The following is a 121,896-nucleotide window of genomic DNA, read 5'->3' on the forward strand; positions in this document are numbered from 1 at the left end:
TTGGAAAGAAATACTGTGTTGTTTTACGCAAACCAATCAATGGCAATGTCATTAGCTAAAAAACTTTTTCGTCGTCACTTCAATAACATGTCCGTAATCGGTTCTTTGATGAGCTGAGGTTATACTGAATTTTCTTATATACGAATGGGGAAACGCATTTTTTTGCAACTACGTTACCGATACTGGTCAGAGACGCTCGTACCTGGGCCCATCGCGTTCTAGAAAGCCTACACAAAACATATAATAACATTCCGAAGTACTTTTGTAGAAGTATACAATGCCGAAACAGACAAGAATGATAATTCCTTCAGAGAAATGGACAGAATCAATGTTTCAAGAGGTTAACACATAGAATGAGAAACTATTATGCATTTGGTCCGCTGGGCGGTTGTTGTGGAAATGACACCGACATTTCCTTATTTCTTGAAGTCTGTGGATTTCCAAAATGCAGAGAAGATGAGCCCCCCATGCCTGTTTTTCCATACACATGTTATAAAATAAGGAACTGTTGTAGCTGAAGCAATGGCATCTTAAAATAGGCTATACAGATAGAACTGTGAGTTTTAAAGCTTTCAAAAGGTAAATCCTGTTACCATAGTGATTGCACCGTGAAAAAAAGCAATGAATGCAAAAAACCGGCACTAGCCCAGCCCTGGCTTAAAAGATGATCCAGCAGTAGTGTATTTGGAGAATGAAACAAGCAACAACGTGGTCTGACACGGTAATATTCAGCAACATATCAAACCAAAGACGTGTTTATGATTTAAGACGCCTGCCTTACATGTCATCAAATTTGAATATGTGATGGGATAGTCACATCCCATTTCATTTCATAAGCACTGCAAGAAGCTCCTAAGAAGGGTAGAAGTGCAGGCCGTAAATTAAAAAAGTGTCATTTTTCTTCATATGTTTGCATTCTCAGTCACAGGAATCAGAGCGCGGGGCTGGATACACAGCGGGCGGAGGAAAGGTAAATACACACAGGCTAGAGCAGGAGTGGCTCTGACATTTGGCTGATCCCTGGGTAAATGGGGTGGTGGCAGGGCCAGGGGCCCCTAGGGGCCACAGAGACACCACGCATCGGCTGTTTGCTCTGTGATCCACCTGCGCAGCTCAGACACACACACACAAACAGTCGCACTGGTGCACAAGTGCGCACACATACGCAAACATACACACACACCAAATGCTCCGCTCCGTCATTCTGTGATTATAGTTTAAACAGACGTCACAAACCATTTATGTACTGAGCCTCTGCTGAAAAAAGTGCCGATTCAGTCTTACTGAATGGCCTCATTGCTAATCCGACAATGTCTCTATGTAATCTCTATGTGAATTGTATCTTATCTGGCCTGTTCTGTAGTTTGTTATAATGACCTTGGTATTGGTACATCGCTTTGGATAAAAGTGTCTGCTGCTATTTTAAATAGAACAACGGGTCACAGTTTGCTGCTGAGGTTTGCCGTGTTGAATGCAGGCCAGTTCAGCGTCTTGGGTATGCGATTGGAGGGTTCGGGGCCAGTGAATTAGCTGATTATATGGTTCGGTGCTGAGAGCGCCATTGGAGGGTTGGCACCTGTGAGAGCTGCTTGCTGGCGTTCAGCTTCTGCGTGAGGGCACTCAGCTGTGACGTCATCCTGTCCTGGGCGAGCTGCAGCTCCTGAGCACTGCTCGACGCGGCTTTCCTAGCGGCCTGTAGTACGGTCACCTGCTGCTGCAGAGAGCCAATCCGCTGCTGCAGGGCCCTGGAGAGCCCGCCCCTTCTCCTGCGTCCCCGCCAACCCCGCTGCACCTGTACGTTGCCTAGGAAACATGTACACCTGGTACAAACTAGTCACATTTGACCTGAACAAGAACTGAACCTCTTGACTATGCCTGCAGGCTCTTATGCATGGAGTTGCTGCCTCATGATTGGCTGATTTGCTAGCACGATCCACCAAGGTACTTAGTTGCCATCCACATCATTTTCGTCGAAAAGCAACTGAAGGTTCTGTGGAAATTACATAGTGGGACAAGTTGTGTGCCAAATATTGGGCAATTGTCAGCTCACTGCTTAAGTCATCTAATGTTATGAGCTAACAGGCAAAACAGGTAGGGCTCCATAGCTCAGGGGTTAGAGCACTGGTCTTGTAAACCAGGGGTCGCGAGTTCAAATCTCGCTGGGGCCTTGGTCATTTTCTGCATGACAAACGTACATGGCTGCAGCCATAAGACTGCCCCTGTAACCAAACTATGAGAGGAAGCAACAAATTATTTTTTCCAGTTTCATTACAAAACAGTAAAAACACATCAAATATGGGGTTTCTAAGAGCCGCCATTGTCGATTAGTTCTGCCAGTTAACAAGCACCCCTTGCCCAGTCTCATCTGCAACTAGCATGACCCACTGAACAATAGCATCAACCTTGAAGTGGATGGACTACAGCCGCAAAAAACAATAAGTAAAGTCTACAATAAATACCTACTAAAGTGCTCACTGAGTGTATACCTGTGAAAGTTAACTTGAAAATGAATTGTGCTAAATCACTGTGTTTTAACATTATTCACTTTCCACTAATACTGCACTGAAATATCTAAAATATACAACAGTTGAGCTGTATGTAAAAATAATTTATTGTCACAATTGAATATGATATCAAGTTGTATTGTAAATAAGGAGGGGATCCTCATAAAAAAGTGGGCTAATGAGGTTCAGAAACCTCTGCTTTTAAAGCAGCCCCAGTGAGACCATCAGTGGAAGTGATTGTATTGGGGGATATCTCTATATTACCTGGCTCGGTGTCTCTGCCAGCCTCCGGCCGCGCGTCCTTCACATCTCTGGCCTGCAGTGCATGCTGGGAGGGGGAGGAGCCCCTGCTCTGACGATCGCAGGGCGTCTGCAGCGGGGCAGAGCGTAATGGGGCTCAGCAGCCGGTCCTCGGAGCGCAGAGCAGCCCTCGTTTGTAGTCACATCAAAGAGCGGCACGGCCCCACGCCGGGGTTTGATCAGCCGCTGTTTGATCAGGGCCACAGCGCGTCAACGTGCTCCGCTGTCGGCTCACACAGAACATACTGACGAACAGGCAGTTCACCTGCGTCGCCATTTCCTACCACCTACTGCTTAGTTTACCCAAAACCGAAATAGTATCTAGTACCGCATCAAGCCTCTGCTACATGCCCTGGCAGGCTGTTCAACAAAGCGACTCTGTGAAAAAACACTTCCTAATGTCAATGTGGAATTTGTCCTTTGCCAATTTCCATTTATGCCCCCTCATTTTGCTAACCAAGCTCACCCTGAAGTATCGCCTGTAGTTCACTTTGTCAATCCCTTTAATGAATTTAAAAGCCTCAATTAAATCCCCCCTAAGTCTCATTTTACTTAGCTTGAAGAGATGCACACAAGCTGGCACATGCGTGCACTGCCTCCCAATTGGCAGCCTTCAGTGTTTTATAAATCACAAATGCATTTCCAAACAGAAGTACATTTCCTACTCAGCATTCCTATTATTCCTATTATTTTTCATATAATATTAAATCCTTGCCAAATCTCAACTTAATGTACTACATTATGTAAAACAAAACATTACAATGAATTTTAATTCATGACCAACTGTATTCTAAATGGCAGGAAGTGGGCTATGCGAACCTGTGTCCGGACAGGAAGTGGGCTGTTCAGGCTGTCTGTATACTCCTCCCCACTGTCACTGGAAAGAGACCAACCACATTCACTTACATAGCCATTACAGCACGACAGGTAAGTCACCTGTATCTGTATTAATGAGCAGTACAGGTAAGTCACCTGCATCGGTATTAATGAGCAGTACAGGTAAATTACCTTTCGGCGCTGATATCCTCCCAGCCATCCTTATTGGCCCTCGGGCTTGTTGGGCGTGTCCTGCCCCTACAGCGAGGAGGGCGTGGCTGTGATGACCCCCTGAAGGAGGCGCTGGCGATGGCTGCGTTTCCATGGGCTTTTGGGGCCCTGGAGAGGCTGTAGTCGCGGGCGGCCCGGAGCAGCCCCAGCTCCTGCCGGGCCCTCTGCAGCTGCTGCCTGACCCGGGCCCCGTCCCTCTTCACCTGGGCCAGCTGCCTCCGGCAGGCCCCCAGCTGCCCCTCCAGCTCCTGCACCACGCCCTGCTGCCACGCCCGGTCCGCCTGCTGCCGCGCGGCTGCCTGGCTGCGCAGCCGGAGCATCGCTGTCTGCAGCTGCTCTCGGGTCTCCGACAGCTCCCCGTTGGCCGCTCGGAGGCTCTCCGCCTCGTTCTCCAGAGACCACGCCCTCTTCTGGAGCCTCTCGCGAGCGTCGGACAGCTCCTGATTGGTCTGCTGCAGGAGTTCCACCTCCTTCTCCAGGGACCAAGCCTGCTTCTGCAGCTGCTCGACCTGAGAGGGCCAAAGAGAACCATGAAAAAATGAAGTCCACCATTTTAGACCAGGTTCTTCTATACAGGAGAGCCCTCATCACAAGGACTCAAAGAACAACAAGTATTTGGGTTACATTTTACATGATTGTCCTCTTTAGCCACAGAAATTGTAACATCTGCAATATAAAATACTAAAGTAATAGAAATATTTATACGTTTTTGCTGTAACATCCCTTTTCCGCATGACTAGCAGTTTTCCATAACTAGTCAAAGAAAGAATTAGAGCACACATGCTCTACCAAAAACACAACCTTCCCTGGTAGTCTAGTGGTTAGGATTCGGCGCTCTCACCGCCGCGGCCCGGGTTCGATTCCCGGTCAGGGAACGACCTTTTGATGCTTTGCCAGACCGTGCATTAATGGTTCCACGCTGTTTTTCTGCTGTTCCATCTCAAGTGCTGTTCCATCTCAAGTGCTCTTTGTTGCGTCAATGCAATTCAAGGTATGGCTGTCAGTTTTTTAATTGTGCAGCATGAAAGTTGGCACATGGACCCTTCCCTTAGCTCTCACTAAGCTCTTGTCTATCATATACCTTTTAGCGTTCCACAAATGTATAAAACAATTGAGGCCTTTTGGCTAAACTGCCACACTAATGAGTAAGTCTTACACCTGGCGGGAGTAGAAGCAGAAGTTTTTGCTGTGACACCTGTCCTATGTCCCTTTCCTGCATGACTAGCAGTTTTCCATGACTAACTAAAAAAAAATTTAAAAAAACAAAACAAAACAGAAAGCACGCCTTCAAGCCTGATATGAACCACTGACCGATGAATGGATAAGCTAGCAACTCAGCTATGGAAGGCAGACCCTGTATGACCCTGTAGCAAGTCTGCATCATCCTTCCACACTTTTGCAGCTGCTCAAGGCTACTCTAGGGAGCAGATGCTCGGTGGTGTAGGGGGATCACACAAGAATCCCGGCTGGAGCAACAGACTTTGTTTAGAGCAACTAAATTTTTTGGTACTCTTGCGAATGTGTGAAGACAGTGGCCCTGGTGCAACTTCTTTCTTTATTCCAAGCTGTTTTAGTGTGGTTCAATCACAAATATGTCCCAAGTGTTCTGGGAATGCAGTGTGAAATTTGACACATGGACCCTACCCTGTGAAATCAGAGAAGCAACCTTCCCTGGTGGTCTAGTGGTTAGGATTCGGCGCTCTCACCGCCGCGGCCCGGGTTCGATTCCCGGTCAGGGAATGACCTTTTGATGTTTTGGTGTTTATAAATAATACTATGACACTGTAACACAGGTCTACGTTATCCTGGCACACTGCTCCAGCTTCTCATGAGAACTCCATGTTGTAGACACAACAGTAGCGGGCAGTAGTGTCGAGGTACCGTGTAAGATTCCCATTCTCGCGACCCGGGTTTGATTCCTGGCTGGCGGAAGAGCATGTGCTTCATCTCTGTGTTAAGATTTCCCGAGTGGATTAAAGATTTGGGCTGAGTGACAGATCTTTGTGGAGTGGATTTCATCTTTGTGAAAGATCCTTTCAGAGCAGATTAAATATCAGCATTTGGGCTCAGTTAGATCTTTGCAGAGTCAGTTAGAGACGAGTGTTTAACTAAAGACTGCACTGCGGGCTGAGTCGGTCTCTCCTGGGTCTGATCCATTTCAAACACAATCGCTCTCCGTGCAGGGCTGATGACACCCGGCTCTGAAGAGTATGACATCCGCGCAGAGTCGGGCGAAAAATCGCTTCAATTACCTCCTTTCCCCAGGACGAATTAGGCCCAGCCTATCCCCTGCAGCACAGCACATTTAACACGCCGCCTGTCATTCACTAATACAGGCAATGACAGCCTCCATTATGCGTCCATATGGCCGTTACTGGCACACAGGCGCTGGCATCATCTGCAGGAAATCACCCTGAAACGGCTCATTCATCTGGGTCCTGTACATACACGCACCGCTGTGTTTCATCTAAATTTCTCCTGTTTTCCTATAATATGCCTATTAAGCCTGTTATCTGAGGGCCTAGTCTGATAAGCAGCAGTTCAAAACAATCTGAGTATCTTCTACAAGTAGTGTTCGGAGCATAGTATAGTATAGTATAGTACAGTAGAAAGTGTGTGTGCATTTATGAGTGTGCATAATGTATGTGTGTGTGTGCATAGGAGTGTAGAGGTGCAGATGTATGTGTGTGTATGTGTGTGTATAGATAGGTAGGTGTGTATGCGTATATAGGAGTGGAGAGCTGCAGTATACCTGCAGTGCGTTTTTCTTTGGGAAAGCTGTTTTGGGGCTCTGTGTATGTGTGTGTGTGTGTGTGTGTGTGTATGTGTGTGTGCATGTAGGAGTGTAGTATGCCTGTAGTGCGTGGTTCTCCATTGCCTCTGGGGAAGCCATTTTGTGTGTGTGTGTGTGTGTGTGTGTCTGCGCGTGTGTGTGTGTGTGTCTGCGTGTGTGTGTGTGTGTGTGTGTGTGTGTCTGCGTGTGTGTGTGTGTGTGTGTGTGTGTCTGCGTGTCTGCGTGTGTGTGTGTGTGTGTGTGTGTGTGTGTGTGTGTCTGCGTGTGTGTGTGTGTGTGTGTGTCTGCGCGCGTGTGTGTGCGTGCGTGCGTGCGTGTGTGCGTGTGTGTGTGTGTGTGTGTCTGCGCGCGTGTGTGTGCGTGCGTGCGTGTGTGTGTCTGCGTGTGTGTCTATATAGGTGTGCATTGTACCTGCAGCGCGTTATCCGCCGTCCCCCCTAGGGAAGCAGTTTTGGGGCTGCTGCAGCAGGTGACCCCAGCGCCTTCAGCCTCCTTCTGCAGGAGTTCTGTGGGGGAACAAAGCGCACTCCATCACCTCCTCAAAGGCTTAACGAACACTAACAAGCTTCTCTTTACCGGCACACTCCTACACCCGCTGCCCCCTGAAACCAGGCAGGGACAGGCTTCTAATGGTCAACTTTCACCAAGGACACTGAATCAAATCGCATACTGAACGGGGTGTTTCAGGATCTGCATCTGTTCTTTAGTCAAAATACAATTGGTTCATCTGCAAAAAGTAAAAATGCTCTTCATCTCCAGTATATACAGCCCAAATGAACGTGGAGCACAAAACAGCTGCCTGAATATCAGATAATGTTAAATATACAGCGGCTTCAGAAAGTACTCAGACCCCGTCCAGCCTGACGGAGCTTGAGAGAATCTGCATTTATAAAGCACTTTTATCCAAAGCAGTGTCCAATTGATGCTTCCCATTCACCCATTCATACACACTCACACACCAATGGCGATTGGGTGCCATGCAAGGCACCAACCAGCTCATCAGGAGCAATTGGGGGTTGGGTGTCTTGCTCAGGGACACTTATCGAACCGGCAACCCTCTGACTGCCAGACTGATCTTACCGCCTGAGCCAATGTCACCCCATACAGGTATGTTTAGGCATACAGGACTACGTTAGCTACATTCGTGCACCACTTTAAAGACAATAAGTAAAATCCTCAACTCAGAGCAAACTTTCTGGCTTTTAAACATGACAGTCACACGGTATTCAGAACCCAATTTTTCGAATGAGCTTAAGTTAAATATTTATGCCCAAACGTCCCTGGCCAGTCGACCTTTTGAGGACGAAGAGGAGCGGTTTGCTCGACAGGTCGACATCCCTTCTTGTTATTCAGTGACGTGGGAGTTTGTTAGGTGAAATTAGCCCCTTCTTTTGTCTTTTGAGCGCGTCAGGTCCAATCAGAGGATGAGTGAGCCCGGCCACTGTGGAACTCACCGGATATTCGCCCACGATCCCCCTGGGGAATCGCTGCCTTCATATAAAGCCCCTGTCTCCCTGGCCCCAACGCTCTAGCGCACATTAATGTCTATCCTGTAACGTATGGAGACACAACCTCCCCATGTTAGCGCCTTTCATCTCAGTGCTGCCTTTTCCCCATGTGTCAAACTTTTTCCCCTGATGAAGCTGGATGGGACTCACACGAATCAATGCACGGACGTGGGTGCTTTGCAGCTTTTTGTTTCAGAGACGCTTTTATCCAAAGCAACTTACAGACGAAGCAGGGGACAATCCCCCCCGCATCAATGTGGGGGAACAGCTGCGCAGATCTCATCATGGCTACACCAGGGCTTGAGCCAGCAACCTTCCGGGGCCCAGTCAAGCACCTTAGCCACTAAACTACTGGCTGCCTGTTTAACCCCTTATGGGCGGATGGGACCTGCACGTTACATCTCCCTTAACAGACGGATGCGATGCCAGCAGTTGATCATGTGACTGTTCAAGTCACATGACCGTTTAAATGCATTGTGATTCATAGGCCTTTCTATGAGTTTTCTATAGGGCGCCTTAGTCCATAATGGGTTAAAATGCAGCCTGGCTTCACTGCACACAGTTTAGAATTACAATTTTAGAATGACAATTTTTTGCCAGGTTTGATTCTACATTTGTTTTTTGGACATACAGCCATTTTGCTATATCACACCCACCATGTACCACAGCACCCCACACCCCCAGTCCCCAAAATGACTCTCACCCTCCCGCTCCTGTTGCAGACACATGCGCATCTCCTGCACAGCGACTCTGTCCACGGCCGCCTGCACACGCAACACGTCCACCTCCTCTTCCAGATTAGCCCTGAATGAGAAAAACACCTTAAACAACCCTGCACTGCCCAGCATACACATTACACTACAGTGTGAATGAAGTACCCATTAGCATATGCAATACACTACACAGTGAATGATGTTTAGCATTAGCATATGCATTACACTAGTGTGCATGACGTTAGCATTAGCATATGCAATACACTACACTGTGAATGATGTTAGCATTAGCATATGCATTACACTACAGTGTGCATGACGTTAGCATTAGCATATGCAATACACTATACTGTGCATGACATTAGCATTATCATATGAATTACACTACACTGCGCACAACTTTAGCATTAGCATATGCATTACACTACACTGTGCATGACGTTAGCATTGGCATATGCATACACATTATACTGCACTGTGCATGAAGTTAGCATTAGCATATCCATTACACTGCACTGTGCATGCCGCTAGCATTAGCATTACCCTGCACTGTGCATGACGTTATCATTAGCATGTGCATTATACTACACTGTGCATGACATTAGCATTAACATTTGCATTACACTGCTGGGCGCACAACGTTAGCATTAGCATATGCATACCACTGCATTGTGCTTGAAATAAACAATAGCATAAAATATCATTGAGCAACGCAAAATTCATTAGTCATAAGTGGTATGGTGAAGTTTTGTGAATAATGAACAGAGGGCATTCTTCTGGGCTTTCAAAGGCATATATCTTAGTCCTGTACCAAGGACAAAGGACCCTCATTACTCCAAATGCCTTAAAGATGAAACCAGAAAGGGCAGAGATCTTTATTAAGCTTCATTAAAGTCAAAGTCCAGGATGGTGTCTGCTGTGGTTACTCACAGAGCTTTATAAATCATACATCTTAGAGCTGTCTGAGTTACGACAGCTCAATGTCTTTTTTTTTTTGTCTGAGTGTAAATGTTGTCTACAGCTACTTTCATTTGTTTATAATGTCCAAATTATCCTAGCCTTTAGCAACAATTAAGAAGTGAGGATAACAGCACCAGAAACACAACTGTAATGAGTTAGAAAATGGCTTGAGAAATGGGGGGAGTACATACTCACTTCTCAGTGCTGAAGTTCTTAGAGAAGAGTAGTACATACTCACTTCTAAGTACTGAGGTTCTTAGTGAGCCGTTTGAAGTACATACTCACTTCTCAGTGCTGAGGTTCTTAGAGAAGAGAAGTACATAGTCACTTCTCAGTGCTGAGGTTCTTTAGTGAGCCGTTTGAAGTACATACTCACTTCTCAGTGCTGAGGTTCTTAGAGAAGAGAAGTACATACTCACTTCTCAGTGCTGAGGTTCTTAGTGAGCCATTTGAAGTAAATACTCACTTCTCAGTGCTGAGGTTCTTACAGAAGAGAAGTACATACTCACTTCTCAGTGCTGAGGTTATTAGAGAAGAGAAGTACATACTCACTTCTCAGTGCTGAGGTTCTTAGTGAGCCGTTTGAAGTACATACTCACTTCTCAGTGCTGAGGTTCTTAGTGAGCCGTTTGAAGTACATACTCACTTCTCAGTGCTGAGGTTCTTAGTGAGCCGTTTGAAGTAGGCCAGCTCGTTCCAGACACCGTCGCTGTTCTCATGACGGAGTTCCCAGGGCTGGGCTCTCTGCTTTCTGGGCCTCGGGCTGCAGGAAAACAAACCAATGCAAAGCTACAGTGTTACACACAAACACACAGCGTTAAACAAACCAATGCAAAGTTAGTGTTACACACAAACACACAGCGTTAAACAAACCTAGAGACAGCACCTTCAGTGTAGCTTATAGTCCCCAACACAAAGTTTTTACCTTTGATGCAATTATTCCTGTTTAAAGTAACTGCACTGTTAAAATACCTGTTGCTAAGTGATAAAGTGGATCTGTTGCCAATTAATAAATGATGTGAATCTGTTGCCAAGTGATAATGGATGTGGATCTGTTGCTAAGTGATAACGGATGTGGATCTGTTGCTAAGTGATAACGGATGTGGATCTGTTGCTAAGTGATAACGGATGTGGATCTGTTGCTAAGTGATAACGGATGTGGATCTGTTGCTAAGTGATAACGGATGTGGATCTGTTGCTAAGTGATAACGGATGTGGATCTGTTGCTAGGCGATAGTGTTTTGGGAGTGAGGGGAAGCTGCTCTTACTGGTCCTGGGACTCCTCAGCCTGCTTCAGCTGCTCTCTGACGGTTTTGTAATTGTCCTGGAGTGCCTGCAGCCGCTCCTGCCGATTCTCATGGGCGAGCTTCAGTTCTGCATTCTCCTCTGTCTGTCAAACAAAAGCCCCTCCCCTCAGTTCTGCCTTCTCCGTGCATGATGTCATAAACACCCGCTAGGACCTGCTAGGACCTGCTATGATGCTGTAAACACGCACACGCACACACACTGGCAGGTGCATTCTCACCTTCAGCCGGAGCAGATCCTCCAGGTCTTGAACCCTGGCCTCTGCCCGTTTCAGCGCTGCGAACGGCCCCATCCTGCCCCCACTGGCACTCCCCGGGGACAGCGACCGGGAGCGCTGCACAGATGCACCCTGGGAGAAAAACCACAGCCTCTCACAGCACCGCAAAGCAAAAATCTGACTGTCAATAAAACAGAACACCAGAACTGAGCATGCTCAGTCTGAATGCCATTAAAATGGAACACTAGAACTGAGCATGCTCAGTCTGAACGCCTACAAAATGGAACACTGGAACTGAGCATGCTCAGTCTGAACGCCTATAAAATGGAACACTGCAACTGAGCATGCTCAGTCTGAACGCCTATAGAACAGCACACCTCAGGGACGGCCACAGGTTGTGCAGAACACAGCGGGCTTCCCCTGCTACAGGCTAACAAGCACATTCATTCACATTATTTCTCAAACAATAACCTTGTCCCATTAGGGAAGACTTGAGGTTATAGACACAGAAATACCAGCCTCCTCACAATGCAGGGGTGAAAGGATGGTCTAATCGCTCTCTGGTTACTGTTAATAGGACTGTGTAACTGCAGGGAAATTCTTTTTCTTGATAATATTGGAATAAAGGCTCAGGATTAACAGACCAGATAGGTAATGAAAGATATGACTTCAGATCGTATAATTGGCTGTTGCCAAGAGAGGGAGGGGTTTTTAGTCAGCAAGGGAGCCTGGCTGTGCAAGGTTGCCCCCTCTGGTCACAAGTTACACAGTCCTCCAGCCCAATACTGTCTGAATGAGCAGGATGTGAGTGTGTGAGTGTGTGGGTGAGTGGGTGGACAGGTGGGTGTTTGGTACCTGTGATATCCGCAGGTTAGTCTGTGTGTCGCGGTTTGGTGTTGGGCTCAAGTTTAATGGACTCTGTTCGGCCTCCACACTCTCCCTCCTCCCACTCCTCCTCTTCAACCGCTCCTGTAGCACAAACAAGCATTAGCCTATCCGCCATGTCATGAGCCTATCCGCCATGTCATTAGCCTATCCGCCATGTCGTAATATCAGTAGCCTATCCGCCATGTCGTAATATCAGTAGCCTATCCGCCATGTCATAAGCCTATCCGCCATGTCGTAATATCATTAGCCTAGAAACCACAGCGCCACATCATTAACCTAGCCGCTAAATCATTAGCCTATCCGCCATGTCGTAATATCGTTAGCCTAGCTACCACAGCACCACATCATTAACCTAGCTGCTAAATCATTAACCTATCCGCCATGTCGTAATATCATTAGCCTAGCTACCACAGCACCACATCATTAACCTAGCCGCTAAATCATTAGCCAATCCACCACAAAGCAATATAATTACCTTAGCCACCACATCGCTATAACATTAGCCTAGCGGTCATATCACCATTTAATTAGCCTAGCCACCATATTACCACATCAATTGCCACAGGATACACTTACTGTCAAATCCAGATCTGTAACAATCACTTATCAACTGAGCAGTAGAAATGTGCCTCATAAAGCCAATTACAGCCGGAGTAATGAGGAAGTACTTTCCCATGCCCTTATCTAATAACCCTACAGTAGCGTTTCCAGCAACGGTAGCAGGTCAAAAACGCAGGGGGGACGCACAGAGAAGCTGTTATAAGGATGGGATACAGTCAGTTGCACTGACTACAGTGAAAACAGAGAATGAGAAAGGCAAAGCGATCCTCTTCTCGTGCGCAGTACCACCAGGGCAGCGCTGCAGGGGCTCACCTCGGGCGGTCTGTAGTTGCTCTGCCGTACGGGGGAACAGGCCACGGTCGCCGTGGCGACCTGCAGCTGCAGTCGGGTCTGCAGGTGCAGGATCTCCTGGTCTTTCTGACACAGCTGCGTCGTCATGGAGATCTGAGCCTGCCGCAGCTGGGCCTCACTGGCCTTCAGAGCCTGGAAGCTCTCGTTCAGATCGCTGTAGAGCTGGGACGGCATTAACACGCGTCAAACGCACACGCACACACGCGCACACGCACACGCACGCGCACGCGCACACGCACACGCACACGCACACGCACACACACGTCCCTAACTCTAGTTCAGATCGCTGTAGAGCTGGGACGGCATTAACACGCGTCAAACGCACACGCACACACGCGCACACGCACGCGCACGCGCACGCGCACACGCACACGCACACGCACACGCACACGCACACGCACACACACACACACACACACACACGTCCCTAACTCTAGTTCAGATCGCTGTAGAGCTGGGACGGCATTAACACGCGTCAAACATGCGCACGCACGCACGCACGCACGCACGCACGCACGCACGCACGCACACACACACCCCTAACTCTCGTTCAGATCGCTGTGAGCTGGGAGATGTTAAAGGTAGAAGGAAGGCACTCAACTATCAGCTCCTATTCCACTTTAGCCAAGCGGTACGAGAGGCTGGGATGTGCCATGAGCATGTGCAGTAATTCATGTGTTGGGTGTGATTGATACCCGCTGGTAGGAGACGGAAGCAGTGGAGGGGATGGCTGGGAGCAAGCCTGTAGCAATAAGATCAGTGCAGCTGTTGGGCCCTTAACCCATACTGCCCCAGGAGGGATTGGCCCCGGTTTAGTCTAATCAACTGTAAGTTGCTTTGAATTAAGGCATCACTTAAATGACTGTAATGTAATGTAATGAGGGGCTTTACCCGTTGGTAGGAGGCGGAGTCGGCGCAGTGGGCAGCCTCCTGTGTGCGCAGCACTCTCTGTGTGTCCAGATTGAGCTCCTCCAGCTGTTTAATGAGCTGGGCCTGGTCACCCGCGTGCTCTACACTCTGAGTGTACAGAGCCTGCAGCTGCTGCTGGTCCTGCCTGCAAACACACATCACAGAGCATGTACACACACATACAGACACACAACATGGGGTATTTACACATACGTGCACACACACACACACAAACATGGGATATGTACACATACGTGTGCTCACACACACACACACAACATGGGATATGTACACATACATGCACACACACACACACACACACACACACACACACACACACAACATGGGATATGTACACATACGTGCACGCACACACACGCACACACACACGCACACACGCGCACGCACACACGCGCACGCATGCGCACGCGCGCGCGCGCGCGCACGCACGCACGCACGCACGCACACACGCACACACACACAGAGTATGGGATATGATACACCGTATCATACTTCAGTCGGGTCACATGCTCGTCCATCTGCTCCAGCTCCTGGTCTCTGGAGGAGAGCTGGGCGGTCAGGCTGCTGCACCTCTCCTGCAGGTCTGCAGCCTGCTGCTTCACCTCCTTCAGCTCTCCTTCAAACGCCTGCAGGAAAAACACAGTTTTCACACTGAAGAATGGTGTATGGTATGGAGCACTTAGGAAAGAGAAATGGAAAAGTTACACAAAGTCTATGGAACTGGGGCGATAACTCAAAGGTTGTACACACATGTACCTGGGCGTGTGGAAGGCGGTGGTACAGGTTAGTACAGGTCTGGTACAGTTGAGTACAGGTGCGTACAGGTGTGTATCTGTGCTGTGGCATGTACAGGTGTGTAGGTGTGGTACAGGTGAGTACAGGTATGTACAGGTGAGTGCACGTGTGTACCTGTGCTGTGATGTGTACAGGTATGTACAGGTGTGGTACAGGTATGTACAGGTGTGGTACAGGTGTGTACAGGTGTGGTACAGGTGAGTACAGGTGAGTACAGGTGTGGTACAGGCGTGGTACAGGTGTGTAGGTGTGGTACAGGTATGTACAGGTGTGTAGGTGTGGTACAGGTGAGTACAGGTGTGTACAGGTGTGGTACAGGTGAGTACAGGTGAGTACAGCTGTGGTACAGGTGTGGTACAGGTGTGTAGATATGGTACAGGTGTGTACAGGTGAGTACAGGTGAGTACAGGTGAGTACAGGTGAGTACAGGTGAGTACCAGCGCTGTGGCGTGCACGGCGGTCTTCTCCTGAGCCCACTGTTCGGCCTGTTCCAGGAGCTTCTCCAGGTCGCTCTGCATGCAGGCACAGCGAGTGTCTAGCCCCGCCTTCCCCTCCTGCAGCTCCCTGACCACGCCCTGCTGCTCCGCCTCCCTCCTCCTCCTCTCCTCCTGACACGCCTACAGGGCGGGGCAGCAAACCAGAGGAGACATAGACATATACATCAGAGATGGACAGCTCCAGCCCTGGAGGGCCAGTGTGTATACAAAGTTTTACTGTCACCAGTTACCCTGGCTCAATCAGCTAATTACTCGTATGCACCATGACTGATTAACTTGTGAAATACACCACAATAAAATGCTACAAACAAGAACATTTATGAGCTGTTTATATCATGGAATGTGGCTAAAAATGACCTGAAAATGATTTGACTAATTAAATAATTAAGAGCAGAGAATTGGTCAGAAATCCAAAACAGATACAGCCATCCTAGGCCATCTGTGGACCAGGCTCTTTTACAGGTGTGAGGTCATACAGGTAGGCAGGACATGATAACATCCAGGTCCTCTATCTGATCAGGTCTCAGAGATGTGTGTCCTCCCCTTTTTCTATCAAAAATCTCCACCCACCTGATTCAGGGGACGTGAAAGATGGCCTGTGTCTAAACATAAATGTATTCAGCTAATCCTCTCATTTCAGTGTCACTGGTGAAAAGGAAAACCTGGAAATGGACTGGCCCTGCAGAAATGAAACTGCCCACCCATGTTCTCCCACCACTGTGTCCATTATTAAGCATTCATCCTGAAGTCAGACTCAGCAGCTCTGCTTTAATTAACACTTTCCAGAAAGCTGTCTAAATTACACTCTATAAAACACTGAATGAAGTGACTGTGAGGCTGGAACCATGGCTGGAGCTGTGGTCAGCCCACAGAAGGTCAGGGGTGGCTCTGCCACAGACGCGCGTTCGAACCTTCAGCTCCTGGCCCTTCTCCTTCAGTTTCTGGCGCAGAGCAGCCATGTCCTTCTTCATCACTGCATGGTCTTCCTCCGTGGAGCGCGCTCTCTGGGACAGGCTGTTCATCTCCTGCAGCTGGGCGGTCACCCTCTGCAAGAGCCACACACCAGCACAGATCAGCCAAGAGCCGCACACCAGCACAGATCAGCCAAGAGCCACACACCAGCACAGATCAGCCAACAGCCGCACACCAGCACAGAGCAGCCAAGAACCGCACACCAGCACAGATCAGCCAAGAACCACACACCAGCACAGATCAGCCAAGAACCACACAACAGCCCATATCAGCCGCATTCGAACATAGATCTGCACCAGCACAGCGATTACGCCAGAAAAAGGCAGAGATTAAGCAGCAACAGCACAGAAACGTAATACTTTCATAAGCTATAGTAAACACAAAGCTATAAAATTAGCACAGACCTGTTCCAGTTCCTGAATTTTATAGTCTTTGACTTGAAGAATCTCCAGAACTTTTCGGTCTTTGGCCTCTCCTTTCTGCTTCTCTCTAAAATAAGAGGAACGAGGGGAAACGCCTCATTAACAGCTCACCAGAGCTCCTCATCTAATCATCACTGTCATCGGAGGATTCACATCACACAGGAGTAAAATCACCCAGCGTATGGTAACTGACAGCAAATTAGCACATCATGCAGCCAGCTTTATTCACCCAGAGAAAAAAATGTTCTTTGTTCAACTCATTCAGACTTTAGATTTCTTAAAATGTATTTACGGTTCTTCCCAGATTATTTCTGCTTTTACATGACAAAACTTTTGCAGTTTAAGAATTCAGCATAGTCTAGCATGTACCTGTACTGTTCGGGCAAATAACAAAACTGACAGAATTTAATGAATCTAAGAACAACAATGCAAACTTAGGTAGAACAGTCTGTTCTAATTACAGACGGTCACTGATTGCATCTGAGAAATATTTCGCCCACCCTGCGAGTCACACTATTGTCACAAGGTTATCTGGTTAAAATGGTGCTGCCAAAACTCCTGGAAGATAAATGTGCCCTGCTCGAGTGTTTGGCCATTTAAAAATGTGTACTCACCGCTCTACCACCAAACTCACTGCCTGTGTGAGGTCCGGATTGGCCACTTGCAGGCGTTTCCATAGTGACCACACAAACTCTTTATCTGCCTAAAAAAAATAACGGGGGTACATTTTAGCACACTACATAGACACACACATTAATCTCCTAGAAAACATGTAAATAAGAAATGGATTTTGTGTTTAATGAAAAGGCACAACCAATTTACACAAAAAAGACTGCAAACATCACATTGTGTGTGTCCATGTGCATGTGTGGCACATCTACAGTGAGGATCGTAATTATTTGGACAGCGACACAATTTTAAAGGGCTGTAATTCCTACAAGATTAACTCCATATGGATGTAAACACCCTCATGTTAAAGAGCAGACTAAAAAACGTATCTGCCGTGTTGAACACACAAAAACTGATCCCTATTGCAGAGGTTTCCACAAAAAAATTTTGGAATCAGAAATGTGAGTGACATCATTTGGCACCATCTGCTGGAGCTCATCGTTATCCTCCTAAAATGCTTCGGAGTCTGCTGTGATCAGGGCATAATAAACGCAGCGGACACTTGAGGAAGACAGAACTCAAGCATCATAGAAGGTACTGCTCAGTTCACACTTTTATCCAAAGCTACTTTCAAAAAAGTTTCAGAATTTTTTGATTTTGAAACTTTCAAAAAAGCATGGCAGTTGTCAGGTAGCAGTTTTAGAAAAAATAAAAAAAGGTTATTAATAGTTTCCTCTTTGACCCGCCAACTCACAAATGTTAAACTGTGAGAAAGGGACCTTGCCCAGGAAAATAACATCCAGGTTAGGTTAGATGCTAGTCATGTCTTGTGTTTGCATTTTTTTTTTGTAATGATAGTCAACCACCTGGAAATAATAACAAACACTAAGTTAGTTCCACAGATTTACCTTTAACTTGTTAGTGGCTTTTATTAAATGTTTAAGCCAGCTCCTACCCAATGCCTCTGTGAAAACCACATTCAACATTAAGGCTTGCACCTGTGTCTGCTACTCGCCATCAAAACAAACCCCTACATGATTCAGTGACCTCCAAACTCCAGCATCTGCAAGCCAGGTCCAGTCTAAACGAAGCATACACACATACATTTTGCGTAGGATTTCGGGGATATTTTCAGGTTTACCTGGCACTGAATAAGTTCCTCCGACAGGTTCCGGACTTCTTCCTCTAATAGCAGAATGCGGTGGCTGTCCTTCGCAGCCATGATCTAAAAAGAAAATCACATAAATTAATGTGACTTCAAGGGTTACCAAATGTTTATCCCCGACTTGGATGTACACACACGTCCCGCAGCGGGGTGACAATGCAGATCTGACAGGCTGCGTTAGATCTTACCCGGAAATTACCCGGATTGATTTCTTCAGCAGGCAAACTCAGTCAGTTAACTTCTCGACTTTAAATTGCTAAACGTGAATGAAAAGTATACCAAGAGCAAGCCAACAGCACACAAAAACACATACTTTAGCTGGCTAGGTGGCAAAGTAGCTCGCCGAGTAGCCAGATCAATCAGCTCTTCTGAATCAACAAGTAGCAGTTAGGCTAGGCAGCTAATGGATAGCTATCTAGCAACTATAGAAGCGGATTAGGGACGACACTGGGCTCAAGAGAAACACTTAAACAATTCACATTAAAAATCTTGGCAAATATAAATCCGCAAATTACTTTGAAATTGTCTATTTCTTTACAGGTTTCTTATTTGTGGTTATCCTGTCCACCGCAGAATATTCGCAGCCATTGATGCTTCGGTTGCTAGACAGCCGCTTGTTCTTTCAAACGGGCGCGCTGTTGTTGCCGCAAATTGTTCCCTTGCTGCCCACGGCATTTTACAGCAGTCTGACGATTGTTTGCGACCTTAGCAACGAGACAAGCCAAACATTTCAGTCTCTCGGTTGAGTGAAACTGTTAGATGTTTTTAACCATACATATTTTGTTCTGCTATACATTTTAAAACTTCGATAAAAGTATCTGAGTATCTGTTTTAGTGTCTTGATACAACATATCATAAAATAATTTGGTATTCTCAATTTCGGCACTGGGGCCTTCCTTCTTGTGCCTGCTCGTTTTTGCAACTTATCCTACTTATTGGCCATTTGTTTCAGTGTTTGCTTTGAACTCTTGATTTTCCACAATTTTTTTTTCTTTTCCACATGTAAGTTTAGTTTCAGTGAACTTGTCAGGTACTCAGGTGTCCAAATTTTCAGCCCTGCAGATTTCACCTGTTGGCTGAACATTTCATGAATGGACTCCTTTTTCAAGGAATATATTCAAATTATATATTTTTATTTTCAAGTTTAATATTAAGTATCAGGTTATTGATCTGACTGATTAAACATTCTGGGATAGAATGTGGCACATTTTTTCAGGGCATCCATTGCTATGTGGCATTAAGCATGTAAATGCATTTATATAGTGCCTTCATCTAAAGCACTGTGCAATTAATGCTTCTCATTCACCCATTCATGGCAATTGGCTAACAAGCAGCTCATCAGGAGCATTTGGGGGTTAGGTGTCTTGCTCAGGGACACTTTGACACACCCAGGGCAGGATCGAATTGGCAACCCTCTGACTTCCAGGTGACTGCTCTTACTGCCTGAGCCAATGTCACCCCCATAAATTATGCCACAGTAAAGTGTGGAATTAATTAATAATTAATTTGAAATTAAGGGGTTGCAATTCTGGCTGGAATGACCCAGGTGTGAGTCAGTGCCATCGGTACTCAGGTAAAAAAACTAAGAATGTGAAAACATACAGTACGATGACATGATAAGAACAGGCCATTGAACCCTTCAAGGTCTGTTCTTTCATCTAAAATCACAAAACGGAATCTAGTCAAACATAAATGATTCTCTGTCATGTTAAACCAAGAAGCTTGATCATGCACATATTGGGCATAAAAAATTCAGGAAACAAGCCTTATCAAGGGCGGAATCTGAAGCTGTCAAACCACTGAGAATTCATGTAACAGAGCGGTCTCCACCCCCTCGCTATGACAGCGAGACTGTCACACCACTTTACCACAATCTTTGATTTGACACAGGAAATCTGCATGGCTTACAACTCACCAAAGAGACTTACAAGCCAGCTGCTGAGTGCTGATTTTATAGATGTCTGTCACACTGTCAGTTTAAGTTCTGTTTAGCAGGCTGTCATTGGTGAATGATAACGAGTTATTTGGTACTTGAGAGAGTGGGCACGGCTGTCATATGTAGACACTGTGTGTGTGTGTGTGTGTGTGTGTGTGTGTGTGTGTGTGCATGTACTGTACATGACTATGGTACATGACTGGAAGGTTGATGGCTCGAGCCCTGGTGTAGCCACGATAAGATCTGCACAGCTGTGAGGCCCTTGAGCAAGATCCTCAACCCCACATTTCTCCTGGGGCGATCGCCCCCTGCTTAGTCTAGTCAACTGTAAGTTGCTTTGGATAAAAGTGTCAGCTAAATATTACATTTTTTGTATTTATTGCTTCAGCATTCTTAATGCAATTCTACTGTGACTACTGTGGATGTCCATTGCAGTATAGAGGGCAAGCTGGACAAACATGCAGCTCAATAAAGAAAAATTACACACAATAACTGATGTCAAGGACTCACATTAAAAACAAAAAATGAAAAAGAAGGCCCAACTCTTTGATTTAATTATTGATTTAAATACTTTCATTCAGCAAAGTGAATGTTTCTAGACAGCTTTCTGAAGTTAATTCTTGTCTCAAGGACACAGGAAGGTAAAGTCTTTCCTGCCTACTTCAGATCTTGCTCCAAGTACCTGGGATTAATAATGGATAAAGAGCAGATATTACCAGAATTATGACACATAGGTTTTAGTTGTAAAACATGCTGGCAGTCCTGGGCCACACGTAAAATATTTAATAATCAGACATTCTTTCCATGGATTTGACTGCAACTGCTTTTAATCAATAGAAATGGCTTTATTGAAATAACTGCTTGATACTTAATATAACTTAATACTTAAGTTATGTGCTTTAAACACATACATACTTAAAAATGTTGCTGAATTAAGAGTCCAGTTTCACCATACACATTTATGAGAATCACTGAGTAGAGCGGGACAGATTTAACCCTCTAAGGTGTGAGGTCACAAATATGTGATCGGAATGATCCTAACTGAACACTCTAATACTGATCACTACTGGTAGTTGAAATAATGGAGTTCTAGAATGCTAGCTAATAATTCTGAAAAACATAACCCCTTCATAGGGTTATACATACACTCAGTGAACACTTTATTATTTAGCCTTTTTTTTTAACTTATTGGTCTTCTGTTGCTGTAGCCTATCTACTTAGTGGTTTGATGCGCTGTGTGTTCAGAGATGCTCTTCTGCATACCACTGTTGTAATGCGTTATTTATTTGCGTTACTGTCACTGTCAGCTTTGACCCATCTGGCCCTTCTCCTCCTACCTCTCTCATTAACAATGCGTTTTTGACCACAGCACTGCAGCTCACTGGATGTCTTCGTGTTTTTTGCTCCATTTTCTACAAACTCTAGAAACTGTTGTGCTTCAAAATCCCGGAAAATCAGAAGTTTCTGAGATACTCAAACCACCCTGTCTGGCACCAACAATCATTCCATAGTCAAAGTCACTTAGATCACATTTCTTCCCCATGCTGACATTTGGACTGAAAAACAGCTGAACATCTTGACCATGTCTGCATGCTTTTATGCATTTAGTTGCTGCCACATGATTGGGTGTTTAAATATTTGCTGGGGTGCAGATCTACCTAATAAAGTGCTCACTGAGTGTACATTTCTGCAAAAGGACAAAAGATCACAACTGCGAGGGTATTTTGCTCTTTGGTCTGACTGCAGAGATCCGTGCTTCATGTATTTAGTCCTCATCTTGGCTCCTGTCAATGCTGCTTCCCGGATGCCCCAGCCGAGCCGTCAGGAACGCCAGACTGCATTCCAGGAGTGTCACATGATCACTTTCATCTGCTGCATTTCGGGAGGTGCCTTTGTGCTTCATCTGCCATGTGACAAGGTGATACAGTCATCATTTTCTCAAATCAGCAAAAGATTTAGACAAGGGCAGGAGAGGAGAGAGGAACTGAAGCCCCCCCCCCCCCCCCCCCCCCCAGGGGCAGTTACAGTCCTCCTACAGTACCTCTCCCTCAGTACCCCTCTGTCTCTCTCTGTGCCTCTTCCCCTCCATCCCTCTCTCTCCCTTATTACTAATCCATTCCAGTGAAAGAAGACTGCTTATTAAAGTAGCTTACTGAACATTGTGTGCATTCTTGTGAACGATCACAGAATGATTGCTTTCAGTGAAAATAGATGTGAAGTGCCATATCTGGCTCCCACCCTGGTTATCCTTCTCAGACCTGGCAATTCATTCTAGTCCCCTGTAGGGGATATGAGTCTCTGGCTTTAATCTCAGGAACCATGCATTCTACTCTGCTGAAACCTACAGTACAAGGGAGTCAATAAAATATAATAATATTTAAAAAGAAGTATTTTCATTGCAACATGTTTTTTCATCCATGAAACTTGTATTATATATATTTAAAAAAAAAGAGGATGTCGCAAAGTCACAGATGTAGCTAGGAATTTGGATAAGTGTGCTTTTCCACAAGCACTGGAGAAATTTAACCAGAGCTGTGACATTATTGGACATATGCAAATTGCTATTTGCATATGTCCAACATCTCAAAAACGTGGTTTGTTTCATGTAATTTGTCCTGTTGGATTCTGGCTACTTGTAGTGAACTTTCACTTGACTATAAGAATTTATCCTTGAGCCCCACTGGCCTGAAAATATCCAACCTGTAATGTGATCTCCTCTAGGGGGCAGCATGAAATGTAGAGATGTTTGCAGCCAACTAAAAGATATCATACACCTGGGAATTATCAAATTATTCACACGACCAAAACAGTCCAGATATTATTCGCGACTGGTTTTAAGGCTTGAAAAAATACATGTTGACAAAATAGCAGATAGAAGTTCATTATTCCACCGTGGGCCATTACATACACTTAGACTGACAACAAATGTTGCCCCCTCCCCCTTTAACACTCGACAATTGTCTCAATGTTTTAAATACATATGTGACATGATAATTCTTCAACGAGGGTAGGAGGAGAGGTGTGGAGGAGACGCGCGTTTGGCCTCTTGCAGCCGTAGGCTGATGTCTTAAAAGGCCACTTTAGGCAATAAGACTCTTTAAAAACGATCAAATCTCCTTCAGTTCCACTTCATCGCTCCTGTCCCAAAAGAAAATACCAGGGAATTATCTACAATCAAACAGTAACAGCTTCAGGAAGTGCCCTTTAAGTGCTTCGCGTTCATTAGAGGGCAGCGGGTACATCCTGGTATAAAAAATTTTTCGCCTTTGTGCTAAAAGAACAGCGGTACCAGCAATAAAGCAAGCAGGAATGTTCCAGGAGCCGCTTTGCTAATTCTCATTTTCCTAATGACAGGAAGGCCCCAGTGCAGCGCTACTTAACTCTGCATCCTTCGGGCCGCAGAGTCTGTAGGGATTTGTTTCAAGCATGCGCTACACCACCTGATTTCACAAATTAACTTATTATCTGAACCATGCAGGTGAAATAATTCGTGAAATCAGGCGGTGTAGCTCACGGTGGGAGCAAATAAACTCAAAAAAGGTTTGGAAATTTGTGTTTGGTCGATGATATCTCTGTTGTCACTGTATTGTTAGCATTGTGTGTTATATCATTGGAAAGCCTGATCATTTCCATTTACAATTATGTCCCATTTGTAAGGATCATGCATTTGTGGGATGAGCAGCACAGTTGCTTATGTGGTTGTGGTCCCAAGTGAAATGTGCCAAATTTCCCAGCCAATGTCAAACAGTGTATTCTCCTGTTGGTATTGACTCTATTGTTTTGGCTGTTTGGGGGATTGGATGTGTTTTGAATGGCAATGGTTTGTGAGACTGGATGTTAACCCATGTCACAGGTGCCAAGCTGTTGTGGCTGCGTATGGTTTTTTCATCCACTACTGATGCTCCTGACTGTTTACTCAATGAATGAAGCGTAAAATTACTAACATGACTTGTTTGTTCCTTGTTACTGAATCATCCAATCCCCCAAACAACTCAAAACAATAGAGTCAATACCAACAGGAGAATACACAGTTTGACATTGGCATGGAAATTTGGCATACTGTGACAACAGAAATATAATCGACCAAACACACATTTTCAAACTTTTGTTGAGGAGTTGTAGACACTGCGGCCCTCAGGACGTGGAGTTGAGTAGCGCTGCCCCAGAGTCCCTCAGGTGACATCATGTATAGAGGGAGATGGGGAGGGGGGAGGATGTCAAACTGGTTGCCTGAGAGACCGATTGCTGAAATCAGCCCAGGTAATTTTCCGGCAGATAGACAACGATTACAGACCGCCTCTCTCGCCTGACGAACTTGTCCGTCTTCGAGGACCTGAGGGGATCTCACTCTCTCAGCCCTTTTTAACGGAACAGACTTCACACAGCCTCTCCTCGGGCTGTGATTGGTTAGGAATCTCAGGGGAGGGGAATAGTAGAGAAAAAAATGTATTCTGGAAAAAAAAAAACGTTACTCTGTTCTTTCATGATTTATGTAAAATATATACAACATATTCATGGAATCATCCTGTTTGAGATAATCACCAAAATTACCCACATTATTAAGAACTCAGATGCATGCTTTAATTACCTACATTGCTACTCCAGAAGGGCTGTGGACCTGGTATGGATAATGTCTTATTTATCAACCAACCCATTATTATACACCTCCATTCACAACGACTCTCTAATGGCGTCATTATATCTGTAACAGACATCAATTAAACTGTTTGAATGGTAGACATTGTGTACAAGCCATTTCAGAGTTCTAAAACAGAAAGAATATATTTTTGGTAATTCATGTTCATGACACGCCTGCTCTTGCAATTCACCCCCACCCCCCAAAGTTTTAAACCCATCTGCAGTTTGTTTCCATTCGTCTGTCAATCTGTGATTGCTGTTATCAAAAAACTGCACCTGGAAGTTGATTAAAAGTCTCTTCTAAAAAACCTGCCCCCTATACATGACATAGCATGACTTGTTATTTGGCTGATGCTCTTATCCAAAGCATCATATATACCAAGGTCTAAGAAGAAGGGAGCATGTGTAGAGAGATGATGATTATATACACCCAGATATACCCAGACATTATTATTAATTTTATCATTATTTACTCATATTGTCCTGTATGTTGTAATGCATGTGTAACACAAACTCAGCCCAGCTTCTCTATGTTCTGTATACACGTCCATAACGGACACATACATTATTAGTATTCTCCTCGACGCTGCGCTGGTGTAAAATGAGTTTGCCTCCTCTCCATTAAAATGTGCAGGACCCCTCCCCTGGTGACTGGCGGATTTGCATGCGCGCGCAGGAGAGCTGGTCAGCTGAGCGGAGGACGGCGGGATCCTCGGAGTGATGGCGAGCGGGGACACATGACATTTACCGAGCGCCGCGTCTGGCTTTGGGTGCTAGGCCGTTCCGGGGGGGGAATCCGGCACTTTCCGGCCCCATCAGAAACACGGGGGGTTTATTGCAAATGACACCGGCAAATCAACTGTAAATAGATGGTAATTTGATTGACATCTGGAAGGCTGTCGCAGGCGTACGGGGGGACTGTAACTGGAACATTTACTCAGCGCTGCGGCAGCTTTCAACTAAATCGCTTTCTGTCCAGAGGGGCCCCGGCAGATTATAATTGCTTGTCCTTCCTTTTCGCTGCAATTTCCCCATTACCGCCACCAGCAGTGGCTCGATTACAGCCGGGATGTCTCTAAATATTCACACGGCACCACTGTTTAACCCGTGATGCACCTCTCTGCTAACAACTGGACATTTCTGTTGATGTGTGTGTACTGGTGGGTATGTGGGCATATGCCTGTGAGTGTGTAGAGTTTCTGTGTGTGTTTGTGTGTGTGTGTGTGTGTGTGTGTGTGGATGTTTGTGTGTATTTGTATGAATATGTCCATGTATGAGTATGTGTATATGCATATATGGCATGTGTGTATGTTACCATATACTTCTCCTCTTACGGGAGCTTTTACTCCTACCCCATTGGCGTGTGCGAGGGGTTAACAATGCATTCCTGCCTAACCCATCTTCTGTCAATCTCTCATCAGGCGGGCCTAGGGCCAGGTCCTCGACAATGTGTGTGTGTGTGTGTGTGTGTGTGTATATGCATGGGTGGCATGTGTAGATATGTGTACACACAAGTAAAAATATGCCAATGACAACATTCATGGCAGTTGTACAACAGTTGGATGTAGGATGTTATTGTGAAGATGTGAGCCAGGTAAATCTGTGTGGAGGAGGGTGTGGAGGTCATGGATGTGTGGTGAATGGAAGAGGTTCATGAATGTGCCCACTAAAGGTCAAAGTTCAGAGCACACAGGCCTGCATACATGAAATTAATAAATGAATGAAATGAGTAAGATGGGTGAAATTCTCGACAATGTGCTTTCTGCAGCATAAGTAAGAAATGCCAGTAATCATATCCATAATACATTATCCAACAGCTTGTTTTTAGTTGTGATGGTAATAATGGGCATAATGAAGGGGACAGGGTTAATGGCAAAAGTAATTTAAGGTCCTATTCTTCCCAGGCCTCCCATGCCGGAAATCATATTTCATATAATCGATGCGCAGTAAGAGTCAGCATTCTCCTCCTGTTGAATCTTTTCCCAAAATCACCATTCACAAGTGTGTGCATGTGCGCCTGCAAGCGGATGTGTGTTTGCGTGTGTGTGAATGCGTGTATATATGTGTGTGTGTGTGGTGAGTGTATGTCCGCCTATGTGTATTTACGCATGTGTGTGGCTATATGTATTGTATCTGTTTGTAGCTGTGTGTTTGAGTGAGTGAGTGTGTGTCTATGTGTTTGTGTATGAGTGCGTATGTGTGCATGCTTGTGTGTGTGTGTATGTGTGTGCATGTGCGTGTGTGTGTGTGTGTGTGTGTTCGCCTGCCTGTATTTGTGTGCCCCAGGGGGTATTCACTCAGATTTCAGGTTAATGGAAGTGATTAGCTCTGGGAGTTGAGAGAGAGAAACACTCACTCAGGTAAGCTCTCTCGTATAATGCATCTCATGGGCCCTGAACTCCTGCCCATTTCCTGGGACTGCAAACTTTTCTACACTCACTGCTCAACTCCACCGCTGTTCTGAACCATTAAAAGAGGTCACGTAGTACAGAGGAATCATTACCGCAAACACAGGCCACGTTTAATGCTTTTGGTCTCTGGGCTTGGCTTCAGCTTGAGCATGTGGTGTACAGTAATGAAGAATCTGGGAAACAGTGACTGAAGCAATGTTACATGGCAATACTGCAAAATACTATCATTCATATGCAGTGCAGTCTGCAAGTATTTTGGACAGTGAACCTCAAATTCAAGCTGACAGTCCACACTTTTACCTTATATCTCTTGTCTCATTTAAAATTCAGTGTGCTTCAGTACAGAGTCAATGCCACAAAAACAGTGTCTCTGTCCATGTACGTATAGACTGTACTGTCTTTATAATGCAAACAGTGAAAGGTTTGTGAGAGAATGAGAGTGAAAAGGACAAAGAAAGATAGAGAGAAAAGAGAGGGAAGAAGAGACGGGGGAAAGATGGAGAGAAAAAGAGAAAGAGGTGGAGAAACACACATGTAGACGTGGTCCCCAAGCAAGGATCAAGGTTGGAGAATAAAAGGAACAGGAGCTTTGATGTGATGCATGAAGGTAGCAGCAGAGACATCTTGGCTCTGGTCTCTGGGTGTCTTGGAGCCGGCATGGCTCCCATGGCATTAAAATTGTATGGAGGGGCTCACTCATCTCTAATGGGAACTGAAGGCCTCTTCATCCTGCAGTGATGGAGACTGTTCTCCGGTAATTGTTCTGTCTTTTGTTTTGATATTTATTAACTGGGAGGTACAGATGGGTGATGCCTGTTGCCAGAGTTTTACTTCACGATGTGATGGGCGTGTTTGTGCCAGAGAGAAGGTGTGTGTGTTTATGTGTACGCATGTGCGTGCACATGTGTGTTTGCTTGTATGCGTGTGCACATGCAAGCATGTGTGTGTGCACGCACATGTGTGTCTGTTTTGTACACGTGTGTGCACGCACATGTGTGTATGTTTGTACATGTGTGTGCATGCACATGTGTGTATGTTTGTACATGTGTGTGGGTGCAGGTGTGTGTATGTTTGTACATGTGTGTGCACGCACATGTGTGTATGTTTGTACATGTGTGTGTGTGCAGGTGTGTGTATGTTTGTACGTGTGTGTGGGTGTAGGTGTGTGTATGTCTGTACATGTGTGTGGGTGCAGGTGTGTGTATGTTTGTACATGTGTGTGGGTGCAGGTATGTGTATGTTTGTACATGTGTGTGGGTGCAGGTATGTGTATGTTTGTACATGTGTGTGGGTGCAGGTATGTGTATGTTTGTACATGTGTGTGGGTGCAGGTATGTGTATGTTTGTACATGTGTGTGGGTGCAGGTGACACAAAACCATCTGAGCCAGGGCAGCATGTCTGAAAGCTACGACACAGCACTAAATACACATATACAGCCTAAAACACAGATGCACACCTATAAAGCACAAATACATTGCATTGTACAGGAGGTGTGGTCTAGGTTAATACCTGGTCAGTAGACCTCCTGGGAGAAACTATGTTGGAGCATGCAATGGCATTGGTCAGCCGGTAGGAGGTGCTCTCCCCTCTGGAGTAAATTAGAATTCTACTGCCTGACAATGCTGGTGGGAACACTGAGCTATTGAAAGTGTAGCCTTCTGGATCAAAAGTTTAATAAAGGTCATCAAAGTTTTTCTGTCAGTTTTCAAGATCAGTGGAGTTAACAGCAGAGGCATGGGGTATATCACAAAGCAACATTACTGAGTTAGCTGGATATCTTCACAGAGTAAAATCTGGAACTTCAGTCCCTGTTCCAGGTTTGGAAGAGTTCCGGGGTTTACTCTATGAATTTATCAGTTAACTCAGTACTCCCACCATGTTCAATTTCCCACCATAACTGGCTCTCTGTGTGACCCAAAGACACACACACGGGAGCTGTGTGGAGTTACTGCACAGCAGACAGAAAAGCGATTCTGTGAGAGAATCCTCTCTGAATCCTTAAGAGCAAAAACGTAAAAATGGATGCTGTTTCTTTCCTCTCTGGCAGGGTTGGTATGCACTGATATTTTAAATGTTAAATTTGCACAATAGAGGGAATTCTGTTTTAAAAGACACATATTTTCACTAAATATTTTCACAAGACTAAAATTGCTTTGTGGGTACTGTCAGACCTTCAGGAGATCATTGACTGTCTAAACCACAAAACATGCTGTAAAAATGGTGTACATGGAAATAAGGCCACAATGCAGTAATATAAAAGGAGGATTGTATAAAATCTTTTTATTTCTGCATGAACTGAAACAGATATCAAAACAAAGAGTCTAAAAGCATAGACTGTGACTATTCTTGCACATACATAAAAAGGCTGGTAGAACCAAAGGTTTGAGTTGCCTTGAGAATAATGTCCCTGGTCGTTTCAGACTGCAACTTCCAGAAATCTGTTCACAATATGAAATCTAAAACAATACATGACAAATATTTTTTTTTAAAACCCATCTTATTTGGAGAGAGTAAAAAGTGTAAAAAGGCTAAATTCATTTTTTGCATTTCTGTCTGTTTTTATTTGTTTTCTCCCTGGATGAGAGCTATGATGTTTTGTTTATTTAATTGTGTAACTTATTAAAATACTTTCACCAGAAACATTTTTACCTGCCAGAAAGTAAAAGTATCTTCCTGCTGTATTGATAAGCACATTGAACAAATTACAAATATGTGTATGCGCAAAGATTGAACACACACATACACGCACACACACACACACACACACACACGCACACACACAACACATACATAGAGTACCAGTAAATGAATGATCGAGATAGATAGATAGATAGATAGATAGAATGAGGGATAAGAGAAAGTGAGAGTGAGAGTGAGAGAGAGAGGGACAGAGAGAGGCAGAGGGGAAAAGGGACAGCGGAAGAGAGAGAAAAGGGGGTGAATTAAGTCCTTCTGGGCAGAGTAGATGTGATCCATTTTTTTCCTTTACTCCTTGAAAAATTGCTGATAATCTCTGTGTAAAGGTTAGTGGAGGCAGTCATTAGTGTGGCACAGAGGCTTTTAAGAGACGGTAACAATTGTCTCCGACAATTTGCCGTAAATTCTGAAGTGGCCTTATATGTAAGAAGTCATGTAATGCAGTTAGAAAGCACAATTAATTCCCCTTCTCTCACGCCCGAGAGAGACAGCATATTCTTCTCAAATAAAGTCCTGGCTGCACAGTCTGTCATTTCTCCTGGTGTATGGTGTGTCTGCATTTATGTGTGTGTGTGTGTGTGTGTGCATGCATGCATGTGTGTGTACTTGTGTGTGAGTGAATGTGAGAGCATGTGCATGTGTGTGTCTGTGTATACTGTATAATGCAAACACACACACATACACATGCACACACACCACATACCAGGATAGATTTGCTAAAAATGTGATTGATAACTGCAGATATTTTATAGCAGCGTTGTTACAAGAAGGACATAAGAAAAAAAAAGGCCAAGCATGCAGGAATAAGAGCCGAGGGAATTGGCCTCCCCGAAATCAAACTTCCTCCCTCTCTCATGATGTTTTTCTGATTTAAAATCTGAGGAGACCCCCTGGGGTTGAACGGCAGAGAGGAGGGGACCACTCGGTGGAGGAGAACAGGCCCAGGGAGTGTGTGTGGGAGTGTGTCGGAGGGGTGTGTATGGGTGGTGTGTGGGAGTGTGTGGGAGGAGAGCGTGTGGGAGGAGTGTGTGGGAGGAGAGTGTGTGTGGGAGTGTGTGGGAGGGGTGTGTATGGGTGGTGTGTGGGAGTGTGTGGGAGGGGAGCGTGTGGGAGGAGTGTGTGGGAGGAGAGTGTGTGTGAGTGTGTGGGAGGAGAGTGTGTGTGGGAGTGTGTGGGAGGAGAGTGTGTGTGTGAGTGTGTGGGAGGAGAGTGTGTGTGAGTGTATGGGAGGCGTGTGGGAGTGTGTGTGGGAGGAGAGCGTGTGGGAGTGTGTGTGGGAGTGTGTGGGAGGGGTGTGTATGGGTGGTGTGTGGGAGTGTGTGGGAGGAGAGCGTGTGGGAGGAGTGTGTGGGAGGAGAGTGTGTGTGAGTGTGTGGGAGGAGAGTGTGTGTGGGAGTGTGTGGGAGGAGAGTGTGTGTGTGAGTGTGTGGGAGGAGAGTGTGTGTGAGTGTATGGGAGGCGTGTGGGAGTGTGTGTGGGAGGAGAGCGTGTGGGAGTGTGTGTGGGAGTGTGTGGGAGTGTGTGGGAGGCGTGTGGGAGTGTGTGGGAGGAGAGTGTGTGTGTGTGTGGGAGGAGAGTGTGTGTGAGTGTGTGTGGGAGTGTGGGTGGAGTGTGTGGAAGGTGTGTGTGGGAGGCGTGTGGGAGTGTGGGTGGAGTGTGTGGAAGGTGTGTGTGGGAGGCGTGTGTGTGTGGAAGGTGTGTGGAAGGTGTGTGGGAGTGTGTGGGAGTGTATGTGGTGAGCGCGAGGGGGGGGGGGGGGTTAAATGTATAATGTGTATGGGGGGTAAGTAAAATAGCCTGCAGTCTTCTGGGCTTTATGAGTTGAAGGGGGAGGGGTTAGGGGTCGTATTATAGAGTGTGATTGGTTACAGTCATGGGGGAGCAGTGTTGGTTGACAGGTTAATAGAAGGGGGGGGGGTTGTACAGAGAAAAGACAACCTAAACCCCTACTCCGTCATCTCCTCCCTCGTAACATCTCTATCCCCCTCTTTTTTGTCCTTACCCCCCCCACCACAACTTCTGAGAGTGGGAGTGAGTGAGTGAGAGAGAGAGAGAGAGAGAGAGAGAGAGATCTGTTCTTGAAGAAACACAGCACAATACTCCTGCTCTTACTTGTTCTCTCTCTCTCTCCTCTCTCTACCCTCTCTCTCTCTTCCAGTCAGAGAGGCAGTCCAGAGCCAGTCTCTTTCTATCAGCGTAAGAAGGCGGTGGATGTGAGATTGTTTCTCTCAGTGTAAGAAGGCGGTGGATGTGAGATTGTTTCTCTCAGTGTAAGAAGGCGGTGGATGTGAGATTGTTTCTCTCAGTGTAAGAAGGCGGTGGATGTGAGATTGTTTCTCTCAGTGTAAGAAGGCGGTGGATGTGAGATTGTTTCTCTCAGTGTAAGAAGGCGGTGGATGTGAGATTGTTTCTCTCAGTGTAAGAAGGCGGTGGATGTGAGATTGTTTCTCTCAGTGTAAGAAGGCGGTGGATGTGAGATTGTTTCTCTCAGTGTAAGAAGGCGGTGGATGTGAGATTGTTTCTCTCAGTGTAAGAAGGCAGTGGATGTGAGATTGTTTCTCTCAGTGTAAGAAGGCGGTGGATGTGAGATTGTTTCTCTCAGTGTAAGAAGGCGGTGGATGTGAGATTGTTTCTCTCAGTGTAAGAAGGCGGTGGATGTGAGATTGTTTCTCTCAGTGTAAGAAGGCGGTGGATGTGAGATTGTGTTCAGAGCTCACAGTTGGCACTAGACTGACACGGCACTGCCGGGCAGGCAGTGGCTCTGCCCAGGCAGAGGTGGGACTTATGGGGGCCTGGAAACTGAGAAATGACAGCATCCTCCTCCACACCATGTCACAGCAGGTAAGAACATATTCCTCTATACTGTGTTCCAACAGGTAAGAACACATCCTTCCCCACACCATTCCCTACAGGTAACGACGCAGGTGTGCTCCAAATCACCATCTGCTCCTATTATCTTTTGCATTGCTGTTTCACTTTTCATTTACTTGTGTTGTAACGATTCACTGGCATCCCGTCCTTAGTGATGTCTTTACTTGTTCAGGTGTGTGCGTGTGTGCGCGCGCCCATGTGTGTGTAAGGTGCACAATCGTATGTCCACCAACAGTTTTCTCTCGCCTGTACGTTTTCATACTTACAAATCGGGTTAGTAATAGACATTGCTATGGTCAATTAGATGTGGCCATTCTCTGAGCGCTTAATTTATACATTTGCTTTTTCACACCATACGCGTGGCACAGGTTTTCGTATACAAGTCTCTTGTATTTCTTATACATACCTTATGCAAATGCCGGTAGCGCTGGTATATTGAGGGACCGCTGCGGAGCTTTCCTTGTTGCGACAGAAGAACATCCACGTGGGAAGTATTGAAACTTTACAACATTGGATTCCGCTCGGAGAAGTTCAGAGCTGGCTACGGATATTTGGAAGCGTTGTGGGCGCATATCCGGCCCGTGTGTACAGTAGCCTATGCCAGTGTCACATCGAGGTAGGGAGTCATTTGTAATTTGACCCGCGGTCTGTTGCTGTCCGGTCTTGTCTTTCTTTAGAATAACTGTATGAATAAATATCAACGACGAAATGTTTCCTTGTGCCTGGTGGTTCTCCTTGTGTAGCCTATTTGTATATATTTTTTTTCATATTTGGAGCCCATAAACTGCAGAGTAGGCTGAGAAGGACATTTAAAGTTGAGTTGAGTTAAGTTAGGGGTATGTATTTTGTCTGTATTTTATGTTCTCGATGTATTTCCTTGATATTCATAATTTGAAACGTTCAAAAACATACTCATAACATTTTTAAAAAAGCAATTTCATACATAGCATTGATCGTCACGCCTAACGATATGGTCTGGCATAACTGCCGAACTTACTTGTTCAAAGCGTAGGCTATTCTGGCTTGTCTTTGTAGCCAGGGTTTCGTTTGTTTTTTGTAGGCTATGTCATCGGGTAAACGGAATAGAATACCTTTTTGTCACAACTTTTTATTTTTTAATTATTCATCCTTTCCAGGCCAGTAACATTTTAAGAACACCCTCCAAATTTAATTTCATTTAAAAATTCTAATGAAGGCAACTGAAACGGCATACTAGGTCTTTCAAAAGGATATGGAAACAAGACGGCCAATTAAAACATAAAAAAACATTTGTCAAATATTTTACGTGCAGGGACATTTCATCTGAAAACATAGCTTGATTTATTTGGGCTACTGATAATTGGTATGGTATGTTGTGTTAAAAGTTGCAAAAGGTTTCCATTTAGAGTTTTATGGATATACACAACGAACAAATGTATTGGTCTGTGCTGACCATGGAAAGAAAATTAATTCAGTAGCCAATGTAGCCATTATTTAATTGCATATTAAACACCCGTTCCCCCTGTGTAGCCTATATGACAGAACGAATTCAAATAATTTTAGAATAACTTTAATTTAACCGAATTCTACTCAGATAGTTGTAATCAAATGTTTAGCTCTCTCACATTGAGGTAAAACCTACATACCTGCTAAAAAAATAAAACAAATCAAAGAAGGTATATTCAGTCACTAATGTGAAACCATTAATTTGATTTTAGATTAATACACGATTTCATTTTGTTATCAGAGATAGCCTACATTAAACGGATTGCTATCTGGAATGGCGCTAAATTGAAAATAGTTAGAATTTTATTCGCATTTACTGTTGCAGACCCCGACAATTAATAGATTCAGTTGTAAGGCAAGTGTGTGGATATTAATATCGATTTTTCAAAATGCAAAATACCAGCCAAATTGGTGCACAACTGATATACCTTCAGCGCAGGCGCTTTGTTTTTCTCAAATCTAAGCTTTTCTGTTTTTCTTTTATTGTCTTTTTAAAGGCTTCTGTGGCCCTACCGCTTAAGTGTGACAGGTCGACCATGGGCAGACACTTGGACGAGGCACAGGTGCGATTTTTTATGGCGTATTTATAGTGTTGTGTTTTTTGTTTTTATCGGACAGGATAACTTTGTAACACATACAGTTGTATTTTAAAATGTAATGAATTACAGACAGGCAGGCAGACTAACATGTTGTTATTTATGTGATGAACAAAAAACAAAAATCTTTAATCTAAAACAAATCAAAAGGTTAAAAAGATTTTTAAAAGATAAAAAAAGTTTGAAAAAAAAAACCTGGGTGTAGTTTTGAGGAAAATGAAAGTCTCTTCTATAGTACGACGTGAAGCAACACTTTAGGAGGCATGGTATACTCTAGTGTGTGTGTGTGTGTGCATGCGTGTGTGCATACACGTGTGTGTTTCAGTATGTGTGAGCCCTGCTTGTTAAAAGGCTTAGTGGATGGTGTAACCTCACCTTATTCTCCTAAACCCTTGGGCCTGGCCTGCATGTCTCTGGAGAGAGGCGATTAATTGTGGGGCCAGCTCTTACATCGTTAGCCGTCCGCATGTACACTGTGCCCCAGAGAGGCTGCTGCACTCTCTGAGATGGCACACATGGAGGAGCACAGACCCTTAACCACCGGAATTTAACATACACTCTTAGAAAAAAGGGTTCTGAAAGCGTTCTTTAGTTCAAGCATACAATGAATGCTGTAACTTGATAGGGTTCTTCTACAAGATCACAGGGTTTGTATAATTTGACATTTTCACATGTGAATTAAAATATTAAGATGAAAAGAAAATAGGTCACGCTGTAGTTGTGTGCCTCTTCACAGATTCACATGTTTCTGATTTTTTAAACTGCGAACTACAATTTTCACATACGAAAGCAAAACATGAAACAGTATAGACCATTTAAATTTCTCATCCTGAAAACTAATATTAAAACTGTAAAGTATGAAAATAAAGGTGGGACTATTTTTATACTTCACATTTCGAGTGTTCACATGTGGTTTTTGAAAATGAAGCTCAGAGAAAACAAGAGGAAAGAAGGGATAGAGGAGAGGAAAAAGACAGTTAAAAGAGAGGAGATAGTTCCACAAGAATCTTTCTCAGAATAGGTTAATTTCAGTGTTTCAGATATTCTTTTCTGTATCTGTCATTTATGAGAACTGTGTTGATGTGCAATATGCGATGTGCAACTCTATACTATAGTACCTGTAAAACAAAAATGAAATTATACAGTAAAATACTGGTCATTTGGTTGGCAGAACTTTACTGTATACATAATGGTAACAATATTAAATTAAATTAAATTTTATATGTATAGTGCTTTTCACAGAAGACTGCCCCAAAAACGGATAGTATCTGCTAAGAATACGGCAGCAGGCTGTATATCAAACAAACGTAACTTCAGTGTAAATAATATTCTTATTTACATTCTAGCTATATGCAGTTTGAGTCTTTTGCTCTTTTAAAGGCTTTTTATGTCAGCTTATTTAATTTTCTCAGAGGGGCAAATGAAATGAATTTTGCTGAGAGGAGATATGGAATATTCAATTTCATCTTTTATTGTTTCCTGAACTGGGAGAGCACTGCCCATCACGCTAAACTCCTGTGGTGGATTGCTAGCCCACCACCCTCTCTCATTAGCAGGGTAGGGAAGGTGGGGTGTGTGTGTGTGTGTGGGGGGGTGCTCTATGATGTGCCTGCTCTATGGGGAGCTGGTAATGGTTTTCCTCAGAAACCCCCGCCAATTACGGACTTGAACCGCGCAGAATGTCAAGTGTTAATTTTTTACCTCTTCCTCCCAGTGGACATGTAAGGGGTCAGGTTATGAGCAAATACCTGTCAGTGAAAGCTGATTGGCTGGGAGGGTCCCCTGGGGAAGGGAAAAACCCTGACGGACAGCTGTGGTCCTCAAACCCTGGGATGAGAGCTCTGCCATGAGAACGGAGGGAAGAGAGGGTGTTGCCATAGCCACAGATCACAGCAAATTTACATAGGTAAATAGGTAAAACAGGAACAGAGGGGATTAACTGTGACATCATTTCAGAACAAAGTTACAGAAACAGAGGGGATTAACTGTAACATCATATCAGAGCAAAGCTACAGGAACAGACGGGATTCACTGTGACATCATATCAGAGCAAAGCTACAGGAACAGAGGGGATTAACTGTGATATCATATCAGAGCAAAGATACAGAAACAGAGGGGATTAACTGTGACATTATATCAGAGCAAAGCTACAGGAACAGAAGGGATTCACTGTGACATATCAGAGCAAAGATACAGGAACAGAGGGGAATAACTGTTACATCATTTCAGAACAAAGGTACAGGAATAGACGGGATTAACTGTGACAACATTTTGGAACAAAGTTATAGGAACAGAGGGGATTAATGGTGACATCATATCACGGCAAATCTACAGGAACAGAGGAGATTAACTGTGACATCATATCAGAGCAAAGTCACAGAAACAGAGCAGGCTAACCACAGCATCATATCATAATAAAGTACATGAATAGAGAACTAACCACAGGATTATATCAGTGCAGTCTGGTTCTGTTCTATTCTGTGCATCCTCTTCCTCAGAGTGTTATTACAGGCCATATTTCTGCATATATCAACGCTTATTACCACTTTAATGCCCCAGAAGTCCCACTCTCTAATCCCACATGGGTACAGACGCAGTTTGAATGCTGGTTTTACATTTCATTTGCATGCGTTTACCAACAATGGGGTTCAGTTCTTTCCTGGTGGGGGATGTTCTGAGGAGGAGGCTGGGGAGTGTTATTCTGCTGCCCTGTGAGTGCTCAGGCCCCTCCACAACAACAACTATGAGCATAAGTATAAAAATGACTATAACGATAACAACATGAGCATCCACACTGATAAACCATAACATTCGGTATATAGTCCCTCCACTACATCTTCTGCCATTTTGAACGTGACTCCCTGTAAATTCGGATGGATTTTGATTGTCGGTCAGTGTTTCATCATTCATGTAGCAGGTTAAAATGCTCTGAAAGTGATCCCAATGACATTGCTCTTCACTGTCCTTGTTGTTATAGTTGTGGTGTGGACTCTACCATCCTCTGAACTTTTAAAATGACATATTTATAGTTATCGTTATCGTCATAGCTCTTGGTGTAGACAGGCCAACTGCCCTGCTCCATTCTACTGTCCTGTAAGTGTGCTATTCTACTACCCTGTGTGGTAAAATTGCTTTGCCTGCATTTTAAGGTGCACTATAGGACAGAGCGTGTGGTCATAATTATACTGAAGTTAAGTGGCTCTGCAATCATTTGTGACAGGCCATATCCAGCCAGGGGGAGGGGCTCGGAGCAGACCAGGCTGCTGAATGGCAGTTGTGTAATGGAAGGTGGACCAATCAAATAGCCACAGAGGGGTCAGAATTGTAGTGCATCTGTGGAGTTATGTGGCTGAATACGGCCCAGTGCTCTGAGTGTTAATATTAATATATTAATATGAATATTACTGCTGAGGGTCACTATGGTGATCTTCCCAAAAATAGGAAGAGACTCTCAGTTTCCCTATGACGGTTTACAGAGTGTGGGGGACTAAACTGAGACTCATCTCCAGAACCGTGAATGTGGCGGCACAGTACAATCAGCGCAGGAGTAATCGGCGCCTGTCGTTCCCTCTAATGACCTGGGAAAACAGAGTACTAAAACATGGCCGATGTTTGTCTTGGCGCAAACAGTCCGCAGATAAGACGTGCTGCTGATTAGCGCGTCGGAGCCAAGACAGAGCTGAATCTGCGGCTCTGATTACAGAAGTCCGCTGTCACCCTGTCCACTGCAGATACCACAGTTTGTGTGTGTGTGTGTGTGTGTGTGTGTGTGTGTGTGTGTTTTTCAGTGTTTATTCTCAAGTGTAGTGTATACACATTCTCAAACACACACAAACCACACACACATGCACAAACACGCATACACGAACAAACATACACACACATGTACATGCACAAACACACATACAAACACGCACACACACGCACGCACGCACACATACACATACACACACACATTTCAGTTTATCTGTAGGCCTGACCTTTGGTAGGGAGATTTCATCTAGTGAAACTTGGTTTACCTGTCCAAAGGTGTGCCCATGTGTCCCTCCAGCCTGGCTGCTGGGAAGGTGACAAACACGACAGACGATGAAGAGGCACCTGTCGTGTACCTGCACCTGCGCACATGAATGCATTTACATAAAGCATTTAACATGTCCACCAATCACGTGTGTGCAGGTCTGTGTTTGTGCATGTCTTATGTTGTGTGTATGTGCATGTGTGCATGTGTGTGTGTATGTAGGCTTGTGTTTGTGTGTATGTTATGCTGTGTGTGTGTGCGTGTGTGTCCTGTGCTATCTATGAACTATTTGATATTTGTGGATAAAACTATAGGTTTTATAAGTTCTAGAACGCACATCCACACTTTATAATCTTAAAGCCCCATTTCTTTACTCTTACAGTTCTACATAGCCGAGTCATGTGTGTTTTTTCCCTGTTTTCTTTTGTCTAGATTTGGACCATCATCCTTGTGAAATTACCCTTGCTTATATGGTGAAAACTATAGCATGACTGTTCCTTTCTGTTGTCATTACAGTCTAAAATATTCTTGTGTCTATATTTGTTAAATTATATTAATAATAATAATAATAATAATAATAATAATAATTGTTATTATTAGTATTATTATTATTATTGTTGTTGTTGTTATTATGATTACTTATAACATCTTCTGAAATGGTAAATCTCACTGAGGAAGACTGATTTTATACCTGAGGTATTTGAACGCATTAGTGATGGGATAAAACTAAAATTGAATAGATTGCTGTCAGGTGTATTACATGCAATTTTATTTGGATTACCGCATCCTGATTGAAAATTTCAGCTTCAGTGGTGCTTTAATTAATTACCCCTGGCCACACTGAGACTTGTGGCAACAGCAATTAGCCGGCGATCTTAGCTGAGTGCTGATCTGCATTCTGTACAGCTGCTGCTGGCACGCGGGTCTGCTCCAAGCAGCCCAAACCGGGCCTCGCCTCTCAGGCTCACGTACTGGTCCTGCTGGAAGACGCTGCTCAGCAGCTCCACTGCGTTTGGCTCCAGTGTTTCAGCTGCTCTTTCCAGTGTGGGTATTTCAACCACCGTTTCAATGTAAAGTCAAGATTTCACAAAGCTGGATTAGTCAGTTGGCTGGAGTGAAACCAAGACCAGCTCATTTTACCTCAAGGCATGTTTTAGGCTTGCAAAAGTTCCTGATTTTACTCAGTGAAGTTGTCCAGCTAACTCAGTGGAAGTGGGGTGTGGGGTGTGGGGTGTGTAATTAAAATGTAAACTATAATAATTAAACTGAAACTATAACCACAACAAAATATCAAGCTCATTGTGTACTTGCTCTTGTGGATCAGGTCTTTTACAGTTCTTTGCAAACTCTGCTGCTGTTTTCAGCCGGCATTCATTTGACGGAAGTATGAAGCATAAGGTTAATCGATGCTCCCTTCAAAATCATTAAAATAAGGCACCTTAGAAGGCATCTTAGAAGGCATAATTTTTTGCACACTTTGGAATGGGATGGCACTCGAAGCCTTCCTGCCTTAGCATACTGCCTAAGAAGGGAGCAATTTTGCTGTTTTGGACCCAGCCAGTGTGTGCCAGCGAATGCACCGCTGTGCTCTGACCTCTGACCTCTGACACTGCTGCAGTCTCAGCTCCACTGCAGTCACATATCGGTGAACTTTGTAAGGCTGATAAACAGGACAACTGGTGGACTTTTCCTTCTGTCACATTCAGTCACACGCGGTCACACTGTCACACACGTGCACATGCACACACACATACACACACACCCACACCAACACTCACACACACACACACACACACACACACACATGCACACTGCCCCCTTCCACAGATACACATAACCCCTGTACCAACCCAGACACACTCACACACATATACACTCATATATACAAAAGCATGCATCCACACACACGCCCGCACGTACATGCACCCGTCCCCCGCCTACACACACACACACACACACACACACACACAGTGACAGTAGAGGGACATGTACTGTGTCCCTGTAAGATCGGTACACTGTATCTGTAGGGTGTGTGTGTGTGTGTGCTACTGGAGTTCAGACTCATAATGTTCGGCTGAAGTGGAGTAACGGGGAACTGGACTGGATTTCTCATCATGCAGAAAGAGGTACTGAGATTGAGGGTCTTTCTTGTGTATAATATATTTTTTTCTTGGCAATATAGTGCCTGGATTTAGATTGTAGTTTTCTTTGACTTTGAGGTTTTGGTCTTGACAAAAACAGCGTCCTAAGTTCAGCAATCACCAATGTATTTTCATTGTGATTACATACCAATACTTCGCATTTACTTAACCTATTTCACCTAGGCTTGGATGTAGCTATACTTTACACCCCACTTGCATTTTAAAACAGCGGTAGGATATTATCTTAATTTGAAAAAATCTCAATAGAGTACTTATGAAGTGTAAGTAAGCACATGTGCCTGGAGCTGTTGTGCTGTGTGAGCAAGGGGGCAAACTCTGTAATGCTCGCTATGATTACCCAGATATATATCAGCAACCAGGGTCCAATCTGTCAGGGACAATCAGATTAAAAATCTCATTGTCAGTCTGAAGTCTGTGAAGCTAATTTGACCTGAAGCGAAATGCAGATGTTACTGGAATGTTTTGTTAATGTTGTAACATTGCCGCTATGTTGCGGCAACATTGTGAGAATGTTTTGTGTTCGCTGGGATGCTTCTCAAAATACTCAGATGAATATGACTGTCTCTGAACATGTCTTCTGTACACTTCTAACCTGCAGCATTCAAGTGGTCATATCTCTCACCTATATGTCTCACTTCTATATGTCTTTGGTCCCTGTTTTCTGCAAAAGTCAGTTTCACATCTCGCAACACAATCCGTTTATAATGTTTACTGGGGACAGGTGCTTCATCCTGAAGGCTCTCTGAATGTTCTGTGAATGTTTGAATGTTGGATAGCTGTGAAAGAGACCTCATTATAATATACTTACTGCTTACAATTTATCCATTCCTTTTATACTTATACAGTATATACATAGTGTACTGTTATGTTGTGTTTTGTACAAAACGGTTTTAAATGGCTTCATTCACCCTAGTTTGTGATGCACTTTTTTGTTTTTATTTTGTTTCAAGAAACATGCTACATAATTGTTCTGCAGCTCTTATTATAGGGTAACAAAACAAGCTTTTGGCACAAATCACTTGCTGTGTTATGCTGTGGCAGAATGACTGTGCTAAGTAGTGGCACAAAGTGGTTTGAAAGTGTGACTTTATTTCTCTATAGTAAGGATTAGCTATGACATATGACTGTGTAGAACAGGTTATCTAGACAGCAGTTTAACTGTGCTAAGACAATATGACTGTGCGGTTGCAGTACAGGTTAACTGTGTCCATCACCCAGGTGGGTGCTGCACATTGGTGGTGGCTGAGGCAGGTTCCCCCCTCATCTCTGTAAAACATTTGAGTGTGAGGAAAGCTCTATGTGAATGTGATGAATTAACTGAGGGCAGGACTGTGCTGCAGAAACAGAGGTTACCTGAAAGCTATGGGTAACAATTTATTTTACAGCCCGTTAATTACCTAATATTAACCGTGTAAATACCAGGTACTTATTAGGTAACTACATATTTTGATTTCAGAGGTCAGCCTTGCTGAAGAAAACTGCTCAAGCTATGTTTTGAAACAGCAGGTAGCTGGTTGACCAGTGTCACACGCCGAGACACACCCCAGAGAGGATAGATGAGCTGGACACAGGGAGATATAGAAATTCTGGATTCCACAGGCGTTTTATTTCTTATGCGGAGCAAGGAAGGAAGAGAGAGCAAAACTGACAAAGAAACAATGAAGCGTTAGTGAGCCGTGTTTGTGCCGTGTTTACCTCTCTGTCTCTGCAGGCGATTCGCTGCACTCTGCTGAACTGCGCATGTGAGAGCTTTCAGCCCGGGAAGATCAGCCTGAGGACATGTGACCACTGCAAGCACGGCTGGGTGGCCCACGGTGAGACTCACACACTCAGTCTCACACTCATTCCCACAGAGGGCCGTGTGTATGCAGATTTTCACCCCAACCAATTAATGCTGCCTTAACTGATTCCAATTACTAATTCAGCTATATTCATTAAGGCACAGCATTTAAGCAACAGTTGTTATTTAGACAACACAAATAACACATTTAACCTCATATACATTATGTGCAAACTTACAGCCAGGGAATTCATCAAATAATTGTACTAATTAAGTATTCACACAGCCCTCCATGGCACTGAGTTCGAGATCACGGCACTACAATGTCAGAGTCAAAGCTTATCCTCAAATTTAACCCTGAAATTTAACACTGACACCAATTCATGCCAGTCGCTGGAGATCTAACACCCTGTAGGTTTTCACTCCAAACCTAGCAAGGCACACCTCTTCAACACTATTCAGTTGCAAAATAGTACAACAGGTGTGCCAAATTAGGGTTGAAATGAAAACCAACAAGACAGCAGATATCCAGGAGCAGATGTAATGTATTATTTTTTTTAATTTAAGCTTGATTCAAAACACTGTATGAGATATGTCTGATAAGCTTCCTCTTTGGGGTCAGGGAATTGTACCTGCCTGGTACATTTTTATGTTTTGGGAAATTACCATTGGAGATTATCTTTCCAAATCAGTTGGATATATAAAACAAAAAACGATTATCCCTGAGACACGTGTCTGTCTGTCTGTCCCTCCCAGCGCTGGACAAACTGAGCACGCAGCACCTGTACCACCCAGCCCAGGTGGAGCTGGTGCAGTCCAGCGTGGTGTTCGACATCAGCTCCCTGATCCTGTACGGGACGCAGGCCCTCCCCGTTCGGCTGAAGATCCTCCTGGACCGGCTCTTCAGCGTGCTGAAGCAGGACGAGATCCTGCACATCCTACACAGCCTGGGCTGGACCCTGCGGGACTATGTCCGCGGATACATCCTGCAGGTACGCCTCACGGGCACTCTCTCCGAAATGAAGCCACAGCGGGGGCGCCTTTTCCAAGTGTACCCTGACATTACAGTACCCTGGTGTAAAATCCAGCTATGACCAGCTTCAAATTACCAGCTACCAGCTGTTTTTTCAGCAGGGTAATGCTCTCTTTGGTTACAAATTAGTATGTTTTCCAAGCAGAAAATATACAAATGATAAATTGCTGGCTAGGGGTACAATTTTATTTACCAATAGGGCACTTTTTGTACCTTTATTTATGAGTGTTTTATGTGTGATTATATACAGGACATGATACAAATAATGGATGCTAAATAAGGTGTGTCGAACAGCATGTGTGCGTTTGTGTGCTTGCGTGTGTGTGTGCATGTACATGTGTATGCGTGTGTGACCAATTTTTCAGCAAATTTCAGAAGAATATCCTTTCACCTGATTGTGCAGTTTTGAACGAAATCGTCTTTTGTTGAAAATCGTTTTTTAAATTGTATTGGCATTTAAAGAGTTCATATGAAATGGTGGTTTGCCTCTTAAGGAGGTGCTTTTCTAAGTCCAAAGTAGACAGGCATGAGTGAGATTAAACGGTGATATTTACTGCACAGTAAATGTTCGGCTGAATCATTGAACCCGGGTTGATAACGGAGCACAAGAGCTGCGATTGTGGTAATCGCACTGAGGCCAAACTGGCCCTGCTCTTCTGCATTAATTACAACCGACCGCTCGAGTGTTGACAGCTACATAAGGTTTTCATTTGTCCTGTCACTGATCATTTACTGGACATGAAATACAGATGCATCAGCAAATGGCAGCAGTTGAATAAATATATCTGTGTAAAATTAATTTGTGTGGGTACACAGCATGAGATGGAGCTTGGAGTGGGTGATTCTTACGGTAATTATGAGATTGCTGTTATTAAGCTCACAAACAGTGCGTCACCCATATTGCTGAAGGGACTTACAGGATGCATAAGGTAATCACAGTGCAGATGTCAGGTGTGTGTGTGTGCGTGTGTGTGTGTGTGTGTGTATGTATGTGTATGTGTGTGTGTACTGTGTGTGCCATACAAATTATGACACTCAAAATTAAATAGAATTAATATTGCTGGTCCATGCAACAAATCAACACGGTCAAAGCTACGTGTATATAGTAAATACGTACATAATTGAATGTGAAAATTCTTTATTTCTTAAGAACACTATAGCGGTACTTTTAAGTGTCTCTAAACTCTCATATTCTTCAGAGGAACAGTTTTAAAAAAAATATGCTCAGCATAATTATTCTTCTGAAATATACAACATTACATACAGTCCATATATACACGCACACACTGTTCTGGTTCTCCTTAATGAAACCAGCCTTCATTAATATTTAAATGAGAGATGTACACCCTCAGTACGTGATTAGCATAACGACCAATAAGTCCTGGATTTCTTCACCGCTAATGAGAGTAATTCAAGATCACTGTCACCAGCTAGGCTTAACAGTCCAGGCTGAGCTGTTTTTAATGAAACATTCACAGAATAAATTGATTGTTTCAGGAAATGGTGTAATGGTGCTTTTGACCCTTGACCTTGCGTTCGAGAGCATTACAGCCGTACAGGATGTGGGGCGATTAAGGCTGAAGGGGAAGTGATGTTGTTATGTTATCGGACAATCATTTTTAAAAAGCCAGCTCACTTTTAAACTCCAACACACCTTTAATTTGTGATACACACATGTGAAATTATACGACAATGTTTTGATCCTGTCTGGATCTTTCTCAGATAAAGGGGAATCTCACAAATTAAAGGTGTGTTGGAGTAACTGTGAGGGCTTTTTTGATTATGACTGATACATTATCTCAGCCCCAGCCCCTTGTTTCAGGATGTGCATTATTCGCAGTGCAAGCCTCATAATGGCTTGCTTGACTGTCATTCTGAAAATCTGCTCCTTGTGTTGGCAAATGGCAATCAAAAGTCTAGAATCAAGACTAGATACTGAAAGCTTCCATATACCTGCACTATGGAAGTGATTGAATACACCTGACTAATCAGAAACAGCTGTCCAATTATTTTTGGTGCCCAAAATGTGGGGCCTATGTATAAAAAGGGATGCAATTCCTACACGGATTCCCCAGTATAGCTGTGAATACCCTCAAATTAAAACTGACAGTCTGCAGGTTAACCTTCATGTTTAATTTCAAATCCAATGTGCTGGAGTACAGGGCCAAAAGAATAGAAATTGTATCACTGTCCAAATACTTACGGACTGCACTGTATACTGGTTTTGTCACAGGACACCATGGGGAAGGTTCTGGACCGCTGGAGCATCATGTCGCAGGAGGAGGAGGTGGTGACGCTGCAGCAGTTCCTGCGTTTCGGGGAGACCAAGACAATCGTGGAGCTGATGGCCCTGCAGGAGCAGGAGGGGCGGACGGTGACCATGCCCCCCTCTGAGGGCGAATCTGGGATCAGGACGTTCATAGAGAGCACCAGCCCCACCCGAAGCCCTGCCCTCCTGGCCCGCCTACAGGGCAGGGGCCCCGACAGCGTCCACTATTTTGAGAACCTCCCCAACAGCCTGGCCTTCCTGCTCCCCTTCCAGTACATCAACACTGGCTCCGCCCCCTCACTCGGCCTCCCGGCCAATGGACTTACGCGGTCGCCGAGCCTGCCAGCCAATGGGCTCACGCAGGAGCTGGGCTTGCCCAATCAGAGCGAGCCGGTAGAGGTCAAAGGGTCAGAGGCGTCTCTCTCACCCTGCTCCAGCCTGGGTGCCCCGGTGGGGAGGATGGACCCCAAGGTGGAGCCGTGCAGCACGCCTCCGCACTCCCCCAGCCCGCCCCAGCACCCCCACCTGCTGAAGCCTGGTCCACGGAGCCTGCCGTTTGGCACCCTGTCCTCCAGGCCGCATCGCATGCGACGCCTGGGCGCGGCGTCTCGCAAGGGCCGGGTCTGCTGCAGCTCCTGCGGCAAGACCTTCTACGACAAGGGCACGCTGAAGATCCACTTCAACGCCGTGCACCTGAAGATCAAGCACCGCTGCACCGTGCAGGGCTGCAACATGGTGTTCAGCTCGCTGCGCAGCCGAAATCGCCACAGCGCCAACCCCAACCCGCGGCTGCACCTGCCCGTGCTGCGGAACAACCGTGACCGCGACCTCATCCGCTCTGCCAGCCATGCCCACTCAACCACAGCCATCATGAATGGCCCCACCCACTCGGCCACGCCCGTCATCTCTGCTGTGCCTGTAATCTCTGTCCACATGGCCACGCCCCTCCTGCCGGTCACACCCACCTCCAGTTTGGACCCCCAGCTGCAAGGCTCTTTAGTTTTCCCCTCCCTGAAATCCGTTCAGCCAGCACAGCCCATACCGCCATTTTACCGCCCGCTGGTGCCGCCCCCTGGCGCTCTCGTCCACTCCCCGGTCTCTCTAACTTCCCCCACCAACGGCCCCTCCCTGACTCATCCCATCTCCTGTAGCCCCCGCCTCCCCCTCCAGGACCCTGGCCCCGAATCGGCCCCCAAAAAGAAGCCCCGGAAGTCCAGCATGCCCGTGAAAATCGAGACGGAGGCGATGGGCACGGCTGGGGAGTACAAGGAGGTGGAGGATCCTGGAGACAACCATGGTAACAACAACCGCAGCGTTAGCAACAGTATCCGGGACAGCCAGCTATGTTCTCCTTCCCCAGGAGAGCGGAGTTCAGGCCCCGCACCTCCGTGGTCAGAGGAGGACTGTAGGGAGCACAGCCACCAGGGGGCGCAAGAGAAGGAGCTGGAGGTGTGTGACTTTGTGACTTGCGACAGGGAGAGGAGCAGGGTTACCGAGCAGGAGGAGGAGGAGGAGCTGAGAGATCTGAGGGAGGAGAAGGAGAGCAATAGCCACTCCTCACCGCCTCCCATCCAGCCGCTCGTTGCTGTTAAAGAGGAGCTGAGTGACCCCACGTTCAACATGTTCTGCACCAGCAAGAGGGACCCAAAATCCAGCCTGCAGCCCAATTCTGATCTATACCCAAACTTCGACCTATACCCCAACTCTGACCTACACTCCAGCTCCAACATACACCCCAACTCCAACCTACACCCCAAATCCTGCCTACATCCCAACTCCAACCTACACCACAACTTCAACCTACTCCCCAATTCTGCCCGACTCCCTAACTCTGACCTACATCCCAAATCTGGCCTATACCCCAACTCTGACCTACACCTAAACATTGAGCAACACAGCAACTCAAACCTAAATCCCAAATCCAGCCTACACACCAACTCTGATCTACACCCCAAATCCAGCCTACACCCAAACTTCGACCTAAACTCTAACACTGGCCTACACCCCAACTCCGGCATGCACCACAGGACCTGCTACGTCTGCCAGAAGAGCTTTAGGAGCTCATACAGCGTGAAGCTGCACTTCCGGAACGTTCACCTGAAGGAGATGCACATCTGCACGCTGTCCGGCTGCAGCGCTGCGTTCCCCTCACGGCGCAGCCGAGACAGGTGGGTCCCCCAAACGTTGCCTGAGACCCCAAAACTGTGGTCACACAGCCCCAGGCCCCACACCTTTACATGAACACCTCATGCACCTCACCTGAGAGAGCACGGTGTCTGTAAAATAACCTACCTGGGTAATGTACAGAACATAGTCCTGCTTATTAGTACCGTATGTAGGCTTCAGACCTGGGTCAAATACGTAATTGATTTGCATTCAAATACTTTTATATGAAGCTTTCTAATCAACTCAGTTTGAGCAATTTAGCCGGCCCGAGGGCTGGGTTTGCACTTTTTCTGAGTATTTCACAAGTTCACCAGATAAGCGTTGAAAAGTATTTGAATCCCTTGATTCCATTCTCCCAGTCAATTACAATATAGAGTATCAGTAATGATTGGCCATATTATGCTTATAAATGAACATGTACACTTACTTGAGGTCTGGTATGTATACATGTTAATTTATAAGCATAATCGGGCCAATCATTACTGATACCCTACATTGTAATTGACTGAAAGAATGGAATCATGGGACATGTAGGAAGCATAGTAACCCTCCTGCCTGACTGGGCAATTATCCAGCTAGCAAGCTACAGTGGAATGGAAGTCTATACTGATAATAATAATCTAAGGTTAAAAATAGATTAAGAATCTAATTCACTTGCTACCTAATTTGTAATATAACGATAACTTTTATTATGTTGAGAGGGTTTTTCCTGCAGAAATGATGTGTGAAACTGAAATGACTGCAGTGTCACATCTGAATGCATAGCCACAGTCACACAAGCATCAGTTTGCTTAACTAAGGAAGATTCCTGGGTGCAAATGTTAGTTCTATTTGCATGCAGGAGCGTTTTCCCTTGAGGATGAAAAATAATGCTGTACACGGCTAAATTCATGCCTCTCCTTAATGAGCTGGTACACAGAAACAATGGAAAAAAACAGATATTGTGTGACAATTGGTGTGATTGTATTCCAGATTGACTAAAACCACGGCCTCAATGGATTCATAATATTATTATTGTTATTGTTATTGTTATTGTTATTATTAGGGGTCCAAGCACAAAGTTTGGTGTATTGCACTCATTCTAGCATGGTGGTCCAGGCTGAAGCCCAGCCAGGGCCCTCTCTCTGTGGGGCTTGCATGTTCTCCTGTGTTGCATTTGTCTGAAGCACTTTCAGAAAATCTCTTATCTTTCCTTCAGTCCGGAGCTTTAGCTGCCTAAACTTTCTCTTACATGTTTGAGTCTTTCAGTAATTGGCGTGCGCCAGATTTGATGCCGCCGCTCCAAAAAAAAGGAAAGGGAGCATGTGTCCTTATTTCAGGTGATAACGTGATGTTAACCTGCACAAGGTTACCTGTTACATACAGGTGCATACATTAGCGACGGGAAGCCTGTCAAACCGCTGCATGTTTTAACATATACCAAGGTGAGGGTGAGGAGATGCGACGTATACTCGTTAGCACGTCGGAGCAACACGCCTAGGAATACGCTCACATTAGCAGCTGGCCTGTCTGTCACAGTTCGCTGCTCAGAGCTCACCGTGTCACATCAACCATCAAACTATTCTACAGTTGGGAAGTTCAAATGTCAATCTTTACAAAGTATAGAATACAAATCGGAGTTGAAAAATATAACTCAGGGCTGCCCAACCCTGCTCCTGGAGATCTACTCTGCTAGTCAGCTTTCATTTCAACGCTAATTTGGCGGATCTAGTTCCAGTAATTGTCAGCTTAATGAGATCTCTAGCTGTTGAATGAGGTGTGCTTTATTCAGGTTGGAGTAAAAACCTACAGGATAGTAGATCTCCAGGAACAGGGTTGGGCAGCCTGGCTCTAGCTGTTGAACGAGATGTGCTTTGTCAGGGTTGGAGTGAAAACCCACAGGACGGTAGATCTCCAGGAACAGGGTTGGGCAGCCCTGTAATCATACATTTTATCTTTTCCATCCTATACTGTATACTGTATATGCCCCTGAAACTCAAACAACAGTTTGTTTACGAAAAAGTGTCTTGGATGACAAAAATATTGAGTTGAAAATACTGATTTATTTCTGGAATGTTCCTTGCAGTGTAGGTTTCAGTGTAGTAGAATGTTTTAGAATGCTTCAGAGTATTTAATCATCATCCTTGTATTCATCATCCTATTTCATTGTCCTGGTCAGAAAGCTCTGAATATTAACTACCAGACCAGGGACATAAGAATTTATATTTAACATGAATTATCTCTTATTATTGATAAGTGCTTCTGTCATATACTGCATATGTTCAGAGTATGGATGTGCTATACATGTTCTACAGTAGCATTTTAGAAAAAGGATTCAGTTTGGCCTACCTAGCATTTTGTGACCGGGGCTGAATCTCTTTGTACTGCTTCCATATTTTACAGCTGCTGAACTCCCATTGAATCATGGGAAGCATTGACCTGCTCTTGTTGTGTATTATGTATTGTGTTATGTATTATAACAGAAGCACCTGAGGGAGGGGAGCAGGATCATAAAAACCAAGACAACAAAACTTAATTTTTAAAATTACATTTTCAAACCATAATTTTCCACATCCGTGAATTGCGTTGATACAATGATATAATGTAAATGGCTAATGCCGATCCCCACAATCAGTGTCATCCGACTGGAGGGAGGCTCAGGGGAAAGGCCTCAAAGTGTTGTCTTGTCTTATTATTTGTTAGTTGGTTGTAGTTTGGAATTACAGTATATTCCCACAATCAGTGTCATCCAATTTAAGGGCCCCAATGTGATTGTCTTGTCTTGTTATTTGTTTGTTGTGTGGATATATTTATTATTTTATTTCTGTATTCCTTTATCTACAATGTCTTGTCTTTATAATTCTTTGTAATTGGCTGAGTGTAAAGCACTTTGAGCTACATTTTTGTATGAAAGGTGCGATATAAATGAAGTTTTTTATTATTATTATTGTTATATTAAGGTTGTAAAGAACAATTTGCACAGGATTTGCAGAGAATTCTGATATCCGTGCCAATCAAAACTGTCAAAGCTCATACATTTAACAGTGGGTTTACTATTTAGAGGGCACCGTGTCCTGTGTCTGTAGGTGCAATAATGATTTAGGCGTCACTTAACATAAACAGCTCTTACCCTGGCATCGCAGAGACGCAATAAGCTCAGATATGCAGCGCTAACTGGCCTCCCATTCACACCTCATTTCAATAAGTGCCTGATTTACTTTAACAGGAAAACCAACAACAGATGCTTTTTAAAACAATGCAATTAGTTAATCTCACTGCACCCCCTCCCAGTCCTCATTAACGCACTGTAAAACAAAGGAAGGATCGTATTAAACACAAGAGTCCAAATTACAAATTACTAATAAAACCCAGCTACAACTTCTTACAAACTAAAACATTATTACATAACTATATCTACCAAATAACAATTTAAGCATACAGTAGTTTCCAGTGATTTCAAGTTTTAGACTGTGAAGATAATGGATGTGTCTTAGATATGATATTGGGTGTGACTTAGAGAGTGATGCTAATGGATATGTCTGAGATACTTTATGATAATGGATGTGTTGAGACACCAGACAGTAAAGATAATGAATATGACTTATATATGATTATAATGAATGTTTTAGATAGACAAACTAATGGATGTTTTAGACAGTGGTGATAATTAATGTTTTAGACAGATTTGATAATGGATGTTTTAGACAGTGATGATAATTAATGTTTTAGACAGATTTTATAATGAATATTTTAGACAGATATGACAGTGGATGTGTTTTAGACAGTGATGATAATGTTTTAGACTGATTTGATAATGAATATTTTAGACAGATATGGTAGTGGATGTGTTTTAGACAGTGATGATAATGAAACTGTTTTAGATATAGATGATAATGGATGTCTTTTAGAGCGACAATAATGAAAGCATTCTCTTGTTGCCACAGGCACAGCTCCAACATAAACCTGCATCGGAAGCTTCTGACCAAAGAGCTGGATCACCTGGCCCTGGACTCACCCCCAACACCCCTGCCCCCGATCCTTAGCGGCCATGAGCAGGGTGCTGAGGCTGTGGGGGGACGAGAAGGCGGGCGTGGTCGAGGTGAAGAGTTCTGCCCCATGATCGAGTGCGGCTCACACTCCCCTGAGCGCTCCATATCAGCAGAGCTCCGTTCGACCTCCAGTGCATGGTCCAGTAACAGCGCTGAATCAGACCCAGGGAGCAACGAAGGTGCCCTGCTGAACGAAACGGAGGCCGTCGGTGATGGGGACTACATCTGCCAGAAGGCCGAGCAGCTTGGGGACACTGGCTTGAGCGAGAGTCTGGGTTGTAGCAGCGAAGCAGCAGGTTGGCAGCAGTGTGACCCCTCCCCCTTGTGTCACAACTCCGCCCCCTCACCATGTAACTCCTCCCCTTTGTCACAAGGTTCCTCCCCTGCCCCGGCGACCCCGCCCCCCCTGCAGTGCTGCTCCGGGCCACTGGGGGCAGTGGTGAGCGCAGCATTCCGTGGCTCATCTGCCACGAAGCCCTCAGCGATGGAAGGTCCCTGCGGATCCATTACTGCACTGTCCTCCTACGGGAGCATGCTGCGGAGCCATGCGCGATTCCCCTGCAGAGACAGACGCAGCCAGAACCCCACCCTGCATAAAAACACAGCCCCCCTCACAGCCATGATGGACTGATACAGCCCCCTGCCCGCAGGGCCCCAAGACCTGCACCCCTCAAACTTCATCCACTATACCACAGATGATCAACCCTGGCCCTCCAACCCACATCAGCCCTGCTTTTCTTTTCTCCTGGGTAATTAGCATGTAGCCATGTGTATAAGGTGCATGACTGGGACTTGATTGGGTTGGTGGGTCAAACCCCGGTGTAGCCAGGATAAGATCTGTACAGTTGTTGGGCCCCTGAGCAAGGCCCTCAACCCCACATTGCTCCTGGGGGGATTGTCACCTGCTTAGTCTAATCAACTGTAAGTCCCATTAGATCAAACCATCAGGTAAAATAACTGTAATGTAATGTAATTAGTGCTACTGATTGACCAGACTGTCTTGACTCCCAGGTAAAGGGAGGGTGGAAAACCAGCAATTCTCAGCCTGTGAGGACCATGCATGACTGATCCTCGCATTAGACACTCATTCTGGTGCTGATTTCTGCTGTAGCCCCCCGGGCATGAAGAGAGAACACACAGCTCAGATGCAGAATATCTGATATTTGTCTGATATTTCTTAAAATGGAAAATCTCCTTTCTTTTCCATCACATCCTGGAAATAGGAACCATCACATCCTTTTTAACATGGAAATCCCTCTTTCATATGACCACAAAAAACTCTATTCAAACTGTCTGTGACTGTTGCTTGCAGAACTAATCCTAATGACAAAAGAGAAAGATAAAATAAATCTTCTTGGTGTTTTTGTGCTAATATTTGTTTCCTAAAGACTGCCTTTTATTCGAACATCATCCCTATCATCTGTAAATAATTCCCCAACAGGCTTCTGCTGTAAAAATGTATTGCTTGTTGTTTTGTTTTTAAAGTTTCATGCTTGTTCAGTACTTCAGTGTAGTATGGTTGGTGAGCCTTCTGATTAGATTGATTAATTAATTCCTATCTGAGTGTCCCAGTGTCACCTCTCAAACTATATTATAACCTAAAGCCTAACATTTGTTCCAAGCTTGATATCCAGCCCTTATTTCATTTAATTTGGTTAAGAGTGCTCTACATTCAAAATCTCCATCTTCAGCTGTGTTGCACAACATTCAAACTGCCTATTATGAATATAATGAAATTTGTTAATGTGCTATTCATCACTGTATAAAAAGGTGAAAGCAACGTATGTTTGTATGGGTGAAAAGTAGCATCACTGTAACACTGGGCATGTGATGTTCTTGATCATTTGATCATTTGAGATTTGGCACAGATAAGTATTCTATGTGTACCACAGTGGAATACAGGGTCCAGCTTTCTAATTGTGGACTTCTACTGTAGCCATATTCAGAACAATATCACATGAAGCTCCTGTCTTTGAATCTCAGTCCTATGATTACTCTTCTGATTTTTCAAAATAAACTTTTTTTAAATGACATTGTAATACAATGTAATATTACTGTACTACTGTAGTGGAGCCTCAGTCTTTCTTCTGTAAATTATGACACTATGACGTATTACTCAGTTCTTTGCCTATTTCAGAAATTGTATAGTACAGCTCTGTCCAATAAGTGGAAGGAGGGCACAGATCAGTCCAATAAGGGTGCAGTGGGATGTACAGATTCGTCCAATAGGGAGGAGATTTATTTATTTGTGGATGTGTTTTTGGCCGAGCCCCATATACATTTCCCATTACCCTTATAGGTATACTTATGATGAAAATTGACTGGTGGAGCCTGGTTTAATATGAAGTATCAGGTTAAAACACTGGTATACCTCTTCCATACTCAATTGTATTTATGAATTTATACTTTCAGCACACAAAGTTTTGGTTTGTCATATTGGTGTTTTGGTAAAACGGTCTCACCCATGGTGGGTCTGCATGGTGCTCGTGTTCGTTGTACATTGGGAAAGGCCAATGCTCTCTGGTCTGTATAGTGACAGAAATTATCTGCAGAGAATATCCATACATTTCAGGGATTATAAAATAAGGACAAGACAGGACGTGACATCACAGAGGAGCTCCAGCAATCACGGAGCTCGTTGGTAGCAACAAACAGAATGGTTTGTGGCCAATCTCCATTGCCATTGTTCTGTTACTTACTGCCAACAAACAGCGTGATTGGTTGAGCTTCTCTCTGATTTCAACAAGAAAAGTGATTCGGCCTACATATCCATGCTATCACTATTTCATTAACCCTGTCTGTATCAGGGAAAACGTGTAATGCTTTGTTGCAGTAGCTTCATAGATACTGTCTGAACCCTTGAACAATCAATTACATTGGCTTTTATTCCCTTAAGTTTCCTGTGTCACAACTGGCTGTTGAATTGTATTAATATTTTCTCAGAATACCTTTTGAGATTTCTATCAGAATTCTTGTACACTTTTTTTATATTAAAGGTTTATCAGTTACAGAGGTCTCCTGCTCTTCCTGTCCTGAGGGATTGTGGGTACTGCCGTGGGGGTGCAGAAGGTTAATCGGGGCATTTCAGTGTAGCTCCAGTTTTTCAAAGATGGTGCTTTCCACAATTAGCTGTCCATCAACTGAACTACCTTTACATGTGACACATACGAATAAAAGGATAGCATGACCCAATTAAATTATATAATTAAATGACTGCACTGCATTAATTAAATGTGTAGCGTGGGAAGCTAAGCGGAGAGCCAGGGGCGACCAAAGGTAGAACCTTTTTTAACCAACACGCGAACGTGTCAGTCACTAAATCCCAGGGAGAACCGGAATAGGGATACCCAGCTAGGAACAGGACTTCTCCCGGAACAATGGGAGGAAAGGAAATTAAACAAACCAAACTTAGAAATCGCAAACAGAGAAGTAGCTCAAAAAACGGCTAGAGAACGTAAAACAACCCTTAAATAACTAGGGCGAACCAATAACTTTGGTACCGTGCCAAATAGCTGGGCACTGAGTGAAAACCAAAAGAAAATACAACCTAGCGAGAAAAGCTAGGCACGAAAATAAAAACCTCGAGGCGCAGCTCGGGACAAAAATGCAAACCAAAATACAACACCGGGGACAACGTCCCTCTACCATCGACTCACACGAGTCCAAAAGAAAAGCAAAACCCTTGAGGAAGGCGCCAGCACACACAACACTTCCAGCTGTACGCCTTCCTTACCTTTTAGATATTTCTCCTTTTTTAGCAATGAGAGAATTATCCACCAGCACCGTACCTGACTCGTATAGGTTTAGAGTCTACCGGGCGCTTTACCGGCTTTGTGCCAAGGGCGAACGGTTGAACACAAAAGCACTGAAAACTAGTCGATGCTGGTCTTAAATACTCTCCCGGGAGGTAATTCCCCTGGAGAAAACGAGGAACAGGTGAAAACAATATCCTCGGCCATCTAGTGGCACCAGTGAGAATTACCTCCCACCATGACAAAATGAAGCACAGAAGAATATTCTTCTGAACTTGTTTTAATTAATTAACTTGTATTATGCAACAAAAAAAAAGTACTTAGTAAATACTTAGAGTCACTGAAGGTTAAACCCTTACCCTTTTATTGATACAGTCTAACCTGGATAGGATACTGTCTTGGATGACAAAAACATGTTGCAGTGAAAATATTTTCAAAAAAATATTTTATTTAATTTTAATTGAATGTCAGTTATGTGAGAGGAATACTGTATCGAGCTCAGCAAGCCACAATTGCATGTCCTCCAGGACACAGGAGGTTAAAATGAGCCAATAAACCATTTAGAATGTATAGTTCTTAGTTTTTTCCTGTTTTCTCAACCTCCAACTGCAACAGTTAGTGGTTGACATAGCTTGCGGCAGTGTTATGTGTCTTTCAGTAATGTGTGAATATATAATTTGCATTTGACATAACTGAGCATCGCTGTTTATTGATTAAGTGCTGCCTTGAATATGTTTTAATGAAGTTATGGAAAATATTACTAACCATAAAGTCTGCCACAGCAGACCTGGGCACGCTCTCTTTATTTGAATCGACATTTGTGAATACAGAGCATCTTTGCAATGTTTTCATAATTTCAGGTTTCCAGTCACAATAATTATACAAAATTAATTTCATTGTCAGCTGATAGATTTGGTTGATAGCCATTTATCTGCAGGAATTGCTTTGTTATTATTTAATTTTGCAAGATTTTCATTTTATTTTTACTTAATATTATTTATCTCAGGCGGCATGGATGGTGCAGTGGGTAGCACTGCCGCCTCACAGCAAGGAGGTCCTGGGTTCGAATCCCCGTTGGCCGGGGCCTCTCTGTGCAGAGTTTGAATGTTCTCCCCGTGTCTGCGTGGGTTTCCTCCGGGTACTCCGGTTTGATGGTAAATGGTTGGCATTTATATAGCGCCTTTATCCAAAGCGCTGTACATTTGATGCTTCTCATTCACCCATTCATACACACACTCACACACCAACGGCGATTGGCTGCCATGCAAGGCGCCAACCAGCTCATCAGGAGCATTTGGGGGTTAGGTGTCTTGCTCAGGGACACTTCGACACAGCCCGGGCGGGGGATCGAACCGGCAACCCTCCGACTACCAGACGACTGCTCTTACTGCCTGAGCCATGTCGCCCCATGGCCCCATGGCCCCACGGTTTCCTCCCACAGTCCAAAGACATGCACGTTAGGCTGATTGGAGAGTCTAAATTGCCCGTAGGTATGAGTGAATTGTGTGTGTGTCCTGCGATAGACTGGCGACCTGTCCAGGGTGTATTCCTGCCTTTCGCCCAATGTATGCTGGGATAGGCTCCAGCCCCCCTGCGACCCTGATCAGGATAAGCGGGTTCAGATAATGGATGGATGGATGGTTATTTATCTCCTAAACTGTCAAACATCATCACTGAACAATCATGAGAGTAGTAGCACTTGCCAGAGGGTAAATTATATCCATATTGATTTTATTTAGTTATGCTCCTTTGTGGAACCCTGAACCGGAAAGCGGCCTGTAGCGTAGTGGCTAAGGTAAATGATTGGGACACACGAGGTCGGTGGTTCTAATCCTGGTGTAGCCAAAATAAGATGGCCATCTGTCGTTGGGCACTTGAGCAAGGCCCTTAACCCTGCATTGCTCCAGGGGAGGATTGTCTCCTGCTTAGTCTAATCAACTGTATGTTGCTCTGGATAAGAGTGTCTGCCACATGCCAATAATGTAATACCTCTTTGCTGCAGCCTGCCTGATCACCAGTCAGCCCAGGTCGGCTCATGTCACCCCGCTTCTCATTGGCCTCCACTGGCTTCCTATTGCCGCACGCATCCGTTTCAAGGCCCTAGTGTTGGCATTTCAGGCTGCTAAGGGGACTGCCCCACCTTACATACAATCCCTGATCACTCCCTACTCCCCAGCTAGACCACTCCGGTCTGCCAGCTCTGGTCGCCTTACGGTTCCCTCTCTACGTGCACCTGGCGGTCGAGCTGCACGTTCACGCCTGTTTTCCGTTCTGGTTCCTCAGTGGTGGAATGACTTGCCTACCACTGTCAGAACAGCAGAATCCCTCCCCCTATTTCGACACAGACTCAAAACCCACCTTTTCAAACTCTACCTTAGTCCTCCCTCCTGATTTCCCCTGCCCCTCCTTTCCGATATCCCTATCCTTGTCTAACCCCCCCCCCCCCAAAAAAAATAAAATAAAATGCACTTATGATGACAACTATGCTTAGAACAGCATTTCATGTGTATTTTGCTAGTTTCTGGTTGTGATGCTTTGACTTATGGTAGAACCTATGCACTTGTAAGTCGCTTTGGATTAAAAGCGTCTGCCAAATGACTAAAATGTAAAATGTAAATGAACCAAGAGCAGGAATATCTTCGAGCTCAACTACCTGCAGAAGGAACACTAGTTGGTTCTGTAACGAGATATAGGCCAGTTTAATTGTCACAGATTAATCCTAGTCCAAGATTAAATTCTATTTTGAATGGAGATCATCCACAGAAAATAGAAAATTAAATTCTACAAAGCTTAATCTTTGTCCGTGACACCGGCCCGTTATCTACGATTTCTAGCGGATTTGTGTTCAGGGGGCTAGAAAATATCAATATTAGAGCTCCGGTGCCCCCTTCTGGTCTTTTGAGGTTACATCCTTTAAGGTAAATGAAACATCTTCTTGTGGTTTAATCAACGGTTAAAACAGCGTATGTGTATTAGGTTAATTGTCTCATTTGTCCAATGTAATTGGGGAAAACAAAAACCTGCAAACACCTTGCAGGAATGGAATTGCCCACCCCTGAGGCTTACCCTATCCTCCACACACTGGGGATAATTATATGGGGAGTTCATCTCAGCGGGCCCCGAAATTTAGGTGGACAATCAATACACTTTTGGGTGGATAATCATTTAGTGTGGAGAAAAACAAAACGGCCATCACTCCAAAATCCAAAGCATTCGTGTTATCATGCTAATATGAAAGGTGGTGTAATTATGCAAAAAAAAAAAATTATTTAACTTTTCTGTTGCCCACAGATATATAGGAATATATACATTCAAGATAAGATACAAATCCCACAGATAATAACGTTAAATATATGACGTTAAAATATAAGAACATTTAAATCAACTACACATTCAACATTCATACGTTTCCATTGTGTTCAAGATTCAACACTGTGTTTCCAACACTCACTGAATGCTACTGAAATTTTCAATGCAAGCCTTATGTTAATTTTCATGCATTGAAATGGCCAACTGAGCATCAGTGCGATATGGATCACCTTCACCTTTTATACCTACAAATGACATCGGTTTATCATTTCCTGGTTCATGGCTCTGAAAACGGGAAAGAAGCGAATGCGACACTGGGGCCTTTTACACTTTCAGTTTGTCTGAAAGCCATACAATGTGGTGTACAGACAATATATAACTGTTTGCGAAGTTTCCGAGAGTGCTTGTCCCGTTCCTCATTTCAAATCTCCGCCAACATTCATCATTAACCATTTAAAAAACCCAGATATTCTTTTCTGTTTTGCGCATTTGACTTAACCTTGCGGTCCTGAACCAAAATTGGGTGTAAATAATTTAATAAAGTTGTCTTTAGTTTCAAAATTGAAACCTCGGTGTGACTTCACGTCTGAAAACAGAATTTAAATAATATACTAATATAGCTTGACACTCAAAATATTTCCATACTTCTTAGAAAAACAATTAGTTTTGATATTTCAGAAATCGTCCCCCCTATTCGGGAAAATCATAGTGCAGTCCGTCGCTTAGCTGCGCGGGAGTAGGGACTTGCTTGCAGTGCGTGCTTCTGACGATTTGGGTAAGCATGGGGCTTTTTAACTAATGCTAATCGTGAAAATAGCTACATTGTGACTGTAGACAAGTGGATATGCAATGAATGTCTGTATCTCCTATATACGTTACATTAAATAGCATGCACATTTGGTGGAGATGACTTGGGTCGTTTGTGTCACCGGAAAAAGCAAGCTAGCTACGTAGCTAGCAAGGGTAGGATAAGCATCTGTTTATTTACGTTAGCTTCGAGAACTTGCTCAGTGTTAACCAGGTGGACGGTCTGAAATGGCAGATGTATTGCTGTATTCTACAATAAGCATTTCAGTGCACGTTTCGCTTGTTTGTGGGGATTGTTGGTATTGTGATGGCGTTAGGGGGGGGCGGGGGTCAGGTCGTGGACACTCTCCCACCGCAGAGCGCAGTGCAGTGGGGATGGTGCGCTGCTGCTCCGGGGGCTGGGCTAGTCCCGGGCTGCACGGACCCACGTGCACGCTCTTTGAATTTAAGTTTTTGCCAATTAAAATAACGGAAAACATTAAGTTAGTTTCTTTTGCGTGCTTTCGAAAGTTCGTTTTATCACCATTTTGAAAGTAATGGAAATGGTTGACAGCGTTATTATTATTATTATTATTATTATAATACATTACTATTATTAATTTAATTATGATTAGATTATTATTATGACTTTTTGTTATTGTACTATTAGAACCAACTCCAAAATGACTCGAGATTTCAAACCTGGAGACTTGATTTTCGCCAAGATGAAAGGATATCCCCACTGGCCAGCACGGGTGAGTCCATGAATTTTCCTCTAATGATAATAAATAGATAATTTGTTATTTAGCTGATGCTTTTGTCCAAAGCGACTTACAATTCATTGGACTAAGCAGGGGCCAATCCCCTTTCGAGCAATGCGAGAATAAGGACCTTCCTCAAGGGCCCAACAGCTGTGCAGATCATATTGTGGCTACAGGGCAGCTTGAGCCACTAGCCTTCCTTATCCTCTCGGCTCCAGGCTGCCCTGTATCCCTGTGCCTTCTGAACAATATCCAGACTAAATCTGTAATGTATTTATACATTATTTATAATGTTCATATTTACCAGAAGTTTTTATATGCATTGAGTCAGGATATATTTATATGTGTTATGTAAACTGTGGATGTAGCTGTGGATGTTCTGTATGTAGAGCTGTAAATGCTGCCTGTATAGTAGGTGTGTGTGTGTGTGTGCGTGTGCGTGTGCGTGCATATGTACATGTGGATGTGCTGTAAACGCTGCCTGTATAGTAGATGTGTGTTAAAAGTGTGATAATATTCCCCGTTTCAGATTGATGAAGTTCCTGACGGGGCGGTGAAACCCTCAAACATAAAGCTTCCCATATTCTTCTTTGGTACTCATGAGACGTGAGTAGAATTAGAAAATGATAGTTATTGTATGGTGTTTTGTGCATTATTGGTGCTTAAATGTGCTGACCCCAGATTGTATTGTAGGGTAAAATATTGTTATCAAAACAGTTCTTTCAAAAGAAGCTACATAAAAGATGGCTAACAGGCTAAATAGATTTTTTTTTCAGTGGTGAGGGGTTTCATTTTTTTCTAGGATGAATTAAATGTTTCTTTTGTGATTGGTGTGCCACTTTGCAAAACAAGTGCACCATTTTGGAGGTACATCGACCACCTTAGCGGTTCAACTAGTTTTTAAGAAGATGCAATTTAATACCAGCCATGAGGGATTTTAACAGGGTTAAAATTTGTTTTTTATTTTGTGTATCTTTGTTTTAGTGCATTCCTGGGACCCAAAGACATATTTCCCTACTTGCCAAACAAGGAAAAATACGGAAAGCCAAACAAAAGGAAGGGATTTAATGAAGGATTGTGGGAAATTGAGAATAACCCGAAGGTGGAGCTGACGGGACAGAAGGTAAGTTGCTACATCGCCACATCGCCGTGGTGACATAAGTTTGATCATATTCACAAGAACAGCTCATGTATCGTCTAAGGTTTAGCACTTTAGCAATTTCCCAACATCCCAAGGGCCAGAACTACCTCCCAAAATCAAGCTAAAAGCCCTATGCTGCATTATTTTAGTTGGAATCCTTATATTTTTGGTGCCAAGCACTGCAGGGGTTACACACGTTATTACAAGTGTTCCACTTTTTATTTTGAATGGCAATAACATACCTTGCTATTATCTAAAAAGTAGTTGACCCTTATGAGGTTGACCATTTTTGGTTTTCTGCCATTTTGTGTTTGTTCTCTAAAACTCTTAAATGACATCTCCAAGGAGACCCACTTATATTATGTATGTGTACTTAGAGTGATGTTCAGGTTGTTGACATTTGTGCTCGGTGAAAGTGCATTTCTCCGCCCCCTTCACCAGCACTGACTACTGCCCTGGCTTTGCAGATGAGGCCCGTTGGCATGGTGACGGAGAGCAGCCCCGAACAGGAAGAGGAAGAAGGGAAAACTCCAGACAAGAGGAGAAAATCAGCAGCTGCTAAAGTAAGGGCCCATCCCACTCGCTTATTTTTTTCATTTTTCTCTTTCTTCTACTTGCTCCTGACCCGGAAATCCATCGAGGTTCGCCATCTTTAAGGACAACCAGTTAAATTTTCCTTCTAGGAGCTAGAAGTAGAAGTAGAAGTTCGGGAATCTTTCCTTTGAGCAAGAAAACATCAGCGCATTATTTGTGCAAGTATTTTCCTGGAAAGCCTTATGTATAAATGATTGACCTGTGGATCCGCCGCTCAGCATCTGCCATGGCTGTAACTGACAAGGCTTTGAACTGACGTTTGAAGAAGCAAGGACATTCCACTTGCCTAATTCACGTTTTCTCGATTTCCCTGTCTTCACTTTTTTCTTTCCATTTTTCCGAGCCTCTGAGCTCGGAGTAGATAAAAGCCAGAAGAAGAAAAGGGATGAGAAAAATAAGTGATTGGAATGAGCCCTAAGAGAGTGTTGGAGTGAGGGGGTCTGAAGTGAAGCGGGGAGGCAGGGTGCAGTCCTCGGGATTGTCCTTGTTTTCCAGCCGATCTGCCGTCTTCTCTGTGGCTTGTGTGGCTGTTGTCATGTCGAGTTTGTGACCACAATGAAACGCGTAACACCTTTTAATACGCAGTAGGTATACATAAGTGGTAGAAAAAGGCAAGCATTGCTGGGCTGAATGGCGTGTTCACACCATTATGTTATGTTCTGTTATGTTATATTGACCTGAGTGCGACGTTTTCTTACCATTCCCAAAAAGAATAATGTCATTTCTTGGAAGGTGTGATGCATACGAAGGGTAGGAGGAGATTTCTTGACTGACAGGTTTTTTTTATTTTTTTTTATCCATCTCAACCAATGATGGTGGGATCCACCTCTGCTGTGTAGATTCATGCCCAGGGGGCGTGGAATAAGAACTAGGCTCCCTGTTCCCTACAGATGGGTGTTCAGAGGTCATGCTAGCATTTTAGCACAGTCACTGATGAGATTATGGTGTGTTGGTGCTGGTGCTGGCCTGTAGGTAGTAGCTGGTTCTACGCGGTTGTAGCCTGTGCTATCAGGTGCTATCCGGTGCTATTGGGTCCTGGCCCGTGCCAAGCTATGCTGGGGGTTGGGCAGGACGGGGCTACGGGCCTCTCTAATCTGTGTCGCGCACACCTGTGTGTGTGTGTTTGGTCACTCTCGCTCCAGGTGGGTGGCGGTGCGGAGGAGCAGGAGGCGGAGTCCGGGGTCACAGATCGACCTGTGACCCCAGCTGAGGATGTACGTACCCTGCATGGGCCCCTAGGCCACTGCGGAGCCACATATCGTGACGGGATATCAGGGTTATATTCGGCTGTTTGGGGATTTTTATTATTATTTCTTATTTTTTTGGGACGGTATTTTTGGTGCTTCGACGGTGGACACGATGGCGAAGCATGCTTGTCATTCTGTGGCGATGGGGAGAGTCTCAAGGCGGTTCTTTTGAGGACGGCCTCTGTTTTGTTGCATCTCAAGCTGTGATCACATTTTCATTGCCAAAGCCAGGGTACCTTTGTAGAGATTGGTACTTATGTAGTCAGAAAAGGGCAACATTCAATGACATTTTATTTGTATAGCACTTTTTTTACAGTGGCCGCACAGTGGACCCAGGTGGGTACTACACATTGGTGGTGGTTGAGGTGTGTTTCCCCCTCATCACTGTAAGCGCTTTATAGAAATGTAATGGTCTGTCACAAAGACGCCTTACTGAGTAACAACATCCCAGCGGGATGTCAAAAGGAGTGTTAAGTGTTATTGCTAACATAAGCCCTATAATCATAGAAAAGTCCTGTCGGACCACTGAATGTAAACATGGTTTGTGGTCATTAGCCTGTGTCCAGGGGTGACAGAGTTCTGCGGGTATGTGGATTTCCTTGTTAATCTGTAGGTGCAATAATTTTCTTATTTTTGGGTTCATTCTGCAGTCACATTTTCACACTAAAGATTTGTCTGTTGCTCAGCTAGATTTGTGCTTTATTGCAGAGTCATTCATAAGATTTTTTAATTGGTGCTGGGGAGCTTTGAAGTGGAGTTATCCCCATGTCCGCTGAACTCTTTCATCCCTGTGAGAATCTGTGATGTGCATGCTGACAACATTTGGGGTTAACCTCTTCTGTGTTAAAGGCATACTATGCAGGATCTTTAGCCTTGAGTGGTCCTGTGTTTACAATCAAACAAGTCTCCTCCTCTGTCCTCAACCGATCCCTGTTTTTACATTTTATATATGTTTTTCAATGGCTGTCGGCATCGAGGAAAAACAGTTCCAAGAAAAGCAAGTCCTGAACGCATCTTAAGTGGGGTTTCCGTCCAACCGTTTTTCAGCCAATTTTGAATTTGCGAAGAAGTGAACCTGAGTGGAAATGCCTGAAAAAAAAACAGCAAAAATTTGGCATATTGATGGAGAGAAGATGCGATAATGATGGAAACAGATATTTTGAATAAATGATGATGTGATGCCCCATAATGCCAGCTGGCACTCTTTTGATGACATCATCTTGTTCTGTTCTCTTCAGAATATTCACCTAACTGTAGTTGATGGGAACACACAATGATTCACATTTTGTTTTCCTGACTTTTTGGAAATTGGCTTAACGTTTGGATGGAAACTTAACTTTAGGAGAATGTGGGCATTGCCGTGCATAATACTTTAACTTAAAGATCCTGCAAAGTATCCCTCTTCGGGTGACACTTTGCACTGAATGATAACTGCCTTGTGTATATTATTTGTAAAAAGTGGTCTGATGCAGGTCTCTCTCACATGGCATCAAATGGCAGATGACATAACTGAGACACTATTTGCAGAACATTATCGTGTGTGGATGCTCACATGGTTATAGTTCTTGGTGTGCATGGGCTTTTATGGGTTGAAATACTTTGCCTCTTACTTTGACTTCATCAGTGTTTAACAGATTTACACTCCGATACGTAACACTAAGTATCTTACTGTACACCTCAAATAATGCTAATTTCATTTTTGGATATCAAACCACTTTGTACAAAGCCTGCATACAGAAGAGGAAGGTTCATCCTCATCCTCACCTTGCATGTTGCGGTTTGAGATGGGGATGTTTTTTTTGACTGAAGTATTGATTGAACACATGGATTTGTCCTCTGTCCTCTAGGTGGCGGTAAAGTATCATTGAATTGAGAATGTTAACCCCATTAACGCTTTCACCATTTGCTTTCTGATGCGGTTCTGTAAGACTGCGGTGCGATACTACTTGTGTTTTTGTTTTCACGGTTAGGCTCAGAAAGATACGGCTGACACTCCGCCAAAACCGAAACGAGGAAGAAAGAAAAAGGTCAGTTTCACACGCACACCTAACATTTACAGTACACCATTTAGCAGGTGTAAATGAAATATAATTTTGAAAATAAAAGCTTTTGGGATCTTGACACTCTTACATGGTTTTCCCCAGTCAGTGTTTTGATGTTTTTGTTGAAATGTGTTTTTGTCAGAATGAAGTAGAACAGGATTCGGAGAAAGATGAAGAGCCCACCAGCCCTACGTCGAGTCCTGCAGGTAAACCAGCATTTGTTTCAAAATGGCTGTGTTCAGTGTGTATTATGTGTGCATGTGTTGTACTAATGTAATGTTTGTGTGTTGTACTGAATGGTGTGTGTTTTTTGGGTATGGTTTTTTTTAACGTTGGGTGTGTGTGTGTGTGTGTGTGTGTGTGTGTGTGTGTGTGTGTGTGTGTGTATTAATGTATGGGCATGTCTGTGTGTGTGTGTGTATTAACATATGGGCATGTCTGTGTGTGTGTGTGTGTATTAACGTGTGCGTGTGTATTAACGTATGGGCATGTCTGTGTGTGTGTGTGTTTGTATTAACGTGTGCGTGTGTGCGTGTGTGTGTGTGTGTATTAACGTATGGGCATGTCTGTGTGTGTGTGTGTGTGTGTGTTTGTATTAACGTGTGCGTGTGTTCTTTAGCTGGTGAGCTCACTCCGAAGCGCAGAGGCAGGAAGCCCAAGGCGGAGAAGATGCTGTTCCTGCAGCAGCAGGCCAATCAGGACCTGCGCAGCTCCAGCAGTGAAATGTACTGGTCCACACACACACACACACACACACACACACACACACACACACACACGTACACACACGCACACACACGCACACATGCACACACGCACACACACACACACATGCACACAGACACACATACACACACATGCACACACACACACACTCGCTCACACATACACACACACACACACACACACATACACCTGCGCAGATGCGCACACATATCTGCTTGCGCAGCGTGTACTATGCAGAACCGTATCTCACCTATCCTCTCATGCTGTTATTTTCAGGGAAGGGGTGGAGACGGACAGGAAGCGGAAGAGGGGGGCGGAGGACAAGAGCCAGGTCCAGAAAGCGGAGGAGGAGAAGAAGAGTGATGGCAGGAAGAGGAGAGAGGAGGAGCAGCCGAAGGAGGCGGAGGGGAAGGAGGAGCCTGAGACCAAGCGCAGGAGGAGCGGCCGGGAGGAGAGCCCGTCTGACACCGAGGACGAGGAGGTGCGTGAGGAAGAGAGCGTCTCTTAGGGTCACAGTGTGTCACAGTGGGTCTGAGTGTGTCACAGGGTCTGAGAGTGTCACAGAGGGTCTGAGTGTGTCTGAGTGTGTCACAGAGTGTCACAGAGTGTCACAGGGTCCCAGAGTGTGTCCGAGTGTGTCCGAGTGTGTCCGAGTGTGTCCGAGTGTGTCCGAGTGTGTCCGAGTGTGTCCCAGAGTGTCCCAGAAGAGTGTCCCAGAAGAGTGTCCCAGAAGAGTGTCCCAGAAGAGTGTCCCAGAAGAGTGTCCCAGAAGAGTCCCAGAGTGTGTCCGAGTGTGTCCGAGTGTGTCCGAGTGTGTCCGAGTGTGTCCGAGTGTGTCCGAGTGTGTCCCAGAGTGTCCCAGAAGAGTGTCCCAGAAGAGTGTCCCAGAAGAGTGTCCCAGAAGAGTGTCCCAGAAGAGTGTCCCAGAAGAGTCCCAGAGTGTGTCCGAGTGTGTCCGAGTGTGTCACAGAGGGTCACAGAGGGTCACAGAGGGTCACAGAGTGTGTCCGAGTGGATTTGAGTGTCACAGTGTGTCACAGGGTCTGATAGTGTCACAGTGTGTCACAGGGTCTGAGAGTGTCACAGTGTGTCACATAAGGTCTGAGAGTGTCACAGAGGGTCTGAGAGTGTCACAGAGTGTCTGAGTGTCACATAAGGTCTGAGTGTGTCATAGAGCGTCTGAGTCTGTCACAGTGTGTCACATAAGGTCTGAATGTGTCAGGGAGGGTCTGAGAGTGTCACCAATGGATCTGAAAAAACAATTTCTCTCCCTTTCACCTCACTTGCAACTGCTCTCTCTGGAATTTCATCTTTGCAAAAGAGAAACATTGTCAGTCATTTCACCTGGTTAAATAAAGGATTGAATAAAATAAAATCAAAATTTAAAAAAGGAAAAAAAATCTGTGTGTCCCAGTATGTCGTGCACTATTTTGATCCAACATGAACAGTCAAATGAGGTTGAAATTTGCCATTGCCCATTTACATAAGGTTGCACCACTGAAACATAAATACTTCCAGGTCAGGAGAAACTGCTGGGGCTCGGTTGGACGACATTCCACCTTCACTTCCATTTTGACTTCACAGTTGTAATGAAACGTGTGTTTGTTGTGTGTCGGGGTTTTGATGAGTGAGGAGTGAAACGTGTGTTTGTTGTGTGTTGGGGTTTTGAGGAGTGAGGAGTGAAACGTGTGTTTGTTGTGTGTTGGGGTTTTGATGAGTGAGGAGTGAAACGTGTGTTTGTTGTGTGTCTTTTTTTTTAATGAGTGAGGAGTGAAACGTGTGTTTGTTGTGTGTCGGGGTTTTGGTGAGTGAGGAGTGCCCATCTTGTGACCTGCGCGTGCGTCCCTCAAACAGAAAAGCAAGGGCCCTGGGGGCAGGCGACGCAACGCGGCGAAGACCCAGCAGGTCTCCCTGGAGACGGACAGAGACGACCGGCGACGCAAACAGGAGGACGGAAAGCCCACGGAGTGAGTGTGCCAGCGGGGCGCTACACGCTACGCTGTGTTAGGCACATCACTATGTCGTCCGCGTGTTAATCTGTAGCTCTGTAAAGCTGAAACCAGCTGGTAAACATAGACAGACGGACAGAGGACTTCTCTGTAGGTTGCAGCTTTTCCTCAAAGTAGTCAATTCTTCATGACCATACACATACGTCTTAAAGTATATATTCCATAAAATGTATGAAATTGCATTATTTTTGTATTTTCACACCAAAGCATTTTCCATCAACTTAGACTCAATTTAGGCTCTATCGTCATCGTGGGGCCTGTATGTTGATCAAAATGTCACCTGATTTTTCCGTTCCCCTGAAATCCTGTCCTGAAAGCGTGTCCTTTCACGCAGCTGCGTGCATCCTCATTTAATGTTCCCCTCACCATGTGACGTCAGTCTATTTCACTCCCCGCCCTTCAAACATTCCCCCCGAAAGATTTGTTTCACTCACGTATACGTCACATCGAACATTAATGCTGATGAAATGATCACTACTGGTGATTGAAAGCTATGGGGTTCTAGAACTCCAGAAAAGCTACTCTTCAAAGGGAAAAGCAGTCAGTTTGGGGGTTTGAGTCAGTAAAAGTGAACACTGCAAAATATTGATGTTATGTTCTAGTGTGAAATGAAAGGGATATTTTCCTCTTCCTCCTCTAGACAGAGCAAAGAGGACGGAAAGAAAGTAGAAGACCGAAAAGGAGAGAAGAAGAAGGGTGAGTGCGCTGCCCCCTGCTGGGTGTGAGAGGCAGTACATATCGGTCGGTTAGGCTTTCTCATGTCCGGCTGGTTTTCAGGTGATGTTACTGAAGTTTGTTCTCCCTGAATCTGCAGATCTGTCCACAGAGTCCAGACTGCAGCGGCTACATGGGGAAATCAAAGTTTCTCTGAAGATTGACAATCCCGTACGTGAGACGCATAACCCTTTCTTTGTTTGATAAAGAATTAATAATGTTTGGTTTGGAAGTATTGAATCATTCATACATTCATATAAATTGCCTCTTACAAGATGAGTGATAGTTGTGTAGGAAATGAGTTGGTGGTACTTGTATACATGTTAGTGAGATTGTATTGAGTAAAAGTGATATTGTGACTTTTATTGCTAATCTATAGAAAACAGGAGGGAGCAAAAAGAGGGAAATGTGGGATAATGGCTGTGTCTCAGGGCTAGGGGATTGTGGGTAGAATAAAGGACCACGGATGCACAGTGATGAATTCTGTCTGAGCAGGATGTGAAGAAGTGTCTTGCCGCTCTGGATGAGCTGGGCACGCTCCAGGTCTCCACTCAGCACCTTCAGAAGCACAGCGAACTCATCGCCACCCTCAAAAAGGTGCACTAACCTCTCCCACACCATCACACGGTGTCTCGTCCAATAACGCCGCACTGAAAACCTTCACCTCTTCAAGTACGATGTGTATTGTGAGCTGCGTGTGTTCTGTGTTGGTAAGATTGGATTGAGTGTCAGATTTGAGTGTGTTGTATCGGATATCGGACGGTTGAGTGTTACTGTATATAATTGGAGACCATGGTTTCAATGGCTACATATAACTAATACTTTATGAGAATTGTACCTTATCTGACCAGTGTTTTAATGACCTTTGGTCTGTACTTACAGTATTATGCTTCACTTTGGATAAAAGCCTCTGCCAAATAAATATCATGCAATGTTCTATATCAAACAGGTGGGAGGGGTTTGAGTGTGTTGTATGGGACAGGTGGGAGGGGTTTAACTGTGATAGTTGTATAGGTCAGATGAGTTAGTTTGAGAGTGTTTTATATCAGATAGCAGATGGGCTGGATTGACGCTGTGTTGTCTGGCAGATTCGCAGGTTCAAGGCGTGTCAAGATGTAATGGACAAGGCCACCATGCTGTATAATAAGTTTAAGACCATGTTCCTGGTGGGGGAGGGCGACTCGGTCATCAGCACCGTCCTCAACAAGTCTCTGGCAGAGCAGCGCCTGCACGAGGAGGCCAAGCGGGGCGCGCTGAAGAGGGCCGAGCAGGAGCACAGCGCAGGTAACTACGCACCTGTGTCACCGCACCTGTGTCCCCTCACCTGTGTCCCCTCACCTGTGTCCCCTCACCTGTGTCCCCTCACCTGTGTCCCCTCACCTGTGTCCCCTCACCTGTGTCACCGCACCTGTGTCACCGCACCTGTGTCGCTGCACCGGAGCACAGAGCAAGTAACTACTGAACAATTTCTGTTCAAGTGCTGAGTAATAAATAAAAAAAAGCCAGCACACCCTGCGGCTCTCCAGGACCAGGAGTAAGGACCACTGCTGTAGACCGTGCTGCTTGTGACTGTTGGTTTGGTTGCGTTAGACTGTGACTGTTGGTTGGTGTTGGGCTGCGTTAGACTGTGACTGGTGGTTTGTGTTGGGCTGCGTTAGACTGTGACTGGTGGTTGGTGTTGGGCTGCGTTAGACTGTGACTGGTGGTTGGTGTTGGGCTGCGTTAGACTGTGACTGGTGGTTGGTGTTGGGCTGCGTTAGACTGTGACTGGTGGTTGGTGTTGGGCTGCGTTAGACTGTGACTGGTGGTTGGTGTTGGGCTGCGTTAGACTGTGACTGGTGGTTGGTGTTGGGCTGCGTTAGACTGTGACTGGTGGTTGGTGTTGGGCTGCGTTAGACTGACTGGTGGTCGGTGTTGGGCTGCGTTAGACTGACTGGTGGTCGTGTTGGGCTGCATTAGTCTGCAGGCATCCGCAGTACTGGTGGTTTCACTCTGGGTTAGGGGTGAAGTGTTGGATTCTACAGAAGGATCTTTGTGTTTGATCCAAAATTCAGCTCGTTGCAGGAAACTCGGGTATTTTCCACTTCATGTTTATTATCTTATGAATGATATTTGCTAAAATTAGCTTGGGAAAACATAAGGGATTGTTGTTAAATTAGTTTTGGCAAAATAAACTGAGCATGCGATGCTGTCGTCACGGTCGGTGACCTCAGTGTCCACTGTTCACAGAACTAGTCAAATTAAGTTTAGTTAGGGTGGTGGTGGGGGGTGTTGCTGGGCTCATCATTTTGAGATTCAGTGTGTGAATGAGCTCCATTCCAGAGGCAGCATGTGCGTGCGTGGCTTGTGCGAGTCAATCGATTTCATTGTCCAGTTTCTGTGTATTTGTGACTTCATGAATTATTAATGACTCCCGAGTAAAGAAGGAAATGTGTGTTTCAGATAAGACTGTAAACGGTGACGCCAGTTCTGAGGAGAAGCAGGACGGTCGAGAGAAGCCTGCAGAGGAGGCTGCAGCGCTGGAGATACACAGGTGAGAGGGCGGGGCTGGGGTGAGAGAGGGCGGGGCTGGGGTAAGAGAGGGCAGGGCTGGGGTAAGAGGGCGGGGCTGCAGTGAAACAGGGTGGAGCTGCAGTTAGAATTAGCAGTGTGTCACTGTGCTGCCTACGTTCTCTATCAGATGTTTCTTGTCTTGGTGATTTCAGTGTTACTAAGGCCCAGGAAGAGTCTGCCTGAAGTTGAAGCTACACGACCAATCCTGGAAATGAAGTCAAAGAGCCTTACTGAACAGTTACCCCAATAAGGACACACACCAAAACCCCACTGTGCAACCTACAGAGAAGTCCTCTGTCCGTCTGTCTCTGGTTACCAGCCACCTTTAGGGCTTGCTGTGATTGGTCCGTTTTAGATTTTTAAGTGTTAATGAATGTGCCAGTCATGATCATTTCAGCTGAAGAGCTCCCGCGTCATTTCGACCACCCTCGCAACTTTAACCTTTCGCAACAACCGTTATTTTTCTGCCTTAATCACACAGTAGCTGTTTTTCATACTGATGTTTCACAGCTCTTTAATGAGGAAATGCACAGCAGCCGTTAAGGCTGATTTATACTCATCGCACAACCCTTTGCGAAGTGTTATATGACGAAAATGAAAGTGTTGCACACAGTTTTGCAGTCAGTGAAGGTTAGTGATGAGGCTTCTGTTGTCTCTATGGTAACAAGATGGCAAACTGCTGATGTTTACATTTTTGAAAACATGGCGGAGCCTGGCGGAGCCTAGCCATAACAATGAATCCATCTGGCTGTCCAGACAAAGTAGGGCTGTGTCTGCCACATTACAAAATTCTACAGGTGTGTGACAGATTCAGAATGTTCTAAATTCAGTTAAATGTCATTGTCATCGTACAACACTTGTAAGGGTTTTGCGCCAAGTATAAATGAGGCTTCAGTCTGCACGACTGCAGCCGGGGTCTGCGTGGGCAGACCGCAAAGCGTTTAGTTTACAGTCTGATGCTAGAGCTCGCTTTCAGTCATCGTTTGACATTCCTGTTTGTACTTGCCTGTTTAGCCCTGCAATAGCACGTCACGCATGACGACGCTCTAGCCAGTTCCTGAAGTAGAATTGTGATCTGTGGCTAGTCAGAGTTCAGTTCAGTAACTGAATATTTGCACACTATTGGTCCATCTCCTTTCTTTAGTATAGATGTACATATTTCTTAAAGCCGTTATTTTGGAGCAGTTGTACTGCCAAACTGAAAAGTTACTGAATAGTGTGCCAACGTTTTATTTTACCAACTTCTCTTGTCTTTGTTTTTAAAAACCTGCCAGTTTTCAAGTTGCCCATTTTTGTGACTCATCACTGTAAATAAGAGTATTTTTGTGTGTGAATCTGTTTTTGTCACCATTAATAAAGCAGTACCTTCATCCATTACAAACCATGGTCTTCCTCACTCTTGTTTAGGGCCCCAATATACAATTTAATACCACTAATTGGCCTTTATTTAACAGTTGTAGAAAGGTTGAATGTGTACTGGAAACATGCTAACACAAAATGTTCTCAATGTTGCTGCCATGTAGTGGCAGTGTTATAACATTGACAGAGCATTCCATTAACATTGTGAGGACATCTTGTTGGCTGGAAACCGTCAGCCGAAAGAGGCAAGGTGGTGGGGTGGCTTTCATCAGCCAACGCTGATACGAATAGTGCTAAAATTGATTCTGTGGTTTTCACTTCAGTTTCCAAAAACAATTCTCGATGGGAATTTTAAATAATGTCAGTTTCAGAATTCTCAGGAACAAATCTTTTAATATCTGCTTCAAATGACTTGTACAGAAGTTTAAAAAAACATTTTAATAAAAAAAAATATTCTGTTCAGAATCTTACACCTGAAGTTATTGTGGAAATTCCAACCGCCACAAAAAAAGAAGTCTTCACAACTCAAGACCCCAAATGTGTGTATCAGTGCAAAAACATGCAGGGGAAAGCACAAGCTAGGCTCCTCTTCCTGGCGCGGAGGATCTTGAATCGTAACGCCATCTTTGAACGAACCGTCGCTGTTACCGGAAATCCACTCCGTGTTGGCAACCGCCTGTCAGCATCCCCTTTCATTAGTCCCGGTGACCCCGGTAACCACAGTGACCACCGCAGGAGCCGGTTGAGGGGGCGGAGGCGTCAGTTGAAGGCGCCGGCGTCGACGTAGGGGAAGGCCAGGAATTGTCCCAGTTTGTTGCCCTTTGTGTCGTAGTGCAGCATGCGGAAGCAGATCTCGCAGAACAGGCACGGGTCCGTCGGAGCGAAGCTGTCATTGGTGGTGATCCACCTGCAACAGAACGGCGCACACAGCTGAAGTCTGGATAAGGAAACGCGTTCCTCGCTGCCACGGTGACGCGGCGTACAGGTGTGTGGTCGCAGGTGAAGGAGGACGGTTGGTACCTGCTGATGTACAGGTTGCAGACTCCGCACTTTCGGCAGACCATCCTGTGCTTGTAGGTGAGGAGGGGGTACAGTTTCTGATCCAGACAGTCATCCCGATGGGCCAGTCTGAGGGAGGGGGGTCGGGAGATGTTCAATTACACAGCAGCACAGTGATGTGCACAGACACAAGACACAGCAGCACAGTGATGTGCACAGACACAAGACACAGCAGCACAGCCCATTACACAGAAAAACAGCCACAGCCGCCTGCACAGCCCACAGCTGTGTTTCAGGGAGTCTGCGCAGTAAAGACGGGTTTCACTCTTTGAAGAGCAGGTTTTTTCCAACAACCTAAGTCAGTGCTGTAGAACTCCACTACAGTCTGTTACCAGTAGTGCCAGTGTTCAGGTAAGAACATTTGGTAACAGTTCAAAGGCTCCTACATAAGCACTATTTAACTCCTTCATAGCACATTCATAAGCACTACATAAGCACTTGTTAATACTGCAAATGAGTATATGGCATGTTGTCAACATCGATGCAGCAAGCGACTACTATGACTATGTGAACTGACACAAGATCCTATGTCAGTTATTGACATAAGCACTCATGAATACCTATTTAGAGCTTATGAAGGAGTTATAAAGCTCTTCCGTAGGAGCCTTGTGTTACCGAACATTCTCGTTCCATGGCTCAGGCAGTAAGAGCAGTCGTCTGGCAGTCGGAGGGTTGCCGGTTCGATCCCCCGCCCGGGCTGTGTCGAAGTGTCCCTGAGCAAGACACCTAACCCCCAAATGCTCCTGACGAGCTGGTCGGGGCCTTGCATGGCAGCCAATCGCCGTCGGTGTGTGAGTGTGTGTATGAACGGGTGAATGGAGAAGCATCAATTGTACAGCACTTTGGATAAAGGCGCTATATAAATGCCTGCCATTTACCATTTATGTGACCTCACAGGTTAAAGGGCTAAGTGGGCCAGGTTCCACACCTGTGAAGTAGGCTCCAGCTCACCTGATGTCGGTGATGATGACCACGTGCTCGCAGTCCCCCTGGTGGCAGTACAGGTAGGGGTATCCCACCTTGATCCTCAGGTCCCGGAACCTTGTGTCCTCCATCTTCGCTGTCTGGAACGTCGGGAAATTGTGCGACTCTCCCCATTCCCGAATTGTCCTGAGAGAGAACACACACACAAATATTTCACGTGTGTCTATCTATCAGAATATTGCTTATGTACAAATACATAAGCAAAGCTGTACAGATGAACTTCCCAATAGTTACATGGTTAACAACTACATTAGTTAATGGCAATTCATGTAACATTGTTGTAAAGTATTATTGCCATGTTTATGTGCGTGGCACTTTACAAAGTAAAGCAATCCCAGCACAGCCTGTCCCTCCCCGTCATTCATCCATCCATCCATCATCACCCGCTTATCCGGAGTCGGGTCGCGGGGGCAGTAGGCAAAGCCGGGTATTCCAGGCGTCCCTCTCCCCAGCAACGCATTCTAGCTCCTCCTGGGGGATCCCGAGGCGTTCCCTGGCCAGGAGAGATATATAATCTCTCCAGCGGGCTCTGGGTCTCCCTCGGGGTCTCCGCCCAGTTGGACGGGCCCGGAAAACCTCCAAAGGGAGGCGCCCGGGAGGCATCCTGATGAGATATCTGGGTATTTGGCTGGATACCAAGCTCTCTTTTCGCACACATATTGAACATCTTATAAAGAAGCTGAGGGTTAAAATTGGCTTTCTTTACAGGAATAAATCCTGTTTTTCTCTTCAAACCAGGAAATCCATTGTTCAGTCCGAAATTATGTCTGTTTTTGATTATGGTGATATTGTGTATATGCATGCTTCTCCTGCCATTTTGAAGCTGCTTGATGCTGTGTATCATAGTGCCCTGCGCTTTGTAACGGGTGATGGTTTTCTTACTCACCGATGTGTTTTGTACGAAAAACTGGGTTGGTCGTCCCTAACTGCACGAAGAGAGCTACATTCGCTTCTATTAATCTATAAAGCTCTAATTGGTAAACTCCCATCGTATTTATCCTCGCTCCTCATTCACAACTCTATGAGTTGCCGAACACGCTCGCAGTCACACATCAGATTGTTCATTCCGCGCGTGAGGACGGAATATGGAAAGTCTGCTTTTTCTCACTATGCTCCGGACAAGTGGAATAGGCTCCAGGACACTCTAAAATTGGATCATTTTGTTTCTCTAGACTCTTTTAGAGTGCTCCTCGTGGGTACCATGATTGAGAACTGCTCGTGTTTTACCTGATTTTTAGTGTCTTATCACTTATTATCTGTTTTTTTATAACTTGTTTTTTGTCTGCTCTTATCTTGTCTGTTGCAACCTGTATCTTTTATATATGTTTTTTGTAAACAGGGCACCCTTGAAAATGAGAGCTTGCTCGCAAGGGACTTCCCTGTATAAATAAAGGTCAAATAAAAAGATGCCCCAACCACCTCAATTGGCTCCTTTCGACGCGAAGGAGCGGCGGCTCTACTCCGAGCTCCCTCCCGATGTCCGAGCTCCTCACCCTATCTCTAAGGCTGAGCCCGGCCACCCTACGGAGGAAGCTCATTTCGGCCGCTTGTATACGCGATCTCGTTCTTTCGGTCACTACCCAAAGCTCGTGACCATAGGTGAGGGTTGGGACGTAGATCGACCAGTAAATCGAGAGCTTCGCCTTCCGGCTCAGCTCCTTCTTCACCACAACGGTCCGGTGCAACGCCCGCATTACTGCTGACGCTGCACCGATCCGCCTGTCGATCTCACGCTCCCTTCTACCCTCACTCGTGAACAAGACCCCGAGATACTTGAACTCCTTCACTTGGGGCAAAGACTCGTTCCCAACCCGGAGGGAGCAATCCCCGTCATTCAGCTTTCTACAAATGTTCTCACACATACTATTTTATCAAGAGGCCGTTGTGACTTACGACCGATTATGAACGGGTCACAAACCCTATACTTTTTTTAGTTTCTGGCAGCCGTAGTAGTCCTGGTTTAGATGCAGATTCGGAGATTTTTACAGAGTTTAATTGAGAACGCACAGCTCACAAACCTAATGGCTCAGGCTGAAGGGGAAGCTTTGTGATGTGTGGTTTGACATTTTACAACCGTTCCCGGAGAGCGCTAATACGAGCTGAAGCCTTGAGCGGCTCCATGGACTGCACCCTGCATCAAACAGGGGGAGCCGTGTGCAGATGCAGGGCGTAGCAAACGTTATGTTTCACCGATTTCCACAGCCTCGTCATCCAGGCTCCACAAGGTCCAGTGCTGGGAGGCACAGGCGACACGGTCCGTTTGTATCCGGACAGTTCGTTTAAGGTGAGTCTGAAGCACTTAATAAAGCATTAGCTTTTAACTTCTAACTGTGGCATAATGAGCCCAGTACTGCAGTGGACATATCAGGTCCTGCACACACAAAGACTAGGGGAATGACCATTTCCTCACAGGTTATGACAGAGTGGTGGTTTCTCCCACATGTCCAGTATGCAAGACTGACAGAGGGGTTATGGTGGGTTCATGGCATCTTGGAAATAAGCACTTTCCAACTTCTAATTTGGAAAAGTCCTGTTGAACGGCTATACATGTCGTCATTCCGGAACATGCAGTCGGAATCTCAGGCACCACATAGTCACAGGATATGACACGGCAGCGGATTTTCCCACACACAAATCAGACTTACTGGCTCAGGTCTTTGCACTCTGGGTATCGCATGTCGTTGTAAAAAATTCCCTCCAGAAAGAAGAATGCGGACTTAAAGAGATCCTGAAAAAAAAAAAACAGAATTCTAAATAAATACATTGTCCTAATATTAATCAAGCGCCTAACAGCAGGGATCATCAAATCTGGGTCTTGAAATCCAAATCCAGTCCTGGTTTTCTTTTCTCCTGGGTAATTAACTGAATAATTAGTGCGCCTGATTGGCTTCTCACCTGACTCCCAAAGGGAGCCTGTAGCCTAGTCGTGGCGAAGGTATATGACTGGGACCCAGAAGGTTAGTGGCTCAAGCCCTGATGTACCCACGATAAAATCCACACAGCTGGTGGGCCCTTGAGCAAACCCCACATTGTTTCAGGGGGGACTGACCGCTGCTTAGTCTAATCAACTGTAAGTAGCTTTGGAAAAAAAGCGTCAGCTAAATAACACATTATTTATTTATTATTTATTATTAATACTCACTTATTACTCACTTATTAAGTGAGGGTGGAAAGCCAGCAGTGCTCTGCCCTGGAGGACGGTGGTTTGATGGGTCATGCGTACCTTGCTGATGAACTCGGGCGCGATGTCGGGCGTCTGGCTGAACTCGCCGCTGACCTGCAGGTCACTCAGACAGCAGATGGCGTCGCGCAGGTCCGTCAGCCTATGAGAGCCCAGGACGTGGAGCGTCTGCCGCGCCCTGAAATACTTAAACTGATGTCAAAAAGAATGAACGCTGGTCAGTGCAAACACTCACCACCTGCCTGTCAGCGCTTCTGATCCCACCTGGGCTCAAACAGAACTTGTTTTGGATTCAAATACTTTTCTGCATTTGACGAAGGTTGCCTGGTGTATTGGAACAAATGAAATGATCCCAAAAGTGTAAAACCCGTCCATCCACTACAGGAGTAGCTAGTGGACTTCTACCGCAATGCACCAGGCAAGATCAATAGAGCACAGAAATGTAGCTGAATCCAAGACAAATACTATTTACTATAACCCATGTCCCTTTCTGATATTAAGCTAAAAGTGTATCCGTATTAGTAAAAGATAAAAAGTGCTTTATTGAATAACCCATCCTCACTGTGGCATGTGTTTATAAGGGAGTAGTTTAGAAAACAGACCATGGTGTAATTCCAATTAATTTACAACCGTTTGAAATTCAGATGGAATGCCCATGTACAGCTGACGGAAGGGGAGGGGAAAACTTTTTTCCACACAGAAATCACACGCTTTTGAGATTTTGAAGTAGCCATGGAAACCTTGGTCGTGCATGGTGAGGATGCCGAAATGTGCAACATGAAACACTAAAGCTACAGCAGACTCTTGTCCTGGCATGTGCAAGCAGTGATTGGGGATTGTGGGCAGAGATTCACCCTCTCATGGAGAATGGGGAACAGGACATTGACATTCAGGATGATTTCCCCCTCTGGCACCATGTCCTGCAGATCTGCAGGTCTCTTTCCTATACCAAGACCCTCCTGCATAGAGAGGTGTAGGGAAGAAGTGAAAGAGAGGGAAGAAGGGAAAAGTGCAGAGTGAATGGGAATACACAACACAAAGAATGACATAATACGGAAAACTGCATGATTGATCAGTAACTCAACATAAATACAGCAACACTAACCGACTGTAAACTGTGAAAAAGCTCACAAGTCCACTAGCATGAAGCAAGCATTACTTTGATCTGCTGTGAAATTAACTCACCAGCTCAGTTGCATAAAAGTCTTGCCTGGAGGTCGAATCTCTAATAAGGGTCTCTTTATAATCCTGACGGCGTTTCTTCATCCTATAAAACCAGCCAAAGACAATGAACTATTCACGGACCTTTCCATACACAATATGCATTCTCTGATATATCTGAGCCTGTTTACCGTAAAGTGATTAACCCGGGATCCGCCGGTACCACATCCGTATCCGGAGGCTGATTTTCGGGATGACACCTTAATGTATCCTTGCTATAGAAAACACAAACTGTTTTATCTATTTCATAAAAGATAAGTTTCAACGGGGCTATTCTAACCCCTATCTAGACATATTTAGGACCAGAGCTAATGAACCAAACCCATGATAGAGGCACATTACACTCGACTTTGCGGCCAGTGGTCGAGAGCATGTGCTGCTGTTCGATTAATTAATCATAGCTCATTATCCATGAAAGATAAGATGATAGTCGTTTTGTTAAATTAAGATATCGGTGACGTACATTGAACGTCCCGGTAAACGCACTACATGGAAAAATTACCAGAATCCTACGACACGCACGTTTATAGACAGATTGTGTTACATAGCTTTACCAGTTAAAAATAATTATCACCCTTTCGTACGAACCTGCAGGTAACTTTGAGCTCATTGACAGTTTCGGGAAGGATTCCAATCTCTGCGGCAAATTCTTCATCCTCGGTTTCTTGGTCTACATCCTGGAAAGAGTAATACTTAGGATTGAGAGACTCTTTCCAAAACTTTTCAAAGGTACCAACATGAAACGGCTTGGTGTTTATATCTATGTATTCATAAGTTGGTACATCATCACTGGTGCTGGCAGAAGCGCCTGATGCCGCCATGTTTTTCGTCTGCGAAGTGGTCAAATGACGTCATAAAAAAAGAACGAACACGAGAACTACGGTGGCTCGACGAGGTCATGGTAAAACATTTGAGTTCGCTCTTTCAAGATCGTGACTTTCAGATGTGTTTTTTTTTGCAATATATACAACATATAAGGGATTGAGGTAAAAGTACAATGGGGAAAATGTTTTAGACTAATGTTGTTTGGCACTGAAGGCCAGGAAATGCATTTCCAAAGAAGAAGATATCAAACATTTGGTGATGTCATTGGGCCTGAGACATGATGCATTTATTGCATTTAAAAACCAAAAACATCCAGTGAGAAGAAGTTCTGCAGGCAAAAATTCCCTATTAATGAGAGAGGTCAGTGAGTGATTAAAGCTGACAGAAAGATGACAGTAACACAAATAACCACAAATAATTACAGTGGCATGCAGAAGAACTTCTCTGAACACAAAACGCATCAAACCTCTTCAGTGGATTGGCTTCGGTAGCAGAAGACCAATAAGTCTAAAAAAGAAGTCTAATAAATACCTAATAATGTATTATAATGTAATAATGTAATGAGTGTATAAGCCAATTGTCTGTACTCTCATATTCATTTTTTTATTTAAATTCCAAATGCCTTAAGTGTATATAGGCACTGTATATATATATTCATTCATTCATTCATTATCCTAACCCGCTTATCCTGATCAGGGTTGCAGGTATGCATGACTGGAGGCAATTTCGGCATACATTGGGCGAAAGGCAGGAATACACCCTGGACAGGTCGCCAGTCCATCGCAGGGCAATATATATATGCTTAAAATGTAAATGCTGTGTGGTCAAACCGGTAATTTTGTATATGCATACTTGCCATCCCAGATTAATTAAGCAGTGTCTACTGTCAGCCTCAGCCTACCTCTAAGCATGAATGTAGGGGGAGGTATGGCATCTTACACTTCAACAGTATTATTACAAACAATATATAGGGTCGACTTTCTTCTCAGAAGACACATTAGGTGTGCAGCATTTGAAGCTTTTACTTGATCTTTTTAAATAACCTTACAATGTTTCAAACTTCAAAAGTATTATATTATTGTCATCACCCTCCCGAATTTTCATTATAGACAGGGAATACATGTTTTATTTTCGGCTTGTAATTAATTCAGAGATCCACTGGCACAACCCAGTGGAACGCAGCAAAAGATTTACTTTTCCTATGTGGGTGTGTCCCTTACTGATGGTAGAGGGCGGTTTGTCTCTGAAGGTTCAGTGTCGATAAATTCGTTAATAACGAAACGAACAGGAACATTTGATTATCATCACTGGTGCTGGTGATCATTTCCTACTATCTGGACTGATACATTTACAATCTGTGCACACCTACGATGAATAAAACAAACATACTGTCTGACGTTGGAAATGGAGCCGACAGAACTAACTCTGATGTAAGTTTTATATTTTGATATTGTTATTATAAAATCACAAGTTGGAAATTGTTAGATGAATATTCCTTAATTTTGCGATGTTCGTTTGGGTATCTCAGGACAAATGTGGCTTTTTCATAGAATGCGTTTCATATAGTTGCGTGATTACATTGACAATCCAATGGCAACAAGCGCACACTCTCCTTGAGCTCTCGACCAAGTTTTTCAGGATGGGAAGCTGTACCAAACGCTAAAATAAAAAATACATTTAGGATCAAATTCACAACCAGCTTCACACTTTCACTTAAAGTCATTCGCTACTCAACATCGTTTTAATTAATTACAGTAAAAGCTTTTACTTGCGGTATAGTTGCATCGGTGCTTCTCAAGTGTATAAACTGAAAAGCCAAAACCTAATATATTGTAGATTATTAGTCTAACTCCTGGGTTTTTTTAAAGCCCCTGGGAAATCTTGAATGTGATGTAGGTCGTCTCCGGCCAGACTTGATATGCAATAACTATATACATTTGGGAAAATATTTTGAAATGTAAAACTTTAAAAATATAACAATTTTTAATTTATGATGGGGTCCTCGGGATTAGTAAATGTTGCAAACCCTGGCATTAACTTGTTTTAATCACTTGTGTTTCAGGCCACTGCTAATGATGCACTAATGGACACCCCTATGTAAGTATATTGACCTTCACTAGGGTGACCATATATTGTTTTTCAAAATATGGCACAGGGGTGTGTGGGCACTATGAACATAATACAAGGCTATTTGTTTATATATAGTCTATGGAACAAGCAAAACCTAACTGGACATTTTAGGGAAGTAGAAATCTTGCATTGACAGACACTTTCAGTCCCAAAAAGAATAATTATCTGGGAAAAAAGGATGTCTGGTCCCCCTACCTTAGCATATAATTACTATTTAATGTAATTGTTTATAAGCATACATTTATGTACTAAATTAAACAGCGGTGCATAAATAGAGGTAATAACATTTCAGCAATTAATTAGTTCAGCCACTGTTAGTCCTGAAACTATATGTTCAACCAATCAGTTGGGCCACTGGTAATCCTATAACCACATGCTTGCCTATTCTATTCTGAGGCCTGCATATATGTACAAATGTTTGTCTGCAACCGATTTAGCCTAATAGACCTATAATTAAAAAATAAAATAAATAGTTTGAATATCACACAGCAGATATATCATTGATATAAAAATTGTGCATATGAATCCAGTGCTTACAATTTCCCATGTTAGTATAATACATGCTTTTTCTTTTGAAAAACAGGGAGCCTCAGATGGACCTTAAGACTGCATTAGAAGAGAGTGCTGTGGCCCTAAACCTCTTCCTCAACAACAAGTTCTCTGAAGCGCTGGCCATTTTCGAACCCTGGTATGACTCCCAGACAAAATGGGACAAAATGATAATGGGAAAGGAATCATATCATAGCAAATGATCCAATGTGTTGAGCAGGTTACAGCTGAGGCATTAAACTCACGGGTAAAGTAGAAATTCTAAATGAAGGGGTGTATAATATGTACAATATGCAGATGCATGTGTTGATAACAGGGTGTGATGGCTTTGCCTGCACTGCAGGGCCAAGACCAGCATGTACCATGCCATGGGTCACAGCAGCATCCTGGTCATGCAGGCGGGCATGACCTTTGACCCCACTGACATTCAGAATGCCATGGCTTCACTGAAGGAGTCGCTGCAAACCTGCCAACGGTACGGCTGAATCTCTGCACCAGGACGGGATCCAGTTAGGAAATCTGATTCACTGCTTTTATCATAGCGGGTTGTGCTGACCGTTTTGATGTCACTGATTCTTGTTTTTGCTTGTGACAGTTCAGTACCAAAGGCAGACCCACTTATTTGGAAACATTTGTGAAAAACATTCTCTCTCTCTCACTCACTCTCTGTGCAGGTTCCGAAGAAAGCACAGCGTTTTCGAGACAATAACTAGCCTGTTCTTCACACAAACCGCTCAAAGGCTGACAGAAGGTGAAAACATCTTCTTGCGTTACCATGTATGGCCATGGGGTGGCGGTACTATGCTCAGGGCTACGTTTTCCTTGTCATGTCCACAGATGAGATGCACGCTGAGATCTGCTACGCTGAGTGCCTGTTGCACAAAGCCGCCCTCACCTTCTTAGAGGTCAGTGCTTCGCCTTTTCAAGGCCAGTGCCTCATATCTGTAGAGGTCAGGGATTCACCTTTGTAAGGCCAGTGCCTCATCTGTAGAGGTTATCCTTTTACTAAGACCAGCAGTTCTTCAGCAGTAAAAGGATACTGGATCGGTTAGCTTAGCATAAAGACTTGCAGCCTATAGGAGTCAGTAGCCTACCTCCTTTAAAGTGAAGAAATACACCTTGCAGCAACTCCGAAGCTGTCTTATTTACACAAGGTATCATGTGTATTTGAAATCTTAAAAACAAGAGACGTAGTTTTCGGAGAACTTACACACAGGTATCCTTCAGTCTTCCGCTGGTTGAGCGCAGTGATTCGCGCACCTTTTGAAGGTAGAGCTAGATACATATTTCAAATACACATGATACCTCTAAATGTATTCCTTAAATATACAGTTTAGTGTGTGTAGTGGTGTAAGGAGGGCAGCAGGGGAGCACAGTATTGAAGTAACTGGACTTCCTAGGTTATAGTATTTCAACTGCCAAGCTGTCTTAAGGAAAAATGTGATCGAATCTGACCAGGTTCAATGAGGCCATGTAATTCTCATTTCATTTGGTCTTTGATCTTGTATTAAGATGAAGTATTCATTTTAATTCTTTCTTATAGGATGAAACCATGATTGGCTTCATCAAGAGTGGGATCAAAATCCGGGCAAGTTATCAGATTTTTAAGTAAGCATAATTATTACATCCTGCCATTCTCAGAGACACTGAGCTTTCTAGAGATGCAATGAAGTGCTTACTGAGTGTATATTGCCACCTGAATTATGCAAAGGTTAGAGTCACTTTGCAGGTTGACAAAACTGAAGAAAATGCATTCAGCTCCAAAACTAATTTATTGAACTTATTTGAATGCATTGCTAATCTTTATATGCGGGCTGTAGATGAACTAATCAATTACAATCACATTAATGGGATAGTATATTTTTCATTCATGTAAAAATGTTTATAATGTTGTGTTGACGTATATATATATATATATATATATAAATGGATGAGGTTCTGATGGAATTATCTGGAGGACTGGAGGAGTTCACAAAAGCCTGCAGAAAACAAACTGAAATATGAGCATTTCTCATTTTACATTTTAGACAGGACATTATGAAGAGATAAATCTATTGTAATTCCCTGGAGTGATTACACTGAAACTCAGCCTGGGCTGTGTGAAATCAGCCTGTCATGTGTCTATTAGTGTCACTGAGGTTACAGAAGGCCACAGGCAAGGAGATCTGTCCTCTGACGGCCTCTGTTTTTAATGCCCCCCCTTCCCTGCCAGGGAATGTCTACTTTTACTCAGTACAGCTCAGGACCTGCTCGAGCAGAGCCACACCTTCAAACACTTTCAGGGAGGAGTCAACATGGGGATTGGATCATTTAATTTGGTGAGACTACACTGTATGCTGTGTATCTATACCATAGTGTGTGTTAATACCCTCTGTTCTGTGTGTTAGTGTTCAAATCTATATTAATAACTTTATTTCTATAGCCCTTTTCAGAACATGGTGCTCAAAGCACTTTGAAAAACAATACAAAAGGATAAAATAAAGCAAAGAAACAAATAAAGGTCAAATTAGACCAACAAAACATAGAATGCGTTGAAAAGGTTAAGGGAATATTGAAATACATAAAAATAAGAATGATAAAATAACATGAAAATGTTCTAACATAATAGCTAATGGATCATATGGGAGCTAATTGGTTTTCATGAGGTATTTTGCTTTGCCTCAGCTGCACTGAATGTACAGCTGAGGTGTCCCAGGGGAAAGGCTGTGGACACACCTGGCACACACCTGTTTCAGTGAGATGACCTGGGTTCTTTTCTTTCTTCTCTCCAGATGCTGTCTCTCATGCCCAGCAGGGTTCTGAGGCTGCTGGAATTCATTGGATTCTCTGGCAACAGAGTATGTTTTATTATTATTTATACCATTTTGTGCTATTTTTGTTAAAATCCTGGTGCAATTGAGCTGACCAAGAGGATCAGAACGCCTTGGGTTTGTACTTTTTGAGAATATTTCATAGGTTCCAATACAGCAGACAAGATCAGTAAAGCATAGTAGTCTTTGAATCCAAGCAATTACATATCTGACCAAGGTCTGTCCATGGTATTGACTGTACTGTGTTTCTGTCTCATTAGGAGTTTGGGCTGTCCCAGTTAAGAGCAGGTGCAGCCAGCGACAGTTTGCGCTCTATCCTTAGTGTTCTAACCCTCCTCATGTACCACACCTACATCACAGTCATACTGGGTAAGACCACACCCACTGCCCTGTCATACTGTGTCATGACACCCACGGCACTGTCATAATGTGTCACCAGACTGCAATGTACTGTAATGTAATGTGTCTGGTATGATGTGTTATTGAGGTATGAATGTAATGCACTGTACTGTAATTTAATGCAATGTAATGTAATATTCTGTAATGTTATGTAATGCACTTTAATGTTATAATGTGTGCTTTAGGAACTGCTGATGGGAATTTATGTGAGGCTGAGGCTCTACTGGAACCCTATATTGAAAAATTCCCTGACGTGAGTATAACCAAGACCCAGTTACTCCAATATTACACCCATATTACACTCACTCACCCCAATATTACACCCACTCACCCCAGTATTACACCAAGCTACCCAAATATTACATCACGTTATCGCAAAATTACACCCACTCATTCTTGTATCACCCCAACACCCCCATTACACCAGCCCTCTCCACTCTTACACCCACTCGCAGATGGTGTCACCAATGCCTCTATTTCCTGTTCTACAGGGGTCACTGATCATATTCTATGTGGCCAGGATTGCAGTGCTCAAAGGAAACTTTGAAGAGGTGAGAAATCATGCCAGCAGTCGGTGTTTCTGTCAAAGACAGATTTCCAACCTTCCCATCCCTGTTTGCCGGCTGTGTGCTGTGCTGTGTTGGGCTTTGTGTATTTGACTGTGTTGTGTATCATTGTGTTGTGTGTTTGGTGACTGTGTTGTGTGTTTATTTGGCTGTGTTGAGTATCCTTGGTGACTGTGTTGTGTGTCCTTAGTGACTGTGTTTGTATGTTTCATGACTGTGTTGTGTGCTTGGTAGCTGTGTTTTATATCCTTGTTGGCTGTGTTGTGTGTTTGGCGACTGTGTTGTGTATCATTAGTGACTGTGTCTGTATCTTTGGTGGCTGTGTTGTGTATTCTTGGTGGTTGTGTTGTGTGTTTGGTTGCTGTGTTGTGTATCCATGATGACTGTGTTTGTGAATTTGGATACTATGTTTGTGTATACTTGGTTACTGTGTTCTGTGTTTGGTGGCTGTGTTTATATGTTTGTACTGTGTATCATTCATGGCTGTGTTGTGGGATTTGTGGCTGTGCTGTGTGTTTGACTGTGCTGTGCAGTTTGTAAATGTGCTGTGTCTGTGCAGGCACAGCTGAAGTTCCTGCAGTGTGTTGGCGCTCAGCAGGAGTGGAGGCAGATCCACCACCTGTGCTACTGGGAGCTGATGTGGTGCCACTGCTTCAGGCAGGAGTGGCTGGAGGCCTACCGCTACGCCGACCTGCTGTGCAGAGAGAGCAAGTGGTCCAAGGTACAGGCGCTTCTCCCTGGGGGAGGTCTGGGGTTCATTCACTGAATATACGCGTGGCTAATAGTGAAAAATAAATAAATAAATAAATAATAATCCATCTATTGTCTAACCCACTTATTCCTGGTCATGATAATGGGGTTGCCTGTCTATCACAGGGTCACACACCATTCATTCACCTGCGGGCAATTTAGACTCTCCAGTTAGCCTAACCTGCATGTCTTTGGACTGGCCGGGTTTCAAATCTGGGACCCAGTGCTATCCACAGTACCACCCCTATAATAACAATAATTAACAATGAATAATCAATAATAATGTGGTGGAGAGATGGGAAATGTGGTTTAGTCCTTTATAAATGCATTATATGGTTTATAATTCCTGACAGGACACTGTTCCTTGCAGGCGATCTTTGTCTTCCAGAAAGCTGCCATTCTGAGCATGCTCCCGGAGGAGGAGGTTCAGAGAACTGGTGAAGATGTGGTGGGGCTGTTCAGGTCTTAACTTTTTCTCCATCCATTTTATCCATATACACTTGTGTACAAAAATGTGGGCACCCCTGCTCAAAAAGCCTTTTACAATTAATATCTAAGTGAAGAGAAGCTAACCTGAGCTCTAAATGGTACAAAGAGACATGACACATTTCTTCTCATTTTAAAGCAAGATTACTTTTTTTTTTTTACAGTTTAAAAAAAAAAAAAAAGGGAAAGGCCCTGTGCAAACATTTAGGACAGTTAGTACTTTGTAACTCCTCCTCAGGCAACTATAACAGCTTGCATATGCTTCCTGAAGCCAGCTAAGAGTCTTTCAATTTTCTCCCATTCGTCCTGGCAGAACACCTCTAGCTCAGAAATATTATTTGGCCTCCTTGCATGTACAGCACAGTTTGAGATCTCTCCACAGATTTTTCAATAATATTCAAGTCTGGGGACTGTAGAGGCCATTCCAAAACCTTCATCTGTCTTTCCTGGAGGTACTTTATGCTTTGTCTTGATGGAATACCCAAACTCTCATCAACTTCAATGTCTGGACTGATCTTTGAACATTAGTCTTTAGAATTTCTTAATATTTGGTAGAATCCGATCCACTGCCACAGTCTTTTTGCAGCTCTTTTACAGTGAGGTGTGTGTTTTTCTGAGCATTTCTCATCAGGTCTCGGGCCATTCTATCTGAACATGTTCTTAATCTTCCAGATCTTGCCTTTACTTCAAGTGTCATTTATCTTCCATTTTCTAATAATGCTTCTGACAGTAGAAATAAGGAGTTTGAAATGTTGATTTTTTTGTAGCCTTCTCCTTTTTTGTTGAAATGAACCATTCTTCATTCTGATGTCCTTGGACAACTCATTAAAGGAACCCATGGTTGATTACTCCAGACAGAACAACTTTTGCACAGGGCTTTTCCTTTTTGATCATTTATAAACAATAAAAATTTAAATCAGAAGCAATCTTGCGTTGAAATTTGCAGAAAGGTCTCTTGTTTAACTCTGTAACATTTACAGTTCAGTTCATTTTTGACCAGGGGTGCCCAAATTTTTGCATAGAACTGTAAATATGTATTCCATAGTTACATATACAGCCCATTTTCCCACTGGACAGAACTTTACACTAAAAACCCAGAAAACTCAGTTTTTAACCAGAAGGGAATCTTCTTCTTCATGATGATGATGAGGTGTGAGTGTGTCATCGTTTTCTTTATCATCTTCATCATTAGCTCAGAAGGTAAGAGCAGTCCTCTGGCAGTCAGAGGGTTGCCGGTTCGATCCCCCAACCTGGATATGTCGAAGTGTCCCTGAGCAATCTAACCCCCAATTGCTCCCAAAGAGCTGATTGCTACTTTGCATGGCAGCCCATCATCGTGAATGAGAGGCATCCATTGTAAAGCGCTGTGGATCTTCTTCTTTCTTCTTTTAAAACTTATTCATGGGTTGTGGTTGTGTCAGCTGTATGTGTAATGCTGTGCTGTCCCTGGGTTGTGGTTTTGGCAGCTGTATGTGTAATGCTGTGCTGTCCCTGGGTTGTGGTTTTGGCAGCTGTATGTGTAATGTTGTGCTGTCCCGGGGGTGGGGTAGGCAGGTGGATGGCCTGATGCTGAGGTTTGCTGGGAAGTCGATCCCGACAGAGAAGTTTGTGGTGAGGAAGGCCAGGCGGTACTCTCCCTCCACCCCGGTTCCTCTGGTAGTGCCAGCGCTGGTGAGAACCCCAGGGGCTTCACTGGCCTGTTTTCACACTAAAATACAACACTCAAGAGTAATCAACTGACATCACGTTAGTCCATTACAGTTCTTTCATGCAAGTGCACAGCCTAGAACAGGGGTGTCTAATCTTATCCAAAAAGGGCTGGTTTGGGAGCATCCTGTTTCTACAATAACACACAACAGCTCTGACATCACATTAATCCATTACAGCTTGGTTTTTCGAGTGCACAGCCTAAAACAGGGGTATCCAGTCTTATCCAAAAAGGGCCGGTGTAGGTGTAGGTTTTTGTTTTAGCCCAGCACCAAGACATTATTAGTTAGTTATTGCTGACTGAAATGAAAACCTACATCCACATGGGCACTTTTTTGATAAGATTGGACACCCCTTGTCTAAAACATACATCACAACAAAACTGAAACAGATTTTCAACTTTCAATATCAGATCTGTTGTTGCTGCAATATTTTAACAGCAGATGTACACACACGGTTTTCTTTAATTCTTGGGTTTGAGTGAGACTGTGTCTGTCTCGCCTCTTGTTCACACAGGAAATGATGTATGTGTGGAACGGTTTCTCTATCGTCGGGAAAAGGGCCGAGCTGACAGCCAGTTTACTTGTCACCCTCGAGACTGCTGAGCATCACCTGAGCAAGGCCTCCAGTGCGTGAGTGTGTGTCTGTGTGTGTGTGTGTGTGTGTGTGTCTGTTTGTGTGTGTGTGTGTGTGTATGCACATCATTATGACCCAAGATTTACTGCCACATTGTACTTACCTATCCCAAATGCTGTATATACTGTATATTTCTTTATGTTCTTACTATATCCTTATATAAAAGACCATATATTTTAATACATTTTCAATTGATTTATTTTCAAGTGACCTTTCTAAGCTTACTTGTTTAAAGTGGGATTGTTGTACTGGGTCATTGTGGGTTTTGTGCTGGGTTATTGTGGGTTTTGTGCTGGGTCAGTGTGAGTGTTGAAGTGGATTGGTATAGACAGGTGCATGCATAATGGCCTGTTGTAGATGGGTGTGGCCACATGGTCATAATGCCTTTGGCCCCTCCCCCAGATCCCAGTGAGCACCACTGCGATGACCAGAGCCTGCTGCTGCTGCTGAAGGGCCTCTGTCTGAAACACCTGGGTCAGCTCCACCAGGCAGAGCTCTGCTTCACACAGGTCATATCCAGGTAAGGAGTGTATGCTGTCAGAGTGTTTCACACAGGTCATATCCAGGTAAGGAGTGAGTATGGTCAGAGTGTTTCACACAGGTCATATCCAGGTATAGAGTGTGTACAGTCAGTTTTTCACACAGGTCATATCCAGGTAAGGAGTGTGTATGGTCAGAGTGTTTCACACAGGTCATATCCAGGTATGGAGTGTGTACGGTCAGTGTTTCACACAGGTCATATCCAGGTATGGAGTGTGTACAGTCAGTTTTTCCACACAGGTCATATCCAGGTATGGAGTGTGTACTGTCAATGTTTCACACAGGTCATATCCAGGTAAGGAGTGAGTATGGTCAGAGTGTTTCACACAGGTCATATCCAGGTATGGAGTGTGTACAATCAGTTTTTCCACACAGGTCATATCCAGGTAAGGAGTGTGTATGGTCAGAGTGTTTCACACAGGTCATATCCAGGTATGGAGTGTGTACGGTCAGTGTTTCGCACAGGTCATATCCAGGTAAGGAGTGTGTACGGTCAGTGTTTCACGCAGGTCATATCCAGATATGGAGTGTATACGGTCAGAGCTCTGCTTCACACAGGTCATATCCAGATAAGGAGTGCGTATGGTCAGAATGTTTAACACAGGTCATATTCAGGTAAAGAATGTGTTCAGGTATAATTGTATTTCACACAGGTCATATTCAGGTAAAGAGTGTGTTCAGGTATAATTGTGTTTTACACAGGTCATATCCAGGTAAGGACCCCTTGCCTCATGGTCAGATGTCCTCCAGGATGTTTGCAGGGGTAGCTGCTCTCAAACACACATGGCCAGTGCCAGGAACTCAAGTCATTGGTACTGTGTGAACAGACCAGAGGCCTGTTTTAGATTTCACCAGGAAATACCTCCAAATCAGGTTGGCTGGAAACGAAAATTGCTATTCCATTAACAATGGTTAGAACAGGGAGTGTGTGTTCCTCTCCTGGGATAGTTGTGTGGAAATATGACACATGCTGAAATCATCCCACAATCAGGGTAATGAAAAAGAACATTTTATAGCAGTAAAAACAACTGCAGGGATAATGGGACTGAGTAAGAACTGGTGCTAAAAGGTGTTCCAGCATAACATCAGACTGAACACAGACCATTTGTATTCATTATATTCATGCCTCAACACACAACAGGAAACAGAATATTAATTTTTAACTACTCAGATTTAAAAGTCTTTAAATGCAAACCAATGTATGATTTGTAATCACCATCCCTCATTGGACATTAAAAGTATATAATTAAAAACAATAAACAACAGGTTATACTTGTAATTGGGGTTAGAATTGGAATCGTGGAGGAATGAAAATTCACTGGTAGGGCCAGTGGACATTTGGGAACCACTGACCTACAGTGTTCATCTTTGCATTAGCGATTTAGTGCTGATGGTACATTATTGCACTTGCTCTTACTGCAGCAGCAATGCAGTGCAGTGCAGTGTTAGGGCTGGATGCACTCTAGCTGTAATAAAAAGTGTGTTGTCTGATTGCTGTTTTTTATTTTGCAGTGAGAAGATGATAAAGTTTGATCATTACCTGGTGCCTTTCAGCATGTATGAACTGGGTCTGATTTACAAACTGCAAGGAGACTTACCTAGAGCCAGCAGTGTCCTGGAGAATGCAAAGTGAGTATCTCTTCATAGGCAGTTATGCAATAACTTCTTATGTATTTTAATCCCCTTGCATGATTAAAACATTATAATAATATGACAATATTGGCCATCAAAAGTAAAAGCAAATACACAGTTTATTTTTAGGTTGAATGGCTGTGAGTGGCTGTCCTGTGTTTGGTTATAGGCTGAACCACACGGATTACTCCATGGAGTCCCGGCTGCACTTCCGCATTCACGCAGCTCTGGACAGCCTGAAGGACTCTACTGCCACTTGCACGTCTTAACTCCACCAGCTTCACCTCTCTGCTCCTCCATCAGCATGCCTTTACCTTAACACACCTCCACAATACATCATACATGACACCACACCTTTACAATGCACCATACATTACACCACACTGTAACCTTAACACACCTCAACAATACACCATACATGACACCACAACTTTACAATGCACGATACATTACACCACCCTGTAACCTTAACACACCTCAACAATACATCATACATTACACCACACCTTTACAATACACCATACATTACACCACACTGTAACCTTAACACATCTTAACAATACACCATACATTACACCACACTGTAACCTTAACACATCTTAACAATACACCATACATTACACCACACCTTTACGATGCACCATACATTACACCACCCTGTAACCTTAACACATCTTAACAATACACCATACATTACACCACCCTGTAACCTTAACACATCTTAACAATACACCATACATTACACCACACTGTAACCTTAACACATCTTAACAATACACTGCCTTTACATCACAGCACACCTTAACCTTAACACACTTTAACAATACACCACCTTTACATTACGTCATCACATTTATTAAGCAGCTGCTCTTATCGAGAATTTATATATTTGAATGAATACAGTAAAAGAAAATATACCTCTCTGGTCCATTACCACAACTTGATGCGGACATAATTCACTTCCCTGTCTTGGTATGCTGAATATGTTATATGTGATATGAAATTGGATATCATATGAAGCTAATATTAAAGATTGCAGGATAACAACTATGAACTTGAATCATGAGTTTTTTATTCTTCACTTTTAGCTAGTTTTAGGCATCCATCATTTTGTGGGGGTTTTTCTTTACAAAATTGTTGGGAATCCATGAACTTATATAGAGAAAAAAAGCACTACAAAACAAGACAAATGCTCATTGAATCAAGACCCGTGTAATTCAGTCTCTCTGCAGAAAAGTCATTGGTTTTTCTGTCTGTATTAAAATGCAAAGAAATATATGCAAATAAAAAAAATAGCGAAAGTGCCGCTTGCGAACGCATTCCATTTTTTTCCACCCTGCGCTAAGGTGTCAGCTGACCTAGGAAAGGAAGAGGAAGAAAGATGGAAGGTAACAGAGACGAAGCAGAAAAATGTATACGCATAGCGACTAAGGCTGCCGAAGCGGGGGACAAAGACAAAGCGCTGAAATTTCTGAACAAAGCGGAGAAACTCTACCCAACCGAGAAAGCGAAAGGTAATGTTTGCATGATTTGACATGTTTAAATGAGTAAGCTGGGTTGAATTTTTAATATCGGTAGCTTGCTAGCTGTTAGCAGGCTAAGTGCAACATTGCTTCACCTTTAAAATAACAGCGTGTGTCTGCTGTGGCAAAGACGTCGGTTAAATATCTGGATTACCCCATGTAATGAAAAGGCCGATGAAGTCGCTGACAAATTGTTATTAACCAATTCATCCGTTCGTTATATTTGGTGACATTAGCTACGCCACGGTCTGACATCTGAGGTGGTTGGCTCACTAGCGCAGCCTAAAATGTTTTCAGATTCATCCTCCTTTCGTGTAGTGTAACGTTAGGGAATTCGAATATACAGCGCGGTGCATCGCCTAATATATGTTTAGAATTAAAATGTATCTTTGTTACTTTGTTACGCCAGATGCCAGCTCCCAGCTCCGAAACCATATGTAATTGGTAAGAGTTTCTACATGGACGGCTTCCCTGGTGTAAAATCCAGCTATGAACAGCTTAAAATCATCAGCCACCAGCTGTTTCTAAACATAGCTTGAGCTGGTCAAACCATGTTGAATATGGCCTGAACTGGTCAACCAGCTACCAGCTGTTTTTTTTTCAGCATGGCTGGCAATTTACGAAACGTCCAGAAAGTAGCCTAGGATGTACTGCTAGAGGTTGTATGGACTTAATGTAGCCTATGGTTTACTCAAATGTTCGAATATTGATCTCTGCCCTTTTTGACAAAAATCAGATAGCTACGAACAAATGCAGGAGGCCTGATTTTTTGCTATCAAGCGACTACCCCCAGAGCCATGTCTATTGTTTTTAATGACGAGACAGACTAATTCTGTAGCTTTATTTGGTTTGATGAAAGGTGTCCAAGGATGGACGTTTTATGATCATTAGCTGGCTATATATACAAGTTAGACAACGATGAAACCATCTTGTCTTTCAAAATGTCAAGCTCGGTCTGTGCTCTGGAGACGAAAAACATGCACTTGAGTGGCTCTGTTGTGTCGACTGTGGGTTTCGTGAAATGTGTGGTAAAATGATTGCTGTAAGTTCCGACATCGATCAAGGGTGTGCAATTAGATTTTTTAAATGAGTTATTTTGCTATATACTTAGCAATGGGTTGAACCCTGTGAAATTCTCATGATCTTGATCTCAGATTTTCCTGAAAATGTCCTTGTTCTGTAAAGGAAGGCTTCTTGGCCAAATTCCATGTTTATTTACAATAATTGTTCAGAGATGTTGTTTACAGTATGGATATTTCATGTGCATGCATAAATTATATAAATGACTCCGCTTTGACCAATAGATTCTACAGAAATGACCAACTTTGTGTCATTCAAAACCAGATTTAGTGCCAAAACTGCCCTGTGTGCCTTCATTCAGTGCCTTATTTAGAGTAGTCAGTTAATATGCACAGTTCTGCCTATAATGCTTCTCAATCTGTTACAATTTCTTGGAGATAAAATTATAGATCCAGCATTGTTTGTGAGTCATGTGCCTCTTAATTGATGTGTATTGCATGCCCAGTTCATATTTGAGTTGGGTCTTGTGATTTTAAATATAAACCTGTTACAGTCAAAAATGTTGAATGGTTGAGAGTAAATGTATGTATTTTCACATTTAAGCGATACTACCTGTGTGAGTGGTGTGTTGTGGAATGATATGAAGGGCAAATTGTAAGCAAGACCATCTCAGGAAGTGTGTAGTTTGTCAACATTCTCAAGCTCATACTGTTACTGTGCTATTTGGTGAGCGAGTCCACCCAATATTTGAAACATTCTTCAGCTCTTCCTCAGTTCTGATTCCTTGAAACCTAGCTTCTGCATTTACTGTACAACTGAGGCAATTCTTCAGAGGATCGATTGAGAAAATGAGCAGTTATTGCAATGTGATTTATATTGCTTTAGATTTAGATGAGAGTATGGGGTAAGCCAATAGGGCAGCACGGTGGTGCAGTAGCTTGTATGTTCTCCCTGTGTTCACATGGGTTTCTGCTGGGTTCTCTGCCCAGGGTCTACAGGTGAAAATCACCCCCCCCCCCCCCACACACTTTCACAGAAATATGATTAATGTGCAATAACCCTGTCAAGTTTCAAACTAAAATAAAGTAATGACTACTATCTGTCTGGTGATTGTATGGAAATGCTCTATTAGAGCCTATTTGGGGGTTAGATGAATGAGTTAAAATTATTAGGTCATTTTACATTTGAATGTGCATTCTTGTCAGATTGTGGGTTTGAAAAGGAGTGGTTTCTCGCTTATTTCCACGTGCAGCAATGAATTTTGATGGGGATCGCGGATGTAAAACAGGTCAGATGGGGATGCAGACAGTTGGGCAGGTAACTGGAACAGCCAGCATCAGATAAGGAGATTAAGAGTCTTGAGCTCAATCCTTTAATCGAGTAATTGACTGGATGCTGAGTTGATGGTTGTGTAGGCCTAAACTAGAGCTGCAAGCAGGGGCCAATCCCCCCCCAGAGCAATGTGGGGTTAAGGGCCTTGCTCAAGTGTTGCCAAAGGTTGGTTCTTCTGTTTTACATACAGTACTGTGGTTTCAACATTTTTATAGCATATTATAGATAGCTAATTAGTGTAAATGAGGGCTACTAAACCCTGATCCTGGAGGAAAGCCATTTTGTAGGTTTTCACTCGAGCCAAAGCACACCTCATTCAACAGCAAGAGATCTCATTGAGCTGCTAATGAGAGTAGAATTATGGTTGAAATGAGAACCTACAGGACTGTAGACCTCCAGGAGCAGGGTTGTGCAGCCCTGGCCTAAATAAGCAGCTTGGTAGCGCAGCTTCCAGATGCTTCAGGCACAGTGAACATGGCCCTGTGGCCATAAAGGTGTGGAGTCCTCTGAGTCCCCGAGTCTTGGTCTTGGTGTTGCGTTCCTGGCTCAGTTGGCTCTGTACCCTGCCTGTTGCAGCGCTGCTGGAGGCCCTGACAAAGAATGGGAGCTCGACGGCAAACGGAACGTCTTTCCCGCGGTCGACGGATGAGAGCGGCCGGAGTAGGCCAGAGGGGAACGGGCAGGACCCGGGGAACGCAGAACCGGCCAAGGGCTTCACCAAGGAGCAGGTGGAGGGAGTGCAGAGGTGTGTGTGACTGCTCCGCTCTATGTACACACGCACACGCACACACACACGCACACATGCACACGCACACGCACACGCACACGCACACGCACACGCACACATACACATGCACACGCACACGCACACATACACACACACACACACACACACATGCACACACTTTCTGCAGAGATGAGTGTGGCTTCACTCTTTCTGTGACAGTCTCTCTCTTGCTCGCTATCTCTTTCTCACCCTCTCTTTCTCTCTCTCTACCATCCATCCATGCTCCGTGTGTAAGGCATTATTTATTATTTATTATTTATTATGAATTTGATTTGCATATGAATTTATGTCATTGTATCCTCCACCTTATCCCCTGACCCCCGCACTGCTTTTCTGAACCACGTAATATTTGCTCTTCTGCCAAATTGATTTAATTCCAATAAAGGTGGAATTTTTTCACCTTTATTCTTTTGGCATATTCATTTATCAGTTAAGTTGTGTCGGGTAACAATGTGGTCAGTGTTATGGGGATTTTCTGGAAAGCCAGTCTGTAGCTGAGGAGAATGTGGCTGTCCATGGTCCTGAACGTTTCTGACAGGGAGGGACACAGAAAGCTCTCATTGGCCAAAGAGAAGGCCAACCAATCACAGGCAGCATTGAAATAAGATCTGAGAAAACATGTTTGTATGCCTGCCTATTGAAACACTAATTTGTGTTTGAGGCGAAACACACAAAGGTTAAAACGAAGAGATGAGATTACTGGGAGATTCAGCCCGTGCACATGAATCCCCCTGTGTGGGTTGGACTCCGCTCCCTGGTACATTCTGTACAGCTTCTCCATGGGGATAAAGAGAAACAATACATGCCAAAGTACATCTTTAAACAAACTCTTGGCTATTTCTGGGAAGGTGACGAATGAATGTGTTTTGGAATGGATTGGGGACTGAAAGTTTGGCACTTCACGGTTCTGAAGCAGTGCTCAGAATGCGATGATGGGACAGCTAAAATAAAGAAGTAGAAATGGAGTTGCTGGTTTGACCTGTGTCATCAGGTCTCTTAGCATGGTGTTCTGCTGTACTGAGTGAGTTCCTTGATTGAGGTGCTATAATTATGGCTGTTTAATTAGTCCCCTAACTGTGGCTCAACCTTTCCTGGGTGATTAAAGACTGCCGTATTTACTGCGCTTGATCCACTTGTTTTGTGCCTCGGAGCCACAGAGCAGACCTTTAGACTCAACCCGGGCCTCAGGCTGTGAGGGCTTCCGTCTCCTTTATTTATGGATCACCCATTAAGAGTGCTTTCTCTCCTTTCATTTCATTCTGTGATCCATTTTCTCTTAACATTGCAGTATTACAAATCGCCTCAAGCACCTCAATCATTTCAACGAAGAGGTTTGATTACACTTAATTGGTTTGTTTTCAACAATGGTGGGAGCACTAACAGGATGACCTATGTTAACTTGTGTATGCTGTGTGAGTGTAATTGTGTATTTCCTTGTTTGGCTGATGAGTGTGTTATGTGCAGTGTAGTGGCGGGGGAGGGGGTGGGGGGGTTTGGGCAAGCAAGGTAACCTGAAGTGTGGCCTGCTGACATCCAGTTGCCGTGGGGACCCTAGAGGCCTGCTGATTGGCTGCAGTGAGAGAGTTGGGGAGGTTGAGGATTAGATGAGGGAGTAGAATCAGTTAGAGTTTCTTAAAACAGTGTATCCCTCTGTAGAATAATGCAACAGCACCCATACGGCTCTCTGAGGCAGCACATTATGCAAGAGGGCCGTTCTATTGCATAGCATTTTTTCGTTTTAATTTGGTCTCCTGGGCTGGCTTCTCTGATGGGGCTCACTAGGGTTTCAAAGGCAGACCAAATGTCCTCACTTTGACTAACTGAAAGACTCAAAAATATTTGTGTACAGGTGAGAGTATGCAAGGCTAGCCGTTTATAAAAAATGAATTATGAAAATAAGTAACATTTGCAGGAAGTGCATTAAAGGACTCGCTGTCTACATCTCATTTTCAAGCTTCTTTTTTCAGTAAGACCACCACCCAATTTCTCAATATTCATTTGTAGTCAATTGCCCCTGTGAAAAAATTGTATACTCAGCATACTTGATATAAACTGTCATTTTACTTCAGGTATTCTGAAGTATAAAATGGTATACTGTAGCATGGTAGTTTTTTCATGTGGCTGGATAGGGCTTGAGTATGCGGAGGGTTTGGAGGGTTTGGCTTGTGGGGCTGCTGGTCACCAGGCTCTCTCTCTGTTCCAGGGTGAAGAAATGTAAGGATTACTACGAGGTCCTGGGGGTCAGTAAAGAGGCCAATGAGGAAGAGCTGAAAAAGGCCTACAGGAAGCTGGCGCTGAAGTTCCATCCTGACAAGAACCACGCTCCCGGAGCCACTGAAGCCTTCAAAAGTACCGCCTCCTTCACTGGCATAAGGGCATATGGGCACAAGCTGACTTGAGCAGGCAGCTACAGGCCTGCGGTTTTAATGTCCAGTCCAGAGCATCAAGCCTGGGCTTCAATATGCTCAGGGCCTCTGCTTGTACTGCATATAGGATTGCCAGATGTCCTGTTTTAGGCCAGAATGTCTGGCTTTCAAATTATTTTTGTGGTCCTGACCAGACGATATAAATAATGAATAATGGTGAATAATTCATTGAAATTTGACCGCTGGTTTGTAATGAGTTCCATCTTCCGTCTCCTTTGTTAGTTTCTTTTCCCTTCTTTCTCCCGCCAGGCCCCCACCCTCAGTCCGCGGGGCATGATCAACCTTCAAGTTGCCCTGTCCCGTCTCTGTGTGAATGTGGATGGTGTCTGGTTTTCACTAATTGTAAATCTGGCAACCCTAACTGCATGACCTGGCAAGCTCTTCGACACATATTGACAGCACTGTGCAAAAAAGGATCGCTGTTCACATTATTAATTCATTTTAGGAATTTCCTTCTGAGAAAAAGTAACCGTGTTCAATAAAGCACTTGAAACAAAAACCAAACATTTGAAACGAGCTGAAGAATGCACTCAGTTTTGATGAAAGTAGATGGTTATGATGGGCTGACCGCTGTGTGTTTTCGGCAGAGATCGGCAACGCGTACGCAGTCCTCAGTAATGCGGAGAAGAGGAAACAGTATGACCTGACGGGCGGAGAGCCGCCGGCGAATACGGGACACGCCCGCGGCGGCTTCGACTTCCACACGGGCTTCGAGGCAGACATCACGCCTGAGGACCTCTTCAACATGTTCTTTGGCGGAGGCTTCGCTTCCTGTACGTCCCTCTTTGAAATAACCGGCGCACAGACTCACCAGAAGGACAGAATCATATAGAATCACTGTCATTCTCTAGAGAACAGAATCCGAGAGGCTCTGTGTCCTATAGACTTGCTGTCCTTCTCTATAGAGAACACACTCCTAGAGACTTGCTGACCTTCTCTATGGAGAACACACTCTGATAGACTTGTTGTCCTTCTCAATAGAGAACACATTCCTATAAATTTGCTTTCCAAAACATTTGGTCTTACATGCTTTTCATTGTGTAGATAAGCATTATTACTGAGGTTTTATGCACCAATCCCTGATTTGACGCTCTGCTCCTCTCTCCAGCGAGCTCTCACTCGTTCACCAATGGCAGAGCCCGATACAGCCAGCAGAACCCCACCCAGACCAGGCCGGAGCAAGGGCAGGGGCGGAGAGATGTAAGGAGGGAGGGGCTACGGTGCTGAGTGACACTACGCTGTGTTAGCAGGGTTTAACTAGAGAGCAGGGGGTATTTCACTAAGCACGATTATGGAGTTAGCTGGATAATTGCGCAGAGTAAAACCCAGAACAGCTCTTTTTACTACATTTTTACAGTTATCTGGCTAACTCTGCTTTCTGGCTCTCGGGGGGGTATATCACAAAGCAAGATGACTGAGTTGATTTGATAAGCTCACAGAGTAATACCCAGAACCCTTCCAAAACTGGAACATGGACTGAAGTAAAAACAGCTGTTCTGGGTTTTACTGCGTGAAGTAATCCAACTAACTCAGCAATCCTGCTTTGTGATATACCGCCCAGGATTAAAGTAAAACACGGGACAGCTCTTTTTACTTCAGTCCAGATTGGGAAGGTTCAGTGCAGCTATCCCACAAACTCTGTAATCCGCTTTATGATACAGGCCCCAGGCCTGCTTCACTATAGTATTCATCACCCAAATGCATTTTATTATCTATTTATTTGTGTATTTATTACTGTTATTATTAGCTTTCAGAAGCAGACTCTTCCTCCAGTTGTTTAGCTAGACAGGCCAATGTTCTCTCACTACAGTGCATTTCAACATTTGTACTTTGTACTAACACAGAATAATTTGACGGGAAGTAATGTAATGTGCTGTCTCTGTGCTTCAGATAACGTAAATATTTATCCCAAAAGATTATGAACAAAGAAAGACAAACCATAACTAAGTTGATCATTAAACCTGTACACTAAACTATTGCAGTTCTACACCACTGCTATATAGGAATAGCCTCTCTATACCTACTACTGAATTTATACCCCTTATACCACCTTCTGAAAAGTTATTCTTACGTTTTTGTAGTCCTGAGGGTAACTGACTGATGTTCTCTACTTCTGCATGTCATTCTGGATAAGTCAATGCATTCATTCTATTGTTGTTCTTAGTATTATTATATTATTATAATGCTCTGGTCTGATTTCCAGGGCGGGTTTTCCATGTTCATCCAGCTGATGCCCATAGCGGTGCTGATCTTGGTGTCCATCCTCAGCCAGCTAATGGTGTCCACTCCCCCCTATAGCCTCTACAGCAGACCGTATGTCACCCCCTCCTCCACCACGGCCTACCTCATTATCACACCTACAGCCTTTACTCAAAACCCAATTTGGATATCCGTTATCTCTCTCAATTTGTATTGGTGAATGGTGAATGGGCTGCATTTATGTAGATGCCTCTCTTTCACACACACAAAAAAAGTCAGCTCTCAACTTCACTGATATACACATATTATACACACAGCATTAACAATACCAATATACACGTGATACCATATTCATGCCATATCATATACAATGTGAAATGATTAACTGCAGATGTTGACAGTTGTTGTGCTTCAGTGTTGGTGACCGGTTGTCACATCTCTCACTAAATCACACAAACACACACACATATACAAGTATATGTGGGTATACATATGAGTGTATATAATGTATGTGTGGGCATGTATCTGATAAATCCACCAATGAAATATGGAATCAGTGATATTTTTAACACTTCCTCTGCAGGTCCACGGGGCAGACTGTTAAAAGGCAGACGGAGAACCTGCGTGTGGACTATTATGTCAGCCGAGAATTCAAATTAGAGTACAAGGGCTCGGCTCTACAGAAAATAGAGAAAAGCGTGGAAGAGGACTACGTGTCCAGCGTGCGGAACAACTGCTGGAAGGAGAGGCAGACGAGTAAGCTCCCTCTTCACCATGACAGCAGCCTCTCTCCGAGTTTGCTGTAGACTGTCTCCTCCTACTTCGTTTTGACTGTTATTATCTATGAATGTTTGTTCTATTAGGTTATTTCTGCAGATGAGTCCATATTGTGTGTCTCAGGACTGTAGGTCAGCCTTGTGAATCACACCGCTTAAGCTACTATGTCAGAGCAAGAGCCTTTATATTAGTTTTGTACACACATAATGTGGGGATTCATAATAATAATGTGTTATTTAGCTGACTCTTTTATCCAAAGTGACTTACAGTTGATTAGACTAAGCAGGGGACAATACCCCCTGGAGAAATGCAGGGTTAAGGGCCTTGCTCAAGGGCCCAACAGCTGTTTGGATCTTATCATAGCTACCCCGGGGCTTCCGGAACCACCAACCTTCCAGGGCCCAATCAAACACCTTAGCCACTGAGCTACATGCTGCTGCATGAGCAGGTTTATATTAGTTTGGTACACGCTCAATGTAGCAAATTCTAATTTGCTTTTAGCTGAAAGCAAAGTTAACTGAAGTATAAGGGGTTTGTGGTGTGTATAAAACACAGGTTATGATTTTTTATGTATTTATTTAACCTTTATTAAGTAAAGTCTCATTGAGATTAAAAATCTCTACAAGAGAGACCTGGCCAAGAGGCAGCATACCACACACAAGCATGAAGGTTACATACAGATAACAAACATTCATCACAGATTATCCTGACTTTTTAGTCTGTTTTGGGATTACATATTTTCAAAATTTCCAGTACTCCTACATTCAAGTCCAGTACTGCTGCTGGTTGGAGTGGCAGCGTGTAGCCTAGTGGCTAAGGTACATGACTGGGACCCAGAAGGTTGATGGTTCAAGCCCCAGTGTAGCCACCTGTTGGGCCCTTGAGCAAGGCCCTTAACCCCACATTGCTCCAGGGGATTGCATAAAAGGATAAAAGCATCAGCTAAATGGTCTATTATATATTATATTATTATACTTTAGGACTGAAACCATACAAAGTACAAAGTACTTTACTGTGTCTGCTTCCTCAGAAACGGACCTGTTGTACGCAGCCAAGGTCTACAGAGATGAACGGTTGCGTCGGAAGGCGGAGCTTATGACCATGGACAACTGCAAGGAGCTGGACCGGCTAAACATGCTGTACCGGGGAGGATGAGCCCCTGCCCCACGGACTGTTTTACACTTGTGTGGATAAACGCGCACATACATGTACATGTATACTTTTATGAAGAGAGAATGTGTCAACATAGGACAGGGGGTGGGGGGGAGTTAGCCTTTCTGTGGGATGTCCCTTGTCCATGTCCATTCCGCTGAACCCCCACCCATGGAAATGGCCTTCCTGCATCTCTGTGAGTCTCCATGTGCAACCCTCCCCCTTACGTTACTGTAGTTTATGAAGGAAGAGCATCTCTAAAAAAAGACACATTGCTTGCAAGCGTCATATTACGATGGTGGCATTTTGGAGGGAGGCTATCATTTGCTCATACAATCCCAAACCTACTTCTTACATCATCCAACCCATGTGCTCGACTTCAGCTTCATTTGGATTGTTCCCATTCCAGGATCTCCTTCCCCTATAAATGTGCCCCCTCTGAGACATGCTGGGGTCTCCAGAGGAACATAAGATGGCCGCTGAACAGCCTTGTAGAAACCTCTGGGCCGGTGAGTTCAAAGTGAAGGGGAACATGTCAGAACTCTACAGATGATGGGATAATTAAACCATTTCCTTCATGAGATTGTAAATATTTTACTTTTGAATGTTTGAAGTTATGCAAGAATTATTTAAGTATTTAGAGAAGCAGAGTTTATCTTCCGTGCCGGACTAATCGTTTGAATAAAGTTTAAATTATTACCAAAACAAAAAGCTGTTTGAATTCTTAAAAATACTTTTGAAGGAGGTTTCTATTTCTAAAGTGGCCAAGCTAATGAATAATGATCAATGTTGCACAATTTACAAATCAACTTCTTCGTGTCCTGTAAACGTACAACCTACTGTTTTTTTCTTATGATCATGTAAATAGTATTGCGCATTTCACAAAAAACAATTTATTTGATCAATTATTTGAACTGGAAATCGTCCTCTCACGGAGCAATGTAGTTCCAGTTTGTACCACAAGGTAGCAGTCGCAGCACAACACGGTGAGCTTTGATAAAAAAAATTTTTTAAAAAGCCTTTTAAAAATTATTCTCCGCCAGATGTGAGCATTGGCTGCATAGCACGTAATTTCTCATTTTTCATATTTATTTCTACTCATTTAAACGGACCAGTTTAGACCCCTTCGTGGAACTATTTACTCAAATGAACTGCAGAGGTTTGTCAGTAGCTTGTGCTCTCATTATATACAGTCAGCTGGCAGTTTTGTCCGAATGAGGTAAACGGATGAGAACAGCGCTTACATTTCTCAGCAGAGAAAAGTGTTCATTAGTCTGATGTAATTTATAATAGTCAACTAAAGGTTTTGTTATACATTTAGGTAAATATATAAAGTGTGCATTGAATATAAAAAGATGCACATGAAAAGCATTATTGGCACTATAACATGTATGAGTGATTCGGATTAATGTGCACTTTGGACTTAAGACGTCGATTTGGAACGTGTACCTTGGTGTCATTAGAGTCACGTGCGTTTACACAACCCGGAACAAGAAGAATAACGCAATGTTGACACTTTCCGACGACGAGTAACTAGTGGTTCAGATAAGACAGTCGAATGGACTGGCGTAACTTAGTTGATACTAGTAAAGTATGTACTTTTAGTTAAGCAAAAGACAAGGTGGAAGTTTTATAACGGACATCAACAACACCGGGTGGACTATGCGCTACTTTTTCCTCTCCGGTTTTGTCATTCTGTTTTCATTTGGATTTGTGAGCCGTGTGTGTGCCTGCGTGCAAGACCGTGAGCCAGAAACACCGGACTGGCGAATGACACTAAAAACGATCCGGAATGGAATTCATAAGATAGACACCTATCTTAACGCAGCGCTCGACTTGTTTGGAGGAGAAGACGGACTATGCCATTACAAATGCAGCGACGGTAGGGACATGTCTTTTACATTATGTTATTAGTGACATTATCAAACGTAGCATCATAAGAACATCGTCGGCTTTGCTCGCGAATTGTGTGTGACGCTGACGCCCGAGCATAAGGCATACGTCATATTGTCCATGGTATAAATTAGTTTAATGAATTATTACCTCAACGGAACGCCTGTAGCGTAATGAAGAGCGCTAATACCTAAACCAACAGTAGCCATCTCGGCAGAGAGTGGCCTTGTTTGGATTAAAGTGTGATCATGAAATTAAAACAAATATCTGTGTTGCGCAAAGTTGCAGTTTACTAATAAAAGTATGCAGTTTTATTAAACAGCATAATATAATAATAATAGTGGTGGATAAATGATCACGGTGCAAATGCACATTGCCATGTTTACAGTGGGAGTTTTGTACGAGGTGCACTGGTCACTCGAGCACAGGAACGGGGAGAACAATAATCAATTGCGGACAGTTTAACGTTATTGTGGTAGTGGTAAGAAATTGTAACCGTGTGGGAGGAACCAGCTCGTGGGCATCCTCAGCAGACCCAGAAAGAGGCCACGCCGAATAGTAGGCTACTACGCTATGAAGAGTAGAGAGTTTCTGCTTTATCTCTGGTCGGTTCCACTTACTCATGAATGCTATCTTGTGAAATTTAAGCAACCCAGTTTCAAATGCCTGAGATTATCAGTGCCGTGAGAGCCAGAACCAGGGTCCAAATGCGTGATACTCAGGCCTAAGGCCAATTAAATTTTTTGTTCGCTGGTTTTAATGGTGTTCGCTAAGAGCTGGTGGTTTATTATAAAACGACATAGGGTGCTGGTTCGTTCGTGTAAACCTCCCTAATGGTCATAATAGCAACCGGAATATGTCTAAAATATGGGATTTGTAAAAAAAAGAAATCCGGTTATCTGAATTAGATTACTGGGGAGAAAACTATAGGGGTATAGGTATATGCTATACCAATGGCTAATGGAAAGGAAACAATTTAGGTTATAGTACCGCCAAGTGGCCGGTCAGTGCTATTTAACTGGTGCCAGGTATTATAATATGCTTCCTCATCTCAGAAGGCCCAGGTAAATCCGACAGATTTATTATAGGATGTGTGACCTTTCCATTAAACCTACAGTGTCATGGGCTTTGGAAGCTGTGGTATTTTACAGCAATGAGTTATCTCCTGTGCTTAGGAATTAGAACAGGGGTGTCAAACTGAATTCCCAGGGGGCCACAGTGGTTTTTTTGTGGTTTCCTTTCAATCAGCGGTCAATTAAGGCCTAAGATTCTTTAGTCAATCAATGACTTGAATGAACCACGGGTGCCAAGAACAACCCAAAAACCAGCAGACACTGCAGCCTTTGGTTGTTGCAGTTTAGTACAGATATAGACACATCTGAAGGGCTTGTTTAGTCCAACCTCAGTTTAATTGTCCCTCGTGATGTGGTGTCAATTTAGTCAATGCAATGATATAAAAACTTTTAATCTCACCCTTTACATTAGCTAATCACAATAAGGAATATCACACTATTGTGTTGACCATATTGATATACTAGCCTTTCCGTGATTGTGGAGATTTATTGGTGTGATTGCAGTCAAGTCTGCTGCACAGAATCACACAGTTCAGAAGGGAAGATACTGTATAATGTTTCATATGCTGTTATGTTTATGTTGTAAATATATGGCCTTTGTGCCTTATTACAATATTATTATACTGTTATTAATGAAGTGGCTTCAGTGCTTTATTATGCTGTTATTCATGAAGTATTGTAATTATCATTATGTAAAGAAGAACAGTGATCTCTAATTTTATTTTCTCTTGTAGGATATAAGCCAGTGCCACGTCATGGTTACAGGCCACCCCCACCGAACGGATGTGGTTCTCCCATATTTGGAGTTCAGGTACAGTAATTTCTTCATTGATATGGCTTTTTAAAGTACAGTACCACCATCATCAATGTCATAGAGGATATATATCAAGCTTGCTAAGGCAAAATTTTATTGATAATATTATAAATAATAATAACAACAGTAGTAATAATAATATTATAACATTATAATAACTTATTTAATAACAATATTATTATTATTATTATTATTATTATTATTATTAGCATATCTGAACACACAATGTGTCAAAAGTGGCTAGAGCAGCAGAAGACTTAAGTCCAAAAATACGTCTAATAAATGCCAAATAATGTGCTCACTGAGTGTATATATAAAGAAAGAAAGCTTTATTCATTTCTGCAAATGCTTATCTGAGCTGTAATCTGCCTGCAGGGTTCTTGCATCCAGCTGTGGTATAGAGCAGGGCTTTCCCATCCCAACCTGCAACAAAACAAATATCAACTACTGCTCTTGTTTGTTTGAGATCACATGACTCAGTTTTCCCCTCTTGTTCAGTTTGATATCGGCATTCCGTCCATGACTAAATGCTGTAACCAACACGACCGTTGCTATGATACGTGCGGGAGTGACAAGCACGATTGTGACGAGCAGTTCCAGGTCTGCTTGGAGACCATCTGTAGAAATGTTCAGAGGACTCTGGGATTGTCCCAAAGTGTGAAAGGTAAGCTCTCCTCCTGCTCCTGGAGTCTGGAGTCATCTGGCTTCCTCTCTTCACTGTCACTTACTACCAGACCTGGGCCAAATACTTAATTGCTTTGGATTGCTTTGAATACTTTTTTACGCTTTACTGAGCTTGTCTGGTGTATTGCAACCTATTAAATACTCTCAGAAAGTTCAAACCCCACCTTCTGGTCCTCTTGGTTGGCTCAGCTGCACCAGGAAAATATTTGGCAGTTACATTTTTTTTAGCCATGTCTGCTCACAACTAAGAGCAACAGATCAAAAACACAATTTTGGTGACTTCTGCCATCACCAAAATAACCATGCATTGATTTCCAAGTTAAAGTTAAGGACAAATGTTGATTGAATCCAGGTAGAGAGTCAGTTCACTGGCACCTCCAGCAAAAACGCATGTTCTTAGTGCAGTGTCCGATATTGGATGAGCTTGCAGCAATGGAACGTTAAAAGGCGTAAAAGTTGAGATTCAGAGGAATTAACATGTAGGGATGTTTTAAGATGTATTGGAAGAAAACAGGTGCTTAGTGAACCTTTGTGTGAAATTATCTAAGGTAATGCACCCATAATACAATTATATTTTTAGGGTTAAATATGACTCAGAAACCTGACTACAATTTTGTCTGTACGGATACTGATTCTTTTTTATATACAGTACCATAATGTTTGGGACAAAGACATATTCCTTCTTGATTTGGCTCTATACACCACAATTTTAAATTTCCAATAAAAACATTATCTTTTATTAATGGGTCTTTTTATACATATTGATTTCACCAGGTAGCACTTTCTATACATAGCCCCCTCATTTATGGGCACCACATTTGGAACATTGTACTTTGTCACTAAATAGCCCTGTACTAGACATCCCTGTGTCTCACTGGCCCATGTCTACCTGTACTCACCTGTGCGTACCTGTGTTTACCTGCGCGTACCTGTTCTTACCTGTGCGTACCTGTTCTCACCTGTGTTTACCTGCGCGTGCCTGTGCTGCTGCCTCAGCCTGCGAGTCGACGGTCCGGCTGCTATTCGACGCGGTGATGCACCTGGGCTGTAAGCCGTACCTGGACAGCCAGCGAGCCTCCTGTATGTGTCTGTATGAGGACAGGCAGGAGCTGTGAGGTGCACCTGGAGGGGATTCTGGAGCTGATGCCAGAGGACAGCCAGGCCTTCCTCCCTCTCAGGGTAACGGCGACCATGGTTGCTACGGGAGACGTGCGATAAACAAAGTTGCCAGGGGAGATGTGGACATCGGGTCTGTCACACATCACAAGCGTCAACATTTATCTCCACTAGGAAAGAAAACTTTTGAATTCTGCCGCGATGCGAACTGAACGAGTATGCAGGGTTGTGTAGTTTCTCTCTCTTATTCATCCGTTTTGTCTGCTTTTTTTGGGTGCATTTACCCTTTTGTGGAAAATCTGTTGCCATGTCCTTTGCACTTGCTGCTGGTTGTCTAAAATGGGAATGGCAAATGACCGCCGTCATCCTCTGATTGGCTAGCCGTGTTTCAAGGTGTTCAGTGGTGTTAGAAAAAATGCAAATGGTAGGTTCTGCATACTTCCACTCTCCACCATGTAGTGGTTAGCAGCTACTTACAGCAATGTGATATGGAGCGGCCAGAAGAATGTTCTTGTTTCCTCTGCAAATCAGTGGAAATGTGCTGAAGAACCAGCAGATGTTCCACATAAGTGTGAAGACACATTAGGTAAGCAGCTTTTAGGATTGTGTCAACTGTTTTCATTCTTTCCGAGTCCCCCCTTTAAAACATAATACAAATGATGAAAATGATGAATGTAACAAAGGCAAGAGTTTATCTGCACTTTGTTTTGCCATTTTGTAAATGCAGTTTGTTGTCTTTATAATACTGTATATATTATTTTGTGAAATTACACTACTGATCACTTTGTCGCTGACTACATTTGAGAACCTGGTTTTCCAGGTAATGTTCATTAAAAGTGCTGATTTATTATGAAACCAAATTTTTTTGTCAGTGACTAAATGACGCCAACATGAACCTCTTGAAAGCCTAAAAATAACAAATAAATAAATACTAATTATTGTTATGAGTAATAAACGAACAACAAAAAAAACATTGCATACTGTAATGCTGATCAGATAAAACAGAAAATGCATGTACAAGCATTAAGGACGTTCAAACCCAAGCAAGTGTGCAATATTATTCCTTTCAGTTTTAATTGCATCTCCCTACTGTTGAGTAAAACTGCAAGTGATCACATTTAGGCACACATTTACATGACATTCGATGTGCATGCTCAAAACTATGCTCTGCAGTGAGTCAGCTATATAACAAGGCGCTAGAGAGGAATTTCTATGGGCCCTAATGATGTATAAAAGTTTCAGACATTTTCGAACAGCAAGTTGATAGGCTACATGGACTGCAGGGAGTGCTTAACAGTGCTACCACAGCGCCACCTAGCATACATAGCAAACCTAGTAGCTAAACGCCAGAAAATGTGTCAAGCATCTTCAAATCTGTTGTCTTTGGATGCTTGTGCAATTAATGTGTCTTGTTACTAATAAAATGATTTTCATATGCTTATAAAATGCACAGTAAATTCACAAATCCAAGTCCTGAATATTCCAAATATCTTGTTGGGTAGTATTTAGTATTTCAGCTTTTTTAAAATCACAATTATGCTGGTAAAAGTTCACAATACTATATTACAGCGGTTGTAAAATGCTACTATGCTTCAGATTAAATGTGTGTGATAAGACGCAAGCTACACACCATCCATACTGATTCAATAGGTTTTTTTTATTATTCAGCAGGACACAACGTTTTCCATAATAAAAATAGAAAAAAACCTTCGTTCAGTAAATGATAAGAATGAAAACAGGTCGAATTCACCGACTGCATTGCCTGTTTAATTGTAGTGGGCGTTTCTGGCCAGAGATGGCGGTATTGAGTATATAGCTGTATGACTGCCGTTTCCCTCCATGGTATCTCCTCTCCGCGAGTAACTTGGCGTTTGGCTCAGTTCATTTTAGTTCCCATTTTCTCCCTCCATTCGGGCATCTCTCTGCTTTTTGGATTGATTTTTTTTTTTAAAAATCCACCAAAATCCAAGAGGGGAAAAAAACTTTTAAAGGGGAAGATGGACATGAAAAAGAGGATTCAGTTGGAGCTCAGAAACAGGCCACCGTCTGATGTAAGTGATTTTTAGCCCAAACCGTTGCTAGTTAGCCATGCTAGCTTGCTACTCTTTTGCTCGCCTTGTGACCCATGTTGCTAGCTAATGGTGACCACATGGGTATGATACTTTTTGCCTTGATGATGCATGAAAATATATTCACCGGCTAGCAAGTTTCAGATTTAGCTCCGTGCGTTACCAGCTTGTCTACCTAGATGTGTGGCTTGTTTAACTAAGCTAGAAGGGACTCAATGAAGGCGGCATAGCTTGCTAAGTAAGTATTTCTTTTTGGCTGGCAAGTCAGTCCTGCTCCCATTATTACTGCAGCCTTTAACCGTTTCGCAGCCTTTTCTCGGCTCGGTTTTGTAAACACTGTCCGGCCAGCCAGGTCGCCCGTCTTCATAAAATGGTTGCAGCTAGCTTGCTAATCAGCGGGGCGGGCAGCCCGCTCGTCTCGTACAGGGGAGGTTGCGTTTTACCACGATGCGTGGGGAGATGGAAAGGGTGGCTTATATTTTGAGACATCGGGAGCCATGTTTGTAACTGTAAAATGTGACACACGTTATTATAAAGCACATTTCAATGCGTTATAGTGGAAGTTATGTTACCCGATTTAACTTATTAGCACAAATACCCGAACAGTTAACAATATAACCAAGTTAATACACGAGACCACAATATCGACCACACTGGGATAGCACTAACGTTTGATTGCATGTTAATAACCAACTTCCCTCCCGTGTTTCACATTTGTTGGTAACAAAGATAGTTCTAGCGAAGTTGGGTCTGAAGTTATGCATATGCTACAAAATTAAAGTTTGCGAACTCGGCAATTGTTTAGCTTTCGTCCCAACCTTTCACCGTTTCGTAGCTAGCAAGCTAAGAATTGCGCAAAAGTCCTAGCTAAGTGTCCAGCTAGTCAAATATACCAATTTGATATTGTTACGCTAATGTTAGCTAATCGCTATACCTACCTAGATTAGAGATTTGTAATATTGATTACTTGGATCATTAAAATAACCGACTTTTAAAAAAACGAGTCTTCCAACTATCGTCAAATCGGTTTTCTCATTTGAAGAGACTGCAAATGCTGGCTAACATTAGCTAGCCCGTCACTTTTCTTGGTTCCCGCCATATTACAGGAGCGTATTTAAAAAGGCACAATATATATTTAACCTAGCTAGCTAGCTGTATTAGTCTAAATGTACGGAATATTAAGATGCTAGCTTGCTAAGCATTGCGATATTAATATATTGCAACTTGGCTTGAGCATGAACTATAAGTTAGTTACACGTCGAACATAAAAAGTTGGCTGGCTAGGTAGATTTGACCAGGTTCTGGGCTAGCTGGCTAATGTTAGCACTTTGGCTGACACATTGGCATTGCTAGCTCTGTAACGTTAGCTAACGTTAGGTCGATGGGGAAAAAATAACACGGAAACATGCAACGGTTCCAAGTGAAAGTATCGACGAACGATGTAGCTACAATTTTATATTTAAGATGATTGGGAATTTGTATTTAGCAAGCATTTTTAACAAATAAAACTCATTCCTTGTGTTGAGAGTCCGGGCATACTGTATCTGTGAATCGCCATGTTGTCACTGCCGAAGCTGGGGAGAAAGGAACTAACGCTCCCCATCTGTGAAGCTGAGCAGAACGGAACTATCTCCATCTTTGTGTTGTTTATTTCCGTTTGGACGTCTCGTACGCTCCTTCGCCACAGACCGAAAACGCTGATGCAAAAATATGGAGTCTCTGTTGTTTGTTTCAGCGGCCATTGCACACGTCAACTTTGCCGACGCTTAATTTGGAATTCAAATAAAAATGTATTTCAAGTAATTCGTTTGTCACTGTCCTCTCCGAAGCTCTTTCGTATCTTAAGTAGTAACGCCCGGTCTGTGTAGCTGGCGTAGCTCCTTAATACGCGTTAGCTCTTAAAAGGGCAATGACGTGCGTTTGCTCAGCTTGCAAGTTGATCAATTGCGGCTTTGAGGTGCTGACTGCAGCAGCACTGCGCGGGTTGTCCTGCGTTAACCAGCCAGCTAGCGGCATTGCAACTACTTCGCAGATACGTTTGTATGCATGCACGCTTAGTATTTGTTAAATGTGCATAATCAGTGGAACTAACTAAACTAAACCTTAAATTGACACTGATTCGGTTTTTCACGACAACAGTTTAAATTCAGTCATGGTGCCACATCATAAACTTTTCTGACCATTTTAAGAAAAGTGCTGTGACAATGTAACACTTGTACTCAGCTCGGTAGTGGGCAGCTAACAGAATACCTTGGAGGTTATTTATGCAGCAGCAATAAAGGTAACACATAGGTGTGTTTAATTTGGGACAAGAAGCATACAGTTACAAAGATAGACGAACGTGGGAGGGGGTTCACCACCTGTTTCTGTGTTTAACTTGTGCTTTCTGTTTTCTTGTAGGTACGAGAACTAGTTCTGGACAACTGCAGGTCCAACGAAGGGAAAATCGAAGGCCTCACTGCAGAATTTGTGAATCTTGAGTTTCTCAGCTTGATAAATGTTGGCTTGATGTCGGTTTCCAACCTTCCCAAGCTTGGAAAATTGAAAAAAGTAAGACCTCAAACATATCGGAGCCATTACCTTCTCCTATAGCCAATCACAGCCATATCAGATCTTCAGTTAGCATTGTATTATTGCTGTTGCAGTTTGATCACAAACTAATGACCAAGATCTCTGCATACACGCTAGAGTACATGATTACACCTAAGCCGTCGTTCTCAATCTATTTGCCCTAAACACGCGCCCACACACACACACACACACACACACACACACACACACACACACACACACACACACACACACACAGGAGACATGATAACCTGGCTGCTTGTCATCATTGTGAGACCATCAGCACACACTCCAGTGCAGTTAGTCAAGCTTACTCTGTTTAAACACTTAGTCCATTTAAAGTTGACCGTTTCAGTGTGTGACATCTGCAGACAGTATAATATATAGTCTTAATTGCTTGCTTTGTGTTGCTCATTTTGCTGAATAATTACTGTGATCGAAGCTTTCTATCATTTAGAATCATCTCTAGGCACCCCTGTTCAGAAGCACTGACCTGCAATATGTTATGCTTGCAGCTACACTGTATGGCTGCTGTATGTACATTCAAGGATGTATCGGAAGTCCTCTGAGAAATTGCTTATTAGTTGCAGCACCACCTACTTGGTTTCCAAAAGCTGAGATTTGTGAGTGCTTTTCAGACACTCCAGTGGCATGGAGAGTGGGAGGAAAATTGAGAACAGTTTCTTAATGACAGAATACTGCTCAGCCGAATGTGTTCTTTAATATCGCAAATGTTCAGTGCAAATGCAGCCGCAATTGTTTGTGTCAATTTCTACATATTTAACACTTGCCAAGTAATTTAATGTAAAATCTCATATCTTTCGTGGTGAATGATCTTCAGGTGTATGTTCAGGCATTGAAAACTACAGGAGCTCAGTTGTGCTCTTAAGGGCAGCGGCTGTAATGCATGAGTGTGGTCAGTGGTATGTAACTTCTTAATTTATTTGAAATTGTCTTTCAGTTGGAGCTCAGCGATAACAGAATTTCCGGTGGCCTTGATGTTTTGGCAGAAAAGCTCCCGAACCTCACGCATCTAAACCTGAGCGGGAACAAGCTGAAGGACATCAGCACGCTGGAACCCTTGGTAGGTACACCTACTGAAACCCTCCCGTCTCTGGGCAACATTAGGGCCAGCTGCCCTGTCAGGCTTTGATGCCAGACCATGGGGACCATCCCTGCTCGAAAGCCTTTACAGGAAAAGCCACCCAGTAGCCCCAGAATGACTTCAATTAATGCACCTCCTGAAATAATTTGTTTTTTATTATCCCATTGGTGTTCTCGGCCGCATATTAAACTGGCTACATCGGGTGAGAAGTGTACAGCTTGCTGGAGTAGATACAGATTGAAGGCTACATTAGCTGGGTGCATCAAATCCTAAGAAAAATAACTCGTCAAACTTGCCTTAAAAAAAAAAAAAAAATTAAAAAGAAAATTGGTTTTTGGGGGTAAATAACTGTTTGGGTTGCAGTGTCTGGCAAACCCTTAATTATTGGGGGTCGGTCACCTGTCTAGACACCTGTGAGTCCCATGCCTGAGTCCTGCTAAAATCTAGTTTTTTGTTTTTTTCCTTCCTCAAGAAAAAGCTGGACAACCTGAAGAGTCTGGACCTTTTCAACTGCGAAGTGACAAATCTGAACGACTACCGGGAGAGCGTGTTCAAGCTTCTGCCTCGGCTAACTTACCTGGACGGCTACGACATGGAGGACCGGGAGGCGTCTGATTCGGAAGGGGAGGCGGACGGTGTCGACGATGACGACGACGAAGGTCAGTGTGTTCCAGCCAGGCCTTGGGTCACATGGGGCAGCATGGCTCAGGCAGTGACAGCAGTTGTCTGGCAGTCCGACGGTTGCCGGTTCGATCCCCCGCCCGGGCTGTGTCGAAGTGTCCCTGAGCAAGACACCTAACCCCTAAATGCTCCTGATGAGCTGGTCGGTGCCTTGCATGGCAGCCAATCGCCGTTGGTGTGTGAGTGTGTGTATGAATGGGTGAATGAGAAGCATCAATTGTACAGCGCTTTGGATAAAGGCGCTATATTAATGCCAACCATTTACCATTTACATGCGTAATTGTTTTGAATTCAAATTACTACCTATGCTTTACTGAGCTTGTCTGGTGTATTGCCATTTATGAAAAGCAGACCCTGCTTTCCACCAGCAAGCTCAATCAAGCACAGAAAAGTGATTTGAATTCGAGACAATTGTGTATTTGACCCAGGTCAGGTTCCAAAGGCTGTTATGTTGCTGCTATATGGAAGGTTTGGGGGGCCTTTGGTGTGTAAAATGGTTAATGCGTGTGTGATCTAATGCTGATCTTCGCTGCCTTCCAGAAGGGGAGGAGGAAGATGAAGATGGAGAGGAAGAAGATTTTGATGAAGATGATGATGACGATGATGAGGAAGTAGAAGGCGAGGGGGAGGATGAAGATGTGAGTGGAGAGGATGAGGTAAGGGTCTCTGCCTTCGCGCTTTGCTACAGATAGGCAATATGGTTTTGAACCGTGCGGCTCTGACAGACCTCTCTGTAATTGAGTAAGAGGAGACGTGCATGTGTAAAAGAGCTCTCCACATAGTGGAGCATCCCTAATTCATTAACTGAAGAAATGATTTGCAAAATGTAATTTAATTTTAATGTATTTATTTTTTGCTCTATCCATTTTGTGTTGTCTTTTGCACAATTTTGGACTTTTCTCAGTGTGCCTGTAATGGGCCTATCCCTTGATACATTTCCTCCAACAAAACCGCTATATTTTAGAAATCTAAATGTTGAAATTGATTCTGCTGTTTTCTCAATTTACCCGACAGTGCCTTATGGTGTAGTGTGTCAGGTAATTGCTGCAGGACTGATGATAGAGTAGTTTGAATGGGACATTTCGTAGACTGCATTCCAGGGGAGCGGTGCTAAGTACAGGCACTAATGTGAATATCTGTGTCTGGAGTCCTTCATTCCCCAGTTAACTCAAAATGAAACCAAACATTTGGTTAGAAACGACCCGATTCTTCGATCATGGCGAACCTATTGGATAGGACACTTTCTGAATCTCCTGCATCCCATCTAGATGTGACTGAGGTAGAATTGCAGTAGTGACTGGAATACCTTTTGTGATTAATACTTTTGAACTTTGAAGATTTCCTGAGCTTCTGGAAGGGTATTGTCATCTTTATGATCAACTGCACCGATATTTTAAAGGCAACAAAATGTGCTCAAATTCCTGGCATGAAATTTCCATGAAGTTTGGCATCAATAAGATGATGTGGAGACAAAACTTTTCATTGCAATCGTTTTCCTGCTTAAACTGCATAAACTTGTTTCCAGGAGGAAGACTTTGGGCCCGACGGAGGGGTTGATGATGACGACGATGACGACGATGATGATGAGGACGAAGGTGATTTTTCTCATGTTAAACTGTTAAAAATGATACAATGAGCGTCTGGGTGGGAAAGTGTGGTATAATGGCGGTCAGCCTGGGCCTGGCCACAGCCAGTGTGGGCTTAGCCCTCTGCTGTTGGTTCCTCGGTTCCCTGCTGGATGTGTCCTCAGTGGAAGATACTGGGCTTCATTATTTTCCAACTATTAAAGACATTCATTAGAATGTTCAATCACTACTGCTAATTACAAGCAATAGAGTTCAATAACACGTAAAATTTTGGAGAAAGAAAAATATTCAAAGCTACTATATAGTCTTAATTTCTTGCTTTCTGTTGCACATTTTGCTGAATAATTACTGTGATCGAAGCTTTCTATCATTTTGAATAATCTCTAGGCACCCCTGTTCAGAAGCACTGACCTGCAATATGTTATGCTTGCAGCTACACTGTAGGGTTAATCAATGGAATACCCATCAGGTAGACACAAAAACCAGCAGTGCTATTGGCTTAGAGTTTGCATATCTAGCCGAGTGTAATGTTGGCACGCAGGTCAGTGCAGTGTAAGAACGCATACAGTGCGTATCAGTGGTTACCCGAGGGGTAGTATTACTTTTAAATTGGAAACAAAAAGGGGTTCGCTGATTTATCCCAGACCTGTCAGGCAGCTGGAAGCTGATCTTCTGAGTATCATCTGATTTTTATTTTATTTTTTATTTTTTTCCAAGCATTGTTGTGTGACTTTCCTGCCATTGTCATGTGGCTTTCATTGTATTGTGACGGTTTTATCTGTTTTGTTCCAGAAGAGGAGAGTGGGAAGGGCGAAAAGCGAAAGCGTGAAGTGGAAGACGAAGACGATGATGATGACGACGATGAGGAGGATTAAAAAGCCAGCGAACGTCCAGTTATCCCCCATCCCCCGTTCCCCACCATCCTCAGGCCTCTGTCCCGCTGTAGAAGTGGACTGGAGTCGGGTGCGTTTCGGCTGTGCGGGCGTGGCATTTCCACACGCTCGCACTCAAATCCTCTGTGTACATCCGTGTCAGGACTTTGGGGACTGGTATCTAGTTTGGGATCTCTGCTTTTAATATTCTGTTGGAGGATTCTTTTCTTTTTATTTCGTTTGTTTTTTGTTTACCCCCCCCTCACCCATTAAGATTATTGCTATAGCAACAAAGGGCAGTGGGTGAGCCATGGTTCTTCTCCCCTCTCCCCCATGGCCTCCTGTTGCACAAATCAAGGTTGTAGCTACACTTTTTACTTTCTGTAAGTCGACAAACCTTTGTAAATAAAATCTTAACATTTTGCGCTTCGCTCTCCCTGCTATGATTTTCTTGAATTCCTTCATTGGAGGTTTCCGGAACAAAATGTATCGGGTAACCGTGGCAACTCTTCCTTGTCTAGCAAAGCGAGTCTATAAGTTTGAGTCTGAGTTTATATAATCGCAGATTCGCAATGACCAGATTTGCAAATTCATGGGGAAATCAGTTTTTTCCTTCCTGTGTTCTGTGCATCTCCTGATTTTTTTAAATTTATTTTGCTAATGAATTGACACAGATGCCCATGCAAACTAACACATTTGAGTTGTGTGCATTTGTTTTGTGTGCTTTCAGTTGCAAACATTTGAGTCAATAAAATTAACATTCAAAATGTAGGCATGGCAAGGTGCCCAACCGCTAGAACCTTCACCACCATTTTGAGTCAAACCGCACTCCAGCCTGCATGAATTCACAGCCTGAAATCAGTATCAAAAAACCCTTTTACCTCAACCATGTGATTCTTAAATACTGTTTGCACCCTGTAGTTACTTTTCCAAAATCCTGTTTCTATCCTTTAATTGCCTTTCATAAAGGACTAGTGCTACCTAATTGCCAGCAAATTGCTGGTGTAGTGTCAGGTAAAGATTCAGATATAGAAGGGCCCCATTAACAACTTTTATGTCGGTAGCTGTTAATTTAAAAAGTACATGTACAAAATGTTATACATGTTGAAGTTAAATTCCAAATTGATTGTTAAAATATGTTTTCTTCTCAAGTTTATGCATGTGGTAATCAATATTCCTTAACTTGCAGGGGAGGTGGTTTGTAAGATGGGGGCTTCTCTGGTGTCCTGGCTAAATTTTCAACCCTGGCTCTTTCATCCTGCCACCTAATCATCCACTGAAAACATTGTCCTCTCCCTCTCCATGTTAGCTAGTGTGTGGTGAGAGTTCTGATGCAAAATGGCAGTTGCTGCATCACCTAGGTGCATGCCATTGTTGGTGGTTGAGGCGAGTTTCCCCCTTATTACTGTAAGCACTTTGAGTGTCTAGAAAAGTGCTATATAGAAATGTAATGATCTGTCTATCTATAATGGCAGTGGATAGTATTGTGCCTCAGTGAATTGTATAAGTGGCGTGTGGTACTTCCTGTCAAACTGGAGCCTGAGGCTGTGATCAGGTGAAGACTTTCAGAGCACCGCTGAATCCGACATCCTTTCTGCAGCAGCTGAGATGCACAAGACTGCGCAAACAGGAAGTGGTGTCGACTGAGGAAGTGTGTAAATGTTTTCTGCTCTAATTGGCAAACCCTGCCTTGCACCCAACCACAGAGGAAGTGTGGGTGGGGTCCAGGAAGCCAGCGATGTGCCATCAGGGATGCAGGTGGGCCTGTCACGCTTTGGGCGGGTGCCGAGCTCCTCGGGAGAGGATTCCGTCCTTTTGTACTTAACCAGAAAGATTTACCGGCTTCTTCAGATGCTTTTTTTTTCTCATTTTTGAACCACACTCGGGTCCCTGATTGCATTGCTGTATGGGGGCTGAGGGTGTGGGCTGGTCTGGGCGGTTCATTTTATTTCTTGAAGGGTTCCCCTGTTGATCACAAACAGATCCATCCCATAATACTGAGTAAGCATCAGTGTCAACATCTGTTGATTTGACAAAGGTTGCTAGGAATCAAACTAATTTAGCCCATTTGAATTACTTTGGGCATCTATACTTGTATGCATTTCTATGTATTTTCTGATCATTGTTTTTCAATGAACTGGAATAATTGATTTAGGTTGACAAGAATTTTGAGAATTATGTACACTTTATTAGGTACCCCTGTCTGTTAACCCATTATGGACTAAAGTACTCTAGAAAACAACATGGAAAGGCCTAGGAATCAATGCGTTTAAACGGTCATGTGATCAAATACATCGCTGGCATCGCATCCGTCTGTTAAGGGAGATGTAGCGTGCAGGTCCCATCCGCCCTTAAGGGGCAAATGGCCCGCTCCTCCAGACAGTGAATTGTGGCAGAAACTCCTATAAAGCGTGCAGAGGTTTAGTTGAGCAGGCATATGAATGGGCAAAATGTATGGTCTAAGCAACTTTGACCATGGTACGATTATTAGCACCAGACGTGGTGATATGATATGAACCGCTGCCCGCCTGAGATGTTAAAATATAAACCTGTGGAGATTACAGTGAATAGTGTGATGAACCAAAACATTCAGCGAGCAGCAGTTCTCTGGGCAAAAACACCTTGTTTTGTGCCTTGCCATTTGCAAGAGTGGTGTGCAGAAGGGCATCTCTGTGGAGGGGCTGCAGCAGCAGGAAATCAGGCTGGGTTACACTCCTAAGAATAGGAAGATTTAGACCAGGGGTCTCCAATCTTATCCTAAAAGGGCCGGCGTGGGTGCAGGTTTTTGTTTTAACCCAGCAGTAACACACCTGATTATACTAATGAACTAATCGTGGTCTTTAATCAAGACCTAGATGAGTAGAATCAGCTGTCTTAGTCCTGTGCTAAAACAACAACCTGCACACACACCGGCCCTTTCTGGATAAGATTGGAGACCCCTGATTTAGACTGTCCAAATCAGTCACCAGACCTTAACCCTATTGAGCATGCATTTCACCTCCTGAAGAAGAGATTGAAGGGACCACCACCCCCCCCCCCACCCCCCCCCTAAAAAAAAAAGGCAAACAAAAAAACAACTGAAAGGTTGCAGTAAAGGCATAACAAAAGAAGAATGCAAC

General features: G+C 43.8%; 8 protein-coding genes and 3 non-coding genes across 18 annotated transcripts in view; 9 read left to right on the plus strand and 2 right to left on the minus strand.

Moving 5' to 3' along the window:
• cntln (centlein, centrosomal protein) overlaps positions 1-19,169 on the minus strand; it is a 42,675-nt gene extending 23,506 nt beyond the window's left edge. Inside the window, exons 1-20 of the mRNA XM_061245896.1 lie at positions 19,054-19,169; positions 18,515-18,598; positions 17,379-17,467; positions 16,747-16,831; positions 16,282-16,416; positions 15,311-15,490; positions 14,571-14,704; positions 14,040-14,202; positions 13,110-13,310; positions 12,204-12,317; positions 11,352-11,480; positions 11,095-11,216; positions 10,473-10,589; positions 8,857-8,957; positions 7,057-7,151; positions 4,290-4,360; positions 3,813-4,226; positions 3,624-3,681; positions 2,769-2,874; positions 1,577-1,803 (exon numbers count right to left, since the gene is read on the minus strand). Of these exons, the coding sequence (XP_061101880.1) occupies positions 1,577-1,803; positions 2,769-2,874; positions 3,624-3,681; positions 3,813-4,226; positions 4,290-4,360; positions 7,057-7,151; positions 8,857-8,957; positions 10,473-10,589; positions 11,095-11,216; positions 11,352-11,480; positions 12,204-12,317; positions 13,110-13,310; positions 14,040-14,202; positions 14,571-14,704; positions 15,311-15,490; positions 16,282-16,416; positions 16,747-16,831; positions 17,379-17,467; positions 18,515-18,595 (2,622 nt within the window). The 5' untranslated portion in view covers positions 18,596-18,598; positions 19,054-19,169. The remainder of the gene's footprint in view (positions 1-1,576; positions 1,804-2,768; positions 2,875-3,623; positions 3,682-3,812; positions 4,227-4,289; positions 4,361-7,056; positions 7,152-8,856; positions 8,958-10,472; positions 10,590-11,094; positions 11,217-11,351; positions 11,481-12,203; positions 12,318-13,109; positions 13,311-14,039; positions 14,203-14,570; positions 14,705-15,310; positions 15,491-16,281; positions 16,417-16,746; positions 16,832-17,378; positions 17,468-18,514; positions 18,599-19,053) is intronic.
• Positions 2,096-2,168, plus strand: trnat-ugu (transfer RNA threonine (anticodon UGU)). The gene has a single exon. It is a non-coding gene; the product is annotated as a tRNA-Thr (tRNA).
• On the plus strand, positions 4,655-4,726 carry trnae-cuc (transfer RNA glutamic acid (anticodon CUC)). The gene has a single exon. It is a non-coding gene; the product is annotated as a tRNA-Glu (tRNA).
• trnae-cuc (transfer RNA glutamic acid (anticodon CUC)) lies at positions 5,520-5,591 on the plus strand. Its single transcript has one exon. It is a non-coding gene; the product is annotated as a tRNA-Glu (tRNA).
• A 13,836-nt stretch (positions 19,170-33,005) lies between the features above and the next one.
• LOC133131513 (zinc finger protein basonuclin-2-like) lies at positions 33,006-53,260 on the plus strand. Its single transcript, XM_061246895.1, has 7 exons — positions 33,006-33,062; positions 35,075-35,134; positions 43,065-43,167; positions 43,890-44,125; positions 46,400-47,826; positions 48,463-48,603; positions 52,525-53,260. The coding sequence occupies exons 1-7, from the start codon at positions 33,006-33,008 to the stop codon at positions 53,258-53,260; spliced, it is 2,760 nt and encodes a 919-aa protein (XP_061102879.1).
• A 7,150-nt stretch (positions 53,261-60,410) lies between these two features.
• Positions 60,411-73,644, plus strand: psip1a (PC4 and SFRS1 interacting protein 1a). 3 transcript variants are annotated; one of them, XM_061244900.1, is made up of 17 exons: positions 60,411-60,465; positions 61,147-61,231; positions 61,767-61,843; positions 62,222-62,360; positions 62,846-62,941; positions 64,115-64,186; positions 66,190-66,246; positions 66,404-66,467; positions 66,881-66,986; positions 67,264-67,468; positions 68,842-68,954; positions 69,637-69,692; positions 69,811-69,881; positions 70,206-70,307; positions 70,799-70,994; positions 72,153-72,243; positions 72,416-73,644. In XM_061244900.1, exons 2-17 carry the CDS (start codon positions 61,160-61,162, stop codon positions 72,444-72,446), a joined length of 1,548 nt encoding a protein of 515 aa, XP_061100884.1. In that variant the 5' UTR covers positions 60,411-60,465; positions 61,147-61,159; the 3' UTR covers positions 72,447-73,644. The 3 variants fall into 3 exon arrangements, with proteins under 3 accessions (XP_061100884.1, XP_061100886.1, XP_061100885.1); XM_061244901.1 differs by lacking the exon at positions 60,411-60,465 and adding an exon at positions 60,539-60,653; XM_061244902.1 differs by lacking the exon at positions 64,115-64,186.
• Positions 73,645-73,995: 351 nt separating this feature from the next.
• snapc3 (small nuclear RNA activating complex, polypeptide 3) lies at positions 73,996-80,924 on the minus strand. The gene is made up of 9 exons (XM_061244906.1): positions 80,656-80,924; positions 80,199-80,282; positions 80,032-80,113; positions 79,701-79,805; positions 78,889-79,038; positions 78,311-78,393; positions 75,633-75,791; positions 74,643-74,750; positions 73,996-74,529 (listed from the first exon to the last, which is right to left on the minus strand). The coding sequence occupies exons 1-9, from the start codon at positions 80,886-80,888 to the stop codon at positions 74,382-74,384; spliced, it is 1,152 nt and encodes a 383-aa protein (XP_061100890.1). The 5' UTR covers positions 80,889-80,924; the 3' UTR covers positions 73,996-74,381.
• Positions 80,925-83,921: 2,997 nt separating this feature from the next.
• On the plus strand, positions 83,922-93,786 carry LOC133130362 (tetratricopeptide repeat protein 39B-like). Of its 3 annotated transcripts, XM_061244905.1 has the most exons (16): positions 83,922-84,046; positions 84,246-84,322; positions 84,409-84,476; positions 85,115-85,179; positions 85,784-85,889; positions 86,343-86,408; positions 86,642-86,750; positions 86,966-87,033; positions 87,272-87,331; positions 87,906-88,067; positions 88,467-88,558; positions 90,133-90,253; positions 90,806-90,917; positions 91,328-91,445; positions 92,978-93,094; positions 93,267-93,786. In XM_061244905.1, the coding sequence occupies exons 1-16, from the start codon at positions 83,928-83,930 to the stop codon at positions 93,364-93,366; spliced, it is 1,560 nt and encodes a 519-aa protein (XP_061100889.1). In that variant the 5' UTR covers positions 83,922-83,927; the 3' UTR covers positions 93,367-93,786. The 3 variants fall into 3 exon arrangements, with proteins under 3 accessions (XP_061100889.1, XP_061100887.1, XP_061100888.1); XM_061244903.1 differs by lacking the exons at positions 83,922-84,046; positions 84,246-84,322; positions 84,409-84,476 and adding an exon at positions 84,637-84,725; XM_061244904.1 differs by lacking the exons at positions 83,922-84,046; positions 84,246-84,322; positions 84,409-84,476 and adding an exon at positions 84,752-84,840.
• A 658-nt stretch (positions 93,787-94,444) lies between these two features.
• dnajb14 (DnaJ heat shock protein family (Hsp40) member B14) lies at positions 94,445-105,024 on the plus strand. Its single transcript, XM_061247136.1, has 8 exons — positions 94,445-94,611; positions 97,549-97,717; positions 99,963-100,108; positions 100,773-100,958; positions 101,294-101,385; positions 102,389-102,498; positions 102,968-103,140; positions 104,192-105,024. Exons 1-8 carry the CDS (start codon positions 94,479-94,481, stop codon positions 104,314-104,316), a joined length of 1,134 nt encoding a protein of 377 aa, XP_061103120.1. The 5' UTR covers positions 94,445-94,478; the 3' UTR covers positions 104,317-105,024.
• On the plus strand, positions 104,748-110,753 carry pla2g12a (phospholipase A2, group XIIA). 2 transcript variants are annotated; one of them, XM_061247141.1, is made up of 4 exons: positions 104,748-104,822; positions 108,014-108,090; positions 108,592-108,757; positions 109,774-110,753. In XM_061247141.1, the coding sequence occupies exons 1-4, from the start codon at positions 104,759-104,761 to the stop codon at positions 109,890-109,892; spliced, it is 426 nt and encodes a 141-aa protein (XP_061103125.1). In that variant the 5' UTR covers positions 104,748-104,758; the 3' UTR covers positions 109,893-110,753. The 2 variants fall into 2 exon arrangements, with proteins under 2 accessions (XP_061103125.1, XP_061103124.1); XM_061247140.1 differs by lacking the exon at positions 104,748-104,822 and adding an exon at positions 105,514-106,195.
• Positions 110,754-111,715: 962 nt separating this feature from the next.
• On the plus strand, positions 111,716-119,201 carry anp32b (acidic (leucine-rich) nuclear phosphoprotein 32 family, member B). Of its 3 annotated transcripts, none has more exons than XM_061247139.1 (7): positions 111,716-111,944; positions 114,363-114,512; positions 115,495-115,617; positions 116,111-116,297; positions 116,863-116,975; positions 117,845-117,914; positions 118,698-119,201. In XM_061247139.1, exons 1-7 carry the CDS (start codon positions 111,891-111,893, stop codon positions 118,778-118,780), a joined length of 780 nt encoding a protein of 259 aa, XP_061103123.1. In that variant the 5' UTR covers positions 111,716-111,890; the 3' UTR covers positions 118,781-119,201. The 3 variants fall into 3 exon arrangements, with proteins under 3 accessions (XP_061103123.1, XP_061103122.1, XP_061103121.1); XM_061247138.1 differs by having other exon boundaries at positions 111,719-111,944; positions 116,860-116,975; positions 118,701-119,201; XM_061247137.1 differs by having other exon boundaries at positions 111,721-111,944; positions 116,860-116,975.
• The last annotated feature ends 2,695 nt before the right edge of the window (positions 119,202-121,896 follow it).

Source organism: Conger conger, chromosome 6 (genome assembly GCF_963514075.1).
Source record: "Conger conger chromosome 6, fConCon1.1, whole genome shotgun sequence".
NCBI classification, from domain to species: domain Eukaryota; kingdom Metazoa; phylum Chordata; class Actinopteri; order Anguilliformes; family Congridae; genus Conger; species Conger conger.

Coding starts and splice junctions, on each gene's coding strand:
- LOC133130362 (XM_061244905.1), top strand. CDS start 83,928: ATGTACCATGCCATGGGTCACAGCAGCATCCTGGTCATGCAGGCGGGC. Junction 87,034..87,271: donor ATATTGAAAAATTCCCTGAC/GTGAGTATAACC, acceptor CCTGTTCTACAG/GGGTCACTGATCATATTCTA. Junction 88,068..88,466: donor GAGAGAGCAAGTGGTCCAAG/GTACAGGCGCTT, acceptor TGTTCCTTGCAG/GCGATCTTTGTCTTCCAGAA.
- pla2g12a (XM_061247140.1), top strand. CDS start 105,976: ATGCGCTACTTTTTCCTCTCCGGTTTTGTCATTCTGTTTTCATTTGGA. Junction 108,091..108,591: donor CTCCCATATTTGGAGTTCAG/GTACAGTAATTT, acceptor CCTCTTGTTCAG/TTTGATATCGGCATTCCGTC. Junction 108,758..109,773: donor ATTGTCCCAAAGTGTGAAAG/GTAAGCTCTCCT, acceptor CTGCTGCCTCAG/CCTGCGAGTCGACGGTCCGG.
- dnajb14 (XM_061247136.1), top strand. CDS start 94,479: ATGGAAGGTAACAGAGACGAAGCAGAAAAATGTATACGCATAGCGACT. Junction 97,718..99,962: donor CAGGTGGAGGGAGTGCAGAG/GTGTGTGTGACT, acceptor TCTCTGTTCCAG/GGTGAAGAAATGTAAGGATT. Junction 102,499..102,967: donor TATAGCCTCTACAGCAGACC/GTATGTCACCCC, acceptor CTTCCTCTGCAG/GTCCACGGGGCAGACTGTTA.
- anp32b (XM_061247137.1), top strand. CDS start 111,891: ATGGACATGAAAAAGAGGATTCAGTTGGAGCTCAGAAACAGGCCACCG. Junction 115,618..116,110: donor TCAGCACGCTGGAACCCTTG/GTAGGTACACCT, acceptor TCCTTCCTCAAG/AAAAAGCTGGACAACCTGAA. Junction 117,915..118,697: donor CGATGATGATGAGGACGAAG/GTGATTTTTCTC, acceptor GTTTTGTTCCAG/AAGAGGAGAGTGGGAAGGGC.
- psip1a (XM_061244900.1), top strand. CDS start 61,160: ATGACTCGAGATTTCAAACCTGGAGACTTGATTTTCGCCAAGATGAAA. Junction 61,844..62,221: donor TTCTTTGGTACTCATGAGAC/GTGAGTAGAATT, acceptor TCTTTGTTTTAG/TGCATTCCTGGGACCCAAAG. Junction 69,882..70,205: donor CTCTGAAGATTGACAATCCC/GTACGTGAGACG, acceptor CTGTCTGAGCAG/GATGTGAAGAAGTGTCTTGC.
- snapc3 (XM_061244906.1), bottom strand. CDS start 80,888: ATGGCGGCATCAGGCGCTTCTGCCAGCACCAGTGATGATGTACCAACT. Junction 79,806..80,031: donor ACTTTTATGCAACTGAGCTG/GTGAGTTAATTT, acceptor CTCTCTATGCAG/GAGGGTCTTGGTATAGGAAA. Junction 79,039..79,700: donor TCCCCATTCTCCATGAGAGG/GTGAATCTCTGC, acceptor TTTTGACATCAG/TTTAAGTATTTCAGGGCGCG.
- LOC133131513 (XM_061246895.1), top strand. CDS start 33,006: ATGGGGGCCTGGAAACTGAGAAATGACAGCATCCTCCTCCACACCATG. Junction 35,135..43,064: donor TGGGCAGACACTTGGACGAG/GCACAGGTGCGA, acceptor CTGTCTCTGCAG/GCGATTCGCTGCACTCTGCT. Junction 48,604..52,524: donor TCACGGCGCAGCCGAGACAG/GTGGGTCCCCCA, acceptor TTGTTGCCACAG/GCACAGCTCCAACATAAACC.